The sequence below is a fragment of the Trichomycterus rosablanca genome, chromosome 4, assembly GCF_030014385.1.
Source record: "Trichomycterus rosablanca isolate fTriRos1 chromosome 4, fTriRos1.hap1, whole genome shotgun sequence".
Taxonomy (NCBI): Eukaryota; Metazoa; Chordata; class Actinopteri; order Siluriformes; family Trichomycteridae; genus Trichomycterus; species Trichomycterus rosablanca.
In genome coordinates this window covers 31,243,515-31,387,693 of record NC_085991.1, presented here as the reverse complement: position 1 = coordinate 31,387,693, position 144,179 = coordinate 31,243,515, and the positions used below count along the sequence as shown (strand labels likewise).

The following is a 144,179-nucleotide window of genomic DNA, read 5'->3' as shown; positions in this document are numbered from 1 at the left end:
ATTATTTGACCCAATGGCAGCATATAGAGAGAAAAAAGGAGGGGCCCTAGTATGGACCCTTGTGGAACACCACAAGAGACATCAGCAGAAGAAGAGAAATAGCTGCTAATATTCACTGAAAAGGTTCTATTCTTAAAATAAGATATGAACCAATTCAGGGCCTCTCCCTGTAACCCCACCCACTTTTCCAGGCGACCAACAAGTATGTCATGGTCAACAGTATCAAAAGCAGAACTAAGGTCCAATAAAATGAGGATGGCACAATTTCCCTCATCAACAGTAAGTAGCAAGTCATTTGTCACCTTCAGAAGAGCAGATTCAGTGCTGTGCATAGACTTAAAGCCAGATTGAAAAATCTCAAAAATACCATCTCTACTCAAAAATGGTAAAAGCTGAGAATATACAACCTTTTCCAGCAATTTAGCCAAGAATGGTAATTTAGAAATCGGCCTATAGTTACTAACCACTGTAGCATCAAGATTATGCTTTTTGAGCAGAGGTGTAACTACAGCATGTTTAAAGCATGCTGGAACAGTACCAGTGGCTAGGGAAGTATTAATGATATCCAGGACAAAAGGTCCTAATATATTAAATGTCTCCCTAACTATCTGTGGGGGCATCACATCAAGTGGGGAGGTTGTTGGCTTTGTTTTCAGCACCAAATCTGTTAATTCAGAGATTGAAACAGCCTCAAACTTTTCAAACATACCTGGGCACGGCGGTGGAAGTGGAGAATCTATACCCAAGTAAGTAATGCCAGACCTAATTGTTTCAGTTTTTTCCACAAAAAAGTTTAAAAACTCTTCACATACTCTAGAAGAAGGAACATTTCCAACTTCGGGTGATGATTTAAGTAAATAATGTATTGTACTGAACAGTACTTTAGGTCTGTTGTAATTTTTGGCAATTATGCTTGAAAAGTATGCCTCTCTAGCAGACTTAACAGCTAGCTGATAGTCTTCCAGGCAACCTTTAAAAATATCCAAACTTACTTGCAATCTGTCCTTTCTCCATTTCCGTTCCGCTCTTCTACAAGCCTGTCTAATTTCCTGTGTGGATGCATTTAACCAGGGCTGAACTTTTGGTTTTAAGCGTTTAAATTTCATAGGGGCAAGAGAATCCAGAACAGTTGAACAGTTATAATTAAAAGAAGTAACTAACTCATCCACATTAGCATGAGTCTGACCATAGTTGGGCAATTTTAACATGTCAGAAAAGGCTCTGGAAAAATCGTTAGATGTGGACGAAGTGATAATCCTTGACCAGTGCCCTAAAACAGGAGCAGGGAAATGCGCAGTTAAAGTTGAGCTAAAGACTACTGGCATATGATCAGAGAAACTAGCCTCCTCAATATCTAGTTTGTCAATATCAAAACCAGATGAAAACACCAAATCAAGTGTGTGACCTTGCATATGGGTGGGCTTATGAATATGTTGAATAAAACCAAAAGAGTCCAGTAGCTGATTAAAATCATTCACCTGATATTTATCAGGGCAGCAGACATGAATATTAAAATCACCAAGAAGCAGAATGCTGTCAGACACAGGTACAATCATAGCAAGGAATTCAGCAAACTCAGTGATAAAGTCGCTGTTTGGTTTTGGAGGTCTGTATACTACTGCACAGAGTAATGGAAGAACAGAGTGAGATTTAAAAACCAGTGCTTCAAAACTTTTAAAAGTCCCAATATTCAGCATTTGGCATCTCAGACGCTGTTTAAAAACCACCGCAACTCCTCCGCCTCTACCCGTATTCCGAGGTAAACTGAAGAAACCGCAGTCTACTGGGCAAAGTTCCAAGAAGGGGGCGGAGTCGCTAGCCGATTCACCACCTGTAGCCCATGTCTCAGTTAAAAACAACAGGTCCAAACCATGAGAAGTGAAAAAGTCATTTAAAATAAACGTCTTATTATGGACAGAGCGCGCATTTATCAGTGCCATATGGACTGACACAGAATGAGACTGCAGTAACGGTGTGTGTTCCAGTGCTCTGAGATTGACAGTATTAACTCCTCTGTTTCTGGCTCGGAGTCTCTGCCGTGGCTGGAGGTGTGTAGCGGGCTGATCAGGAACCACAGGTACCAGCCAGGTGTAACGCGGTTCGAGACTACACGGAGATACTCCATTGGGAGTATACGGCGCATGCCTAGAAAACCCCACTCTACCATCCGAGCAGTTCCTTACTCTCACTGGGACAAGCTTTCTCCGGGAGCCCCTGTGAATATAACGAGGCCGGCGAAGGAGTCCAAGCTGTTTGATGACTAGAATACACGATGGAGTAGTGCAGTTGTTGAACTTCATCAGCTGGTCAGCAGAATAGTTCAACATTGTGCCGATCGCAGGAAAACTCACCCACCGTTCACCACGTAACTGTAAATTGTAATCCAGACCGTTTCAGGATGTGAAGAAGACGTACCAGCGTCCGCGTCTTTTAAAATGATCCAACACACACACACCACAGTCTTTTAGTATCCAACAGGCGCTGAGATTATCCGATGAAAAAGAAATAAAGCAACAGGAGCGGTAGCAATAACATGAGTATGTACAAAGATAAAAATGAAAAGAAAATACGATAAAAATACAATAAAATATGATAAAATACGATAACGGTAGCGGCAGCCAGATGCGCCAGCGTCCACCATCACCATGGCAACGAGAGCATGTGTTGGTATGAGTTGCAGAAATGCCTTTCAGAGACATCGGTTCGAACCCCGCTTTGGCCGATTTTGCACTTCTTCCATTAAAAAAAAAAACCAATGCAAACATGCATCGTAAATGACAGTGAAGATCTCAAAAAGCAGGTACAGGATTTTGGTACTGGGTATCCTGGAAATCACTACACGTAAGGCCTCGTAGAACTGGTCCTTTTCATCTGGGTTTAAACCTGGGTTTAACGTGTTTATTTAGGTTTGCTATAAAAATGTAGTGTAGATCAGAGTTTAACATGTTTATTTAGGTTTGCTATAGTAATGTAGTGTAGATCAGGGTTTAACGTGTTTATTTAGGTTTGCTATAAAAATGTAGTGTAGATCAGAGTTTAACATGTTTATTTAGGTTTGCTACAGTAATGTAGTGTACTGTAGATCAGGGTTCAACATGTTTATTTAGGTTTGCTATAGTAATGTAGTGTAGATCAGGGTTCAACATGTTTATTTAGGTTTGCTATAGTAATGTAGTGTAGATCAGGGTTCAACATGTTTATTTAGGTTTGCTATAGTAATGTAGTGTAGATCAGGGTTTAACATGTTTATTTAGGTTTGCTATAGTAATGTAGTGTAGATCAGGGTTCAACATGTTTATTTAGGTTTGCTATAGTAATGTAGTGTAGATCAGGGTTCAACATGTTTATTTAGGTTTGCTATAGTAATGTAGTGTAGATCAGGGTTTAACATGTTTATCTGGGTTTGCTATAGTAATGTAGTGTAGATCAGAGTTTAACATGTTTATTTAGGTTTGCTATAATAATGTAGTGTAGATCAGGGTTTAACATGTTTATTTAGGTTTGTTATAGTAATGTAGTGTAGATCAGGGTTTAACATGTTTATTTAGGTTTGCTATAGTAATGTAGTGTAGATCAGGGTTTAACATGTTTATTTAGGTTTGCTATAGTAATGTAGTGTAGATCAGGGTTTAACATGTTTATTTAGGTTTGCTATAGTAATGTAGTGTAGATCAGGGTTTAACATGTTTATTTAGGTTTGTCATAGTAATGTAGTGTAGATCAGGGTTCAACAAGTTTATTTAGGTTTGCTACAGTAATGTAGTGTAGATCAGGGTTTAACATGTTTATTTAGGTTTGTCATAGTAATGTAGTGTAGATCAGGGTTTAACATGTTTATTTAGGTTTGCTATAGTAATGTAGTGTAGATCAGGGTTTAACATGTTTATTTAGGTTTGCTACAGTAATGTAGTGTAGATCAGGGTTTAACATGTTTATTTAGGTTTGTCATAGTAATGTAGTGTAGATCAGGGTTCAACATGTTTATTTAGGTTTGCTACAGTAATGTAGTGTAGATCAGGGTTTAACATGTTTATTTAGGTTTGTCATAGTAATGTAGTGTAGATCAGGGTTTAACATGTTTATTTAGGTTTGCTATAGTAATGTAGTGTAGATCAGGGTTTAACATGTTTATTTAGGTTTGCTATAGTAATGTAGTGTAGATCAGGGTTTAACATGTTTATTTAGGTTTGTCATAGTAATGTAGTGTAGATCAGGGTTTAACATGTTTATTTAGGTTTGCTATAGTAATGTAGTGTAGATCAGGGTTTAACATGTTTATTTAGGTTTGCTATAGTAATGTTGTGTAGATCAGGGTTCAACAAGTTTATTTAGGTTTGTCATAGTAATGTAGTGTAGATCAGGGTTTAACATGTTTATTTAGGTTTGCTATAGTAATGTAGTGTAGATCAGGGTTCAACATGTTTATTTAGGTTTGCTATAGTAATGTAGTGTAGATCAGGGTTCAACATGTTTATTTAGGTTTGCTATAATAATGTAGTGTAGATCAGGGTTTAACATGTTTATTTAGGTTTGTTATAGTAATGTAGTGTAGATCAGGGTTTAACATGTTTATTTAGGTTTGCTATAGTAATGTAGTGTAGATCAGGGTTTAACATGTTTATTTAGGTTTGCTACAGTAATGTAGTGTAGATCAGAGTCTAACATGTTTATTTAGGTTTGATATAATAATGTAGTGTAGATCAGGGTTCAACATGTTTATTTAGGTTTGCTATAGTAATGTAGTGTAGATCAGGGTTCAACATGTTTATTTAGGTTTGCTATAGTAATGTAGTATAGATCAGGTTTTAACATGTTTATTTAGGTTTGCTATAGTAATGTAGTGTAGATCAGGGTTCAACATGTTTATTTAGGTTTGCTATAGTAATGTAGTATAGATCAGGTTTTAACATGTTTATTTAGGTTTGCTACAGTAATGTAGTGTAGATCAGGGTTCAACATGTTTATTTAGGTTTGCTATAGTAATGTAGTGTAGATCAGGGTTTAACATGTTTATTTAGGTTTGTCATAGTAATGTAGTGTAGATCAGGGTTCAACATGTTTATTTAGGTTTGTTATAGTAATGTAGTGTAGATCAGGGTTTAACATGTTTATTTAGGTTTGCTATAGTAATGTAGTGTAGATCAGGGTTTAACATGTTTATTTAGGTTTGCTATAGTAATGTAGTGTAGATCAGGGTTTAACATGTTTATTTAGGTTTGCTATAGTAATGTAGTGTAGATCAGGGTTTAACATGTTTATTTAGGTTTGTCATAGTAATGTAGTGTAGATCAGGGTTCAACAAGTTTATTTAGGTTTGCTACAGTAATGTAGTGTAGATCAGGGTTTAACATGTTTATTTAGGTTTGTCATAGTAATGTAGTGTAGATCAGGGTTTAACATGTTTATTTAGGTTTGCTATAGTAATGTAGTGTAGATCAGGGTTTAACATGTTTATTTAGGTTTGCTACAGTAATGTAGTGTAGATCAGGGTTTAACATGTTTATTTAGGTTTGTCATAGTAATGTAGTGTAGATCAGGGTTCAACATGTTTATTTAGGTTTGCTACAGTAATGTAGTGTAGATCAGGGTTTAACATGTTTATTTAGGTTTGTCATAGTAATGTAGTGTAGATCAGGGTTTAACATGTTTATTTAGGTTTGCTATAGTAATGTAGTGTAGATCAGGGTTTAACATGTTTATTTAGGTTTGCTATAGTAATGTAGTGTAGATCAGGGTTTAACATGTTTATTTAGGTTTGTCATAGTAATGTAGTGTAGATCAGGGTTCAACAAGTTTATTTAGGTTTGTCATAGTAATGTAGTGTAGATCAGGGTTTAACATGTTTATTTAGGTTTGCTATAGTAATGTAGTGTAGATCAGGGTTCAACATGTTTATTTAGGTTTGCTATAGTAATGTAGTGTAGATCAGGGTTCAACATGTTTATTTAGGTTTGCTATAATAATGTAGTGTAGATCAGGGTTTAACATGTTTATTTAGGTTTGCTATAGTAATGTAGTGTAGATCAGGGTTCAACATGTTTATTTAGGTTTGCTATAGTAATGTAGTGTAGATCAGGGTTCAACATGTTTATTTAGGTTTGCTATAATAATGTAGTGTAGATCAGGGTTTAACATGTTTATTTAGGTTTGTTATAGTAATGTAGTGTAGATCAGGGTTTAACATGTTTATTTAGGTTTGCTATAGTAATGTAGTCTAGATCAGGGTTTAACATGTTTATTTAGGTTTGCTATAGTAATGTAGTGTAGATCAGGGTTCAACATGTTTATTTAGGTTTGCTATAGTAATGTAGTGTAGATCAGGGTTCAACATGTTTATTTAGGTTTGCTATAGTAATGTAGTGTAGATCAGGGTTCAACATGTTTATTTAGGTTTGCTATAATAATGTAGTGTAGATCAGGGTTTAACATGTTTATTTAGGTTTGCTATAGTAATGTAGTGTAGATCAGGGTTCAACATGTTTATTTAGGTTTGCTATAGTAATGTAGTGTAGATCAGGGTTCAACATGTTTATTTAGGTTTGCTATAATAATGTAGTGTAGATCAGGGTTTAACATGTTTATTTAGGTTTGTTATAGTAATGTAGTGTAGATCAGGGTTTAACATGTTTATTTAGGTTTGCTATAGTAATGTAGTGTAGATCAGGGTTTAACATGTTTATTTAGGTTTGTCATAGTAATGTAGTGTAGATCAGGGTTCAACAAGTTTATTTAGGTTTGCTACAGTAATGTAGTGTAGATCAGGGTTTAACATGTTTATTTAGGTTTGTCATAGTAATGTAGTGTAGATCAGGGTTTAACATGTTTATTTAGGTTTGCTATAGTAATGTAGTGTAGATCAGGGTTTAACATGTTTATTTAGGTTTGCTACAGTAATGTAGTGTAGATCAGGGTTTAACATGTTTATTTAGGTTTGTCATAGTAATGTAGTGTAGATCAGGGTTCAACATGTTTATTTAGGTTTGCTACAGTAATGTAGTGTAGATCAGGGTTTAACATGTTTATTTAGGTTTGTCATAGTAATGTAGTGTAGATCAGGGTTTAACATGTTTATTTAGGTTTGCTATAGTAATGTAGTGTAGATCAGGGTTTAACATGTTTATTTAGGTTTGCTATAGTAATGTAGTGTAGATCAGGGTTTAACATGTTTATTTAGGTTTGTCATAGTAATGTAGTGTAGATCAGGGTTCAACAAGTTTATTTAGGTTTGTCATAGTAATGTAGTGTAGATCAGGGTTTAACATGTTTATTTAGGTTTGCTATAGTAATGTAGTGTAGATCAGGGTTCAACATGTTTATTTAGGTTTGCTATAGTAATGTAGTGTAGATCAGGGTTCAACATGTTTATTTAGGTTTGCTATAATAATGTAGTGTAGATCAGGGTTTAACATGTTTATTTAGGTTTGTTATAGTAATGTAGTGTAGATCAGGGTTTAACATGTTTATTTAGGTTTGCTATAGTAATGTAGTGTAGATCAGGGTTTAACATGTTTATTTAGGTTTGCTACAGTAATGTAGTGTAGATCAGAGTCTAACATGTTTATTTAGGTTTGATATAATAATGTAGTGTAGATCAGGGTTCAACATGTTTATTTAGGTTTGCTATAGTAATGTAGTGTAGATCAGGTTTTAACATGTTTATTTAGGTTTGCTATAGTAATGTAGTGTAGATCAGGGTTCAACATGTTTATTTAGGTTTGCTATAGTAATGTAGTATAGATCAGGTTTTAACATGTTTATTTAGGTTTGCTACAGTAATGTAGTGTAGATCAGGGTTCAACATGTTTATTTAGGTTTGCTATAGTAATGTAGTGTAGATCAGGGTTTAACATGTTTATTTAGGTTTGTCATAGTAATGTAGTGTAGATCAGGGTTCAACATGTTTATTTAGGTTTGCTATAGTAATGTAGTGTAGATCAGGGTTCAACATGTTTATTTAGGTTTGCTATAGTAATGTAGTGTAGATCAGGGTTTAACATGTTTATTTAGGTTTGTCATAGTAATGTAGTGTAGATCAGAGTTTAACATGTTTATTTAGGTTTGCTATAGTAATATAGTGTAGATCAGGGTTTAACATGTTTATTTAGGTTTGCTATAGTAATGTAGTGTAGATCAGAGTTTAACATGTTTATTTAGGTTTGCTATAGTAATATAGTGTAGATCAGGGTTTAACATGTTTATTTAGGTTTGCTATAGTAATGTAGTAGAAGAAGGAAAACTTCAAACCTCCGCTTTCTTGCGGCTACATCCATGCTAGGCATGGAAAAGGCTTCAGGAGTAAACCTCGAGGTCAAATCAGAAATCAGGCGACGGAGTCCCTAAGGCGGTTTTAGGCCAAATGTGGTCTTGTCCCGGCAACTCCTGCGATGTTGTTGGTGCCAAGTGGTATCAGCTTTTGTTGTTCCCTTGGATCCACCAGCTGCTGATCCTCCATATCACCCCACCCAGGCTTTTGTAGCTCCACTGGAGAGGACACTCCAGCGACACCGCAAGGCGCCGACACAACACGGGAAGTGGCAGTTACCGTTTTTAAGCTCATCTGATTGGCGAAGGAAACGGGCGCCAGGGGCCCCTTCTGTTGGTGGGAGACATCATCGCATCTCACTAGACAGCTACCGCCCGCCTCAAGAGAATCATCTAAAAAAACTCCAGCTCTTCGCTTCGCAAGCTGGAATGTCAGGACTATGTGTCCTGGCCTTACTGCTGATCTGTAGCATATCGACGACGCAAGCCAGACTGCCGTGATTGATGAGGAACTCTCAAGGCTCAACGTCGACATGGCCTGCCTTCAGGAAACTCGACTGGCTGACAGCGGCACCATAAGAGAAGCTAATTACACGTTCTTTTGGCATGAAAGTCCTTGCACGAATCCTGTCAGAATGGCGTTGGCTTCGCTGTGAAGAACTCGCTCGTCCCCTTCATCGAGCCACCGTCATCAGGCACAGAAAGAATCCTCTCCTTCCGGTTGTCCACAGACTCGGGCCCAGCCAGCATCATCAGAGCGTATGCTCCGACACTATGCTCAGCTCCAGATGAAAAGGACCAGTTCTACGAGGCCTTACGTGTAGTGATTTCCAGTGATACCCAGTACCGAAATCCTGTAACTGCTTGGGGACTTTAACGATCAACGAAAATGGTCAGCGACTGCTAGAATTGTGCTGCTTCCATGGCCTCTGCATTACAAACGCCTTTTTCAAGTGTAAGGAGATTCACAAGGTGTCTTGGAGGCACCCACGCTCCTGCCTATGGCACCAGTTATATTTAGTCATCACCAGGCATGCGGACCTTGCAAGCGTTTTCCTCACCCGCAGTTATCACAGTGCTGATTGCAACACCGACCACTCCCTCGTGGTCAGCCAGGTGCATGTATCGCCAAAGAAACTACACCACTCCAAGAAGAAAGGTCGCTCTCGCATCAACACCTGCTGTACAAACAATCCAGAAAAATCTGACCGGTACGTCAGTACGCTGCAAGAAGCCCTCGAAAAGAAGCCACCTGACGGTACTATTGACACCAAATGGACTCACACCCGTGAAGCTGTGTACAACTCAGCGATCGACGCCTACGGTAAGAAGGAGCAGAAAAGTGCCGACTGGTACGAAGCCCACTGGGAGGATGTGGAACCTGTAACTGATGCGAAGAGGAAAGCTCTTCTGGCATACAAGGCTGCGCCAAACCCCAGCACATTGGAAGCCCTCAGGGTTGCTAGAAGAAACGCCCAGCAGACTGCCCGTCACTGCGCAAACACCTACTGGCTGAACCTCTGCAGCAGTATACAAGGAGCTGCCGGTACTGGGGATGCAAGAGCGATGTAAGAAGGCATCAAGAAGGCAACTAGACCCTCTATCACCAAGACTGCCCCACTCAAGTCAAAGACAGGAGAGGTCATTACTGACCAGGGGAAGCAACTGCAGCGCTGGGTGGAGCATTACCATGAGTTGTATGCAACCCAGAACGTTGTTACGAACACCGCTCTGGATTTCATCCCAGACCTGCCAGTCATGGAGGAGCTAGACACAACGCCAATCATGGAAGAGCTTAGAACAGCCATTGACCGCCTTGCCTGCGAGAAGGCTCCAGGGAGCGACAGCATCCAGTCAGAAATTTTGAAAGGCAGGAAACCTGCACTACTACAGCCCCTGCACAAACTCCTCTGCTTGTGTTGGGAACAGGGATATATCCCGCATTTCATGCGAGACACAAACATTGTCACTGCATTCCACGAGGACATGCACAGCACAGTCTGCTTCGTTGGTGCAACGTCTGATGCTTTTCCAGTTAGCAGCGGAGTGAAACAAGGTTGTGTCCTTGCACCCACACTTCTTGGTATTTTCGTCTCCATGCTCCTCCAATATGACTTCACGTAGTGAGGGAGTCTACATACACACCAGGTCTGATGGCAAGCTCTTCAACATTGCCCGCCTTCGCGCCAAGACCAAAGTCACTGAGTTACTCCTACGCAAGATGCTTTTTGCTGACGACGCAGCCTTGATCTCACATACGGAGGAAGGTTTGCAGCAGCTTGTCAGTCGCCTCTCCCATGCCTGCAAGGAGTCTGGGCTGACCATCAGCCTTAAGAAGACCAACATCATGGCTCAGGGTACAGACCATCCTCCCAGCATTGCCATAGATGGATGCAACCTGGAAGTTGTGGAGAGCTTCACCTACTTCGAGTCAACTATATCCTGTTCATTCTCCACCAATGCAGAGGTAAATCGCAGGATTGCCAAGGCTGCAGCAGTTATGGCAAGACTAAATCACAGAGTGTGGCAAAACTCCAACCTTACTGCAAAAACCAATCTGCATGTCTATCAGGCCTGCGTGTTAAGCACACTCCTCTATGGTAGTGAGACTTGGACAACCTACGCTATGCATGAGAGGAAGCTAAACAGCTTTCACCTGAGGTGCCTGCAACGCATCCTGCGTGTAGAGTGGCAGGACAGAGTACCTGATACAGAAGTTCTGGAACGCGCAAGCACGAGCAGCGTGTTTGCCATCCTCTGTGAGAAACGTCTCCATTGGCTTGGCCACTTTAGAAGAATGGATCCAGGTCGCATCCCCAAAGATCTTCTGTATGGTGAGCTGGCTAAGGGCTCACGGCTAACTGCGATTCAAAGATGTCTGCAAGAGGGACATGAAATTATGTAGCATCAACCCTAGTTCGTGGGAATCCAGCGCTAAAGATCATACAGCCTGGCGACTTGCTGTTTGGCGGGGTACTTAGAAAGCAGAGGAGGACAGGTTCAAGCATCTTGCTGACAAGAAAGCCAGGAGGAAGGCGCGGAAATCTCAACCACAGCGTGCGACTCAATTTGTCTGCGACAACTGTAGCCAGGACTGCCACTCAAGGATTGGCTTGTACAGCCAATCGAGAAGGTGCAAATAAATTCACTCAAAAGGGATGCTACACCATCGTCTCCCGAACTCCCTTTCAAGAATATAAAAATACAGTGTTTACAAATATATACACATATTAAAAAGTTAAGCAAAGTTATGCAAATATTAGGCACAAAGTACAGCAGTTATTGCACATATTTTAATACATTTGCACATAACAATTTTGTAATAATAATAAACTTTTCACATGTCTATGTAACTTTGATTTGACTTGAACATATGTATTATTTAACCTGCTGTAAAAGACAAAAGTGAATAAAGGTCATATGAACATCACACCTGACTGAATGGTCCATTCCAGCCTATTATGCGTGTCTTTTCATTTGCTAAACAGTCCATTCCAGCATATTCTGCTCATCTGATCACCTGTGAATTGCTGGCACATACCCATCTATATTATCATACATATGGATGGCTGCCTTAAGCTCTTCACTGTCTTGGGGGTAAAGTTTATTGTGGGGCATTTAATTTTCACAAAGCTTTATTACAGTATATTGTAGTCTGACTTTTGAAGTAAGTATCTCTTAGGCAATCCAGATATCACTGCCAAGTCTTGAACTTGGAGCTTTCACTCAGAGAGGGAACGTGTTGGTATGGGCTGTGAATGATGATGGCTGTTGTTGTACTGGGGTGTTAAGAGGCAAGACGGCTGGAGACAGAGCAGAGTCATTGTCAAACCTTAGAAAGAACTGGTTTAACTCATTCGCCCATTCATGACTGCCCTCAGTTTATGTTGATGTTCCCGAGCTGCATTGATTAAAAGCCTGTGATGTTTCTCAGGCCTCTCCACACCTCACGAGCATTGTTTTTCTCCAAATTGGCCTCCAGCTTAGCCCTATACTCGTCCTTGGCCTTCTTAATCCTTATTTTGAGCTCTGCTTGCACCCTCTTTAACTCATCCTTGTCCTCTGTCCTGAAGGCTCTCTTCTTCTGTTTCAGGGGGGTTTTAGGTTGCTTGTAACCCATGGCTTGTTGTTACAAAAACATCAGAAAGTTTTAGGGGGTACAACAGTGTCCACACAAAAATTGATGTAGTCAGTGACACACACTGTTATGTCATCAATGTCCTGATTGTGAGGATCACAGAGAACATCCCATTGCGTGGCCTCAAAACAGCCCTGCAGTGATTCCACGGCCTCAGGTGACCACTTCCTCACTGTTATGGTGGATGCTGGCTGTCTTTGGACCAGGGGCTTGTACTGTGTAGTGAGGAGTACAAGATTGTGGTCAGATCGTCCCATGCAGTGGAGGGAGAGCTGTGGATTTGTATGCTTCTTTGACATTATCATACAACAAGTCCAGTGTTCTTTTTTCTACGGTGGCCGAGAAGTGCAAATTAAATTAACATTTTAGAAAATGAAAATTACAAAAAAAACATAAACAAATTTACAAGAGCTGAAACACTTTTACCAGTGCCGAAACACATTTACAAACGGCCGATCTGACGGAAAGGGTAGGTACAATACACAGGAAGTGCTTGTTGCTTACCTGCTGTCAATCAAACTGTTGCCATGGTGATGGTGGACGCTGGCGCATTTGGCTGCCGCTACCGTTACCGTATTTTACCGTATTTTATTGTATTTTTATCGTTTTTCGTTTTCATCTTTTTACACACCTTGTGGATCTATTTCTTTTATGTTACTTTTGATACTTTTATTTGTGCTTTTGATACTGCACACCAGTAGCGGTGTAGTCTCCATGACAACGCTGTCCACGGAGTGGGATGGGAAACGCGGAGTGGACTTAGCAAATCTCCGTTCTCTTCCTCGTTCCTCACAGCCAACTACACAACAATACCACTTGAAAATGGCATTGCTTAATGTTCGTTCACTCAACACAAAAAGTACTGTACTCAGTGAATTTATATCTGACAGTGAACTAGACTTTTTCTGTCTCACTGAAACTTGGCATAAACCCTTGGATTATTTTACGTTAAATCAGACCACGCCAATGGGATACTCGTATATTGATGAACCTCGTATGGAAGGGCGAGGTGGTGGTGTTGCTGCAGTCTATAGGGATGATATTAAAATAACCACTTTGTCTTTTCCTGCTGCTCTTTCTTTTGAACACCTGGCTTTCAAGTTGTCAGGGCCTACTCCTCTGGTCACTGCTGTAGTTTATCGTCCGCCAAAGCCAAACGCTTCCTTTCTCTCTGATTTTTCAGATTTAGTGCCCTCTCATCCTCTGTACTGCTTATGGGTGATTTTAACATCCATATTGATGACAACAACTGTAAATTTGCCAGGGAATTTTTGGAATTGTTACAGTGTTTTAATTTCACACAACATATACATTTTCCAACTCATAAAAAAGGTCATACTCTTGACCTTGTCTGCTCTACTGGTGTCCTAGTTCATCAGCCGTCCAGCCATGACCTTACTGTCTCTGATCATTTGACAATCATCATGGACATTGAGGTCACTAGGCCCATCACTAGAGCTAAACGTAAAATATCCTTCAGGAATCTTCAATATATCTCTCCCTCTGCTTTCTCAGATTCTCTTGTTAAAAAGATGTCTGTCTGTCCTGTACTGTCTAGTAATTCATCTGACCTTGTCGATTACTATAATGACATACTCGCCTCATGTCTTGATGAGCTGGCTCCTTTGAGAACCAAATTTGTTTCATTTAGTCATTCTGCACCATGGTACACAATTGAGCTTCACCAAATGAAATCCCGTAAACGCCAGCTTGAAAGACTTTATAAGAAAACCGGTCTAACAGTACATTATCAGATTTATTCTGATTATCTTCAACATTACAAAGACGCTCTTACGGCAGCCCGATCCACTTACTATTCCGAACTCATACATGCTGGATCAACAAATCCTAAGACTCTCTTTTCCACAATAAATAAACTTCTCAAACCAGTTGACAATACTACCAATTCCTTTACAGTTGACAAGTGTAACTCTTACCTCTCATTTTTTCAAACAAAAGTTGAGAATATCCACAATTTTCTGACAGTTTCCCCTGTCATCTCTGTTTCTCCGCCTATCTCATCTCAATTTATTACCCAGCCTCTGTCTCAGTTCTCACCTGTGTCTCTTTTGGACCTATCTGAGATCTTAACAGGGATGCGAAGCTCCACTTGTGTTTTGGATCCTGCTCCATCAAAACTTGTTAAGGGTTGTTTTCCAGTTATCTCATCACTTATCACAGAGATAATCAATTCCTCTCTTAGTTCTGGCTCAGTCCCTCAATCACTCAAATTGGCTGCTGTTACTCCCATACTTAAAAAACCTGGACTTGACTCTAACATTATGAGTAACTTTCGGCCCATTTCCAATCTTCCATTTCTGTCGAAAATACTGGAACGTGTTGTTGCCTCACAGCTCAAAGATCACCTAAATTCCAATAATCTATTTGAATCATTTCAGTCTGGTTTCCGCCCCCAGCACAGCACTGAGTCAGCCCTCCTCAAAGTCACAAATGACCTTCTTCTTTCCTCAGACTCTGGACAAATTAATATTCTCGTCCTCCTTGATCTTACTGCAGCTTTTGACACCATTAATCACTCCATTCTTCTGTCCCGCCTTGAATCCTCTGTCAACATCACTGGTACTGCCCTTTTGTGGTTAAGGTCATATCTCATAAACAGACAACAGTTTGTTAATATCAACAATTGTAGTTCTGCCATTGCTCCACTGTCCCAAGGCGTTCCCCAAGGCTCAGTGTTAGGTCCCCTTTTGTTTATTCTTTATATGCTCCCCCTTGGTGACATCATACGTCGGCATGGTTTACATTTCCACTGCTATGCTGATGATATTCAGCTTTACATCTCCTCCAAATCCATTAATACTGAACTTCACTCCACTCTGACAAATTGCATCACTGAAATGAAATTGTGGATGAAAGCTAATTTCCTCAAATTAAACTGTGAAAAATCAGATATGATCATCGTAGGTCCTACAACCCTGGCAAAAACCACAAAAAATTTTCAAATTACCATTGATAATGACACTTTGTCTCCGTCTTCTAACATCCGAAATCTTGGTGTAATTTTTGATAGCAACCTCTCTTTTGACCGCCATGTAAATCACATCACCAAAACTGCTTTCTTTCATCTAAAAAACATAGCACGTCTACGTCCATCACTCTCTTTTTCTGCCGCCGAAACCTTGATTCATGCTTTTATTACATCCAGAATTGATTATTGCAATAGCATCCTTTATGGTACATCTAACAAAATCCTAAAAAAACTTCAGTATATCCAGAATTCAGCTGCTCGCCTCCTTACTCATACTCGCTCCCGTGATCATATTACACCTGTTCTACAAAAACTTCATTGGCTTCCCGTTGCTCAACGCATTCAATTCAAAATTCTTCTATTCACTCACAAAGCTCTCCATAATCAGGCCCCATCCTACCTCACCGACCTGCTCCATCAGCACATTCCCTCCCGTAGCCTTCGCTCTTCTGAGGCTAACCTACTGTCCATACCCTCTAGGACCAAGCACCGGACCTGGGGTGACAGGGCCTTTTCCATAGCTGCTCCATCTTTATGGAATGCTCTCCCCAAACACCTACGAGATTGTCCTGACCTGTCCAAATTCAAATCACTTCTCAAAACTCATCTATTCAGAGTGGCATTTAACTTGTAACAACACAAAATAAATGCTTTTATTTTTGCTATTCTTTTTAATAGTTTTTATACTTAGATCACGACAGAAATGTGAAGTCCTAGATCCTAAAACTTGTAAAGTTTTCAGTTTCCTGATTGCATGTAAATCTGTCCTGTTTCTGTCTAATTTTAAGAAATTGTTCTATATTTGTTGTTCTCTCTCATAATTTAGCTAATTTTTAATGAACTGTCTTATGCTGCTCTCTTTGTTTTTATCTTAATTATTCTTGATGTTGATGTACTATTTTGATTTTGTACTATGATTTGTATGGTGTATGTACGTATTTGTTTTGATTATTTGTCTTATGTAAAGCGTCTTTGAGTATCTTGAAAAGCGCTATATAAATAAAATGTATTATTATTATTATTATTATTATTAAACTGTTTGTCGGGGGGTAAAGTGAATAGTTTGTGATGGCAACGCTAAACAATAGTAATGTGCAGATGAAGCCCCATTAAAGCTTTTGAAGCTTTTTCCTGATTGTGCTGAAAATATCTGAGTGGGGGAGGAGGGGGGTGGTTAGGGTTGTACCCAGAGCCATTGAGAAAGAGAGTTGCGACACTCCTTGATCTCGCCGCCACGCACTCATGTGGTTCATGTAACCCTCCAATAGTTCCAAACAAACCTCGCGCTGTCATGTTCTCATATAGGACAGGCAGCAGTTAATGAAATATTAAACTTACTTGTCTTACTCCCTTATTTACTGCATCTGCTTTAATGTCAATTTGGTATATGAAGTGTAAGATTGATGTTTATAATGACTTGTTAATAGGTCGTTCTTGTTAACACACAGTACATTATATTAGCATACATTACATAATGCGATATCATTAAGTAGTAGAGACAATATACAGTACAGAGTATTAGAGTTTTTTTGCATAAACTAATCTCCCTTCACTTTCCTGAGGATTCATAATAATAATAATTTTGGCTAAACACTAAGCCATGTGGCTGCATTCATAAGGTTTACCTGCACTGAATGAACAGATTCATAAACACACTACCGTACCAAAAACATTATAGTGCAAGTACATGAAATAGCATGAATTCATGTTTTATTTCATGAGTGATTAATAATTCATTCCTACATGTAATAATGAATTCATTATGAATATGCTCAAGTTCATTTTGTCTAATGTAAGTGGTGGACAAGGTACACAAACCATGTAGTTGAGTTAAAGTAGAGATATCCAAGGTAAAATATCACTCCAGTAAAAGTAGTAAAGTAAAAGTACTAAAGTATTTACCTTCAAATGTACTTAAGTATGAAAGTAAAAGTAGAATGATTTATTATGGCTCTAATGTTTTATTATCATTTCTGTAACAAGACTCTTGATTAATCAACTCATTTTAGGTGAAAAGACTCTAGTGTCATTAATTTAGCTTAACTGACTAAGCTAAATTGGGTTATACCTATTAATTAAGATAAACATGTAACATTTAGTGCTGAGCAAATGCGAAACAATAACAGTATTAAGTATATTAATGACATCAAATTCATTTTTTTTTTTAAACAAAGCAACATACAGCTGAAAATGTTTGATAAGTAGTGGAAATGAATGGGGCTCTATGGGATGTTTGGAACTTTTCAGAGCTCCACAACCCAGAAGCTGTGCAAAAAAATGTCCTGCCCCCGTTACAACGGTTCCCTATGGGAGTGTCGCCACTCTGTTCTCTCTACCGCTCTGGTTGCACCTATAAAAAATATAACGGGTCTTACACCATCATGAGAACATTATCAAAATGTTTTAAAAATTGTCATTGCACATCTCTGTACATTTAATGCCAAGACACTTTTGTAATTTTTCTGTTATTATTTTATTTACTTAATACTTTTTCTGTTGTACCTTGAGCTGTTGTAATAATTGACTTTCCCTCTGGGATTAATAAAGTGATTGTATTGCTGATAAACCTGCGCACACATGGCATTACTAAGAATAAAAGCGACCAAACTCTTTCTAATTCACATGGTAGCATCAGTTTCCTTCTGTTTCATACACATCACCCTGTCTCCCATTAATAAAAATACGGAACAAAGCACATCCTCTATCAGTTCAATACGGAACGCGGCGTTTAGTCTCCAAATAAAGAACGATTCCATATTTTATGGGACTGTCTCTTATGTAGTCAGTAAGATAAAAAACAGCACCAAAGCTTTGAATCAGTCCCACACATTCCTGCTGGTTTAATACAAGCTCCGATACACTGAGTCAAGTGTTACAAAAGTGAAACAAGCTTCAAAGCCTCGGTATCAAATGTTCCGTCCCTAATAAACAATGTTTTGTCTATTTTGTGTTAATTATTTCAGCCAGTTGGCCGCTTTTGTTTTTCTTGTGGGAATTCCTTAGATGTTTAGAAGAGCGGACAGTAGATAGAGATGCACAGGCGACGTCTAAACGTCTGCACAAACAATCTAAGAACTTCCCACAAGAAAAACAAAAGCGGGTGAACTGGATAAAATGATTTCCACAAAACAGACAAAACATTGTTTAGCATTACCATCACAAACTCTATTCACTTTACCCCCGAGAAACAGTTTGATTGACAGCAGGTAAGCAACAAGCACTTCCTGTGTAGTGTACCTACCCTTTCCGTCTGATTGGCCGTTTGTAAATGTGTTTCGGCATTGGTAAAAGTGTTTCAGCTCTTGTAAATGTGTTTCAGCATTGGTTAAAGTGTTTCAGCTCTTGTAAATTTGTCGGCCATTTCTCGGCCACCGTAGTTTTCTCTAGTCTTGAATTTTACAAACTGGGTGAATGTAGGCAGGCATGATGAAAGTGAAGTGTGATTGAAGTCACCAGACACTGTGATGAATGCACTCGTTTTTGGTTCTGCACTCTAGCGATAGTTGAATAGATGACGTCACACATTGCGGCAAATAATACGGACGCATTCAGATCACACACAGTTCAATGTCAGGCTGACGGATCACTTCCTTCACTGTGATGTGACCAGGGTTACACCATTTGTTGTTCACAAACACAGCGAGTCCCCCTCCCTTCTTCTTACTGGTCTGATGGTAAACTCTGTCCGCCCTCACAGTAGTAAATCCATTCAGGTGAACATGAGAGTCCGGTACGTTCTGATTTAGCCAGGATTCCATAAAGCATAAAATACTGCACTCACGGTACTCTTGCTGTGTATTATTTATTATGGCTGCATTTTTTTTTTTTTTTTTTAGAACGATTTATTCTGCAATTTATTCTGTGCAATATCCTAAGCCAAACATGGCATGTGCAATACCCCACTACTATCTTAATGCTGTGTGTTTTATAGTTTAGTCTGTATTATTTATATTTAAGATTCTTACGCAAGTGTGTGTATGGTGTATTTATATATATAATTTTTTTTTTGCTTCTATTTTGTAAGCACCGTTGGATTGCTACTCAATTTCGTTGTACACTGTGCAATGACAATAAAGGCATCTTATTTTATCTTAAAGTGTCCATAAAATGTCAGGTTCGGGGGAAAGATGCAAAATAACCACTAAAACAGACAAAAAAGACATAGAAACATGGAGAGACGGGGACTGGCAGCCGCACGGAGCAGCGCACATCAAGATTTAATACACTGTGCGACCCTTGTCACAGTCACCCAGTGCCTGCCAAAGGGTGATGACATGGTCTGACTCTTCCTGTGACAATGCACAGCTGTGGTCTTTCAAGCTACTCTTGAACTGCCACATACCCACAATGTTATCAGGCCCAAGAGAGTCCTAAATGAATAAACACAAGTAGTTAGAAAAAAAACAGAACAATTGCTACAAAGTGCACCTTTATGAAGCTGATAAAAATGGACAATGAGTATAAAAGGAGGTGCACAAAGCCTTCATCCTCTGTCACAGTGACATTCTCAGTCCTGTTAAAAAATAATGATAATCATCTACATGTGTAAGTTCTTAACAGGTGTCAAACCTAAATGATATTTAGAACCTGTATATTTCCTTGGCACTGTATAATCTACCAGGTTCCTACCCAGCACCTCCTGAGCCAACTGGTTAGCTGCATGTCGAAGAAGACCACTGTAGGAGTGTGGCCCCCCACTTCCTGCTGCTGCCATGTTCCTGTCTTCATTCCACCGGGCAAGGCCATCCAACAGATATGCCTGGAAAAAGGTGTCACTTGCCAGGGTTCCTGAAACACAAACTCATTGTGATTCTGGTATTAATTGTTTAAGAAAACAAATTATGCGTGAATTTTTAAATTCATACTTACCAGGAATGAACCTGTTCATGTGCAGATGAAAGGACTCCAGTGAAGTAGATCCTCTCGCACCACTGTAGGTTGGCAGCCTGTGCCCACCCTTCACTATGGTTCCAGTCTGCATGTACAGCTGTACACCTGTAGGGTCCAGGATGCAGGCGATGTGCTTTCTCTGTGACTTCCAGATCTCAGCCATTCTTGCAGACTTGATGAGAGGCACACCAAGGGTGTTGTGTCCATTCTCATCGTCATAGGCCTGAATCAACTCCGTTATGAGTGCCTCGATCTTCCTGCAGCTCCAGGTGGCCCTCTTGCAGTGCAGTGCCATTTCAGCCCTGGTGATGTGGCGCATGAGGTCTGCCTCTGTGGGACGCTTTAGTCTGGCCTCCAGTTTACAACGTTAGGCTTCTTTAAGAGCTTGCAGATCACTCTCGTCCCACACAAAAATGCAGTGGCTCAGACGGCTCATTAAACCAGCATAGAGGATATGCGAATCTGTGGTGCAGCTGACAGCAATTCTCCTAAAAGTACCAGATGTCAAGACAGATCTCCATGTCCTGCCACACCCAAAACATGTTCCGGAGATGACTTGACCCGCAGCAGTCTCGGTCAACGTACAAAACCTCAGGGGGCGACACGCCAGCATCCTGGTAGAGCTTGACAATGCCTTCAATCATCCTGCCCAAGCCATAGCCCTTGGATGCTGTGAGCACAGACATAATGATCTGACTATGCTCATTCCCAACATTAGTGGCCCAGGATGCTGTGGAGTGACTCTGTCCTGCCATCTTCCTGACAATCTTTTTGGTAAAGTCCATTTTCAGAACTCTTTCATAGTGGGAGCTGATGGAGGCCTTTATTTCCTCCAATCTGCTTAGGATGTCTTGAGCCTAGACCTGCATCAGCCAGCGATGCTTCGGGATTGAAAGCAACCCTGGCAGCTCTCCCACAGCAACAGGCGTGATCAGTCCAGATGATGCAGCCCTCGGGAATCCTCTGCAGTCTTTAAGAAACTGGATCTGTTTCTGCAGCCAGGCCTCCGAGTGCTGCTCCTCCAGCTGCTTCTGGATCTGACTGCTGCTGTTCCCCAAACCCCCCTGCCGCATCTGGTGCACTACCTGGATGTCGCATCGCAGGCTTGAAGTAAGGAGGCCAGGAAACTGGACATGATGACCAATGTCTGAGAGACAATGTTGTGGCTCCAGCTGATGACCTTCCTCTTGCAGGCAAGATATTCTGCTGCCATAAAATACGAGCTGCAGACACTGACCACCTGCCTGATCCTCTGGTGCACTCTAGCAGAGGTGAGCTCCTCCTTGCCACAGTCTGGATGAGGACAAAACAGCTGCACACACAAAAGCTTCCTCGGCATCCAGAGGAACAAGGCATGGCCAAAGTACTTGTCCATCTATGGCATACCGCTTGGAGCAAGTGAAGGTTACGGGGGGTACCACCACATCCTGTCCAGCCAGCATAGACAAATTCTGCTTTCTAAAATACAAAGACAAAAGTTGGAGAAAGAGAGGAAAACAGAAGGTTAAATACTGTTGTAGTCATTCTTGCAAATCTGAATAAAGGCATTAAAAATGTACACACATGTAACCTAACTACACGACACAAAACTACTGTATAATTACAATACCATTAACATTAACATACCATCACCAGTTCACTGTCATTGACATGAGTGTTCTCAACCAAAGCAGGGGATGCAGCTGGAATAGCTAACAAAAAAGCACAAAAAAAAGCATTAGTTTATAAGCACAGTTTATATGTGTGACATTTCAATAATGGCAAACTGTATAATTTAATTAAGTTCTCGTCTTCATCACTTACAAGGTTTGAACTTGGCCGGGTAAAGAAGCCTCTTCACCGTTTTCTCAACGTTTGTCATGCTGATACTTTTCCCTACCAGCAGCGAACGCAAGGAGGAAACAGGAGAAGGCTTGGAAGTTGTGGAGGGCTGGGCAGCGTCTTGAGAGCTGGGTGGCTGGGTGGCAGCTTAATTGCGGGAGAAGCGCTAGGCAGCGGGTTGCGTGGCCATGTTTTCCAGCTTGACCTGAACAGCATATCGGTCCTCAGGGAAGTGCTCTATATAGGTCCGGAAAGCCCTCTTGTTTTTGGCATGGTTTCTGAAATCTTTTCCCCCAGAAGATTCCTTCGTCATGGCAGCAACAAGGTATCCAGCATACTGTACACTGTTAGACATTTCAAAGGGTTTTCACGGTAACTTACTGGCAACACTGTTGTATTCAAATGTACAGTACCATAACTGTATTTTACTTTAACAGTAACTTGATGTTACTGTAATTGCATTTTACAGTAACACCACAGTAAAAACTTAGGTTAACTGTACAGTACTGTAATTATTTGTTAAATTCTTATTATTTCATTTAAGATTTTAGAAACTCTGTAAATTGTACTTATTTAACTTATATCATACACAATACTACTATTTAATCCACACAGACAATTATTGCAATCCTCTTCATGGGTCAGCATCTCTGCTGCTCCAATGCGGCTCCATCCATCCATAGAATCATAGCCAAGCTGCCGAACTGTTTCTGTGTGCGCGCCTCTCCTGAACTCCTTCCCGCAAAACTTGAGATAATGTGGTGGTTCCTAAGCTGAACCGTTAGGCAAACAACGTCAGTTCAAAACTCTCACAGGTCAAAATTAGGTTGAGTCTTGTTAATAAAATCATTTGGCGGCAAACGTAATTTACCTCAATGTAAAAAAATACAATAAATCTCTGTATTCAGTATTTGGCATCAGGCAAAATTGTCATGATGCAGTGGAAAATACTGTTATGTACTGTAAAAACTATTTGCAGTATTTTGCGATGTGGTATGTGGTTAATAACTGTAGAAATTACAGAAATGTCTAACATTTTCCCACCCACTTGAAGGTCTGTCCACAGAAAACCCCAAACTGAAGCTCATGCTGACCCAAAACATGGATATCATTCCCTGTATCTCCACCTGACCGCAAGACTCTTTGGTCTCTTTGGCTGAGTCCCGGCCCCTTTCCGGTGAAATGGCCCTGGACCATGGCTTCTTTCTATTCTCTTCTTTGACTGTTAAGGCAGCCATGGAGACAGAGGTTCAGACTTCCACCAGGCCTCTTACTAAATGAATAAACTTAATTATTCAGGGAGTTTGTATCAAAAAAGTAGCCATTTGTATATCAGCACCCTTGAAGTAGCTCTCATTTTTGAAAAGGTTGGTGACCCCTGCTTTAGACGTTTATCTGGGTTTTTGTGACTGGAGTCGTCAGTGTGTTAATTGTGAAATTTTGGTAGGCTGGCTTCTCCTGGGAAAACTCACCAATGTTTGAAGTTTTTTGCTATTTTTGGATAATGGCTTTCACTGTGGTTCATTAAAGCCCCAGAACCTTGTGTATAATTAACATAGTGTGTGTTTGTATAAGAAAACCGATTGTCTCCGGTCATTGAATCCCAAAGGTGTGTGTATGTGTGTGTTAAATGTTAGAGCACAAATTGTCTCGGCATCTTGAGGACTTTTACGAGTTTTGAAAGCCCACACCAGGAATTCCATAGTGAAAAACACATCATTTACATACAAAAAGTGGGGTTTTACAATGTCTGATTGCTCCAAAAGCTGAAAGGAATGTCTCAGTTTTAAAACACTTAGTATGCTTTCCTGGTGCCCTCTTTCCTTGGCCCGGGTAACAATGTAGCAGAAGGTCATAGGTCAGTCCTGATGCTTTAGGATCCATTGATTGTGCAGATAAGGGCAACTCCATGGAAGTAATATTAGAGGTCTTCCGAGGGTGAAAGTCATAAACAGTCTTCACAGATAAACGGATGGCCAGAGGAAGAACAAAAACTGAAGAGAAAAGTTAATGTTTCATCCAGAAATAATCATTTTCATCAGTGTTCCACTACACAATCTAAGTTTGGCACTACCCTATATTAAAATTATAGGGTCTTTTACGATAGGCATATTGCAGTACAGGTTTTGAATGTAGATAATAGAGGAAAGGGGTGGAGGACAGAGCAGGAGAAATGAGCATGAGTCAAAAAAGACATTTCAGAATGTATAAATAGCTCTGTCATAACTGTAATTTACCTACAATTCTCCAGAGACTGATGAAAACCCAGTGTGAAGATACTGACCAAAGGTAAAGTATTCAACACACACTGCTTATTAATTACAGCTCACAGTGTTTTACTATGCTCTGATTTTTAAATGCAACATTGTTTACAATACATGCTGCATATACTGTTTGGGTAACAAATGTATTATATCAATACTGTATATATTGCAGTGGAGGGGTCAGTTTGACAGTAATGTGAATGTTACCTTATTGTCTCATCATGCAATAAGCTACAATGTAATTAACTTTACACATCTCCAAACTAATTTGAAGTAGAAAAATACACAATTTATAATTGAAAAACAATGTTTATTTTAAATTAATGAAACATCTGAAAAAAATATTTTATTAATATAAAAGTAAAAATTATTTTGAGATTAAAGTCAAAATAATTTCGAGAATAAAGTCAAAATATTATGCCCATAGCAACCTCCTCGTTTTAAAATGAGAAATGTTCATGATTTGTTAAAGTTATACTTTCGTAACGGTTTTGAAGTACTGGCAACAACGCTGACGCTGAGCACACCAGTGATGCACGTTCTTCTAAATAAACACAGTTTATTGCAAAGCCATTTCAGCGTCCTTATGCCAATAACAAACTGGTGCTGATGTGCCAGGAGATCGAGGATTTCTTTATTTGTAAAAACGATACGAAAGTATAACTTTACCAAATCATGAACATTCCTCATTTTAACACGAGGAGGTTGCTATGGCCATAATTCTCAAAATCATTTAGACTTTAATCTCAAAATTATTTTGACTTTAATCTCAAAATTGACATTTATAGTATTTTTTTTCCAGTGGCCATTAACCAAGGCCTAAACCACCATGCCTGTTTTTAACTTTCATGATATCTCACTGTGGACCTATTCATGACTTTATTTTGAATAAACAGCTTTATTATACTTCTTTATTATACTTTAACTCAAAGCCTAAAGACACATACCATATCTTACAGTATCTATTTTATTATTTAACCATAATTTAACCAGGGAAGTCACACTGAGTTTAAAAATCACTTTTACAAGTGAGCCCTGGTCAAGACAGCAGCATATAACACAAAAATGACACAATCAACAACATAAGGAGGATATATGCACATGTATACATTTAACAAAAACAAGCATATGTATAAAATGTGTGACTTTTACTTTAAATTCAGCCAAAGAAATAAACTGCTACCATTTAAAATATTTCTGTAAATCATTCCATACAAAAGGGGCACTGTAACTAAATGCTTAAATTCGACCGAACTATTGGAACTTCCAATTGTATATAGCTACTGGATCGTAAGTCATACAAAGACTTGTTTGATGATAAACATTTAGACAAGTATGTTGGGAGCTGACCAATAATTGTTTTATACACAAAAATGACAAAATGTACTTGCCGTCGTACTGAAAGTGGAAGCCAACCATTCCTTTTATAGTTTCATAGCAGGGATGAGTTGAATAACTTGCATGTGTTATAAACCTTAATGCAGAATGATAAACCGAATCTAGGGAGTGCAGTGTTGTCTTTGAGGAATGTCTATATAAATTATCCCCATAGTCTAAAATTGGTAAAAAGGTAGCTTCCACTATTTTTTTTTCTAGCCTGTAGAGTAAAACAACTGAAAAGAACTGTTCCTAAAATAAAAGCTCAATTTTAGCTTGAACTTTTTCATATGTTCAACATGCAACTTAAAAGACAGGCTGTCATCCAGCATAAGACCTAGATATTTATAATATGAAATTAATTCTATTGTTACCAGACAGTGTGTAAATCTGGGAGGACGATGCATTCTGAATCGTATTTCTTTTGGTAAACAACATATATTTTGTTTTTTTATTATTAAGCACTAGTCTTAGAAAATTAAGATCATGCTGAACAGTCACAGATGCTTTCCGTAAGTTTGAGAGAGCCTCTGCAGGTGATGGGGCCAAGCTATAAATGATAGTGTCATCTGCATAAAAATGAATATTAGCATTGCACACATTATCGCCAATGCTGTTAATATAAATGGTAAACAAGAGTGGTCCCAAAGTAGAGTTTTACACCTTTTTTACATCTGTTACTCAAGTAATTTCTAAACCAAAAAAATCACATTGTCAGACAAACCAATATTAGTCTTGACAATAAGATTTAATGAATGACTATCAAAAGCTTTTGTTCTGATATGTTCTTAATTGACACACAGTTAAGAATGGACCCAGATGAAATAAAATTAAAACAATTCACAATTTCCTTTCTACAACCCCAAATCAAAAAAAGTTGGGAAGACATGGAAAAAGCTAATTATAAAAAACACAGAGTTTCTTACATTTACTTTGATATTTATTTGATTGCAGACAGGATGATCCTGAGATATTTCATGTTTTATCTGCTCTACTTGATTTAATTCATTATTAAACATCCATTCCTGCATATCAGGCCTGCAACACATTACAAAAAAAGTTAGGACAGTAAAGCATTTACCACTTTGTAATGTTACCATTCCTTTTTACCACACTTAAAAAACGTTTTTGCACAGAGGATACCAAGTGATTTAGTGTTTCAGCTTTTATTTTGTCTCATTCTTCCTGCAAACATGTTTTAAGATGTGCAACATTACGGGGTCGTCGTTGTCACATTTTTCCTTTTAAAATTCTCTATTGGGGACAGGTCAGGATTACAGGCAGGCCAGTCCAGTACTTGTAACCTCTTCTTCTGCAGCCATGCCTTTGTAATGTGTGCAGCATGTGGTTTTGCATTGTTTATTTGTTGAAAAATGCATGGACGTCCCTAAAAATATGACGTCTTGAAAGCAGCATATGTTGCTCTAAGATCTCAATGTACTTGTCTGCATTAATGCTGCCATCACAGAAGCATTAATGACCTTTGCCAAGGGCACTGACACAGCCCCATACCATGACAGACCCTGGCTTTTGGACTTCCAAAAAAGACCTGGAATGCTGATTCATCTGACCACAATACACGTTTCCACTGTGTGATGGTGCCTCCGAGCCCTGAGAAGTCGATGTCGCTTCTGGACATGGTTAACGTAAGGCTTCTTTTTAGCACAGTAAAGTTTTAGGTGACATTTGTGCATGTAACTCTGTATTGTAGTGCTTAACAAAGGTTTGTCAAAGTAATCCCTCACCCATGCGGTTATATCAGCTATTGTTGAGTGGTGGTTCTTGATGTAGTGCTGTCTGAGGGTTCGAAGATCAGAAGCATTCAGCTTAAGCTTGTGCCCTTGGCCTTTATGCATTGAAATTCCTCCTGACTCCTTGAATTGTTTAATGATATTATGCACTGTAGAGGGAGAAATATGCAAATCCCTTCCAATCCCCTCCAAGATACATTGTTTTTAAAAATTTCAATCATTTTCTTACACATTTGTTGACAAACTGGAGATCCTCTGATCATCTTTGCTCATCAAAGACTCAGCCTTTCCTGGATGCTGCTTTTGTACCAAATCATGATTACAATCACATGTTGACATCACCTGTTTGGAATCACATCATTATTTAGTTTTTTTACTTCATTACTAGCCCTAAATTGCCCCCGTCCAAACTTTTTTTTGGAATGTGTTGAAGACCTGAAATGCAGGAATGGATGTTTATTAATAAATGAAATGAAGTTGACCAGACAAAACATGAAATAGCTCAGGTTCATCCTGTCTGCAATCAAGTAAAAGTCAAAGTAAATTTAAGAAACACTGCATTTTTATTTTATTTGCATTTTCCATACTGTCCAAACTTTTTCTGATTTGGGGTTGTATCAGTAACTTTTTTATTGTTTACAAGTAATTGCTTAAGAACAGAGCAGACAATGACTTCATAGTTTTCCAGAATACAATTGGCTTATTCAGATTTCTTGTTGATTTATCAAGATAAAACACATAATCAAAAAAGCCCTTCAAAAACCTTAAAACTTTTTTTCTTAATAATCTGGGGTTTAGATGGCATTTTACTATTCCTGACAGCAACTACTGCACAGTGATCACTAACATCATTTGGAAATATTCCAACATGAGAAAATTTATGAGGTTCAAATAAGATCAGAGTTTTAAAATTTGGCCTTGTGGGGGCATTTACTATTTGGGTTAAATTTACGGAAGTCATCCAGTCCCAATATACGTAAATCACCCATTAAGATTAGTTCCTTAGAAGACAAATCATCTAGAACATATGAAAGGGAAGAGAGAGCCTCTTTATCAGCTGAAGGTGGTCTATAACACCCAACAAGAGTCAGATGGCTGTCCTTTCAGGTTCGAGTCGATTGCAAATAGTTGAAATTGTTTTGGAATAGACAATGATTTTATAACAGTAGCACAGAGTTCTGAATTTATATACATTTCTATGCCATCTCCCTTGCTTTTTCGACCTACACGAAAAAACATTATACCCACAGATTGAAATGACATTATCTGTGATTGACTTTTTAAGCCTCAGACAAAACCAAGATGTCTACCCTGGTTGTCTTAGCCCAGATTTTCACATAATCCAATTTTGGTATCAAGCTGCGAACATTCATATGCATAAATCCAAGACCAGACCTATCAGAAGAGTCCAGAGGTGTCAGTTGGCAGTTCAACTCTGGGCCAGGGTTTTGGTTAACATTCCCAGCCATCAAAAGCAACAATAATATTAAACCTTGCTGCTTGAAACTTTTCAAAAGGACAGCTTGATGATGATGATAAATAGTTTATTTGTTGAAAAATGCATGGACGTCCCTAAAAAGATGACGTCTTGAAGGCAGCATATGTTGCTCTAAGATCTCAATGTACTTGTCTGCATTAATGCTGCCATCACAGAAGCATTAATGATCTTTGCCAAGGGCACTGACACAGCCCCATACCATGATAGACCCTGGCTTTTGGACTTCCAAAAAAGACCTGGAATGCTGATTCATCTGACCACAATACACGTTTCCACTGTGTGATGGTGCCTCCGAGCCCTGAGAAGTCGATGTCGCTTCTGGACATGGTTAACGTAAGGCTTCTTTTTAGCACAGTAAAGTTTTAGGTGACATTTGTGCATGTAACTCTGTATTGTAGTGCTTAACAAAGGTTTGTCAAAGTAATCCCTCACCCATGCGGTTATATCAGCTATTGTTGAGTGGTGGTTCTTGATGTAGTGCTGTCTGAGGGTTCGAAGATCATTCATATGCATAAATCCAAGACCAGACCTATCAGAAAAGTCCAGAGGTGTCAGTTGGCAGTTCAACTCTGGGCCAGGGTTTTGGTTAACATTCCCAGCCATCAAAAGCAACAATAATATTAAACCTTGCTGCTTGAAACTTTTCAAAAGGACAGCTTGATGATGACGATAATTTCCAGCTGATTTCAGAGCCAAGTTTGAACAATCAACAAAATGCTCTTGGATAGTCAGTAATTAAACATAAGTAGAGTTTATCATAAATTGTGCATTGATCATTTTCAAAGAAGTAAACAATTGCAGTGCATTTTAATGGAAGTTGTGGTGAAAAATTTGGAGAATTTGGAACTTCGTCTTGTGCAGTACAAGGCCTAAAGCTCAGTTCCAAAACACAAAGATATACAGATATCAGCAGTAGCAGTACTCACATTTTGCCCATTTATCCAGAGAACTGACTTCACCTGAATAACTTGATGATCCCAGATGAAAAGCAATTACTCCAATACTACTGGACACTGCTGAAATTACTTATCTTATTACTTTATCTAAAATCTGTTCTCATCCACTTGCTATAAATATATTTGTAGATCAAATGTCAAGTAGTGACCCAATAGTATCTCAATTATTTATGCCTGCATTTGTTTGCTTGCATAGCATTTTTACTGTGGTATGTCTTTTAGCTGTGTAGTGCTGATAACAGGCAGGTAGACAGGTATGATACTACTCTATGGTCATAGATGGTGTTCCATACAATCTGATAAGGAGGGGATTTTCAGGTGAAACAACATGTAAAACGGACTGTGAAACATACAGTTATGTTATAAATACGCTGTAAATTCTCATTTCTAAATGGTTGTTGGGAATTGTGTTTTTTTTGCAGATGGAGTACACAGTGACAGTAGCTACCTAAATTAAATACAACATGCTATGATACTTATTTACTCCTGTTTATTTGAATAGAATATGTCGTGGAACATTGGAAGGAGGACTTGTTCTTTGGGTATCAGTTCATGAATGGCTCAAACCCACGAATGATCCAGAGGTGCAGGAGTCTGCCTTCCAACTTTCCTGTTTCTGGAGATATGGTGCAGGCCTTCCTAAGCCCTAAAACTACTCTGAACAAAGAGCTCAAGGTTGGATGTAATGCATAGGCTCTAAAACTGGGTTCAGTGTGTTGGGTTTAGTTCCTAACATCTGTAATTGTTTGGTTGGGTCTCATGAATAACCTGTCTGATGGTTTGTTTGGGTTTGTTGGGTTAGGGGCATAAACTATTTCTTTGTGTCATAATTAACGCTGTTATTGTTATTATACATTAATGTTTCTGTGTGACACATGAGATTTTTTTCTTTTTTCCACCACTGTAAACCATTGCGACCACTGGATTAATGTCTAATCATGTTTCATTTGATTTATTTGGCTTAATTTAGTCCATGGTCTGTAAATTGTGCAATGGATTTATTTATTACTAATTTATGTGTAAAAGGGTTTCACTGTGTCTATAGGCTTATGTACATAGCCTGGGATTTTTTTTACTATATTTACTGGGTGGGGGTGAGAGCATAACATGTTATTGTTACATTTGATTTAATGAAGTTTTTACTGGGTTAGGTTTATGGGTGAATTGATTTGGGTTTAGTCCATAGTCTCAGCTTTAATCTATAGATTGTAATGACTTTGACCAGACAGTTTAGTTTATTTTTATTCATTATGGTAAATATATTTTACCAGAACACAAAAAATCTTTACTGGCTTTAAAGATTTTATTTGTCTTTTGTTGTAGGCTGGAAATGTTTATCTTGTTGACCATTCAGTATTGAAAGATATCACTGCAAATGTCATCAAAGGAAAAAAACAGTACATAGCAGCTCCTTTGTGCTTACTATATGAGCATCCAGAAAAAGGCCTTATTCCGATAGCCATACAGGTAGTATTCTAATCCTTTCTCCAATAGCTGTACCTACATATGTCCAATAAAATGCTTATTAAAATCCCTCTTCTGTCCAACGTTTTCAGCTTGAGCAGAATCCAAGCAGGGACACCCCAATTTACCTACCAAATGACCCACCCCTTGCCTGGTTATTGGCTAAAATATGGGTTCGTCATGCAGAGTTCCAGATTTTCCAAGTTGTGTCTCATCTGCTGCGCACTCACCTTGTGGCTGAGGTGTTCTGTGTGGCCACACTGCGCCAACTCCCTTTAGTCCACCCAATATACAAAGTAAGTATGAGTGCATGGACATTGTTTTGAGGTTCAATTATGTGATTTTATTTAGCATTTTAACCAGCTAATAAAATTAGAGAGTGCTCCGGTGGCATGTGGACACCCTTTCTAATTAATTCATTACAAAAAACAGTTATAAAAAAATCAATTATGTAACATAAATTATATGCCTCCGAGTTTGTGGCAAAAGGGAAAGGCACATTTCTGTTCCCACATGACTATGACAATGTGCAGAAGCAAAGCTTATATTAAAGGCATAATTTAATACGTTTAGTGTGAAGGAACTCCACTGCACAAATACACTTCAACCCTACTGAAAAACATTTGGAATTAATTTAAAAAACTGATTGTGAGCCAGACCTTTCCATCAAACATCAGTGCCTGACCTCGCAAATGCATTTTGACTAAAGAGGCAAAAAAAAAAAAAATCTAAAACCTTATGAAAAACCTTTTCAGAAGAGTAAAGGCTGGTCTAACTACAAGCAGGGGAGACTTTAAAATAATGTGCATGTTTTGGAATAGAGTGTTCCACATAGAAAGTCATTTAGTTCTATGTGTTAGGAACAAGAGTTTGGTGCTATCAATGTTTTTATGATTCTTTAATCTTTGCCGCAGCTGCTCACTCCTCATCTGAGGTACACACTAGAGATAAATACTCGTGCACGCACAAAGCTTATCTCTGATGATGGCATCTTTAAAAAGGTGAGCCTCAACAACAGAACATTTATAATATGTATGATTGTCTAGTAAGGCATAGTCTGTATTTCTCATATCATTTTTATTCTGTATGCATACACATAAGCAGTAGAAAGCATGGTTTTCTTGCAGGTGGTGTCTACAGGTGGTGATGGACTGCTGATGCTGGCTCAAAGAGAGTATAAGGTCCTGACCTATCGCTCCCTCCAACCCCAACTTGACTTTGCTGACCGCGATGTTACTAAACTCAAAAACTACTACTACAGAGATCATGCTCTGATGCTCTGGGATGCCATTCACAAGTGAGATTGCTAGCACATTCTACTTTTTCCTGGCAATAAAATTAATTATATTTACTGTTTAAGGTTGCTTTATGTTGGAGACACCGTAATCACTGGCAAAGTGATTAATCTATTAAAGCTGATATAGTTCACTGACAGACCGATATCAACTCTTTTCACAGCTTTGTATCCAGCATGGTCTCTTTGTACTACAATAGTGACCAAGAGGTGGAGCAGGACTCTGAACTACAGGCATGGATTAAGGATGTGGTTGAGGAAGGCTTTGTGGACGCGATCCAGTTTGGTCAGTTTGCCAAAACGAAAAAGCAGCACAATATATAACATTGAGATTAAAACATCTCCATTCCTAGTCACAAATACAATCAACTTTTGGGAGATTCCCAAATGTGTCCAAAGCTACTGTGAGATGTGAGACATAATCCCTCTAGTGGGTTCTGTGTCTGCTTAATGGTCTTTGGTTAGCGGAATGCCATTAGTACAAGCTGATCAGGTGGTAGCTTTTTGAGATGTCCAAACCGCTTACTCTTTTCTGGGGAAAAAAAAACCACGTCTTTTGTGGTTCTCAGTCAAGTTGCTTAAATAATGTTCAAAAGGACATCAGACGTCACTGAACTACACCAAAGCAAGGCGTACTATGGTGGTCATATCTCTTTGTGGTTTGTCCTCCTTTTTCAAGGATGATTACAAAAGTATTAAAAGAGGTGAAAACCACTTTCAGTCAGGTCAAGTTGAGTTATTCGTGCAGTTATTTAAGAGGCTTCCAGTCTAGTGACGTCAATTCAGTGCACAGTAGCATTAGCTTACATGTAGCAATATTCATATTTTGACTTTTTAACGACTTCATAATTCAGAGGTTCCAGTGATAATAGACAGAAGAATCTCCATAAAACAAAACATAACAGCTTTGGAACATTTTTTATGACTACAGGATGCGAGAGAGGCAATTTTCAAAATCTCCATTTATTTTTCCCATAAAAAATTTCTTTTAGACCCGGGTCACCAAATATGGGCATAACAACATGGCGTGGACTACAAAATGACGACACGACTTCAGTGGTGTAAGAAGTATATCAAAAACACAACACAGTGTGATTATATTTACTGCTTCAGCACAACATGCAGCGATAAACAATGGACAGGTAACAAAAATCCCAATGTTTTATGTTGAGTGTGGTAAAAAAAAACACCTGAACCATCTACCCGCAATTATTTTTCAAAATTTTTGCCTTTTATGCTGTTTATACTCTAGTTTGATTATTGTTCCTGGGTACCCAACACAACTTGCACCATGCGTCAGCCTCCACCCAAGGACAAGGATGCTGTCACTATGGAACTAATCATGGACTCACTCCCAGATATCGGCCAGTCATGTATGGAGTTGGCAATCACATGGGTTTTGGGAAGGCTTCAGCCAGACGCAGTGAGTCAATATTTTAATAAACATTTCAAGTGGTCTGTTAAATATCCTCAGTGTAATGTGCAGAGCTAGTAGAGTGGGTGACATATAACGGCATGGGTCATGGGACCAGGGTTTTATCCCCTAGCTGCCAGCCACTATCTCTTTTTTCATATTTATTCGGGTTTCCTTCAGGTTTTCTGGTTTTATTCAACATTTATACAAAAACATGTAGAAGGAGAAATTTTTCAAGTGTAAATGAGTGAGTGAGCTTTGCCCTGCGATTGATTGACACTCTGTCCAGGGTATATTCATGTCTTAAGCCCAGTGTGTCTGGGTTGCACAGAGTCTACTGTGACCCTGACTTGGATGAAAAAATAAATGAAAATAATTGGTATATTTTTTAAACAAGAAACATCATCATTTAGAAGTGGCTGAATATAAAATGCAAAAACAAAATATAAGCTCCTGTATTTAGGCTTAGCATAGTTTGGCTTACAGTATAGTATTACATCTTTGAAAATAAACAAAACAAAAGTATTTACAAAATGTTAACATTTACAAGCATAACATTTGGTGTTTAACGTCTATTTCTGATGAATAATGTTATTTCTGAACTTTTATTTAAGTAGTTCCTAAGAAATGACTAAAGTTTTTCCCATTTATTTATTATTTGTTGCTCTGTTTTTATTTTCTCCTTTCTGTCCTCTTTTTAGAAATTTCTGGCAGATTATAAAGATGAGTACTTTACAGAGCCAAAAGCCCAAAAGGTGATTGACAGGTTCAGGGAGGAGCTAAAGGACATTGATGAGCAGATCCAGGATCAGAACAAGGGCCTTGAACCTCCATATCTTTATCTCTGTCCTAGCCGAGTAGAGAACAGCATTACTATATAGTCACATTTTATGACAGTTGTATAACGTCATGCCTTTCTGCATTAGAATGTGCATTTATAGCCACTAAGTGCTTTTGGGTATAAATTTCTTAATATAGGTACATGACTGTATATATAGTGTTGTAAAAAAAGAATTGCCTTCTTCCCAGTTTCTTTTATTTTTGCATGTATGATACATTTAAAAAAATTGCATTAAACAATACATAGAAACCACAAGTACATTAATGATGTAGGTTTTGAATGAATTATTTTCTTTCATAAATAAAATGATCATTTAAAAGTTGCATTGTTTTCACTAGCATTATCTTTATCTTAAATTAAAATTATTTCTAAGATCTGAAGCATTTAAATTTGACAAATTAGCAAAGATAGAAGAAGTCAGGTGGGAGCAAATACTTTTTTCACAACACAATACTTTTTTCCATTTTCCCTATTTTTCTCTCAGTCTAATTGTTTTCCAGTTATGTTATGTTTAGAAGTATAAGAGTACAATGAAATAACCAGGTTTAGCAAATATGCAAAAAAAATACAAATAGAATATCTATGACTAAATATTGTTTAGAGAAGAATCCAGTTAAATGTTAATGTAGTTAATGACTAAATGAGCAAGTGAAAGAAAAGAGAAATAAGAATGTTGTTTCCAATTCCCCGACTGTAACAGGAAGTCATTTGTCATCCTTTACATGTGCTGCAAAACCAAAGCTGCATGCTGTTCTGTATAACAGTACATCAATTATCTCTTATTTTATGCATTACTTTATGTATCAGATTTTATAGTTCTTCTCTACTCTCTTGAAACCACAATGGGTTGGTTTTGATGTTTAATGGGGATGTTTCTGTTAGTTTTATAATACATTGCTTTAAGCTGTGTTCTGCCAGCAAGTAGAAATACGTGTTAATGAAAAAGCTTGATTGATAAATAATGGGTCTGGGGAAGTAAAAGTTACACTGTGGTTTTTTTTTTTTTTTTTTTTAGATATTAGATATTTAGGTGTTTATTCTTGTACCAGGTATACTGTATTTCTGCATTTGATTAACTTCAAACTGATTTTTATTAAATTACTTCAAGATTTTGTTACCTATTGATCTGGTGTGTCCTTTATTTCTAAAAATATTTATTTCCCCTGCAATATACTGTAAGTACTCCATTGCTTTGAATTTGGTGAAGAATCTTGGGCAAGAACCCTGAGGATCTTTGCAGAAGTGTGTGATCTTTTGAAATTCCCAATCCAACTGTCGTATTGGCTGAGGTTATATCTCAACAGGCTGACTGAATGTGTGAAGTTAGTGAGATAAGCAGAATAGTGGGTTTGTTTGTAATTTTCTGGGAGTTAAAGTGGATAAAATAGGTTTGAAAGCCTAGAAAGGCTTATTTTTGAAACTCTTGAGTAGTTTGTAAAGTTGGCTGAAGTTGGTTTAGGTTTAGTCGTGCAAGGTGTGAAAGATTTCAGGCTATTCACTGGATTTGTAGTTGGCATGCTTGGGCATTTTCTGGTGCTAGTAAGGTGCCCATAGCAAAAGGATTCACCAGGTAGACCTAGTGGGAGTAAGTACCAGAGAAGAGACTAAAACTGCACGCTTTCAGCCAGTTGTATTGACAGACTGCATATAATGAAATATCAGAATACATGTAATCAAAATATACACAGTTATTGTATATTGAATATACATGTTATTCACGATAACACACAACCTCAAGTGTTCTATTGCTTTTATACAACAGTTTTTACAAAATAAAGAAAGAAAATAAACCAAAGAAACCCTGAATTTTATAATAAATATGCTTTAATATTGACAATACCTTCCGCCAAAAAGTAGTTACACAACAAATATAAAGTTTAACACTACAAAGCAAACATCCCAAGTTGCAAAACCTCATTTCAGGGAGGTAAGAACAACAAAAAGAAAAAGGCAAAAACCTCCGAAGGGAAAAAAAAAGAAATTAAAAAACTATTGCACACACCAAAGGATATGGGTGATAACAGAACTTTTAGGAGCTGCTAACTGGGCTATTAAGCTACAGTGGGGCCAAAAAGTATTTAGTCAGCCACTGATTGTGCAGGTTCTCCTACTTAGAAAGATGAGAGAGGTCTGTAATTTTCATCATCAGGTACACTTCAACTATGAGAGACAAAATGAGAAAAAAAAATCCAGGAAATCACATTGTAGGATTTTTAAAGAATTTATTTGTAAATTATGGTGGAAAATAAGTATTTGGTCAATAACAAAAGTTCAACTCAATACTTTGTAACATAACCTTTGTTGGCAATGACAGAGGTCAAACATTTCCTGTAAGTCTTCACCAGGTTTGCACACACTGTAGCTGGTATTTTGACCCATTCCTCCATGCAGATCTCCTCTAGAGCAGTGATGTTTTGGGGCTGTCGCTGGGCAACACGGACTCCACAAATTTTCTATGGGATTGAGGTCTGGAGACTGGCTAGGCCACTCCAGGACCTTGAAATGCTTTTTACGGAGCCACTCCTTCGTTGCCCGAGCAGTGTGTTTGGGATCATTGTCATGCTGGAAGACCCAGCCACGTTCCATCTTCAATGCTCTCATTGATGGAAGGAGGTTTTGGCTTAAAATCTCACGATACATGGCTCCGTTCATTCTTCCCTTAACACGGATCAGTCGTCCTGTCCCCTTTGCAGAAAAACAGCCCCAAAGCATGATGTTTCCACCCCCATGCTTCACAGTAGGTATGGTGTTCTTGGGTTTTTCTTCATCCTCCAAACACGACGAGTTGAGTTTTTACCAAAAAGTTCCATTTTGGTTTCATCTGACCACATGATATTCTCCCAATCCTCTTCTGGATCATCCATATGCTCTCTGGCAAGCATCAGACGGGCCTGGACATGTACTGGCTTAAGCAGGGGGACACGCCTGACACTGCAGGATTTGAGTCCCTCTCGGCATAGTGTGTTACTGATGGTAGCCTTTGTACTTTGGTCCCAGCTCTCTGCAGGTCATTCATCAGGTCCCTCAGTGTAGTTCTGGGATTTTTGCTCACCGTTCTCATGATCATTTTGACCCCACGGGATGAGATCTTGACCCCAAGGGAGATTATCAATGGTCTTGTATGTCTTCCATTTTCTTACAATTGTTCCCACAGTTGATTTATTCACACCAACCTGCTTGCCTATTGTAGATTCACTCTTCCCAGCCTGGTGCAGGTCTACAATTTTCTTCCTGGTGTCCTTCGACAGCTCTTTGGTCTTGGCCATGGTTGAGTTTGGAGTCTGACTGTTTGAGGCTGTGGACAGGTGTCTTTTATACAGATAACGAGGTCAAACAGGTGCCATTAATACAGGTAACGAGTGGAGGACATAAGAGCTTCTTAAAGAATAAGTTACAGGTCTGTGAGAGCCAGAAATCTTGCTTGTTTGTTATTGACCAAATACTTATTTTTCACCATAATTTACAAATAAATTCTTTAAAAATTCTACAATGTGATTTCCTGGATTTTTTTTCTCATTTTGTCTCTCATAGTTGAAGTGTACCTATGATGAAAATCACAGACCTCTCTCATCTTTAGTAGGAGAACCTGCACAATCAGTGGCTGACTAAATACTTTTTGACCCCACTGTAACTGTTCCCGTTACAAACACATTAATGTTCCCTACATAGTGCACTAGACTGTGTATCAGATCACGGATTTATGTTCCCAAGGTGCACTAAATAGTGAATTAAACAATTGGTTATGTTCCCTACACAGTGCGCTAGATTGTATATCAGATAACGCATTCTTGTTCACTACATGGTGCACTAGACAATATATTAGACAATTGATTTATTTTCCCTACACAGTGCGCTATATTGTATATCAGATAATGGATTTAAAACGTGATCGGGAAAAAAGTATGTCACCTGCATGCGGATTTGTGTGCATTAAGCTTGTCGTCAGCGGAGTAATACAGTTGTGGTGTGAAAAGATCACAAAGATCAGCACGGTTAGAACGCTTCTCAACCAATCAGATTGTAAGGTCGGGACTAACTGTTGTATAATAGAAGGTACGCCGCATGGACTTCTTATATAGTGTTATATACAACCCCTGGCAAAAATTATGGAATCACCACTCTTGGAAGATGTTCTTTCAATTGTTTAATTTTGTAGAAAAAAAAGAAATCACAGACATGCCACAAAACTATCATTTCTCAAACTGTCAACCCTCTGGCATTAAGAAACAATAAAAAAAGAAACAAATATAATAGTTGTGGTCAGTCACAATTGCTTTTTTTTAGATCAAGTAGAGGAAAAAATATGGAATCACTCAAATCTGAGGAAAAAATTATGGAATCATTAGAAAACACTGCACCATTATTACTTTGTTGCACCACCTCTGGCTTTTATAATGGTTTAAACTCTATGAGGCATGGAGTTAACTAATGACAAACAGTATTCTTCATCAATCTGCCTTCAACTGTCTCTTGCTGTTGCCAGATCAGCTTTGCAGGTTGGAACCTTGTCATTGACCATTTTCTTCAATTTCCAGCAGAGATTTTCAAATGGATTGAGATCCGGACTATTTGCAGGCCATGCCATTGACATTATATGTTTTCTTGAAGGAAAGTTTTCACGTCCTTTGCCCTATGGCAAGATGCATTATCATCTTGAAAAATGAAGTCATCATCACCAAACATCCTTTCAACTGATGGAATAAGAAAAGCGTCCAAAATTTCAATGTGGACTTTGGCATTTATTGAAGACCATCTCCCCTGTGCCTTTACCCGACATGCAGGCCCATATCATCAACAACTGTGGAAATTAGCATGTTTTCTTTAGGCAGTTATCTTCATAAATTTCATTGGACAGACACCAAACAAAAGTTCCAGCATCATCACCTTGCCCAATGCAGATTCGCGATTCATCACTGAAGATCACTTTTATCCAGTCACCCACAGTCCACGATTGCTTTTCTTTAGCCTACTTTAACCTTGTTCTTTTCTTTTTAGGTGTTAATGATGGCTTTTGTTTGGCTTTTCTGTATGTAAATCCCATTTCTTTTAGGTGATTTCTTACAGTTCAGTCACAGACATTGACTCCACTTTCCGGCCACTTGTTTCTCATTTGTTTTGTTGTGCATTTTCTGTTTTCAAGACATATTGCTTTGTTTTCTATCTTGATGCTTTGATGTATTACTTGGTCTACTAGTATGCTTCCCTTTTACAACCTTCCCATTTTGTTTGTACTTGGTCCAGATTTTAAACACAGCTTACTGGGAACAACCAACATCTTTTGCGACATTCCACAATGATTTATCTTCTTGAAGGAGTTTTATAATCCTCTCATTTGTTTCAACTGACATATCTTGTGTTGGAACCATGATTCATGACAATCTGCTTTGTGCAACAGCTCTCCGAGGTGTGAGCACTCTTTTTAAACTGAAGAATAATTAGCAAATCTAATCTGCTGCAGATGTTTTGTTTTTAAACTGCAAATTACAGAGTGATTCCATAATTTTTTCCTCAGATTTGAGTGATTCCATATTTTTTTCCTCTACTTGATCTAAAAAAAGCAATTGTGACTGACCACAACTATTATATTTGTTTCTTTTTTTTATTGTTTCTTAATGCCAGAAGGTTGACATTTTGAAAAATGATAGTTTTGTGGCATGTCTGTGATTTATTTTTTTTTCTACAAAATTAAACAATTGACAGAACATCTTCCAAGAGTGGTGATTCCATAATTTTTGCCAGGGGTTGTATATATATATTCTTATATAGTCTTATATATATTTCAACAGATTTTTTAATCAATAAATTAAAGCAATACATGGTTTGAAATAAATCCCGGGAAAGTCAACCAAATTTTAAATATGTTGATAACTCTGCTTGAAAATGATAAAACCCATTGTGCTTTTGGATCTAATATTCTCAGTGTTTTTAAAATTTTGTGTTTGACCATATTCTTAATTCCGCTGAGCATTTTGAGTTATGCTATTTTATACAACAGTTAGTTCCGACCTTACAATCTGATTGGTTGAGAAGCGTTCTAACCGTGCTGATATTCGTGATAACAGCATGGCCTTTTCACACCACAACTGTATTACTCCGCTGACACGACAAGCTTCATGCACACAAACGCGCACGCAGGCGACACACACTTTATTCCCGATCGCGTTTTAAATCCGTTATCTGATATACAATCTAGCGCACTGTGTTGGGAACATAAATCAATTGTCTAATATATTGTCTAGTGCACTATGTAGTGAACATGAATGCGTTATCTGATATACAATCTGTGTGGGGAACATAACCAATTGTCTAATTCACTATCTAGTGTACTATGTAGGGAACATAAATCCGCGATCTGATACACAATCTAGTGCACTATGTAGGGAACTTCAATGTGTTTGTAACACGAACAGTTAGCTTAATAGCCCAGTTAGCAGCTCCTAAGAGTTCTGTTATCACCCATATACTTTGGTGTGTGTGTGAGAGCTTTTTTATTTCTTTTTTTTCCCTTCAGAGGTTTTTGCCTTTTTCTTCTTGTTGTTCTTACCTCCCTGAAATGAGTTTTTGCAACTTGGGATGGCTGCTTTGTAGTGTTAAACTTTATATTCGTTGTGGAACTACTTTTTGGTGGAAGGTATTGTCAATATTAAAGCATATTTAATATGAAATTCAGGGCTTCTTTGATTTATTTTCTTTCTTTATTTCTTTATTTCTTTCTTTACTCGCCTTCGGTTCGTGCCTGCGACCAAATCACAGCCGTGATGTTATTCGCGATAACACACTCCCTCTCGTGTTCTATTGCTTAAATAAAACAGTTTGAGTGATGAGGGACAGCCAGAATGCTCTTTGTTCATTGGTTCCAAGTTTTCATCTGAATTAAAGTTTACATGCACTCCGATGTTTAAGGTTCCAGACAGAGCAAAAATGACGTTGCTGAACTGGTGCATCTTATTTCTCTGTGGTGAGCACAAGGTAACTTACAAGTCGACCACAGGGGGGCAGCAGCGCATCATAACAGAACAGCTGCAAAACAATACAGTTCGGTTACGGCTTGGAAATCGTCACTTGAGTAAAAATGTACCACTTCCAACCGTACTTAAAACCCTTCAAAATACCAGAGCCTCATTCACTAGACCCCTTTTTATGGACATAGGTGGTGTATTAGAGCAGGGCTGCACTGAAAAATACAGACTCGCTTTTTAGTGCACCATGATGGATGTGTTATTCTTCCTTCAGGACCTGCTAGATAATGGTAAATCTTTTTAACTATTAAAGAAAACTTGACTTAATTGGACATGACAGCAACAAGTCAGGTTTTTCTAGCAATACCATAGTAAGAAACATTTGTAAACCTTGTATTCTGATAGCATGCATTAGGCCTCTTACTAGACCACCTACCTGCTCTTGTGAAGCTAGGTAAAGGTGTGGCTGTTTTGACTGACAAGTGCATTAAATAACAAAAATGTCACACAAACATCACAGCTATCAGGCAGCGAGTGTTAAATACATTAACTAAAACATTAAAACCAGATTCTTGTCTGTTACTTGTCCATTTGCTAGCAAACCTAACCAACAGGACAAATTATAAGTGGTCTTAAACTGGCTATATATTAGCTACATACTGTATGTGTTGGAACGTTTAAGTTTTTACTCTATTTGGTGTGGTGTAAATAGGATAAAAAAAAAAGGCTAATTTCTTATCTGTTTTGTTGATCACTTGACAGCTGAAAATACAGAATTTTTATTAAAACTCTTGCTAGATGTCACATTTGTTCTTTAAATAATTTTACTCTTTTTATCATTACAATTGTATTAGATTTTGAATCTGACAGCATATTTAGCTCCTCGACCACGACTTTAAACTTTAGAGTACAGGGCTCTAGAGTGCGACCAATTTGGTCGCACATGCGACCTAATTTCTCAATGGTGCGACTAAAAAAAATCTCAGGTCGCACCGGCGCGACCAGGCGTCCGAGGGAAAAAAAAAACAACAGACACACATTAGGCCAATAACATGGTCTAAACCAATCAGAGATAGTGAAGGGCGGGACAATATTGTAGCGGTGATATGTGAGCGACATTCAGCTCAGCCAATCAGAATGCAGCACCAGGTTTATACACGTGCATTCAGATGTTCTGCAGTAAGTTTAGTTTTGTATATGAGACTCGCCGGATGTCCCAGAATGAAAGTTCGGGTTCTGGAGCTCGGCGGTGTAAAGTGCTGTAACACTCACTTAAGTCCTGACTAAACAGTTAAAGTGACTCTACCCTGTCGTGTGCCTTTATTCCCACACCTCCACCACCGCACAGCAAAAGACCCGCAGCATCCCCACCGGACAGCGGCTAGGTGAGCCGACCCTCTACAGTAGCAAGGGGCTAATGCTAGCGGTAAAGTGCCGCGATAGTGAAAGTAAAAACACGACAATATTTTCGTTAAGTAAAATATAAAAATAACTAAAAGACCAAAATATATTACAATACATGTAGTCAAAATACGCAGTGAGTGCACCGCAAGCGATTTTGGGAATCTGTGTAAAAGATTCAGTAAAGCCGATAATATAATGCACTGCATTTAAGATTACACTCTAACACACACACAAACATATACATATAATTTTAAATACACACACACACATATAAATAGATATACACACATACATACACATTTACTCTATTATTTTTATAATTTTTATAAGTGTGCTATAATTAGTCTATAATACTATAATTAACTGTAAAGAAGACAGTGGCCGGCAATAGTATATTTGAGACTGGTTCTAATACATTTCGAATTGAAAGGCTGAAAAAGCCCAATGCATCTATAAAACACATTACATGCCGCGATAAATGCACTGCCCAAGTGTCCCCTCTCCCCACTGCCCTTCATTGTCAGGCAGCAGCAAACAGATCATCAGACGAGGCCATGTTGACCAGATTGTTAGTTATTTCCAAGTCAATATTGCCTGTATGGACAGTGATAAAAAAAAAAAAAAAAAAAAAAGTGAACCTGTAAAACTGCGGTGTTAAATGCGATGCGGTCGAAAATTTGGGTGCACCTAACTTTTGTGCTTGTGCACCTAAGAAAAAAAGTTAGGTGCACCAGTGCAACCAGTGCAAAACGTTAGTCTAGAGCCCTGGAGTAGCTGTGTAATGACATGCAAATTGATGATGATCATTTTAATGATCATTTTAACAACACATTACAGCTGAAACTGTGATTATAAGGTCAGAAATATTTTGTAAAGGTTTTTTTTTGTTATAACATGGCAGTATTAACCAAATATCTCTAAAATATTACTACTGCTACTCTAAAATATTACATCATTCATTTCCTCTGTTCTTATGTTGAATCATTCATTCTTTTTTTTTTTTTTTTTTTTTTGGAGAGGATTGAATATTTCCGATTGCAACTATATATACCGATCAACCATAACATTAAAACCACCTTCTTGTTTTTACACACACACATTGGCCATTTTATCAGCTCAACTTACCATTTAGAAGCACTTTGTAGTTCTACAATTACTGACTGTAGTCCATATATTTTTATTTTTAGCCTGCTTTCACCCTGTTCTTCAACGTGTCAGGACCCCACAGGACCACTACAGAGCAGGTATTATTTAGGTGGTGGATGATTCTCAGCACTGCAGTGACATGACATGGTGGTGGTGTGTTGGTGTGTGTTGTTCTGGTGTGAGTGGATCAGACACAGCAATGCTGCTGGAGATTTTAAGTACCATGTCCACTCACTTGTCCACTCTATTAGACAATCCTACCTAGTTGGTCCACCTTGTAGCTCCACAGTAGCACTTTTACTTAACTCCTGTTTAATTTGTGCTAGAGTAAATAAAACCACTGTAGGCAGTAAACATGATTTCCTGCCACCACCTGAGCAACCTTTTACCTACAGATTGACTTTACACGTATGCCACGTGGTGACCGTATAAAATATCTGCTGGTTGTAGAAGATAGATTTTACAAATGTGTTTGGATTTTCATATTCCTTATCATCCACAATCATCAGATGTGGTAGAAAGAATAAATTGGAGCCTCAAGGAGAAATTAACTAAGCCGACAATGGAAACTGGAAAAAAGTGGGCAGAAATTGTTGGCAGAAATCAGGATGACCCCCACTGCAACTACAAAACTCCCTCCTTTTGAGGTGATTTTTGGGAAACCATTTTCTGTCTGTGGGTGAAAGGTACTAACCAATTTCATTCCTCAGGTGACCTGGATATGGTGATATTTAGAGTATGTGGCAACATTAATTGAGAAATTGAATAAAGTTTGTGCTAAAGTCTCTGTTTCTCTCCCTCTGCCCTTAGATAATCCCACACCAATTTTAGCCTGGTGATCTTATTTTGGTGAAGTCTTTTAATTCTAGGAAGGCTGGTGATGCTTCCTATGGAAAACCCACTCAGCCTGCGGAACAAGCTGCACTTGCTGTTGAGAAACAAGACAAGAATACTGATGCACATGATCTTGATTTAAACATTGCTTCATTGTTTTAATGATTAATTGATCCTCTTACATTTTAATGCATACGTAAACACACACTGAAACATTTTAAAACCACTTCTCTTAGTTTTTTGTACTCGTAGTATGGTTATTGATTTGTTGCAATGGCAACAGCTAAAATAAGTGCCTGCTAATGGCCAGGAGCATTTTCAGTTTGAGCAACACTCAAATGCAGCATTTCTGAAATGTAATTTGTTTAGGTGAATGCAGTGTTTTTAAAATGCATTTCGTTGCAGTTCATTCAGTTAAATGTATTTCAGGCCACTCAAGGAGGATGAGGTCCCTTTTGAGTCTGGTTCCTCTGAAGGTTTCTTTCTGTAATTTTAAGGGAATTTTTCCTTGCCACTGTCACCCTCGGCTTGCTTAACAGGGGTTTTTTGGTCTGTTGGTCCTGGATTCTGTGATCAATCTTGTCCCCAGATCACGTAATAATTTTTTAATTTAGGTAAGGCCTCATTTCTTTTTTTTTGGCCTGAAAGAGGGGAACTGTTAGATCTTAGTTACACTTATGTCCATATACTTATGGTATTGGGCCTAGTATTTCTGCACTTTTCACCGCTTACGAGCTGACCATGCAGTTCTGAACATTGTTTTGTCTAGTTTTGTTCTTGTTGATCAAAACTCTCCTTCTCTCTAAAACTTTCTCATGTAGTTAAGCCATCACACACACACACACACTTTATAAAAACTCTGTTTTCTTTCAATAAACTGAGGCACTCATACTTTGACTCTGTGTCTGGTTGCTTTCCTCGTGCACGAGATTCAACTAATGATTCCTCTCCTGGTTAAGTTCTTTCTATTAGCTCAAGGGACAGGACTTTGGGTGACTGAGTAAAGCTTGTCAACATTAGTTAATATAATAAGTTTAGCAGAGTCCTACTTTTATACTGATGCATTGGGTAAAATCTCTGAATCAAATTTGTTGTGTTTAATTTAATATGCTTGTGTTTAATTTAATTTGTTATGTTCAATTTCATTTTGTTTTGTTTAATTTAATTTGTTGTGTTTAATTGGGGGACCACAATTCCCATTCTTCTTCTATTTAAGAGGACTTGTTAAACAGACCAAGAGCCGCTGTTGTGGAGGAGGATGTAGTCCATTTGTCCTTTGATACCTAAGCTCAAAATCTGAGAATCTCGACTTTTCAGTGGTGTACTAATATTAAACTGGTGCCCCACCTGAGAGCCCTTTTTAAGTCTTTTTGCAGATGACTTAATAGTTTATTTATTACCTTTCAGGAATGTTTACTATTCTACTGTTTATTACAAAAAAGATTGCAGACTGTTAAGGCTTAAGATAGTTGATTCTCAAAAGTCTGGTGACCCCTGGGTAGAATTAGAATGAATGTAATAATAAGCCAATAAAACAAGATTTATAATCCTGTGTAGTACTAACTGTACATTTGGCATTTTTAAGTAGCCAGATATATAGCAGTAAGTCTAAAACTACCCAATGAAAAACTCAATCAGTCTGAAATATACTGATATATACACATTTATTTACATTATTAATACAGATGAAATATGGGTATTAAAACATTGTAGCCCGACAGAAAAAGCAGTGGGGTTACACTTCTCTGTCAAACTTTCATTATTGAGAGAGCAATGATTATTTCTGTGGAGAATGGAAGGTTATCTGTCAGATCTGAGCTTCTGGTGTAGTAAGTCAGGCAGCTGGACAATCATCCAAAACACTTTCATATTTGGAGAGTACTCTGATGCTTGACTGGTTTGGTTGTTTATCCTGAATCTCCACCTTGGTGGGTGAAAGAGAATTTCCTCAGAATTGTAACCTTTTATCTTTTTCTTTGAGCAAGTAATTACACAACCTCATTAATCTTCCTGTCTTATCAGATATACCTCCACCTGCCAGATACACTTGGTTTTGTTTTTTGATTTTTTTTGGATGAAAAACACTGAAATACAATTGAAAAACAGTAATTAACAAAATAATACAATAAAACCAAAGTAATCCCTCACCCATGTGGTTATAACAGCTATTGTTGAGTGGCAGTTCTTAATGCAGTGCCTCTGAGGGATCGAAGACCACAGGCATTCAGCTTAAGCTTGCGCCCTTGGCCTTTACGCACTGAAATTCCTTTAATCGTTTAATGATATTATGCACTGTATAGACTCAGACTCAGCTTTATTGTCATTCAAACCATGTACATGATTAGAACGAAATGAGTTACTTAGGTCTCGGTGTGTGTAACATAATAAAGTATGTATAACAAATGAATAATGTATAAAATAAAAAACTTAAAATAAAAGACTTAAAAAACTGGAAGAAATAACTAAGATAATGTATTTTAAATATTTACATTTACATTGACAAGTATTGCACAAGAACTACAGAGCAGCGCACCCTCCCCCCTCTCGTCTTTTGTTGTTGCACTGTCACGTGGCTCAGCGGCGCCAGCCAAACAGCCATGCAGGTAGGCTCAGCCTGGCCCGCCCACTCAGCGCTCTCCTCAGAAAAAACAGAATAAGTTTGAAACTGTTTACAGTATTTGTTGTGGTGTGTTAATTTTGTTGTATTGTGGTTTGTCAGCCCTCAGGAGATTTTGTTTTAAGTTGTGTTGAGTGATATTTTTTTAAACAGAATTGCACTGAAAGGAAGAAAATTCCTTATTTTTTATTGTTTTTCCTAAGAACAATTCTATTTGAAAAAAGAAACAAAGAAAGAAAGAACTAGAAAAGATGTCTAGTGAGGGGAGAATTTTTATTTTACTTTTGTATTGTGGTTTCTCCTTTTCTACCTCAAAAAAGATTTATTTTCCTAATGTTAAGGCAAACTTTTTTTTGTTACTGTTCCATTGTTTCTAAACAAAAATGTTGATTGTGATAATAAAGTATTTTGTTGTCACGTACAATGTTTGGCGAAATTCTATCCTAGGTCTTTTGGATCTATGAAGCTTAAATATTAAAAAGTATCGGTATCGATATCGGTGATACTGGCCCTGCATTTACTTGGTATCGGATCGATACCAAAATTCCCGGTATCGCCCACCTCTAATAGTTAGTATATGAGGGTGGAGCAAATTAGCAGTCTGACTGCATCTGGAACAGGCCCGGAGTGGCTAATCGGGAGATTCGGGAGGATTCCCGATGGGCCGGCTCATGTCAATCTCGAGTTTGGGCCGGTTGGATGGGAAAAATAATTTTGACACTTATCTGTCACTTATTTAATCTTCTTCTTGCATTCATTCTCCATTCATCTGACAGCGCAGCCCCTACATCGCAGTAGATTAGATGGGTTCTACCATCTGAGGGAATCCCCCCCTCCCAAATGTTTAAGTTGGTTTGGCCCATGAGGCGTCTTTTCTGGAGCGCCGGTAAAAGTAAATATAGCAACAGAAAAGCGCTAAGTACCATCAGTCGGTGGTGATTTTTGCAAAACATCAGTCGGTGGTGATTTTGTAGAACCCAATACACAGCATTAATTACAAATATCCAGTTTCAAGCTGAAAATAATAAACATGTGAAGTGTAATATATTAAATAGCCTAACTCATTAATGGAATGTTTTTGTTCCGACGCTACTGTACTGATGTACTGAGGAGGTCATGACTACTGAAGGGACAGGTAGAGGATAGTCTAATAGAGTTATTTAAACTAAGATAGTTATTTCTAATGTAAAATATAACGTAGAGAATATACATGGTATATGTTCAATTGTTCAGACATTCAGAAAGATGTCAGCACGATAGTCTAATTTATTTTAACAAATAGAGACAAATAGCCTAAATCACTATCAATTTTACACCATCATAGTATAGGCTAAATTGTTTTAAAAAAACCTGCTGGTGAACCGAGTAGGCACGGAGAGGCCAGCACTACAGAGACAGGTAGAGAGGATAAAAATTAACTAAAAAAACTATTTTATGTAACAAGTTGCACACAGGACAGATGTGAAATGATACCCAGTACCCAGATATTCAGAATGCTGAAAATGCATTAAAATCAGCCCAAATGAAATAGGTAAACAGGAACAAATGCTCCTGTACAAATGTATCATTTGAATTAAACATGTTTAAGTGAAGTGTTTTCTGTTAACTTACCAACATATACCTGAACTTATACCCAATAAAAAGGCATTGTAAGAGCTAGCTGTTGTTTCATTGATTCAAATTCCTCCTCCATGGAAAAAGTGGGCCGAGTTTGGGCATGAAACTCCCGGGCTGAAAAAGTGGCCCACTCCGGCCCTGATCTGGAAAGAAGCTGTTTTTCAGTCTTGTTGTTTTTGCTTGGATGCAGCGCAGCCTCCTACCACCTAGGGAAGGGGGGTGAAAAGTCCATGTGCGGGGTAGGTGGGGTTACGGAAGATGCAGGTGGCACTTTCCTTACACCTGGCTTTGTATATGTCTCTGATGGGTGGTAAGCTGCATCTGATGGTCCTCTGTACAGACTTTACCACTCTCTGCAGCGCCTCCTTCTCTGCCACAGTGCAGCCAGCATACCACACAGTGAGGCAGGTGGTCAGGGTGCTCTCCACCACACAGCTGTAGAATGACCAGAGGATGTCTGTGTGAAGACCTGCCCTCCTCAGCTTCCTCAGGCGTTGGTTGGCTTTTTTTATGTCGTAGTGTTGGTACACCAGGTGACCGTGTCAGTCAGGTGTACCCCGAGGTACTTGACAGAGGGGACCATCTCCACAGCTACTTCATCAATGAGTAGAGGAGGAGGGGTTGTACCAGTCCTGCGGAAATCCACAACCATCTCCTTGGTCTTCTGAACATTGAGGATGAGGTTGTTGTCTCTGCACCACCTGGATCGCCAAAACCATGAGTACAATCACCTGTTGACATCACCTGTTTGGAATCACATAATTATTTGGTTTTTATTACCTCATTACTACCCCTAAATTGCCCCCATCCCAACTGTTTTTGGAATGTGTTGCAGGCCTGAAATGCAGGAATGGAGGTTTATTAACAAATGAGATGAAGTTAAGCCAACAAAACATGAAATATCTTGGGTCTGCAATCAAATAAAAGTCAAAGTAAATGTAAGGAACACTGCATTTTTATTTTATTTGCATTTTCCATACTATTTTCTGTACCAACTTTTTCTGATTTGGGGTTTTATATATATATATATATATATATATATATATATATATACAGGGGTTGGACAAAATAACTGAAACACCTGTCATTTTAGTGTGGGAGGTTTCATGGCTAAATTGGACCAGTCTGGTGGCCAATCTTCATTAATTGCACATTGCACCAGTAAGAGCAGAGTGTGAAGGTTCAATTAGCAGGGTAAGAGCACAGTTTTGCTCAAAATATTGCAATGCACACAACATTATGGGTGACATACCAGAGTTCAAAAGAGGACAAATTGTTGGTGCACGTCTTGCTGGCGCATCTGTGACCAAGACAGCAAGTCTTTGTGATGTATCAAGAGCCACGGTATCCAGGGTAATGTCAGCATACCACCAAGAAGGACAAACCACATCCAACAGGATTAACTGTGGACGCAAGAGGAAGCTGTCTGAAAGGGATGTTCGGGTGCTAACCCGGATTGTATCCAACAAACATAAAACCACGGCTGCCCAAATCACGGCAGAATTAAATGTGCACCTCAACTCTCCTGTTTCCACCAGAACTGTCCGTCGGGAGCTCCACAGGGTCAATATACACGGCCGGGCTGCTATAGCCAAACCTTTGGTCACTCGTGCCAATGCCAAACGTCGGTTTCAATGGTGCAAGGAGCGCAAATCTTGGGCTGTGGACAATGTGAAACATGTATTGTTCTCTGATGAGTCCACCTTTACTGTTTTCCCCACATTCGGGAGAGTTACGGTGTGGAGAAGCCCCAAAGAAGCGTACCACCCAGACTGTTGCATGCCCAGAGTGAAGCATGGGGGTGGATCAGTGATGGTTTGGGCTGCCATATCATGGCATTCCCTTGGCCCAATACTTGTGCTAGATGGGCGCGTCACTGCCAAGGACTACCGAACCATTCTGGAGGACCATGTGCATCCAATGGCGGTGCCGTGTATCAGGATGACAATGCACCAATACACACAGCAAGACTGGTGAAAGATTGGTTTGATGAACATGAAAGTGAAGTTGAACATCTCCCATGGCCTGCACAGTCACCAGATCTAAATATTATTGAGCCACTTTGGGGTGTTTTGGAGAAGCGAGTCAGGAAACGTTTTCCTCCACCAGCATCACGTAGTGACCTGGCCACTATCCTGCAAGAAGAATGGCTTAAAATCCCTCTGACCACTGTGCAGGACTTGTATATGTCATTTCCAAGACGAATTGACGCTGTATTGGCCGCAAAAGGAGGCCCTACACCATACTAATAAATTATTGTGGTCTAAAACCAGGTGTTTCAGTTATTTTGTCCAACCCCTGTATACAGTGTATCACAAAAGTGAGTACACCCCTCACATTTCTGCAAATATTTAAGTATATCTTTTCATGGGACAACACTGACAAAATGACACTTTGACACAATGAAAAGTAGTCTGTGTGCAGCTTATATAACAGTGTAAATTTATTCTTCCCTCAAAATAACTCAATATACAGCCATTAATGTCTAAACCACCGGCAACAAAAGTGAGTACACCCCTAAGAGACTACACCCCTAAATGTCCAAATTGAGCACTGCTTGTCATTTTCCCTCCAAAATGTCATGTGATTTGTTAGTGTTACTAGGTCTCAGGTGTGCATAGGGAGCAGGTGTGTTCAATTTAGTAGTACAGCTCTCACACTCTCTCATACTGGTCACTGAAAGTTCCAACATGGCACCTCATGGCAAAGAACTCTCTGAGGATCTTAAAAGACGAATTGTTGCGCTACATGAAGATGGCCAAGGCTACAAGAAGATTGCCAACACCCTGAAACTGAGCTGCAGCACAGTGGCCAAGATCATCCAGCGTTTTAAAAGAGCAGGGTCCACTCAGAACAGACCTCGCGTTGGTCGTCCAAAGAAGCTGAGTGCACGTGCTCAGCGTCACATCCAACTGCTGTCTTTGAAAGATAGGCGCAGGAGTGCTGTCAGCATTGCTGCAGAGATTGAAAAGGTGGGGGGTCAGCCTGCCAGTGCTCAGACCATACACCGCACACTACATCAAATTGGTCTGCATGGCTGTCACCCCAGAAGGAAGCCTCTTCTGAAGTCTCTACACAAGAAAGCCCGCAAACAGTTTGCTGAAGACATGTCAACAAAGGACATGGATTACTGGAACCATGTCCTATGGTCTGATGAGACCAAGATTAATTTGTTTAGTTCAGATGGTCTCAAGCATGTGTGGCGGCAATCAGGTGAGGAGTACAAAGATAAGTGTGTCATGCCTACAGTCAAGCATGGTGGTGGGAATGCCATGGTCTGGGGCTGCATGAGTGCAGCAGGTGTTGGGGAGTTACATTTCATTGAGGGACACATGAACTCCAATATGTACTGTGAAATACTGAAGCAGAGCATGATCCCCTCCCTCTGGAAACTGGGTCGCAGGGCAGTGTTCCAGCATGATAATGACCCCAAACACACCTCTAAGACGACCACTGCTTTATTGAAGAGGCTGAGGGTAAAGGTGATGGACTGGACAAGCATGTCTCCAGACCTAAACCCAATAGAACATCTTTGGGGCATCCTCAAGCGGAAGGTGGAGGAGCGCAAAGTCTCGAATATCCGCCAGCTCCGTGATGTCGTCATGGAGGAGTGGAAAAGCATTCCAGTGGCAACCTGTGAAGCTCTGGTAAACTCCATGCCCAGGAGAGTTAAGGCAGTTCTGGGAAATAATGGTGGCCACACAAAATATTGACACTTCAGGAACTTTCACTAAGGGGTGTACTCACTTTTGTTGCCGGTGGTTTAGACATTAATGGCTGTATATTGAGTTATTTTGAGGGAAGAATAAATTTACACTGTTATATAAGCTGCACACAGACTACTTTTCATTGTGTCAAAGTGTCATTTTGTCAGTGTTGTCCCATGAAAAGATATACTTAAATATCTGCAGAAATGTGAGGGGTGTACTCACTTTTGTGATACACTGTATATTGGTGTATATACACCGATTAGTCATAACATTATGACCGCCTTCCTAACTGACTGGTCTGTGGCTATGCAGCCCCAAATGCAACAAACTGTGAACCAGCATTAAGTACTTCAGCCATTTGAGCTACAGTAGCTTGTCTGTTGAATCGGACCACACGGGCCAGCCTTCGCTCCCCACGTGCATCAATGAGCCCTGGCCACCCATGATCCTGTCGCTAGTTTACCACTGTTCCTTCCTTGGACCACTTTTGATAGATACCGACCACTGCAGACCAGGAACACCTCACAAGAGCTGCAGTTTTTGAGATGCTCTGACCAAGTCATCTAGCCAGCACAATTTGGCCCTCGTCAAACTTACTTAAATCCTTACACTTCCCATTTTTCCTGTTTCTAACACATCAACTTTGAGAATAAAATGTTCACTTGCTGCCTAATGCTACCCACTAACATGTGCCGTGATGAAGAGATAATCCCTGTTTTTCACTTCACCTGCCAGTGGTAAAAATGTCGGTGGTATATCTATATATAGCATTGTTTTTTTATATTGTTTGTTTGTTTATTAGGATTTTAACGTCATGTTTTACAATTTGGTTACATTCATGACAGGAATGGGAGTTACTCATTACACAAGGTCAATCAGTTCACACAAGGTTATATCGAACACAGTCATGGACAATTTAGTATCTCCGATTCACCTCACTTGCATGTCTTTGGACTGTGGGAGGAAACCGGAGCAGACAGGATCAGAACAGAAAGGACCCGGACCGCCCCACCTGGGGATCGAACCCAGGACCTTCTTGCTGTGAGGCGACAGTGCTACCCACTTAGCCACCGTGCCGCCGTTTTTTAAAATAATGTAAGGTTATCTGTCCATGAACTTCTGGTGTAATAAGTTAGCCAGCTTATCTCCCTGCCACCAGCTTTTTTTTGTCTACACCACTGTGGTCTGCTGGCATCTTTGCAACAACGCAGGCCTGGTTTAGTTGTCTATCCTGAATCTCCACCTTGTTGAGTAACATAGAATTTCCTCAGGCAATTAGGAAATCTCTTCTCTTATCTGTCTTATCAGACATGCTTACACCTGCCCCAAACCATCACCCTCCTAATGGCTGTGTTTAAAAAAGACATTAAAGTGCAGTTGTTCTTAAATTATTCATTTAAATGAAAAGCGTTTGTCTGTAATTGTGTTGTATATAAGTGTCAAGTGACATGTTATGACAGCTTAGGCTTTTGGTTGATTGCAGTTTTGACTTTTATCTAGTCTTTTAATTTGGTCTTTTTCTTAGTGTTCAGTTCTTTTTTGGTCTATGTTATGTAGTTTAATGATGAAGTGTTGTCCTTGGCTGTTAAGAAAGGTGCTTTATATTTATATTATTATTGTTGTGATTTTTTTTTTTTAGTTTAGGATAGTGCAGTGGGTAGTGTGGGTTCGTCAAACCACCAGGGTCTGGTCATTGTCTGTAATATAATACTATAATCATTAATCAGACTGGAGACACATGGAAAGAATCTCAGACCATTCCTCCATATGAAATCTCTCTAGATCTTTCAGATTCCTAAATCTTTTCAGGTCTTAAGGGCTTTTAATGCTGTTGAGGTTTGAGGACTCGAATGGTTATTGCAACACAGATTCTGTTTATGTCATTTTATTCATCATTTATGTTTTGATTTTGAAGTGCTTTTTGAATCATTGTCTGGCCAGTTTAGGCTTATTGACTAAGGTGGTCAAGTTTTCATTTCATTTACGTGTACTTGATGGAGTCCATGATGTAAATTATCTAAACAAGTGGTTCAGAGCCTTTGGTAGATGAAACACCACATCAGAAATCTACCACCATACTTCCCTCTAGAAATTATAGTTATGACAGTTATGTGTTCCTAATTGTTTAGGTGAATGTTAAATCATAATTATAAATAGGAATATTCTATTTTTAGATTTTAATAAGAATTTCTGTCAGTCTCAATAATTATGGCACACATTTAAAAATGCATGAGCCATTTCTTTTAATCATTGTACTAATAGATTCTTTTTCTTGGTAGTATTTGAATTGCATGTTCAACATGATGAGCAATAATAATTTTAACAGCACATTTTTTTTTTTTTTTTTCAGAACTGCTAATGTTTGTAAGATGTAGCTTAGCCATCAAACCTTCCCAAGCATATGTCTTGGCTCCCAAACACGTCCCAGGAATTAGTTGTAATACTGTCTTATAAAAGGGAATATCAGATTCAGGCTACTGAATCTCAGAAATATCAGTACTCTAAAACAGCTTAATTGTGGATGTATGTTATGCTGAACATACAGTCCATCCTACTAATTTATAAAGCATCACAAATAGAAAAACAGAAACATATTACAACCTATTTACTGTAAAAAAAACAAAAAACATTGGAATCACCTTAAATAAATTTTTTTATTTCCCTTTTCTTTGTCCCAATATTATATTTATTCCAATTGCCCACACACCATCCAGTGGTAGATTCTTACAGAGTCTTAGCACATATGGAAGACAATGCTTCGCTACTATCTTGGTATTCTTTTGCTAGACAACAGTACTTGCTGTTGCAGCTGCACAGAGGTTATATACCAGTTGGCCTTCCCTTCTTCAGTGTGGCTTTATAGAATCTGTTGCCTTGACTGGCCTGCCTGCAGTCCAGATCAGTCTCCTATTGAAAATGTTTGATGCATTATAAAGAGGAGAATCAAACAGTGGCAGCCACAGACTGCTGAGCAGCTGAAGTTTCATAGTGAACAAGAATTCCCCTGATTGTGATACCCTTAGTGCTTGCATCACCCCTGACCAAGGAGAGCCACTGACTATCTCCCTCCATCCTCTTCCTCGGACACAGGTGCAGTCTGCATTAAATGAAATAATTGTGAAATAATTATTTTTTTTATTGTGTTTACTTGGGTTTACTATCTAATATTAAAAACAGTTCGACTATCGGAAACATCTAACTTCATTTGTAAAGGGGCGAATATGTTTAACAGCACTGTACAAAAAAATAATGTGTAACTGAACAAAAGTAAAAGACACAGAAATCAGTCTAGGTTTGGCAGTACCCTGGTTTTAATGTTATGGCTGATCAGTGTATATAAATCCATATCTATGCTTTTGCATTTTTTGCATGTCCTTGATAGATATACACCACCCACCCACAACCCCTATTTTTTGTTCATGTTTAACTTTGACTGTGCTTATTTCTTTTGCTGCCTGCAGCAACTTCACCCCAGTTTGAACTGGGGATGCAAATTTTGAAAATTGTTTAAACACTGATAAGCGATAGTCATTAGCTGATAGTTAACAGACATACTAATAGCAACTCATTGAAATATTAAACACGTTAAGTTTCATGTCAGTACGGCACAACAGCTGTAACAAATGTAAATAATAAGACCAGAAGCTTGGGTGGCACATCAGTCTGTTACTGGCATTTTATTAGTGCTATTGGCTGGCTGGGCAACTTCAGAGACCAGGGTTAAGCGGTTGATAAAAATAAAATGAGCTAGTTCAGCATTTAAAATTATTGCTTTAAAGAAAGTTGCAAGCTAGTAGTTCGATACAGATAAATATGGTAACCAAAAATGCAAGCTTGCCAACATTAGTTAATATAATAAGTAGCAGAGTTCTACCTTTATATTGGTGCATTCGGTAAAATCTATAAATCTAATTTGTTGTGTTCAATTTATTACTATTGCAGAGTGCTCTCCTGACATTAATCTGGCAATAATACAAACTATTGATTTAAAACTTGTTAGCAATGAATAGCTGTTAAGACAGTTTTTAGGATATTCTGTACTTACTTTTTGTTTTCATATCAATCACTGCTCTGAGGCTAAGACATCTTACTAAACCAGACATGTACCAATGCACCATTTAAAAGTGTGTTTGAGTGTTATTTTAGTTGGCACTAGTCTTCTGAGAAATCCTGCTGTCTTTCTGAGAATTTCAAAACTCGCCTCTCTCTCCTCCTGAGGCCACATTTTACCATTGCACACACTTCCAGGGCTCAGAATTGATTGGGTAGCAAATTACAAACAAGTAACAATGTTGTCTTTTAATCAAAGTAATGAAACAGAATTCTGGACAAAACCTGACCATGTAAAAAGTTCACTTTTGATTAAATGATGCCTTCACAACAGATTACACAGCAATGGTTCTGGCTAAATACAAGACCAATGATAGTGTTTATGTGGAGATGTAGTGTTTATGCTTTGTGAACGATCTGTAAATACACGCCGCACACTTATGTAATTTTGCCTCTGTTAGCATAATCTTTAGGATTTGTTTAGTAAATCTCTCTCTCTCTCTCACTCTTTCTTCAGCCTGATGATGAAGTGATGGCATCCATGCTGGCCGCCTTTAACGATTGTCCTCCAGATGATAAGGAACACAGAGCTTCACAATCACAGTCACAGAGCTAACCACCTACAAGACCAAGACCAATTATTAAAAACCTTCAGGAATGGTTTGAGTCTGGGATGCAGTAATGAGTTTCCTTGCAATGTCATTTGTTATGTATTCATATAAATCACTAAGAACAATTATGACAGTATAATGTTATAATTTACACAGCTGGGGTGCATTTCCCGTTAACAATTGATCTTAATGATTTATGAACAACTTTAAGAACGACATAACTTTAAGAACGACATAACTTTAAGAACGACATATCTTTAAGAACACGAGTGTTTCCCAAAAAGCCCTCATACACCGCGTTCCAAATTATTATGCAAATTGGATTTAAGTGTCATAAAGATAAAATTTTTTGTTTTTCAATTAAACTCATGGATGGCATTGTGTTTCAGGGCTCTTTGGATCACTGAAATAAATTTCAGACACCTGTAATAATTAGTTTGCCAATTAAAGGAAAACTACTTAAGAAGGACGTTCCACATTATTAAGCAGGCCACATGTTTCAAGCAATATGGGAAAGAAAAAAGCGTGATCATCGTACTGTGAAGAGATTTGTGGCTGATTCAGAGCACAGAAGGGTTCGTGCAGATAAAGGCAGAATGAGGAAGGTTTCTGCCAGACAAATTTATCGGATTACGAGAGCAGCTGCTAAAATGCCATTACAAACCAGCAAACAGGTATTTGAAGCTGCTGGTGCCTCTGGAGTCCTGCAAACCTCAAGGTGTAGGATCCTTCAAAGGCTTGCAGTTGTGCATAAACCTACTATTCGGCCACCCCTAACCAGTGCTCACAAGCAGAAACAGTTGGAATGGGACCAGACATACATGAAGACTAATTTTCAAACAGTCTTGTTTACTGATGAGTGTCGTGCAACCCTAGATGGTCCAGATGGATGGAGTAGTGGATGGTTGGTGGATGGCCACCATGTCCCAACAAGGCTGACATCAGCAAGGAGGTGGGGAGTCATGTTTTGGGCCGGAATCATGGGGAGAGAGCTGGTAGGCCCCTTTAGGGTCCCTGAAGGTGTGAAAATGACCTCGGCATAGAGTACATAGAGTTTCTGACTGACCACTTTCTTCCATGGTACAAAAAGAAGAACCGTGCCTTCCGGAGCAAAATCATCTTCATGCATGACAACGCACCATCTCATGCTGCAAAGAATACCTCTGTGTCATTGGCTGCTATGGGCATAAAAGGAGAGAAACTCATGGTGTGGCCACCATCTTCCCCTGACCTCAACCCTATTGAGAACCTTTGGAGTATCCTCAAGCAAAAGATCTATGAGGGTGGGAGGCAGTTCACATCAAAACAGCAGCTCTGGGAGGCTATTCTGACATCCTACAAAGAAATTCAAGCAGAAACTCTCCAAAAACTCACAAGTTCAATGGATGCAAGAATTGTGAAGGTGATATGAAAGAAGGGACCTTCACTTTGCAGCAGTCCTGGGTCATCTCCTGGGCCGTCCTCTGCACAGTCCAGTCAAATGGCTTTACCTGATCAACAGGACTTGACCAAGCAGCTTTCAATGGCAGTTATAGCTAAACAATGCCATCTATTTCTTTACTTCCCTCTGAACAAGCATTTCATTTATTTTATATAGATGTGTACATTAACAAATGATCTTATGTACTTAAATTTTTAAAGTGAATAAAATTGAAACACAACTGCATATTTGTATATATTATATATACATTAAACATTAATGATGCTCACTGTCACTGCTGAACTGAGAATAGTCCACCAACCAAAAATATCCAGCCAACAGCGCCCCATAGTCAGCGTCCTGTGACCACTGATGAATGTCTAGAAGATGACCAACTCAAACAGCAGCAATAGATGAGCAATCGTCTCTGACTTTACATCTAAAAGGTGGACCAACCTATGAGTGTCTAATAGAGTGGACAGTGAGTGGACACTGTATATAAAAACCTCAGCAGCGCTGCTGTGTCTGATCCACTCATACCAGCACAACACACACTAACACACCACCACCATGTCATGTCATTGTCACAGCAGTGCTGAGAATCATCCACCACCCAATAACACCTGATCTGTGGGGGTCCTGACCATGTATATGTACAGTATATATATGTATACAGTGCCTTGCAAAAGTATTCGGCCCCCTTGAACTTTTCAACCTTTTGCCACATTTCAGGCTCCAAGCATAACGATATGAAATTGTAATTTTTTTGTGAAGAATCAACAACAAGTGGGACACAATCGTGAAGTGGAACGAAATTTATTGGATATTTTAAACTTTTTTTAGAAATAAAAAACTAAAAAGTGGGGCGTGCAATATTATTCAGCCCCTTTACTTTCAGTGCAGCAAACTCACTCCAGAAGTTCAGTGAGGATCTCTGAATGATCCAATGTTGACCTAAATGACTGATGGTGATAAATAGAATCCACCTGTGTGTAATCAAGTCTCCGTATAAATGCACCTGCTCTGTGATAGTCTCAGAGTTCTGTTTAAAGCGCAGAGAGCATCATGAAGACCAAGGAACACACCAGGCAGGTCCGAGATACTGTTGTGGAGAAGTTTAAAGCTGGATTTGGATACAAAAAGATTTCCCAAGCTTTAAACATCTCAAGGAGCACTGTGCAAGTGATCATATTGAAATGGAAGGAGTATCAGACCACTGCAAATCTACCAAGACCCGGCCGTCCCTCTAAACTTTCAGCTCAAACAAGGAGAAGACTGATCAGAGATGCAGCCAAGAGGCCCATGATCACTCTGAATGAACTGCAGAGATCTACAGCTGAGGTGGGAGACTCTGTCCATAGGACACAATCAGTCGTACACTGCACAAATCTGGCCTTTATGGAAGAGTGGCAAGAAGAAAGCCATTTCTCAAAGATATCCATAAAAAGTCACCTGGGAGACACACCAAACATGTGGAAGAAGGTGCTCTGGTCAGATGAAACCAAAATCGAACTTTTTGGCCACAATGCAAAACGTTATGTTTGGCGTAAAAGCAACACAGCTCATCACCCTGAACACACCATCCCCACTGTCAAACATGGTGGTGGCAGCATCATGGTTTGGGCCTGCTTTTCTTCAGCAGGGACAGGGAAGATGGTTCAAATTGATGGGAAGATGGATGGAGCCAAATACAGGACCATTCTGGAAGAAAACCTGTTGCAGCCTGTCTGTCTGTCTGTCCATCAAAAATCCAAGATGGCCGCCAAGCCACACTTGTGTGTTACACTTGTGTGAATCTCAGTGAATCTCAGTGAATGCGATTTTAAAAATTTAGGGTTTTATGTGATTTTTTATGTTATTTTTTACTTTTCAAGAATAAGACAAGACATCTCCTTCATATCGGGATTATTTTGATGATTTTTTTTATCTGAATTTTGAATCTGAACTCTATCCTGGATTATTTGACTAACTGAAATCTGTCTGCTGGAGCATTATATATAAGTGAACAAGTCAGCTGGACATTGCATAGATATTGTGTTTGAAGACTAACAACTTGAACAAGAAGTAGGAGACCTTGTGGTTGATTTCTTGCTGGGCTCAAATCGGCCACCTTTTCCATCTGCATATATGAAGTGGTTAGCTTGGCCTGTTAGCCTCTGCTAGCCTCTGCTATTGTTTGCTGGCTTGATGTGAAGAGCCTAGCCTGCTTTCTATCACGTGGTTGTACTGCCTGCTAGCTATTACCATCTGAAGCCAGTTTGGATTGCTATCACTCAGGGTACTGGTAGTCTTGCTTGCTAGGCACCTTCTGGATGCCTTGCTTGCTAGCTTGTTGCTAGTAGTTCTGCTAGCATATTGCTAGGAGCCCTGGTTGCTAGTTTTGACTGTTGACTGTTGGATTCCTGCTATGAGCTAGTTTCAAACCTTTGTTCAGTTTTATTAAATTATCAAATAGGTAACTAGGTATCATGTATTTTTTAATACTCTTAGTACTTATACAGTCTAGTCCTGTGTCAGATGAACTCAATGGGTCCAAAATAAGAGGCTGTATATTAATACAGTTGAATTATGGTCAAATTTCAACTTCATCTACAAGTTATTTTGAGTTATACCATCAGCTAATCAACCTGTGTCAAAACCCTTTCTGTTCACAAGCAAATAAGATCCTGTATCTTCAGAATCTACTGTTGTTAAATGACTATTTTATTGTTTCAGATTTTTCATCTACTCAGTTCGAAAAGGACAATAGAAATGATAAATATTATTCAGTTAAACATAAGTTGCGTTGTATGATTATGCTTTTATTGATGTTGTCTGGTAATGTTCAGCCAAATCCTGGTCCTGCTGAGTCTACTAACACCTTGCAATCCTTAATTACTCCTTCTGACTTCAAAAACAGATGTGGTCTTGGTTTTTTACATTTAAATGTTAGAAGTCTTGTCCCTAAAATGGATTTGATCAAGATCTGGGCAAGTACAACTAACACTGATATTATTATTATCTCTGAGACCTGGCTTAAAAAATCTGTACCTGATGAATTAATTTTCATAGAAGGATATAATGTTTTTAGATCGGACCGGGTTGGCAAAGGAGGTGGGGTTGCCGTTTATGTGAAAACGAAGTTTTTAAGTTCTGTAACTCTGTCAGTTACTAAAGCTAAACAGTTTGAAATTCTGGCAATTAAAGTGACTATATCAAAGGATTCTGATATTAGAGTAGTTGGATGCTATAGACCTCCATCTGCTTCAAATGATGCTTTTCAATCTATATCTGATATACTACATAAACTCAATGACTCTGAATTTATTCTCATGGGTGATCTGAATTGGGATTGGCTCTCAGGGAACTCAGATTGTGTTAAAAATTTGTGTAACAATTTAAACATGGTGCAACTCATTAATGAGCCAACAAGAATAAATCCAAAAGCACAAATAAAATCAACCCTGCTTGATCTAATCATAACAAACACAGCTCATAAATACACCTCGGCTGCTGTGTTTTGTAATGATGTTAGTGACCATTGTGTAATTGCATGTGTTAGAAATACAAAAATCCCTAAGGCAAAACCCTGTGTCATTTTAAAAAGACATTTTAAAAGTTTTGACCAACAAGCCTTTCTGCATGATTTGTATCACAGTGAGCTTAGCAGGGTATCTTTGATTTCAGATTCTGAATTGGCATGGGATTTTTTTCATTCAATTTTTCTTTCAATTATAAATAAACATGTACCAATTAAGAAGTTTAGGATCAGTGGTAAAGACAATCCTTGGTTCTCAGACAGTCTGTCAGAACTAATTTATCTGAGAAATAAATTGTGGACACAAGCTAGATTATCCAACTCTTCTGCTGACTGGACTTTGTTTAGAACAATAAGAAACAAGTGTACTTTAATGATTCGAAAATCAAAATCTGAGTTTTATCTGAAGTCTGTCACAGAAAATTTAAAAAACCCTTTAAAGTTTTGGAAGTCAGTTAAATCTTTGTCTGGTGAGCATGTGACTTCTAACCTGCCAAATCAGATTCCAGTTGGTTCTGATGAAATAAAAGATAAAAAAGCTATGGTCAATCATTTTAATAATCATTTTATTTATGCTGGTTCTATATTTGATCAAACAGTTCATACACATCCTGCCATTTCTGAAACTAAACATGAAAATGGAAATTTGGAACCTTTTCATTTCAGACCTATTTTAGTGTCAGAAGTTCATAAAGCTCTGAAAGACATTGATCATAAAAAGTCTATTGGTCCTGATAATCTCGATCCATTTCTTTTAAAGTTGTCGGCTGATTTTATTGCTGATCCTATTGCGCATATTTTCAATCTAAGTCTTTTTTCCAATTCTATTCCTAAAAGTTGGAAAACAGCCCATGTTTTCCCCTTATATAAAGGTGGAGACCCATCGGATCTGAATAATTATCGCCCAATATCTAAACTTTCAGTTTTGCCTAAGATTTTTGAATCATTTGTAAATTTACAGTTAAAACAATTTTTATCTGATAAAAACATTTTAAATCATTTTCAGTCAGGGTTTAGAAGTGGTCATAGCACTATCACTGCTGCTACATTAGTGACAAGCCATATTATAGAAGCTTTGGACAAAAAACAACATTGTGCTGCATTATTTGTCGATTTCTCCAAGGCATTTGATTCAGTTAGTCATGAGTTGTTACTAACCAAATTAAGATCAATTGGTTTAAGTACGAAGGCTGTTACATGGTTTCAGAACTATCTTGAAGATCGTACTCAATGTGTTTATGCTGAAGGTTATAAATCTGAATTTCTTGAGGTAACCAAAGGTGTCCCTCAAGGATCAATCTTGGGGCCCATTCTGTTTTCAATTTTTATAAATGATTTAGGTAAAGACATTCAAGCAAAATTACATTTATATGCTGATGATACAGTAGTGTACTACAGGCTGCATTTCAGACCTTACAAAACACATTTCTGAATCTAAAACTAATTTTAAATACAAAGAAAACAAAGTTCATGGTCTTTTCAAAAGCTAGAACACAGCAGTTGGATAATTGCGGAATCTTGTCTTTAGAAGGGAAATTCATTGAGAGAGTGTCTTCTTACAAGTACTTAGGAATATGGATAGATGATAAGCTATCTTTTAATGTACATATTGCAAATTTAGTTAAAAAGCTTAAAGCAAAACTTGGTTTTTATTTTAGAAACAAATCATGTTTTACATTCAGTGCTAAAAAGAAACTTGTAGAAGCTACTTTTCTGTCTGTGATTGATTATGGTGACATATTGTACATGCATGCTGCATCCCACATATTGCGACATGTGGATTCAGTGTATCATGCTTCATTACGCTTCATTACGCTTCATTACAAATTCCAAGCCCCTTACTCATCACTGTATCCTTTATAATTTAGTTGGTTGGACATCCCTTACAATTCGTAGACAACAGCATTGGTATATTTTTATCTATAAAGCAATACTTGGCAAACTTCCAATGTATCTTTGTAATCTCCTGTTTGTTAGCTCTGGTCCATATCAGCTTCGCTCTAATAAGTGGTTGCTTTTTAATGTACCACGAGTGTCAACTGAATTAGGAAAAACTGCATTCTCCTATTCGGCAGCTTGGGGATGGAATAAAATACAAAAAGTGCTCAAAATAGAAACACTTATGTCCTTAAATAGATTTAAAGCTATCTTAAAGGATGTAGTGATGGAGACTTGTACTTGTTTTTCTTAAAACTCTTTGTATTTTTATATTGTGTTCTATTTATTATATTGCACATGTTTAATTATTTAAAATGTAAATTGTTTTAAGATGTTGTTAATTCTTGTTTTGTGGTTTGGCTGCAACCTTGGCCAGGTCTCTCTTGTAAAAGAGATTTTGAATCTCAATGGGACCTCCTGGTTAAATAAAGGTTAAATAAAATAAAAAAATAAAAAAGACCTGAGACTGGGACGGAGATTTATCTTCCAACAAGACAATGAACCAAAACATAAAGCAAAATCTACAATGGAATGGTTCACAAATAAACGTATCCAGGTGTTAGAATGGCCAAGTCAAAGTCCAGACCTGAATCCCATCGAGAATCTGTGGAAAGAGCTGAAAACTGCTGTTCACAAACGCTCTCCATCCAACCTCACTGAGCTCGAGCTGTTTTGCAAGGAAGAATGGGCAAAAATTTCAGTCTCTCGATGTGCAAAACTGATAGAGACATACCCCAAGCGACTTGCAGCTGTAATCACAGCAAAAGGTGGCGCTACAAAGTATTAACGCAAGGGGGCCAAATAATATTGCACTCCCCACTTTTCAGTTTTTTATTTCTAAAAAAAGTTTAAAATATCCAATAAATTTCGTTCCACTTCACGATTGTGTCCCACTTGTTGTTGATTCTTCACAAAAAATTACAATTTCATATCGTTATGTTTGAAGCCTGAAATGTGGCAAAAGGTTGAAAAGTTCAAGGGGGCCGAATACTTTTGCAAGGCACTGTATATATGTATGTATGTGTATATATATATATATATATATATATATATATATATATATATATACAGTGTATCACAAAAGTGAGTACACCCCTCACATTTCTGCAGATATTTAAGTATATCTTTTCATGGGACAACACTGACAAAATGACACTTTGACACAATGAAAAGTAGTCTGTGTGCAGCTTATATAACAGTGTAAATTTATTCTTCCCTCAAAATAACTCAATATACAGCCATTAATGTCTAAACCACCAGCAACAAAAGTGAGTACACCCCTTAGTAAAAGTTCCTGAAGTGTCAATATTTTGTGTGGCCACCATTATTTCCCAGAACTGCCTTAACTCTCCTGGGCATGGAGTTTACCAGAGCTTCACAGGTTGCCACTGGAATGCTTTTCCACTCCTCCATGACGACATCACGGAGCTGGCGGATATTCGAGACTTTGCGCTCCTCCACCTTCCGCTTGAGGATGCCCCAAAGATGTTCTATTGGGTTTAGGTCTGGAGACATGCTTGGCCAGTCCATCACCTTTACCCTCAGCCTCTTCAATAAAGCAGTGGTCGTCTTAGAGGTGTGTTTGGGGTCATTATCATGCTGGAACACTGCCCTGCGACCCAGTTTCCGGAGGGAGGGGATCATGCTCTGCTTCAGTATTTCACAGTACATATTGGAGTTCATGTGTCCCTCAATGAAATGTAACTCCCCAACACCTGCTGCACTCATGCAGCCCCAGACCATGGCATTCCCACCACCATGCTTGACTGTAGGCATGACACACTTATCTTTGTACTCCTCACCTGATTGCCGCCACTCATGCTTGAGACCATCTGAACCAAACAAATTAATCTTGGTCTCATCAGACCATAGGACATGGTTCCAGTAATCCATGTCCTTTGTTGACATGTCTTCAGCAAACTGTTTGCGGGCTTTCTTGTGTAGAGACTTCAGAAAAGGCTTCCTTCTGGGGTGACAGCCATGCAGACCAATTTGATGTAGTGTGCGGCGTATGGTCTGAGCACTGACAGGCTGACCCCCCACCTTTTCAATCTCTGCAGCAATGCTGACAGCACTCCTGCGCCTATCTTTCAAAGACAGCAGTTGGATGTGACGCTGAGCACGTGCACTCAGCTTCTTTGGACGACCAACGCGAGGTCTGTTCTGAGTGGACCCTGCTCTCTTAAAACGCTGGATGATCTTGGCCACTGTGCTGCAGCTCAGTTTCAGGGTGTTGGCAATGTTCTTGTAGCCTTGGCCATCTTCATGTAGTGCAACAATTCGTCTTTTAAGATCCTCAGAGAGTTCTTTGCCATGAGGTGCCATGTTGGAACTTTCAGTGACCAGTATGAGTGTGAGAGCTGTACTATTAAATTGAACACACCTGCTCCCTATGCACACCTGAGACCTAGTAACATTAACAAATCACATGACATTTTGGAGGAAAAATGACAAGCAGTGCTCAATTTGGACATTTAGGGGTGTAGTCTCTTAGGGGTGTACTCACTTTTGTTGCCGGTGGTTTAGACATTAATGGCTGTATATTGAGTTATTTTGAGGGAAGAATAAATTTACACTGTTATATAAGCTGCACACAGACTACTTTTCATTGTGTCAAAGTGTCATTTTGTCAGTGTTGTCCCATGAAAAGATATACTTAAATATCTGCAGAAATGTGAGGGGTGTACTCACTTTTGTGATACACTGTATATACAGGGGTTGGACTATCCTGCAAGTATATACGTATATATATATATATATATATATGTTGCGGTGTATAGAACCAGTGCGTCTGTGAACTTTTTAAAGGCAAATTGGCTGAATTTATCATTTTTGTGCACGCAAAGTTCCAGTTAAGTACTTAAGTGAGTTACGAATGGGTTAGACTACCTGTCATTTACGAACGATTTTAAGTTCTACGTTAGTTACGAAGGGTTTCGGGAAACACTCATAAATTTAAGAATGTTTAAGAATTATTCTTGTGCATTTCTTCTCATAAAGCAACCAGTGAATATACATGCCCACATTTCAGGGCACTTTGTTATGTAAGAGGGGAGATGAATGGACTTTGCCTGTTCCAGGTCGCTTGCCTTCAGCTTGTAGATGGAAATTTGCCTTACACTAAAAGAGTAAGTGAGCCTTACACTAAAAAACTTGTGGATCTCTATACAGGAGATGTTAATGTTAGTGTAGCTTTTCTGGTATTTTTTATATTCTTTTTCATTTGTTACATATGTGCGTTTTTGGTTATTTGGCTGCAAAAGACAATTAAAAGCAAAACTGCACTGCACTGCTTTGCGGTTGCAAGAAAAACATTTAAAAAACTTGGAAATCATCTGGAATTTAGCAATAATTGCTCATGAATTGTGGTCAGATTTTGTTTCAGCAGTAATTACAAAGACATTTTACTTAATACCCAAATTACTGTACTTGTCTTTACTAAACACATTGATTAACCCTTGTATGTAAGAACTAATATTATCAGTAATAACATTTCCTGTAGCTGCTGCTCAGACTTGCACTGCTATATGTGTATATGTATATATATGTATATAAATGTGCCTGTAGGGGTGTCCTGCTGAATGATAGCACAGCTGAGATTCAATCTTGAGAGCTTAAAGATTTTTCCCCCTTTATCTCTCCCTTTAGCACATTCAATTGTTCAATTTGCATCGTGCTTCCTCTCTGTCTATGCCGAACCCTGCCCTGACCGAGGAAATCGAAGCTAACCCATATCCCTTCCGAAACATGGGTTTCATGTGGAGAGACACACCCTAAGGGCACTCTTCCTCATCTTTGTGCAGGCGCCTCTAAGTAGCCAGCAGAGGTTGTAATCGCATTCTGACAGAGAGAGACCCACATCCGGTTCTTTGTCCCGCCCCCCAACTAAGCAACTGGCCAATCGTTGCTTATACAGCCACTCAGCCTCGAACCGGTAAGGCAGAACTGGATTCGATATGATGTACTCTGAATCCAGCTCCGGTTGCAGCGTGTCTTTTTACCGCTGCGCCACCTGAGCGGCTGAGAGCTTAAGATTTTAACAGTGTTGAGCTACAGGGCTGCATCATCACTCAAGCACCAGCATTTATTAAGCCTTTTTTGTTATTCCCATTTTTGCTTTGTTTAACATGCACTCTGCCATTATTCACCAGCTGCACAATACCCTCATTTGCCTAGGATGATCACAGGCTAGCTCACACCTCCACCAACACCCGTAAAGTCGTGGCAGCCATATCTTTACACTGGTGGATTCATACAGAGAGCCTCATACAGAAAGATTCATACAGGAAGCCTCAGAACCACAATTATTTCTTGTCTGTCGTTTCTGGTGGCACCTCAACCAGACAGATAATTTACTTATTTAATTTTGGCAATGTGCCGCCACCCCACTGTTTTCCTGTAAAAAAAAATTATAAAAACACTACAAACTGTTAAGGTCATTGGGTAGTTGTTCTCAAAGTGAAATCTGGGATCCACTGGGAGTCTGTGACATGGTTTGGAGTTCCATTTTTTAATTGGAATGAATGTCTTAAGAAGGCTATAAAACAATAGGTAGTAGTTAACTGTTTCTAAGTAGCCATATTAGCAAATACAGAGATGTATCTAAAACTGCTCAATAAAAGAAAGAATGGGGGGTCCATGTTTTTTGCACATAAATCTTGGCTCCAAACCATGACACTGCTAAAACTGTGTTTACTGTACACATTACATGTACAGTTAAAAATATCAAAGAATTAGGACTTAAATGAAGAAATCCAAGTCTTGCACTGTAGTTTTGCACTGTATTTTAGCTGTATATTTACTAAAAAGCATTATTGCTCAAACAAATTCCCAAATAAACAAGTAGTAAAATATTGAAACTGTTTTAACTACAGCAGTTTTGCATTTTACTTTACATATTACTGAGGCCTCTAGCCCTACAGTGTTTTCCTGTACTGTAAATCTTCCTGTAGACTGTAAATCTTTCCACAACATGCAAACGACCTAGTCTTCACCTGCTTGCTACAGTTTCATAAAAAGCATAAACAAGCCTTATCCTACTTTTCATTGTGAAAAAAAGGATGAAAAAGTAATTGCTTATTTTCTGTGTCCTTTTCTGTGTTATTGCAAGTCATGAAAATGATTTTATATCATGAAACAAAATATTTTATTGTATTTTTTTGTTTCATTTTATTTTATTTAAGTAACAGTAGGCTAAAATAAAATAGAATCGCTTTTTGCCTGGCATCGTACTGTAGGACCCAAGTGCCTTTTTTGCAAATGTCAAAGTTTTTGTCTGACATTTTCAAAAAAAGGCATAGCAGTCTTACAATGTTGGGCAAAAAACGATTCCAGCATTTTATAGTAAAAACACAGAACCAGTTAGACAGAACAAGAACTGATATTTATTTATTTAAGGTTATCTGTCTATGAGATTCAGGTGTAATAGGTTATGCAACTGGACCATAATCTAAAACACTTTTGGTTTTGGAGAGCACATGGATTGTCTGGCACTTTCTGCTTTTTAAATGGTTTATAGATCAGGAATTTTGCAGCTGGTTTAATGTGTGGCCTCAATGTGATCCATTCAGTTGTTGCCTGTAATCACGTCAGTTATTCCAGAAATGTACACCGATCAGCCATAACATTAAAACCACCTCCTTGTTTCTACACTCATTGTTCATTTTATAAGCTCTGCTTACCATATAGAAGCACTTTGTAGTTCTATAATTACTGACTGCAGTCCATCTGTTTCTCTACAAACTTTTTTAGCCTGCTTTCACCCTGTTCTTTAATGGTCATGACCCCAACAGGACCACCACAGAGCAGGTATTATTTGGGTGGTGGATCATTCTCAGCACTGCAGGTGCTGGTATGAGTGGATCAGACACAGCAGCGCTGCTGGAGTTTTTAAATACCGTGTCCACTGACTGTCCACTCTATTAGACACTCCTACCTGGTTGGTCCACCTTGTAGATGTAAAGTCAGAGACGATCACTCATCTATTGCTGCTGTTTGAGTTGGTCATCTCCTAGACCTTCATCAGTGGTCTAAGGACGCTGACTACGGGGCGCTGTTGGCTGGATATTTTTGGTTGATGGACTATTCTCAGTCCAGCAGTGACAGTGAGGTGTTTAAAAACTCCAGCAGTGCTGCTGTGTCTTATCCATTCATACCAGCACAACACACACTAACACACCACCACCATACCACCCAAATAATACCTACTCTGTAGTGGTCCTGGGAGAGTCCTGACCATTGGAGAACAGTATGAAAGGGGGCTAACAAAGCATGCAGAGAAACAGATGGACTACAGTCAGTAATTGTAGAACTACAAAGTGCTTCTATATGATAAGTGGAGCTGATAAAATGGACAGTGTGTGTAGAAACAAGGAGGTGGTTTTAATGTTATGGCTGATCGGTGTACATTCTTACTTTAAATTCCAGCAATAAATGTTCTTACATTAAAACCTGCCTGGGACATACAACTGCTGCCTACACTATACTGTGCTTTGTTGCACTTGACCTTGGTTTAGTCGTCCATTTAAAATCTCCATCTCATTGGGTAAAATCCTTTACTCAGAAGTTCAACATGATTTGGTCAGTTTTACTTTTCTTCCTTTTCTTTGCATGCGCAAATAACTAGACAATCTCATTTATCCTCCTGTCTGATTGGTTATACTTTCATCTCAGTGGCCATTAAAATGATCTGCCCAAGCCATCACACATCTAATGGTGGTGTTTCATTAATGAATGAATGTATCTAGATAAATTGTGTTTGTGTGTTGTGTGAGTGAGTATCTTTACTTTTCTATTTATCATGTTTTCATTCTAACTTTTTAAAGCTTTGTTGATTGTGAATATTGCAGCTATTTTTGAGCTGCTTGGGTTTTAATTTTTACTTCTAATGTATTCAGTTGACACCTGCTTTCCCAACAATCATTTTAACACAAAAAAAAACCCTAATTCACACTGCACTCTTATAGAATTATTTTTGCAACAGCAAGGCTACATTTACTGTGACTACTTATTATTATTATTATTGGCATGTTTCTTTTAGGTTTGTGTGGGTTTTGTGCTCTTAATTACCTTGTGGTGTCAGTAAGATGCCCGCGTTGGATTGCTGCCCTGTTTAGAGTGGATTCCAGCCACCAACTTATTTTTTATTGTTGGCCCTTGGACCCTTGTGTTTATATCATTCTAGGTTTGTCAGCATCATCCAGGTTCTCACACTACTAATGGGTCCTTTTATTTAAGTCACAGTCCCTCAGTGTTGTCCAGCAGAGGCTGACAACCCACATAATTGTTATTGCTCATCTTTCAGCACCTGGCTCATGCCCTCAAACCTTCCCAAGCACCTAACCCGCTAACCCCTCCTAGGGTATACTGGAATTTATTTGTTGTTAAAATCCTCGATATTTGCACAACCAGTGTTATACAACAGTCACATGCAAAGTCTTTTAAAATATTGAAATAATAATGCCTGAGAGAAAATTGCTCCAAGAAACATTTAGCAATGCATCTGGTAAATGAGTAATGTGAAAATGTAAAAAATTGAACTTTAAACAGTTCATAAAAATAAATACATTTAGAATTTAATTTTAAAGGACACCAGTTTAACTTTTCCTTATCCCTTTCTGAATGCAATATGTCTACACCTGGCCTTCATAACATCTTTCAACCTTTTTTCAAGTGCTTTTTGCAGCTTTTGCATCAGCCAAGAAAGGAGAAGATATGCACAGTGAATGTCATATTTAGAAAATGTATCAAGCAACTCCTTAAAACTGATGTTTCTGTAAAAGTAGTGACAACTTATTATTGTAAATACAAAATAACATGCATTTTAGCAACTTATAAAAATGACTATGTATGGAATACTTAACAAATAAAAGAATAAGCCAAAATGTTTTATAAGCTTGACTTTGACACTTGAAACTTTTCCCCTAATCTTCTCCCCATATCTAGTCGTATCCAATTACCCTGATTGCGTTACGCTTTACCTCCACCGATACAACCCTCCACTGCTGACTGAGCTTTGCAACTGACACCTGCCCTCTCCGACACGTGATCAGTACCGATGGCCTCTTTTCACCTGCATGAGGTGAGTTCATATGCCGATCAGCCTCGCGCACGGAGAACCACAATCTGATTAGCATTATTCCCCACTTCTACGCAGGCACCATCAATCAGCCAGCAAAGGTCATAATTGCACCAGGTATGAGGAACCCCGGTCCGTCTTACCCACTCTGTGTACAACAGCCAATCGTTGTTCATGTGGCCGCCTATCCCAGCCGGATGGCAGGGCTGAGGTTTCATACAATGTATTTAAGATCCCAGTTTTGGTGTTCTAGTGTGTTTTACTGCTACGCCACATGAGAAACTCCTCATATTCTGATTCCGTACCATTACTTTAATAGCTAGCAATTCTTATTAATGTTTAGTTTACATTTATGTTTAGTTTAGCATTTTGGTTTTGATTCTTTTGGGTTGAGCTTGTAACAGTTAACTGTTTAACTTTTTCTTGTTTTTTCTAGTTTTCTTGTTTATCTGCTTTGTTGTAGTGTATTTGGTCTTATGTTTTTTATTTAGGATAGAGCATAGGGTGGGTCACACCAGGGCCTAGTTACTGTAAGACATGTTTTTTCTTGGCCTGTGTGGATTTTTATGTAAAATCTCTTGCAGCTTATTCAAAATGCAGCTGTTCGCCTGGTTTTTAACCAACCTAAACACTGCCACATCATCCCACAGCTCTTCACTGGCTTCCTGTAGCTGCACGCATTCAGTTTAAAACACTGATGCTCACCTACAAAGCCAAAAATGGACCAGACTCAAGCTACCTTTGTGGTCTAATCAAACCCCGCTCTGTACCACGCAATCGCCGAGCCACTAGTCTCACTCGACTTGATCCTCCACCCAGGACTAGAGGAAGACAAGCATCATGTTACGTGGGTGGAAGGAGGACTCAAGCGCGGAGTTAAAGTAAATAAAAGTTTATTTATTAATAGAAAAACAAAGAACATCACACACAAAACAGAACTCAAAAACAAACATAAGGAACCCCGATGGACTTCAGCTGGGGAATGCAGGCAGCAACAAAAAGAAAAGAAGAAAACTAAAAGACGCTGGGCACGAACCCCGGCCGCTCGGGTGAGAGCCGGGCGCGTAACCAGCGCGCTGCTGCAGCGGGGGACAGCAGATAACTACTTGCGCTTAAGGTGCTACAATTATTTTAAGCTACAAAGCCTCGAAATCGCCTCAGGCGCAGTTCGAGGTAACAGACGGCTCCGTTATCAGCCGCAGCTAGAGCCAATCTGTTAAAGCACACGAAAAGAGTGCAGATTCGAACCGGGTGAGCTGGCAGTACGGCCACGCGCTTGGCGGTGTCGCCACCCAGCGGTTGCAGAATCCCAGACTAAATGTTTTAAGCTACAAAGCCCCGAAATCGCCTCTGGCGCAGTTCGGGGTAACAGACGGCTCCTTCATCAGCCGCAGCTAGAGCCAATCTGTTAAAGCACACAAAAAGGGTGCGGATTCGAACCGGGGAAGCTGGCAGTACAGCCGCGCACTTAGCGGTGTCGCCACCCAGCGGTTGCAGAATCCCAGAATAATTGTTTTAAGCTACAAAAGCCCCGAAATCGCCTCTGGCGAAGTTCGGGGGAAACAGAGGGCTCCGTCATCAGCCGCAGCTAGAGCCACTCTGTTATGAAAACTGAGTAAAGAGAACCGGTTAACAAAACAGTTAAACAAGCTCCTAGTGCGGATTCGAACCGGGGGGTGCTGGCAGACCAACCGAGTGTCTTACGGAGTCGCCACCCACCGGTTGCCGAATACCACAACTAGATTAGCTAGGGAGACATTAGCGGTGAGAGGACCAGCGCCGTGTCACGGGGCTGGCTTCACCCGCTAATGCTAAATGCTAACGGGTAAAATAAAAACAGTACGAGGACTGCACGACATCGCACCACGCTACTTCTAAGAAGGTAAAAGAAAAGCTAATTACCTCAACCTTGCGGTCTACACACCCTGATGGCCTTATGCCACCAGGGGTACCTCCTAAGGCTACAAAAAGAAGCGTGGAGGAGCTGTAATCAGTCCCCACGGACACCGCCGTGCCCAAAACAAAAAGAGAAAACAAGACAGAAGGTGCGACGCCTGCAGCCAGGCGGCGTGCCCTTAAATAAGGGAGCCGCAGCTGCAGGTCGTTCGCCCTAACGAGCTGGCCTATTATTAAAGGCCTAGCTCCATACTGCTCTGTAAGGCCTGTGACGTCGGGGAAGAGTGGTAAGTCCCACAAACGCCACAGAACCTTACAGTACCCCCTCCTTAAAGGGACCTCTCCTGAGGTCCCTAGCCAGCGGTCCAGTTCCCACAGGTTGCTACAGGCAACCGGGGGATTCCCCCAGGTTGCTATAAGCAACCAGGGAGTGCCCACCCAAAAAAATTATTGGGAGAGAATGGGGGTCCTCCACTGAGTCCAGAAATGTTCGCACCTTTCTGTTACGTGGGTGGAAGGAGGACTCAAGCGCGGAGTTAAAGTAAATAAAAGTTTATTTATTAATAGAAAAACAAAGAACATCACACACAAAACAGAACTCAAAAACAAACATAAGGAACCCCGATGGACTTCAGCTGGGGAATGCAGGCAGCAACAAAAAGAAAAGAAGAAAACTAAAAGACGCTGGGCGCGAACCCCGGCCGCTCGGGTGAGAGCCGGGCGCGTAACCAGCGCGCTGCTGCAGCGGGGGACAGCAGATAACTACTTGCGCTTAAGGTGCTACAATTATTTTAAGCTACAAAGCCTCGAAATCGCCTCAGGCGCAGTTCGAGGTAACAGACGGCTCCGTTATCAGCCGCAGCTAGAGCCAATCTGTTAAAGCACACGAAAAGAGTGCAGATTCGAACCGGGTGAGCTGGCAGTACGGCCACGCGCTTGGCGGTGTCGCCACCCAGCGGTTACAGAATCCCAGACTAAATGTTTTAAGCTACAAAGCCTCGAAATCGCCTCAGGCGCAGTTCGAGGTAACAGACGGCTCCGTTATCAGCCGCAGCTAGAGCCAATCTGTTAAAGCACACGAAAAGAGTGCAGATTCGAACCGGGTGAGCTGGCAGTACGGCCACGCGCTTGGCGGTGTCGCCACCCAGCGGTTGCAGAATCCCAGACTAAATGTTTTAAGCTACAAAGCCCCGAAATCGCCTCTGGCGCAGTTCGGGGTAACAGACGGCTCCTTCATCAGCCGCAGCTAGAGCCAATCTGTTAAGGCACACAAAAAGGGTGCGGATTCGAACCGGGGAAGCTGGCAGTACAGCCGCGCACTTAGCGGTGTCGCCACCCAGCAGTTGCAGAATCCCAGAATAATTGTTTTAAGCTACAAAAGCCCCGAAATCGCCTCTGGCGAAGTTCGGGGGAAACAGAGGGCTCCGTCATCAGCCGCAGCTAGAGCCACTCTGTTATGAAAACTGAGTAAAGAGAACCGGTTAACAAAACAGTTAAACAAGCTCCTAGTGCGGATTCGAACCGGGGGGTGCTGGCAGACCAACCGAGTGTCTTACGGAGTCGCCACCCACCGGTTGCCGAATACCACAACTAGATTAGCTAGGGAGACATTAGCGGTGAGAGGACCAGCGCCGTGTCACGGGGCTGGCTTCACCCACTAATGCTAAATGCTAACGGGTAAAATAAAAACAGTACGAGGACTGCACGACATCGCACCACGCTACTTCTAAGAAGGTAAAAGAAAAGCTAATTACCTCAACCTTGCGGTCTACACACCCTGATGGCCTTATGCCACCAGGGGTACCTCCTAAGGCTACAAAAAGAAGCGTGGAGGAGCTGTAATCAGTCCCCACGGACACCGCCGTGCCCAAAACAAAAAGAGAAAACAAGACAGAAGGTGCGACGCCTGCAGCCAGGCGGCGTGCCCTTAAATAAGGGAGCCGCAGCTGCAGGTCGTTCGCCCTAACGAGCTGGCCTATTATTAAAGGCCTAGCTCCATACTGCTCTGTAAGGCCTGTGACGTCGGGGAAGAGTGGTAAGTCCCACAAACGCCACAGAACCTTACACATCAAGGCTCTTCTCTGTACTAGCACCCAAGTGGTGGTACAAACTTCCTCTGTCTGTCCGAACATCTGAATCTCTTGCTGTCTTTAAAAAACAGGTCTTCTTATGGTTGGCCATTGGACCATCATGTTCATACTTGCTCCAAACACTCCTATTCTTAATATTATACATTATAGTTTGTTAAATAACACATCCATTAAATAAGAAAAACATATACTCTATAAAGCAGCAGGCTTTCAAGTCCCTGTCTTACTGAAGGGAAAATCAGATTCAGGGCACTGATAGACAAAAGAATGTTGTTTAAAGTTCCATTTATATATAGATATGGAACTATGTATGTATGTGTCTGTTAAAATAATACAGATGTATGTGTTTCAATGATTCAAATTAGGACTGACTACAAATGAGGTCATAGCAACTCTTCTTTCTTTTGGTTCTTTAATTATAATGTTATGGTGTCCTGTTGCAGAATACACCCAGATTTTATTTTTAACTTCTTTGGAATTATTTATTTGGTTTGTAACGTTCTACGAAAGCACTGATGATGATGCTGTAGGTGGAGTGTAATGGATGACACGCTTAACGTACAACCATTGTGGGCCTTCATGATTAAGTGTTTAGCCTGTTGTGTACAGTATGTACCTATTATAGTAATGGATTTTTGTTCAGTGAAATGACTTTGATCTTTATTGTATTGCAACAAAAGCTTTGCTTCATGCTCACAGGTAAAGGACACTGAGAATCTCATCATATAATCACAATGACTCCATTGTGGGTCAACAAAGACCTTGTTTGCGCAACAAAATAGCTTAATTGTGAAAAATAAAAAAAATGTAATGCAAGTGTCATCACTCTGATGCACATGTTCCGCTGATCCTACAGACAATCCTACCTCTAAAAAGCATTAAAAGAGAAAAAGGGTTAAATTATTTTACAATATATTTACTGCTTAAAATGTAAATTATTTAAATTACATTTAATACCCCCCTTCTATTTTCTTTGTTTAAATTTGGATTTACACCAATCAGATATAACATTAAAACCACCTCCTTGTTTCTACACTCACTGTTTATCACCTCCACTTACCATATAGACGCACTTTGTAGTTGTACAATTACTGACTGTAGTCCATCTGTTTCTCTGCATACTCTTTTAACCTGCTTTTACCCTGTTCTTCAATGGTCAGGACCCCCACAGGACCACCACAGAGTAGGTATTATTTAGGCGGCGGCTCATTTTCAGCACTGCAGTGACACAGACATGGTGGTGGTCCTGACCATTGAAGAACAGCATGAAAGGGGGCTAACAAAGCATGCAGAGAAACAGATGGACTACAGTCAGTAATTGTAGAACTACAAAGTGCTTCTATATGGTAAGTGAAGCTGATAAAATGGACAGTGGGTGTAGAAACAAGAAGGTGGTTTTAATGTTATGGCTGATCAGTGTATTTAATTTCCCCATACACCAGCCAGGGGTGGATTCTTAGAGAGTCTTAGCACATATAGAGGATCACCTGACTGTACTCTCTGTATTCTTCCAGCGCAGGTGTCTGCATTTTGACCAGACAGCAGGAGTTGCTGTTGCAACTTCAACGGTTACACCCCATTTGGCCTTCCCTTCCTCAAACACGACCATTTTTGGCTGTTGCATTTCTGTCCAGGCCGGTGACACTTCTGAGTCTTCAGCCTCTCGTTCAATTGGCGTGTACATTTACCTTAATTTCTGCATTTCAATATATCAATGTGGTCAGATTTTCATTAAATCTAAAATAATATGTGATTGTATGTGATTTGTGTTGCTGATTGCTTCTTTTCAAAGAGAGCCGTATCACAAACAGAGAGACACGCTATGTTACTTCATGATTTTCCCTACCCCTTATGCTGGCACTTTGATAGGCCAACAGAGGTCGCACTTGCAGCAGCAAAGAGAAACCCAGTTCACCTCCCTCCCTCAGACACAGCCAACTGTGTGTAATTTAATCAGAAATTACACTCAAAGACATGTTTACTGTCCTTACATGCAAACCTTAAAACTCTTATCTCCAGGTATTAAGGTATTCATAATTAAACTGAAAGAGAGTTATTAGTCATGATGTCAAGGAAGTTTTATTTTTTAAACAAATGTATCATGAATCATTCATTTCATACAAATGTAATTGGTATGACAAAAAGTGACAAAACAGGGTTAACAAAAATGTAACTTATGGTGATAAATATGCACTGAACTGCCACCATTTACATCTACTCCAAAACTAGTTCAAAACTTGTTCAATATGAACATAATAAATGGTTACAGTATATTTTACCTATTCATAAATCAAAATAAGGTACAACTGTAAATACTTTAATGTATCTTCAAAAAGCCTCACTAATATTTTAGCTGTAAAATGATCATGCCTGAGGAAACATACCTATAGACCAGCTGAAGTAATTCAGCAGGGTCGTTTGCAGACGTTCTTGCAAGACAACAGACAGAAATGTGTGGTGAGGCCAAAGAACCTACACAGGAAATGCCATGTCACAAATAGAAAATTAATTTTGTAGATGTACATTAGAGTTTAAATAGTAGCATTGGAGTATCTGTGCAATGTATTGCATAACTCTAATAAAAATGCTGAAATGCTGTATGTATATGTGAGTGTATGTAGACAAGAGAGATGAAAGGTCTCTTTGTTTAGTTAGGCATATTGCTTTGCATAGATCTGAGATATGTTATGATACTGTACTGTTCAAACGCTTTCTAAAGTTAGTGCAAAAAGCCTTTAGATGCTACTTCCTTAAACTAGAGTGCAAAGCTTTGTCAGAGTCTCATTTACATAGATGAGAATATGTAATAGTGTGAAAAAGAAAGAGCCAGAGATCGGTCTGGGTTTAGCAATGCTGTAAGTGGTGTCCTGTTTAGTCAAAGGTTTTGTATGTAGACAGAAGGAAAAGGGGGTGGGGTGTAGGACAAAGCAAGAGCAATGAGCCTTGGAGTTAAAAGGACTTTTCAGAATGCATAAAACACTGTGAGAGCTGTGAGTTGCCTACAATCATCCACACAGACTACACAAAACCTACAGAGACAACCTGAAAGAAATAGATACTGGCCAAAGGAAAAATCTTTAATACACAATACTAGGTAAGTATATATTCCTGTGTTTTACTATGCTCTGACTTTTAAAACTAACATTTCTCACAATATATGCTACAACTAAGTATTTGTTTATTTTGATTTAGTAGTTTAGTTAAAAATGTATTACACTAATGCTGTATATACTGTAGTGGTAGTTTGACAAAACCAGATGGGCAGTGGTAGCACAGTGTTCGAGGTATTGGACTAGTGATCATAAGGTTGCTGATTCAGCCTTTGAGCAAGGCCCTTAACCCTCAACTGCTTGCATTGTATTCAGTAACAAGTATAAGTTGCTTTGGATAAAAGTGTCTGCTAAATGCCATAACTGTAAGTGTAAGACACATACCATATCCAACAGTATTTATGTCAACTCCTTATTTATTTGCTATAAATATATTGGTTAATTCATTTTACAACTGTGATATTTATGACTACTGAATAGTATCTATGTATTTATGCTTGCATATGTTAAACAACATATAAATGTGACCATGTGGTAATTATTTTAAAATTCAAACACACAGCTATGTGATACACTGCAAATAGTAGCAATTCTCGTCCAAAATGGTTGTTGGGAATTGTGTTTTTTGCAGATGGAGTACACAGTGACAGTAGCTACAGGTACATTAGAGTACTCTGGTACAAATAACTATGTATATGTGACTCTGGTGGGGGAGAAGGGACAAAGTGAGAGGACGCTGCTGGACAACCGAGGCCTGGATCTCCGTAGAGGCGCGGTAAGTCAGAATAAAGGAAGGGTGGCAACTGACATGCTATGCAAACTAAGGGGGGCTGTCAACAGAAAGCTTCCAAACAAGCTGGGATATGCAGAAAAAATGTCATTGTACTGTACACGTGTAGATGTATGTATGATTTATGGAAGCACTTTTGTAAGTCGCTCTGGTAAAAGCGTCTGCTAAATGCCGAAAATGTGGACGGGGGAACTAAAATACGCCCCCTATAGCACAAACAAGCAATAACTGCTTGGCTGTGATGTCACCAACAAAGCAGTGTTATCTGTAATCTCATGTTCTGCTTGCATTTTGACATTCTGCTGTGATGAAGCTTCCAAAAAGTATGGTATATCCAATATGTGTATAATGTTTCTGGTGCAGTTGCATTACAGTGAGGTGTGACATCTTTTGGATAATAGGGCTTTTAAATAAAAGTATGAACCTTTTGTAAACAGTGCAGCAAAGTCTGGATTGTGGATGCATGATTTTATCATGATTGGGCAGTCTACTGTTTAAATAATACACTTCATCAAAAATCATACATTTAAAAAAAATCCTGTCAACAATAAAGGAGAAGTGCAGATTAAGATACTGGGTTAGTAATCAGAAAGTTACCACTTTAAGCACTACAACAACTAAGGGGGTAGTGGTTGAACACTTAACCCTCACTTGCTCAAATTGTATTCAGTCACAATTGTAAGTCATTTTTTTTGGTAAAGCATCTGTTAAATGCCATAAATCTTAAGTCAAAATGTTCATTAGTTAAACCTATTTTTCCCATAAGAAATAATGTAAATATTGTAGAATTAATCCGTGCCAGACCTCCCAAACCCCCCTTACCTAACCTTTCTAATGTCTTAAATGGTCTTTTTTGTTATAAATACAAGTATATTTGCACTTAAATGTTAAATTATAGAATAGACATTCCTGTAATAAACAACAATACACAGTAGTACTGTACTGTACATAAACACACATCACATTTCAGTACAGTATGTGTGCTATACCATACACCATAATACATTGTATTTACCATAAACAACAATAACTCTCATATTTCTCTATTATTTCCTTTCTTATTTCAATAGCGTTGTATTTTGTAGGTGGAAAAACACATTTCACCATGTATATAATGAAGGTTTTGAGTACTATAAGCTTTGCTTAGCTCCACAAAATGACACAATACAGGTCCTTCTCAAAAAATTAGCATATTGTGATAAAGTTCATTATTTTCCATAATGTAATGATAAAAATTTAACTTTCATATATTTTAGATTCATTGCACACCAACTGAAATATTTCAGGTCTTTTATTGTTTTAATACTGATGATTTTGGCATACAGCTCATGAAAACCCAAAATTCCTATCTCAAAAAATTAGCATATCATGAAAAGGTTCTCTAAACGAGCTATTAACCTAATCATCTGAATCAACGAATTAACTCTAAACACCTGCAAAAGATTCCTGAGGCTTTTAAAAACTCCCAGCCTGGTTCATTACTCAAAACTGCAATCATGGGTAAGACTGCCGACCTGACTGCTGTCCAGAAGGCCATCATTGACACCCTCAAGCAAGAGGGTAAGACACAGAAAGAAATTTCTGAACGAATAGGCTGTTCCCAGAGTGCTGTATCAAGGCACCTCAGTGGGAAGTCTGTGGGAAGGAAAAAGTGTGGCAGAAAACGCTGCACAACGAGAAGAGGTGACCGGACCCTGAGGAAGATTGTGGAGAAGGGCCGATTCCAGACCTTGGGGGACCTGTGGAAGCAGTGGACTGAGTCTGGAGTAGAAACATCCAGAGCCACCGTGCACAGGCGTGTGCAGGAAATGGGCTACAGGTGCCGCATTCCCCAGGTCAAGCCACTTTTGAACCAGAAACAGCAGCACTGGACTGTTGCTCAGTGGTCCAAAGTACTGTTTTCGGATGAAAGCAAATTTTGCATGTCATTCGGAAATCAAGGTGCCAGAGTCTAGAGGAAGACTGGGGAGAAGGAAATGCCAAAATGCCTGAAGTCCAGTGTCAAGTACCCACAGTCAGTGATGGTCTGGGGTGCCATGTCAGCTGCTGGTGTTGGTCCACTGTGTTTTATCAAGGGCAGGGTCAATGCAGCTAGCTATCGGGAGATTTTGGAGCATTTCATGCTTCCATCTGCTGAAAAGCTTTATGGAGATGAAGATTTCATTTTTCAGCACGACCTGGCACCTGCTCACAGTGCCAAAACCACTGGTGAATGGTTTACTGACCATGGTATTACTGTGCTCAATTGGCCTGCCAACTCTCCTGACCTGAACCCCATAGAGAATCTGTGGGATATTGTGAAGAGAAAGTTGAGAGACACAAGACCCAACACTCTGGATGAGCTTAAGGCCGCTATCGAAGCATCCTGGGCCTCCATAACACCTCAGCAGTGCCACAGGCTGATTGCCTCCATGCCACGCCGCATTGAAGCAGTCATTTCTGCAAAAGGATTCCCGACCAAGTATTGAGTGCATAACTGAACATAATTATTTGAAGGTTGACTTTTTTTGTATTAAAAACACTTTTCTTTTATTGGTCGGATGAAATATGCTAATTTTTTGAGATAGGAATTTTGGGTTTTCATGAGCTGTATGCCAAAATCATCAGTATTAAAACAATAAAAGACCTGAAATATTTCAGTTGGTGTGCAATGAATCTAAAATATATGAAAGTTTAATTTTTATCATTACATTATGGAAAATAATGAACTTTATCACAATATGCTAATTTTTTGAGAAGGACCTGTATATGATAGAATCAGTACGCGTGAAACAGGTGCAATAAATACAATTTCTATTGTTTATTTAAAATTTAACTATTGTACAATTACCCTCAGCTCTCAACTTTATATATCTCTGCTTCCAGTTTGCTTATAACGTTGGTTTAGCAACTGACTTGAAGTGTTTTCAGCCCCGTAAGACATACATGGAACCCAGTGTTTTAATGATTGCTCTGAAAGCTTCTTTCTTGACTGTCTATAGAGGAATCGTGTCCTTGCATATGTGGATTGTTACTGCATTCGTAATGTTGTTGTTTGCAACAGCCGTGGCTCGACAAACTGTGCAGTATATAGTGTTTTAGTGTGTTCTAAATGAGGCGTCATTTCTTTAGCAGGTTCTTCCGGTGCATATTTGGACTTCCCCTCTTCATCTTCCATCTGTTTTTGTCTATTTTTTTCACCATATTGAAGAAACCTCTCTCATCTGTTAACACTGTCATGCTAACGCTACCTGGCTGACTACTTAATCTGCACAGCGCTCCACAGCTGTTAAAATAAACTATGTTACGATATGATGGTATATGAAAAATCCATACCGTATGAGGAATCAAAGACGGTATACCAAATGTACTGTCATACCGCCCAGTTCTACTTCTTACCAAACAAAGCAACAAAGCACTAATGTTAAGACTTTTTTCTTCCTTTTATTTTTAACATGTATTTGTTTATGCCCATGGATATGTATGTTTGGTTAATATTTAAAATTAAAAAAGACTTTGTGTGTATAATTTAAGTGAAAATATGTACAGAAAGTATATTAAATAGCAAAAAATGTTGAATAAATATTTCCCTCAATGTTGCTTGAAGGTGCATGTAGATTTTCACTTTTGTCTGTATACAGATATAATTTATGTAAATACACACATTTTATGACACTGGTTGTAGAAAAGTAGCTAAAATTTTGACATCGCAATTCAAAATAATTAGGTTAAAAGATACTTCTTATTTAATGTTTAGTGTTTATACATTTTGCTTAGTATGCAAGATGTAATTAATTTTAATTGTATTTAATTTTACAAAGAAATGTTATATACGGTAATGTTTTTATTGAAATTATGCTATAATTTAAGACCAAATCTGAGATACTGACTTCAAAGTTTAATTACTAACCTGTGTGTAAAATACAATTTAGGTAAGTAAGTGTGGAAAAAAAAACTTTTTCAATGGTCCGGCAGGGACTTTCTGATCATTGTGGTATGCTGATTCTTTTATTTTGCTTTCAGTAAATTGCACAAAAAGTATACAATACCCTGTCTCCTTTTTTTTCCTAAAGGTTGATGATTACACAGTAAAGAGCTCAGTTCCTCTGGGTCGCCTGCTCCTTGTGCGCTTAGAGAAACAGAGGTACTGGGTGGAGGATAATTGGTACTGCCGCTATGTTAAGGTCACACCTGCAGCAGGAGGAAAAAACTCTCAAACATTCCCCTGTTATTGCTGGCTAGTGGGGGATGTGACAGTAGAGGTACGCGATGGTACAGGTCAGTCACTGCCCCAGAAAGCTACTTTATCATAAGGTAATCCGAGCTCAAGATTAAAATACATTTCTAAAATGTGGCTTCTTTCTGTTTTACTTTTTTACAGCTAAGAAGCTGAGTGAGGAGATTCATCCTGAGGAGCTGGCTCATAGACAAGCAGAGCTACAGCAAAAACAGAAAATATATCGGTTTGTATGTTTCAGCATTATAAACTTATGACACCCCTCCTACTTAAAAATGTATAGATTATTGGCAACAGTTTAGGGAAGGAACACTCTTTTACAGCATGATGGCACCCCTGTGCAAGGTCCAGAAAAACATAGTTTAAAGTGGCCTGCACAAAGGTCTGACTTCAATTGTCATTTATCTTCTTTGGGATAAATTGAAATGTTGTGACACAGACGTTAGCCTCCAACATCATTTTCACTCTCAAATGTTTTTTTAAAGAATATTAATATTAGCCATGAAGTCTCTATAGACACAGTTTGGCAGTAAATGTGTCATGTGACACTGTTTCAAAATCTAGTAAAAACCTTATTCACATAAGTAAAGGCTGTTACATTAAAAAAAAATCATATAACTGATGTTATGTCTTTATGTTTATGACTTTATGTTATGTGTCCAGATTATTTTGTGCTGTTTGTATAGCTTACTATTGTATGTGATCTGTTTGTTATGTTAGATGGCAAGAATGGGCTCCAGGTATTCCCAAATGCATAGATGCAAAAACAGAGGCAGACCTACCCCAGGATGTTCGCTTTGCCAATGAGAAGCGCTGCGACTTTGAACGATCACTTCACTTAGCGTAAGCAATTCGTTATTTAGTGTGTAATGTAGCCAACAACAATTAAAAAGGTGTACATACGTACCTAATATGCTATCTATTATTTCATCCAAAATTAAGTGACTTTAAAGGACTTTCTTTGCATTAAATTATGGTTAAACCAACCACATTGTGACCACATTATAAGAATCCCAATGCATAAAACTTTTTTACTGAGAGACAGAACAGCAGCTTCTGCACAGATACAGAATAGTGGTCTCAAAACCACTTTTCAGGAAGGTAAATAAGGCAAAATACTTTGCATAGAACATACAGACAGTGGGACAGTGGTCGAATTATAGTACAAAGGTTATTGAATATTACCATTTTTAAAAAATTCACAATAAGCAGGTGAATTGGTAACTCAGATTATTGAGTCATGATTGGGTATAAAAGGAGGATCCACCAAAGCCTCAGTCTTTACAAGCAAAGATGTGTTGTGGCTCACCACTTTGTGCCAGACTTCATGAGAGAATTGTCAGTCAGATAAAATAAATCTCAAATGTTTACCTTACACTAACAATATTTAAAGTTTCAAGTTTATTTGTCATTTGTACAAATGTTAGCAGCAATTTTACATTGAAATGTGTGTTGGGAGGCTCGGGATCTCTAAAAGTATGCTATAATAAAAAAGTGAGTACACCCCTCACATTTCTGCAAATATTTTATTATATCTTTTCATGGGACAACACTATAGAAATAAAACTTGGATATAACTTAGAGTAGTCAGTGTACAACTTGTATAGCAGTGTAGATTTACTGTCTTCTGAAAATAACTCAACACACAGCCATTAATGTCTAAATGGCTGGCAACATAAGTGAGTACACCCCACAGTGAACATGTCCAAATTGTGCCCAAAGTGTCAATATTTTGTGTGACCACCATTATTATCCAGCACTGCCTTAACCCTCCTGGGCATGGAATTCACCAGAGCTGCACAGGTTGCTACTGGAATCCTCTTCCACTCCTCCATGATGACATCACGGAGCTGGTGGATGTTAGACACTTTGAACTCCTCCACCTTCCACTTGAGGATGCGCCACAGGTGCTCAATTGGGTTTAGTCCATCACCTTTACCTTCAGCTTCCTCAGCAAGGCAGTTGTCATCTTGGAGGTTGTGTTTGGGGTCGTTATCCTGTTGGAAAACTGCCATGAGGCCCAGTTTTCGAAGGGAGGGGATCATGCTCTGTTTCAGAATGTCACAGTACATGTTGGAATTCATGTTTCCCTCAATGAACTACAGCTCCCCAGTGCCAGCAACACTCATGCAGCCCAAGACCATGATGCTACCACCACCATGCTTGACTGTAGGCAAGATACAGTTGTCTTGGTACTTCTCACCAGGGCGCCGCCACACATGCTGGACACCATCTGAGCCAAACAAGTTTATCTTGGTCTTGTCAGACCACAGGGCATTCCAGTAATCCATGTTCTTGGACTGCTTGTCTTCAGCAAACTGTTTGCGGGCTTTCTTGTGCGTCAGCTTCCTTCTGGGATGACGACCATGCAGACCGAGTTGATGCAGTGTGCGGCGTATGGTCTGAGCACTGACGGGCTGACCTCCCACGTCTTCAACCTCTGCAGCAATGCTGGCAGCACTCATGTGTCTATTTTTTAAAGCCAACCTCTGGATATGACGCCGAACACGTGGACTCAACTTCTTTGGTCGACCCTGGCGAAGCCTGTTCCGAGTGGAATCTGTCCTGGAAAACCGCTGTATGACCTTGGCCACCATGCTGTAGCTCAGTTTCAATCTTATTATAGCCCAGGCCATCTTTGTGGAGAGCAACAATTCTATTTCTCACATCCTCAGAGAGTTCTTTGCCATGAGGTGCCATGTTGAATATCCAGTGGCCAGTATGAGAGAATTGTACCCAAAACACCAAATTTAACAGCCCTGCTCCCCATTTACACCTGGGACCTTGGCACATGACACCAGGGAGGGACAACGACACATTTGGGCACAATTTGTACATGTTCACTGTGGGGTGTACTCACTTATGTTGCCAGCTATTTAGACATTAATGGCTGTGTGTTGAGTTATTTTCAGAAGACAGTAAATCTACACTGCTATACAAGTTGTACACTGACTACTCTAAGTTATATCCAAGTTTCATGTCTATAGTGTTGTCCCATGAAAAGATATAATGAAATATTTGCAGAAATGTGAGGGGTGTACTCACTTTTGTGATACACTGTAAACATGTAACTATATCCAAAATCTGTGATGTGGAAGTCTATATGTGGCAAATACAGATTGATGCATAAGAACTCTTCCTTCATTAGGCTTTTGGAACTTTCTTTGAAGAAGCTGGTCATTTGGTTTGGACAGTCTTGGAATGATCTGGAAGATTTTAAGCAAATATTTTGGAAACTGAAGAGTCCCTTTGGTGGTAATGTATCCATTCTTTTAGCTTGTTACATGTATTCTGAATGTAAAGCTTACCAAAAGCATTTAAGTTGAGTATTAACAGTAGTTTTGTCTATTATTAGCCATTGCACTTCTGTATAATCAATTTCTGTTGGAATTATAGAATGTAGTTTAATTATTATTGCTTAATGATGTTATAAAAATGTTTTGATATGCCACTTTAACTAAATACAACATGCTATGATACTTATTTACTCCTGTTTATGTGATTAGAATATGTCATGGAACACTGGAAGGAGGACTGGTTCTTCGGGTATCAGTTCATGAATGGCTCAAATCCACGAATGATCCAAAGGTGCATGAGTCTGCCTTCCAACTTTCCTGTTTCAGGAGATATGGTGCAGGCCTTCCTCAGCCCTAATACTACTCTGGACAAAGAGCTCAAGGTTGGATGTAGTGCATAGGTTCAGTGTGTTGGGTTTAGTGCCTAGCATCTTGTTTTTTTGGATCTAATGCATAACCTGTCCCCTGGTTTGTTTGGGTTTGTTGGGTTGAGGGCACAAACTATTGTTTTATTGTGTTGTTTTATTTCAAGTTAAATACATAGCATGTGTAAACTTTTAATTAACTATGTTATTGTTATTAACATTTATGCTTCTGTGTGACCCAGCTGAGTAACAGGTTAAGAACCACTGGATTAATGTCTAAACGTTTCATTTGGTACATTTGACTTCATTCGGCCTGTAAATTGTTTCATGGATTTATTTATTATCATTTTGTCCACAGCCTGTGTTGTGGTTCTCTTGTGTATAACAGTTTTACAGGGTTCATAGTGTTGGCTTGTGTACATAGCCTGGAAAATAGTTTTAATGTGTTCACTTGGTTGAAGTGAGAGCATAACATGTAATTGGGGTTAGATTTATTGATGAATTGGTTTGGGTTTAGTCCATAGTTTTTTAAACAGTTTATTAATTGAATCATGTTTAATTCATTGATTGTAATGTAATGACTTTGACCAGTGAGTTTAGTTTCTTTAACTGATTAAGGTAAATATATTTTACCAGAACTCAAAAATCTTTACTGATAAGATAAAGATAAAAAAATCTTTACATCATAAGATTCTATTTCTTTCATCGCAGGCTGGAAATGTATATCTTGTTGACTATGCAATAATGGATGGTGTCCCTGCAAATGTGATCAGAGGAAAAACACAGTATATCGCAGCTCCTTTGTGTTTACTATATGATCATCCAGACAAAGGCCTTATTCCTATTGCCATACAGGTAGTGTTCTAATCCTAAGTAGTTGTAATGACATATGTCTAATAAAAATGCTTATTAAAAACATTCTCTTACCCCTCTTCTGTCTCGTGCTTTCAGCTTGAGCAGAATCCAAGCAGGGACACCCCAATCTTTCTTCCAAATGACCCACCCCTTGCCTGGTTATTGGCTAAAATATGGGTTCGTCATGCAGAGTTCCAGATTTTTCAGGTTCTGTCACATCTGTTGCGCACTCACCTTGTAATTGAGGTGTTCTGTGTGGCCACACTGCGCCAACTCCCTTCAGTCCACCCAATATACAAGGTAAGTAAGAGGGCATGGACATTGTTTTGAGGTTCTGTTTTGTTAAGTGAATTTCTGCATTTTAATCTGCTGTTAAAATGTACTCAGTGGTTTTTGTGAGCAGTAATATTGGTTTGGTTTAAAAGCACTCACAGGGGCTTTGTAATCAAGCCCAGGTATGTTTTTCCTCCAGGCCTACAATACATTTACATTAAACATATTTTCTACAGTTTTATTTTATGTACGTTGACCTTATTTGTTACAAACAATTAATTATATATACTATTCCCCTTTTAAAGTTTTAGTTTATTTTTTTTAATTGAACTGAACATACACTGATAAGCCATAACATTAAAACCACCTCCTTGTTTCTACACTCACTGTACATTTTATCAGCTCCACTTACCATATAGAAGCACTTTTTTATTTCTCTACATACATTTTTAGCCTGATTTTACCCTGTTCCTCTTTGGTCAGGACCCCCACAGAACCACTACAGAGCAGGTATTATTTAGGTGGTGAATCATTCTCAGCACTGCAGTGACACTGACATGGTGGTGGTGTGTTAGTGTGTGTTGTGCTCAGAGGCGATTTAACCTGCCTGTGGGCCCAGGGGCTACGGCTGGTTGTGGGCCCCCACGTATATATACAGTGTATCACAAAAGTGAGTACACCCCTCACATTTCTGCAGATATTTAAGTATATCTTTTCATGGGACAACACTGACAAAATGACACTTTGACACAATGAAAAGTAGTCTGTGTGCAGCTTATATAACAGTGTAAATTTATTCCTCCCTCAAAATAACTCAATATACAGCCATTAATGTCTAAACCACCGGCAACAAAAGTGAGTACACCCCTTAGTGAAAGTTCCTGAAGTGTCAATATTTTGTGTGGCCACCATTATTTCCCAGAACTGCCTTAACTCTCCTGGGCATGGAGTGTACCAGAGCTTCACAGGTTGCCACTGGAATGCTTTTCCACTCCTCCATGACGACATCACGGAGCTGGCGGATATTCGAGACTTTGCGCTCCTCCACCTTCCGCTTGATGATGCCCCAAAGATGTTCTATTGGGTTTAGGTCTGGAGACATGCTTGGCCAGTCCATCACCTTTACCCTCAGCCTCTTCAATAAAGCAGTGGTCGTCTTAGAGGTGTGTTTGGGGTCATTATCATGCTGGAACACTGCCCTGCGCCCCAGTTTCCGGAGGGAGGGGATCATGCTCTGCTTCAGTATTTCACAGTACATATTGGAGTTCATGTGTTCCTCAATGAAATGTAACTCCCCAACACCTGCTGCACTCATGCAGCCCCAGACCATGGCATTCCCACCACCATGCTTGACTGTAGGCATGACACACTTATCTTTGTACTCCTCACCTGATTGCTGCCACACATGCTTGAGACCATCTGAACCAAACAAATTAATCTTGGTCTCATCAGACCATAGGACATGGTTCCAGTAATCCATGTCCTTTGTTGACATGTCTTCAGCAAACTGTTTGCGGGCTTTCTTGTGTAGAGACTTCAGAAGAGGCTTCCTTCTGGGGTTACAGCCATGCAGACCAATTTGATGTAGTGTGCGGCGTATGGTCTGAGCACTGACAGGCTGACCCCCCACCTTTTCAATCTCTGCAGCAATGCTGACAGCACTCCTGCGCCTATCTTTCACAGACAGCAGTTGGCTGTGACGCTGAGCACGTGCACTCAGCTTCTTTGGACGACCAACGCGAGGTCTGTTCTGAGTGGACCCTGCTCTTTTAAAACGCTGGATGATCTTGGCCACTGTGCTGCAGCTCAGTTTCAGGGTGTTGGCAATCTTCTTGTAGCCTTGGCCATCTTCATGTAGCGCAACAATTCGTCTTTTAAGATCCTCAGAGAGTTCTTTGCCATGAGGTGCCATGTTGGAACTTTCAGTGACCAGTATGAGAGAGTGTGAGAGCTGTACTACTAATTTGAACACACCTGCTCCCTATGCACACCTGAGACCTAGTAACACTAACAAATCACATGACATTTTGGAGGGAAAATGATAAGCAGTGCTCAATTTGGACATTTAGGGGTGTAGTCTCTTAGGGGTGTACTCACTTTTGTTGCCGGTGGTTTAGACATTAATGGCTGTATATTGAGTTATTTTGAGGGAAGAATAAATTTACACTGTTATATAAGCTGCACACAGACTACTTTTCATTGTGTTAAAGTGTCATTTTGTCAGTGTTGTCCCATGAAAAGATATACTTAAATATCTGCAGAAATGTGAGGGGTGTACTCACTTTTGTGATACACTGTATATAGGTGTTGTAAGGTTGTGCACTCACTGTGTATTGTGATTACATATACAGTGCCTTGCAAAAGTATTCGGCCCCCTTGAACTTTTCAACCTTTTGCCACATTTCAGGCTTCAAACATAACGATATGAAATTTTAATTTTTTGTGAAGAATCAACAAGTGGGACACAATCGTGAAGTGGAACGAAATTTATTGGATATTTTAAACTTTTTTTAGAAATAAAAAACTGAAAAGTGGGGCGTGCAATATTATTCGGCCCCCTTGCGTTAATACTTTGTAGCGCCACCTTTTGCTGCGATTACAGCTGCAAGTCGCTTGGGGTATGTCTCTATCAGTTTTGCACATCGAGAGACAGAAATTTTTGCCCATTCTTCCTTGCAAAACAGCTCGAGCTCAGTGAGGTTGGATGGAGAGCGTTTGTGAACAGCAGTTTTCAGCTCTTTCCACAGATTCTCGATGGGATTCAGGTCTGGACTTTGACTTGGCCATTCTAACACCTGGATACGTTTATTTGTGAACCATTCCATTGTAGATTTTGCTTTATGTTTTGGTTCATTGTCTTGTTGGAAGATAAATCTCCGTCCCAGTCTCAGGTCTTTTGCAGACTGCAACAGGTTTTCTTCTAGAATGGTCCTGTATTTGGCTCCATCCATCTTCCCATCAATTTTAACCATCTTCCCTGTCCCTGCTGAAGAAAAGCAGGCCCAAACCATGATGCTGCCACCACCATGTTTGACAGTGGGGATGGTGTGTTCAGGGTGATGAGCTGTGTTGCTTTTACGCCAAACATAACGTTTTGCATTGTGGCCAAAAAGTTCGATTTTGGTTTCATCTGACCAGAGCACCTTCTTCCACATGTTTGGTGTGTCTCCCAGGTGACTTTTTATAGATATCTTTGAGAAATGGCTTTCTTCTTGCCACTCTTCCATAAAGGCCAGATTTGTGCAGTGTACGACTGATTGTGTCCTATGGACAGAGTCTCCCACCTCAGCTGTAGATCTCTGCAGTTCATTCAGAGTGATCATGGGCCTCTTGGCTGCATCTCTGATCAGTCTTCTCCTTGTTTGAGCTGAAAGTTTAGAGGGACGGCCGGGTCTTGGTAGATTTGCAGTGGTCTGATACTCCTTCCATTTCAATATGATCGCTTGCACAGTGCTCCTTGAGATGTTTAAAGCTTGGGAAATCTTTTTGTATCCAAATCCGGCTTTAAACTTCTCCACAACAGTATCTCGGACCTGCCTGGTGTGTTCCTTGGTCTTCATGATGCTCTCTGCGCTTTAAACAGAACTCTGAGACTATCACAGAGCAGGTGCATTTATACGGAGACTTGATTACACACAGGTGGATTCTATTTATCACCATCAGTCATTTAGGTCAACATTGGATCATTCAGAGATCCTCACTGAACTTCTGGAGTGAGTTTGCTGCACTGAAAGTAAGGGGGCCGAATAATATTGCACGCCCCACTTTTTAGTTTTTTATTTCTAAAAAAAGTTTAAAATATCCAATGCATTTCGTTCCACTTCACGATTGTGTCCCACTTGTTGTTGATTCTTCACAAAAAATTACAATTTCATATCGTTATGTTTGAAGCCTGAAATGTGGCAAAAGGTTGAAAAGTTCAAGGGGGCCGAATACTTTTGCAAGGCACTGTATTCTGATACTTAATTGTCTTTTAGTTATTTTTATATTTTACTTAACGAAAATATTGTCGTGTTTTTACTTTCGCTATCACAGCACTTTACTGCTAGCATTAGCCACTTGCTACTGTAGAGGGTCGGCTCACCTAGCCGCTGTCCGGTGGGGATGCTGTGGGTCTTTTGCTGTGCGGTGGTGGAGGTGTGGGAATAAAGACACACGACAGGGTCGAGTCACTTTAACTGTTTAATCAGGACTTCAATGAGCGTTACAGCACTTTACACCGCCTAGTTCCAGAACCCGAACTTCCATGCTGGGACCATAAGGCGAGTCTCATAAACAAAACTGACTGCAGAACGTCCGAACACACGTGTATAAACCTGGTGCTGCATTCTGATTGGCTGAGCTGACTGTCACTCACATACTAGCTCTAACGTGCACGTTGCTTAACTGAAACCACCAATCAGAATTACAGCAGCTCGAAATTATCTGGCCAATCACCAGTCAGAAATATGAATAACGTGTAAATGATTTACAAAATCATTGGTTTGTAAGCTTCCCCATTCATAACAAAATAAATAAAACATAAAACAGCCAATCCGGGGCCCTCAATTATTTGGGGCCCCTGGGCTGAAGCCCAGGTAAGCCCGTGCATTAAATCGCCCCTGGTTGTGCTGTATGAGTGGATCAGACACAGCAGCGCTGCTGGAGTTTTTAAATACCGTGTCCACTCACTGTCCACTCTATTAGACACTCCTACCTAGACACACCACCACCATATCATTGTCACTGCCATGCTGAGAATGATCCACCCATTAAATAATACCTACTCTGTAGTGGTCCTGTGGGGTCCTGACCATTGAAGAACAACATGAAAGGGGGTAACAAAGCATGCAGAGAAACAGATGGACTACAGTCAGTAATTGTAGAACTACAACGTGCTTCTATATGGTAAGTAAAGCTGATAAAAAAGACAGTGAGTGTAGAAACAAGGAGGTGGTTTTAATGTTATGGCTGATCAATGTATTTTGTTCAAATTTTTTACATCACAAAAACTGGCATTTTAACAGGGATGTGTGGACTTTTTATATCCCTGGTAATTGAAAACTGATTGTGAGCCAAGCTGTTTTATTCAAAATCAATGTCTGACCTAATGACCAATTTCACTGAATGTGAGAATGTTTTTTTTAGATACATTCCACTTTGTGGAAAAACCTTCCTAGAAGAGTAAAGGCTATTACAATCTATATAAAGAGGGGAAGCTTTATGTAACTGTTTATTGCTTTGTAACCATATGTTCCAAAGCTCAGGTTCAGGTATCCATGTACTTTTGTCCATAAAGTGTACCTGCTGTTCTGTAATTTTATCAATTGGATGGCACAGTGGAGCAGTGTGTAGCAATGTCGCCTCAGAGTGAGGCCACTTGGGGCTATTAAAAAATGCCCTGTGTGTGTGTTTAAAGACTTTCTCCTAATGAATTGGACCCTGACCGGGATAAAGCAGTGGTAAAACATACAATTAATGAATGGACTGAATTATCAGTTTGAAGACAATCTTGGATATAGATGTGAGACTTTGGTGCCACGTTTCAATACATCATGAGTCCATTTTGCTTGTAAGCTCTGCAACAGTGACTGCTGAACAGGAAATGAATAATTAATTATCTATTCTTGATCTTTGCTGCAGCTGCTCACTCCTCATTTGAGGTACACACTAGAGATAAACTGCCGTGGGCGTTCACAGCTCATCTCTAATGATGGCATCTTTAAAAGGGTAAGCCTCACCAACAGAACATATATAATAAGTATTAAATGTAATAGGGCATAATCTTTAATACTCACAACATGTTTTATTCTGTATGCATACACATAAGCAGTAGAAAGCATGGTTTTCTTGCAGGTGGCGTCTACAGGTGGTGATGGACTGCTAATCCTGTCTCAAAGAGAGTATAAGGTCCTGACCTATCGCTCCCTCCAACCACGATTTGACTTCCTTGACCGTGGTGTTACTAAACTCAAAAACTACTACTACAGAGATCATGCTCTGATGCTTTGGGATGCCATTCACAAGTGAGATTGCTAAATTAAGATTGAGTAAAAGATCATGCCCTGTAGCTGTTAATCATATTTACTGTTATAATGTTGCTTTATTCTGGAGAGACTGTAATCACTAGCTATCCATGTTGACAGACCAATATCTACTCTTTTCACAGCTTTGTATCAAGCATGGTCTCTCTGTATTACAAAAGTGACCAAGAGGTGGCACAGGACTCTGAACTGCAGGCATGGATTAAGGATGTGGTTGAGAAAGGCTTTGCGGACGTGCCCCAGTTTGGTCAGTTTATCAAAACAAAAAAAGCAGCACAATATATAACATTGTTGGGTTTCATTACAACAGGTTGAGATAAATACTTCTCCATCTCTAACTACAAATTCAATTAACTTCTGGGAGATATAAGCCTAAAGCAGCTGAGACATAATCCCTGTGTCTGTTTCATGGTCATCGGCTAGACGAACATGCCAAAAACAACACTAGTACGAGCTGATCCTTGATGGCATCCTTGTAAGCTACCTAAACCACCACAACTGGCACCTCTTGATTTGAAGTATCTAAGGCTCTTTTTCCAGTTTAGCTCAAATACCTAAGATGCTAAAGTTTTGAAGTGAATTTATTTAAATGCATTCCAATTGCATAGCTGAGCACCTGTCTGCCTCTACATCCCCAAGTCAGAAAAAGTTGGGACAGTATGGACAATGCAAATATAAAACGCTGTATTTTACTTTTTTATTTTTTATTTTTTTTATTTAATTGCAGACCCAATATATTTAATGTTTTGTCTGGTCAGATTAATTTGATTTGTTAATGTACACCCATTCATGCATCTCAGACCAGCACTTCATCACTTGGTATCCTTGGTGCCAAAATGCCTTTTAATTGTTATGAGAAGGAGTGGCGACAATACAAAGTGATAAATGCTTTTTTGGATGTGATGTATGTGTTGTAGACCTAAAATGCAGGAATGAATGTACTAACAAATGAATTGAAGTTGACCACAAACTTTACATTTATATTTTTCATGTTGTCCCAACTTTTTCTGATTTGGGGTTGTACTTTTGCTCTTATTCTTTCAGTTAACAGCTCACGGTTGTAGGTGAGAATAGGGATGTACACTCACCAGAACACTTTTGCACAAGGTCTCAGGGTACTAAATTTTTCCCCACATAGAGAAGGTTCTCCTTCATCAATTGAATATGCCACACTTTTAGGGGAAAGAACCATGGCCTCAAAGGTGGTTCTCAGTCAAGTTGCCTAATATGTTCAAGTGGGCTAAAATGTTTGAGTGCCAAAGCCTAAATTACATCATCCTCCAATAGGAGTTTGTTATTTTTATACTTTCATGTTGGACACCTCTCCAGCATTGACACCCTGTTCATGAGTATTACAAATGTCAGAAGGTCTTGCACATGTTTTGATATGACACTATCAACAACTCAACCTGTCCAATGTCCTTATCTTAATCAATCTCATCCACAGCTGCATCCTTACATTGCTGGAGGATTTTAATCAACGTAGTAATTTCCACCTGTGACCTCTCTAAAGATTTCCTTGTTCCTAGTCAGTTACAAGAAGTGAAGTGTATTCATGTAGTCCTCTCTATAGATCACAAATAGGTCAATTCAGCTACGGTAACTAAAACAATAATACAAAAACAAAACTACATAATAAAGCACAATAAAATACAATTCATAAAAGTACTAGATTTGGGAAAAAAGGGTTCATATTAAATGTATTTTCAAAAATAATAACACTGCCTGACACATCTGTGTTTCCTATGTGGGGTAATAAGCATGTTCTTGGTATATATATATATATGTGACAGGTCTCTCTAAAGAACTAAAGAAAAAAGTGGAACTGGTCACTCTTTTAAGTGTGGTCATATTTACTGCCACAGCACAACATGCAGCAACCAACAATGGACAGGTAAGGGACATCCCAATGTTTTATGTTAAGTGTGACAAACCCTTTTCATAGTCTTCAAATTAATCTTGTTCATTTTTGCCTTTTATGCACTGTTTATACTCTAGTTTGATTATTGTTCCTGGGTACCCAACACACCTTGCACCATGCGTCAGCCTTCACCCAAAGACAAGGATGCTGTCACTATGGGACTAATCATGGACTCACTACCAGATATCAGCCAGTCATGTATGGAGTTGGCAATCACATGGCATTTGGGAAGGCTCCAGCCAGATGCAGTAAGTCAACACTTTTTTATAACAAACCGATCTGTTAAACCTCCTCACTGCATTTTGGAAGAGCTAGTATAATGACCATAGTGCCAAGTGCCATATGGTGTCATGGGGACCAGGATTTTATCTCCCACCTCCCAACCACATTTATCACAGTTAATGCACTAAGTTTCTGTAACTTTACAGCTAATGCTTACTCTGTTTATTGCCATTTACAATAATATGCTAGCCAGAAAGCACATGCATGATGTAATTAATGCATTTATCATGTAAACCGTTTTGGATAAAAGCATTTGCTGAATGCTACAAATGTAAATCTATTTTTCTAATCTGTTTTTATTGTTTCCCTTTCTGCCCTCTTTTTTGTAGATACCTCTGGCAAAGTATGAGGAAGAGTACTTTACAGAGCCGGCAGCCCAAAAGGCACTTGACAGGTTCAGGCAGGAGCTGAAGGACATTGAGAAGCAGATTCTGGATCAGAACAAGGGCCTTGAACCTCCATATCTTTACCTCTGTCCTAGCCGAATAGAGAACAGCATTACTATATAGTCACATGTGTGAGGATTCTGCAGTTTGATGCCTTCTGCTTAAGAATGTGTTTAATTTATGTGATTTATACACGTTAGGTTCTTTTGGGTATATTATTATATGCACTCTTGATATTGCCTTATACAAATATCCACCTCTTTTCTTTTATTTTAGCGTATTTTCTCCTAGTCTAGTTGTTTCCAATTCCCTGTTTCAAACTCTGTGTCCATTCTATGTGAAGTTTCTCCCTGTGCATGTGCTCCAGTTTTCTCCCACAAGTCCAAAGACATGCAGCCTGGCCATTTGGAGCTACTAACAATTGCCCTGTGTGTGTTGGCTTAATGATTCAAACTTAGAGCAACCCTGACCAGGATAAAGCAGTGGTAAAACATACATTGACTGAATGAATGTTTCTAAATCCTGTGCCGAATGTACCACCCCCACCCCGACCACGGAGAGCAACACAATATTAAATGCGCCCTCTGATGTGCATGTCACCAGCCGCTTCTTTACACCTGCCAAAGGAAGAGTTTCACAGAGAGCTGTATTGCATAGGGAGAGCCATGCAATTTCCTCCTTGAGCTTATTCACCCATTGTGCAGGTACCAGGACGAGATTCAAACTCAAGAGCTCAAAAGCTTAGTGGTGGTGGGATAGTACATTGGATTGCTAAATCACCTGAGCACCATGTATACATTTCTAAATATGCTATTGGGATGCATTGTACTAAATGAATACAAACATATGTACAAATAAAATAAATAACCTGAAGATGCTGTAAAGCTCCTAATCATCAATACAAGTCAGACTGAGATACTGGGAAATAATATATTTATTTCTGTAATTAGTTAATTGTTAAAATTATATGATCAGTTGTTAACAATTTATATAAGATTTAATTTCCTTGTTTAAACAAAACCTAAATGCATACAAACAAAGTCTCACATTTACACCTAATCTGATTCAAAACTGTGATACTGTCAGCAGCCAGACATCACAGAGGCACGTGTTTCATTAAAAAGGCAACAGTATACAAGGTGTAAAGATGTAAACAGTGCAGTAAGGCACAACAAATAATTGCTGTTACACACAAGTTACACAAAAAAATCATTCTTCCATTAGACCAATCCTTTGCATAAGGCACACAGAATTTGTTTATGATATAAACTGTAAAATATTTTACAATCAGAAAAGGCACACTTTACTTTGGTCCTGATTCCACCTGATTTTATCTTTAACACCTATAAGATATCAAAACATGGGTACCTCTAATCAAAATTAACTTGAGCGATGTGGAAATACAAAGATATCACATTCACTGTGCATAAGGTTGTTCTCAGCCACTAGATGGTGCTAATGCACAAGATAATCGTTCCGTTTATTCAGGCGAACCTGAATGAAAGACACTAAGGCAACCACCACATAGATTCCTGCAGCGATGAAGCAGTTGTAACCAACTTTGTCGTAAACAGCATAAATCCTCTCAGGGCTTTGTCTGTATGCAACAGAAAGAATGTTAGAAACGAAACGAAATTCAGTTTCGTTGTTTAGTTCAAAATCTTTTAAGTTACACACAAATAACACCTAAATAATGTTCATACATTAAAACTAAATCTAAATATCTCTTGTCATGTGTTCAACATGTCTGGATGTAAAAGACCAGCTACAAAAATGTTGACATCAAGATAGCATTTGGTGTGTTGGGTTTTATTTACCAAAGACTAAAAGATGTTAAAACAGTAAAACAGTGATGTAAAATATGGGAAAATAACCATATAATGTTAATTGTACATAACCGCAATTAGAAAAAATGCAAATACAAACAGAAGGCAGTGTTGTTGGGATTAAATACTGTTTACCTCCCAGCATTAACATTTAGGTATTTGAAAATTCCTACAACACTTCTCTACATTACATACTAATACTAAAACAAACCACACTACAATGTCCAATTACAATTACAATGGTAGGGTCACTGTAGGGTTGTGAATGATCCACCACTCAAACATCATCTGGTCAGTGGGGGACCTATGAGGGTCCGTTTTGATTGATAAATGGAGTACAGAAGGTGACAGAGTGTACAGAGCGACACAGGTTTCATGTTTAATCAGTGATTTTTTTACTAAATGTAGGCAGCGTTTTCGAATCTCGGCCCTGCCATCCGGCTGGGCTGGGCACCTACATGAACGACAGGCTGTTGTTCACACAGGGTGGGAAGCCGGACCTCCTCATAACTGATGCACAGAGTCGAGGAATAATGCGTTGATCAGGGTGTGGCTCTCTGTACACAAAGCTGATCCGCATATGAACTCGTCTCATGGAGTTGAAAAGATGCAGTTGCGGCGCTCCTCAGTCAGCAGTGGAAGGTAGTATCGTTAGAGGGGAAGCGTAATCAAGTTTCCAAGATAGCCCCCGCTCACGTTTGAGTTTTTTCCTACTTTTTTCCTTTCTTGTAAGTACTTAAGTTTTACTTTTTGTTAGCTAGTGTTTTTCTTATTGATAATTGTCTATATTAGATATGCATGAGTACCGATACTGGTATCGGGTATTTGCCCGATACCGCGCTACAAGGCTCCGATACTAAACATCCGATACCGTGTACCTAGTGCACGTTGCTGCGTTATGCCTAGTTCACACTACACGATTTTTGTCCTGATTTTCGCTCGGCGACTGGTCGCCGCTAGATTTGCCGGCTCGGGAGCAACTCGGCGTTCGCTCGGCGATCAAAACTCGGCTCTCGATCGCTAAGTGTGAACTACCCAACAACTCGATCCGACCGGCTCGCCGACCGCTCGAGTTTTCTAGCACGTCAGATATCTGATCTGAGATGTGCGACTGGGAATGAGTGACATGTCGAACAGCCAATGAGAACGCAGGATACGGTGTGAGGGGAAACGCAGGACAGGAGTGTAAACAGGTGGGACAGGGGGATAATATAGTTTATATCAGAATACACCGGCACACACACGTTTTACAGTATTTCTGACCTGATCGTTCTCTACAAAACATAACAACAAAACACCAACATTACAAAAATATTTATTAACCTCCAACTCACTACAGAACAATCCATGTTATTCGTTTTGCCAAATCCACTCAGATTCATTTATTTTTCCTCCTTGATTTCATCACGTCAGTGCACAAACACTTTGATCACTTGCTACTTGTTGACGTGCATTTTTGGACGTGGTATCATTAAACTTCTCGTCACTTCTCACGTGTGTTTTTATTTAAAAAAAACGGTATTCTAAATAGATATTGGTATCGGCAAGTACAAAAGTACATGTACATGTACTCGGTTGGGAAAAAATGGTATCGATGCATCCCTAGTCTATATTATATATTGTATACTTTAAACTGTTAATTTGTCTATTTTTTGTACTGAGTGCCCTGCTATCCCTTTGCTGCTGCAACACTGGGAATTTCCCCACTGTGGGACTAATAAAGGTTTATCTTATCTTAATTGGATATGACTAGACTAGGAAAAACATTGGGGGAAAAATTGCAAAAAATAAAGTGGCCTTCATTTATTTATTTATCATTGGACTATGACTAAATCAAAAGCTGTGTAAAATGACGACTCAATAAGCTACTTCTCCATCATGTTTCTGGTGTGGCAAGAATGAGCCAGTTAATACTACACACTCTTTCCATACTGACAGTGATAGAGCACATGATGGGAAACTCACTGGCCATGAATGTCTTCCTCTGTGAACGGCACATCCTCAATCAGCACAGCTGCATGAATACTGAAGAAAATCCCCAGCATTGCCTAAAAGAAGAACAGAGAGCAGAAATGTGTGTCAGACCTGACGGCTTAATTTATCCTGCATACAGACAGATTATGACATTTTATCTTTGAACAACATGAAGCATATTAGTACGTTGTTTGGCCACCACTACAGTTTACAATATAAATATTCGAATTTTAATCAATATGTTAAGTCTTACTTACTATGACGTTTTCTATTAAAGGTACAAGTGAACCCAAATCATGCAGTCAACGGAATTGTAAGCTATTCACTACAAACTGTTTAATTTTGTGGAGAATTGTCATCTGCTATCCTTCTTTCAGGGCAGTTGTAGTCTAGCGGTTAAGGTACTGGACTAGTAAGCAGAAGGTTGCTGGTTCAAACCCCACCACCGCCAGGTTGCTGCTGTCAGGCCCTTAAGCAAGGCCCTTAACCCTCAATTGCTTAGACTGTATAAGCATAATGTTCACCCTGTGTTACACTTTATGTTCCCAAAGTTAAATAATAACGAATAATTACTCTTTTAAATACTGATATTGGCTGTGTAACCTCAAGCACCCGACAATAACTGTCTTCAATAGTGTGTAACAAGTAATAACTCCAAGATAATAGATTAACTGTAGTTCAAATGTAATTGTAGTTAAAAGATAAAACACAATCTTACCAGCATTATAACTCCCCAGATGCTCAACACGAGCATACATGCAGCCAACTTCGGTCCACAAAATATAAAAGGCATTTTGTATAAATTTGAATTGTTTGGCAAAGCTTTTTACAGTGACGTGCAACTTCATAAACTTTAAATCGCATTTATATAATTTAAACTCTAGTTCTATTCGACTTTTTCATGTGTGCTGGAATGTCAACACTCTAGCTAGAGGATCAGCTGACTTGATGTAGAAACTCTCCAAAAGCGGAAGTTAGACAACACATTTCAAAACAAAAGTTTCTTCGTCGCCGCTATTATTATTATAATTAGTATTATATATTTATTTATTTATGGCCCCATCTGTATACAACCCAAATCAGAAAAAAATCGGAACAGTATAAGAAATGCAAATAAAAAACAGAGGGTATGTACATTTACTTTGACTTTTATTTTATTGCAGACAGTATGCAGTAAAATACCTTCAACTTCAATTCATCTGCATTTCAGGCCTGCAACACATTCCAAAAAATGGGACTTTAAAGCATGAACCACTTTCTCATGTTGCCAGTTTCAGGTGTTTTTCATTGTGTATTTGTATATAACTTTTTTTGCTTCTGTTCTTATTTATTGTATGTGTAAGCACCGTTGGATTGCTACTCAATTTCGTTGTACACTGTGCAATGACAATAAAGGCATCTTATCTTATCTTATCATCTTATCTTATCTTATCTTCTTATCTTATCTTATCATCTTATCTTATCATCTTATCTATTCTTATCTTATCTTATCATCGTCCCATGTTTCCTGCAAACATGTCTTGAGGTGTGCAGCAGTATGGAGATGTCACTGTCACATTAGTCGTTTAAACATCCCCCACACTTTCTCTACTAGGGACAGGTAAAGTCTGCAGGCAGGCCAGTCCAGTACCCGTACCCCCTTTTTCCACAGCCATGCCTCTGCAATGTGTGCAGTCTTGTTGAAACAATGCATTGATGTTCCTGGAAAATATGTCTTTAAAGCAACATGTTGCTCTAAAATCCTAATGAACGTTTCTGCATTAATGCTGCCATCACATAAGTGTAAATTACCAATGCTAAAAGGAGATCATGGCTTTTGGACTTGTTCTGGATGGTCCTTTTCGTCTATGGTCAGAGCACAAGATGTCTGTTCTTTCCAAAAAAAGATAAAATACTAATTCATCTGACCACAGTACACATTTCCACTGAGTAATGGGCCATTTCTGATGCTCTTAAGCTCAGAGAGGGTGGCACGTGGCTCAGTGGGTAGCACTGTCGCATCACAGCAAGAAGGTCCTGGGTTCGATCCCCAGGTGGGGCGGTACAGGTCCTATCTGTGTGGAGTTTGCATGTTCTCCCTGTGTCTGCGTGGGTTTCCTCTGGGTGCTCCGGTTTCCTCCCACAGTCCAATAACATGCAAGTGAGGTGAATTGGAGACACTAAATTGTCCAGGACTGTGTTTGATAAACCTTGTGAACTGATGAACCTTGTGTAATGAGTGACCATTCCTGTCATGAATGTAACCAACGTGTAAAACATGACGTTAAAATTCTAATAAACAAATATAAACAAACAAGGCAACTTAATGTACTTTTCTGCATTATTGCTGCCATCACACAAGTGTAAATTACCTTTGCTAAGGGCACTGGCACAGCCCCATACCATAATAGATCCTTGCTTTTGGACTTGCTCTGGATTGTCCTTTTTGTCTTCGGTCCAAAGCACACAACATCTGTTTCTTTCAAAAAAGATAAAATACTGATTCATCTGATCACAATACACATTTCCACTGAGTGATGAGCCATTCCAGATGTTCTTAAGCTCAGAGAACTTGAAACTGCTTAACATAAGGGTTCTTTTTTGTACAGTAAAGTTTTAAATGACATTTGTGAACGTAACTCCGTATTGTAGTGCTTGACAGAGGTTTGCCAAAATAATCCCTTGCCCATGTGGTTATATAAACTATTAATGAATGACCGTTCTTGATGCAGTGCCATCTGAAGGATCGGAGATTTCTTGAATCGCTTAATGATATTATGCACTGTAGAGGGAGAGATATACAAATACCTTCCCATCTTTCTATGAGCAACAGTGTTTCTAAACATAATTTAATAATTTTCTCTTGACAAACCCGAGATGCTCTGCCCATCTTTGCTCCTTAAAGACGCAACTTTATGTGGACCCTGCTTATGTACCAAATCATGATTACAATCACCTGTTGATATTACCTGTTTGAAATCAAATTATTATTATTATTTTTTTATTTTTTTTTTATCTCATTACTAGCCCTACATTGTCCCAACTTTTTTTGAAATGTGTTGCAGGCATGAAATGCAGGAATTGATGTATATTAACAAATTAAGTTGACCAGACAAAACATTAAATATATTGGGTTCAAACTGTCAGTAATGAAGTAAAAGTCAAAGTAAAGGCAAACACTGCGTTTTATTCGTATTTTCCATACTGTCGCAACTTCTCCACTTTTTGGGGTTGCAAATTCGAAGCTTTAAGCTTTACTATGGTATTCAGTTTAGGTTAAATTACCCACTTGTTGCTACAAAAGAAACAAATCTGCAGTGGAAGAGTGAAATCGGATACCCCCTGCTTTTGCTCACAGGTTTGCCTCCTCCCCTCAACTGGGACAAAACGTTGCGAAATTCCTCACGATTTCAGCCAGTACTGAGAAGTGTCTTTGTTTGGATATTTAGGCTCACACATTCGGCTTCTTAAACTTTTTCTAAACAGATGTTTAGTTCTGTTAAATATGCTGTTTACGAAGGAAGTCGGGGGAAAAGTCTAAAGAAAGAAGTGTGCAAACAGCGGACTGGCTGTCGCGTAACGGTACAACAGGAGATTTCCTAACTTGTGGAAAACTATGGGAACTTAAGACTTTTTTGACAAAACAAATATCATATGCTCCTGCGGTAAGGCTCAAAATAATCATATAGGTATGTAAGCTGTTTTCTTTACGATATTAAAGATGATTACATGGCATTAAAACACGACTTGACAGTTCTTAAGTGGCCTACGTGGCTGAGCATGGACTACTAGGTTGGGCTAGTGCAGTGGAGAAGCTGCTCCTTTTAGTTCAGTTGTTCAATAAACATGTTTGGGTTCATCCTGGTCCACTGAACAAGCGCTGGCTTGCCCCCTCAAATAGCACAACTATTGTGACTTCTTTTTATACCTGAGTAATCCACTGTACAAGTACTGACTAATTCTTTCCCTTTTTCCCAGGTGTGTTTTTAGTAGGTACCAAAAAGTGTTCCACTATTCCATAAAACATTGTAATCTTGTTAAATGTGTCTCAGAAGTGTTGTAGGGCTGATGGATGGGACAAAGGAAAGAGAGAGGGAAAGAGGAGAGGAAAAGGAAAGTGATGAGACTGAGGAGGATGCTGAGGGAGCGGCCTTGTTGTGGCAAGAAGGCTCCTCTGAAGATGACCTGGGATTACCCATCATGCACTGGGAGGCCCTGAGCTTGCGCATCGCCCAGCTCGAAAAACAAGAAGAGGAACGGAGAGAGAAGAACAAGGTTAGATGTCATATTTATGTAAAACATACCATTTTAATGGACATTACATACTATGTGGGTGTTTGTTTATTAGGATTTTAACGTCATGTTTTACACTTTGGTTACATCCATGACAGGAAACGACAGTCACTCACCACACAAGGTTCATCAGTTCACAAGGTTATATCGAGCACAGTCATGGACCATTTAGTGTCTCCAATTCACCTCACTTGCATGTTTTTGGACTGTGGGAGGAAACCGGAGCACCCGGAGTAAACCCATGCAGACACGGGGAGAACATGCAAACTCCAGGGGATCAAACCCTGGACGTTCTTGCTGTGAGGCGACAGTGCTACCCACTTAGCCACTTGCCGCCCCTATGTGGGTGTCTTATACAGGGTTTGCCACATGTTTGGGAACCACATATGTAATTCACAGCTTTTTGGGTTGGTCACATGACAGTGACCAATTTGGGAGGGCAAGGCTAGAACATGCTCTCTTTACGCCATGTGCATCCAGCCTGCCACATGTTGCTGTGGCTCCTGTGATGTCTTTAAACAGTTCAACCTACTTGAAGAAAAGCCGCCTTATAATCATATAAGCTGTCAGGCGGGGCAGCATGACTGGTAGGGAAAGTATGAATGTTGTTCCTCCCAGTCAGCAAGTATTACCAATTAGCAGTCTTTTCTCAACCAGGAAAATCATTTGATTAAGGGGCACTCGGGTGGCACAGTGGTCTAAAGCGCTAGCCCAACACAGCTGGGATCTTAAGCTCTTGAGTTTGAATCCCAGCTTTACTATTGACTGGCTGGGCACCTACACAGACACATTTGGCTGTGTGCCTGTAGGTGGGGAGGGACAATGGTCGAAGCAGGGTTCCTTGTCACTTTAGACTGGCCTGCCTGCAATCCTGACCTGTTTCCCATTAAAACATGTGGTGCATAATGAGGCAAATAATATGACAACAGAGACTCTGTTAGGCAGTGTTATATCAAGCAAAAATGGGAATAAATTCCACTTTACAACTACAGCAATTGGTGTCTTCAGTTCTAAAACAAAAACATTCTTGAAAGGTCATGAAAAAGTGTTAAACATGCCCTGTAACAACTTCCTTTTTTCAGCCATCAAATTTGGAATGAGCGTATATATACAAAAAAGTTCAAAGTGGTCAAAATATATCTGCTAATTGTTTTTAGTTAAATTATTGGCATTTTTTTATAGAATTTTTAGGTTTGTAAAACAATATATACAGATTGTCACTTGTATGTAGTGTAATATGTAAATAACCTAAATATCTATATCTACATGTTTTTATTTGTTTCTAAGGATCTACCTCAGTGGAAACAGAGCTGGCCTGAATTATATGATCTTAACAGACATAGAGACAGCTATGAGGATGTGGACGACAGCCGTCTGACTGCACTGACATCACGGTACACACTAGATCAATTCTTCTCAGCTTAATTTCTTTATTTACAAAAGTGTGTGAATATTAACAGTTCTTTATTTTAGACTTCAGAGTCGAATGAATCTGCAGCTCTGCTTCATCAACAACAGTGAAAGTGAGGATGATGAGGAACAGGACGGGAAAAAAGAGGTTTCTAATGTTTCTTTCTTCTTAACCTTTAAAGTTCAAATGTGACACATTTTCAGTTTGATTTACTAAATAAAATATTCTATGTTTATACATTGTATTAAAACTACCTTATAATAATTGTGTGTGTGGGGGGGGCAGCATATATCAAGTCTAGCACTAAGGCATATCCTTTAAAACCATTAAAGCACATACTCAGAAGACTTTGAGTATGTGGATTTGAGTCAACTCTGAATGACTGTGTGTGCGCTTGTGTTTGTGTGTGTATCCTTAAATGTGTAAATAGTGTCCAAAAATGTGTCCAAAAAAGAGTAAATAAAACACACAATGGCAAAAGTTAACCAGCTACCAGCATGTAATGTAAAGTAGGGCTGGGTGATTTTCACGATTAATTCGGTTAATTCGCATGAACGTTTTCACCCGATGTTAGAAATGTGACAATCGCGATTGTTTACATACTTTATATTTTAATTAAAATACTAACATGTCACGAGGCAGAAACTGACCAGATGCTTGCGGAATATAAATCAGGGAAAGTTTAATATAAAAAGGGCAAAAACAGTGTACAAAATCAGGTAGAGTCCAAAACCAGCGAAAACTAAAACAGTAAATGGAAGACAAGTGTCATACACGGCAACGGTTAGATTTAAGCAATAGAACATGAGAGGGAGTGTGTTATCGCGAATAACATCACGGCTGTGATTCGGTCGCAGCCTTGATGTTATTCGCAATAACACACAACCTCAAGTGTTCTATTGCTTTTATACAACAGTTTTTACAAAATAAAGAAAGAAAATAAATCAAAGAAGCCCTGAATTTCATATTAAATATGCTTTAATATTGACAATACCTTCTGCCAAAACGTAGTTCCACAACGAATATAAAGTTTAACACTACAAAGCAAACATCCCAAGTTGCAAAAACTCATTTTAGGGAAGTAAGAACAACAAGAGGAAAAAGGCAAGAACCTCCAAAGGGAAAAAAGGAAATAAAAAACCTCTCACACACACCAAAGGATTATGGATGATAACAGAACTTTTATGAGCTGCTAACTGGGCTATTAAGCTAACTGTTCGCGTCACAAACACATTAAAGTTCCCTACATAGTGCACTAGATTGTGTATCAGATCACGGATTTATGTTCCCTACATAGTGCACTAGATTGTGTATCAGATCGCGGATTTATGTTCCCTACATAGTGCACTAGATTGTGTATCAGATCGCGGATTTATGTTCCCTACATAGTGCACTAGATTGTATCAGATCGCGGATTTATGTTCCCTACATAGTGCGCTAGATTGTGTATCAGATCGCGGATTTATGTTCCCTACACAGTGCGCTAGATTGTATATCAGATAATGGATTTAAAACGAGATCGGGAAAAAGTCTGTGTCGCCTGCGTGCGCGTTTGTGTGCATGAAGCTTGTCGTTACTGGCAACGCGTCAGCGGAGTAATACAGTTGTGGTGTGAAAAGGCCGTGCTGTTATCACGAATATCAGCACAGTTAGAACGCTTCTCAACCAATCAGATTGTAAGGTCGGAACTACCTGTTGTATAATCAGTAATAAGAACCGCAAACACAATCGGCTAAACGAGACACACAAACAGAGTTCAAATAAGATTCACTGAATCAAACACCGCTGAACTGAATCAGAACTCCGGAGCCGATGAGCGCGATCAGGATTGACTGACCGGGGACATGTGATAGTCACGTGACAGTCCGTGGGAGCATGGGAATTGTAGTCTATATTGTTAGAAGCGGAACTTGCCCCCTCCATCCACCCCCCAGTCACAAGAAGACAAAATCAAAGCTGAGCAGAGTGATTACTTGATTACTAGATACTGATACAGACTCACTTCACTTCACAGGCTTGTGTTCCTTTTAAGAAACCTGTAAAGAACTTTTTGTGGTTTTGCACTTTTCTTAATGTAAGGAGGTTCTGCTGCACAATATTGAAAGTAAGGGTTGTTTGTGAGCTATTCTTATAAAGGATATAGCTAATTAAGATGTCTATTTTGTTTTAATTATTGTTATATCGTTATAAAGTTTGAGTCTCTTGAAATGATAATTATAGGTGGTGCTGTTACTATTTTTCACTTCTGCAGTCTTTTAAATTAAAATGCAAAATGAAAAAAGAAATTTGAGTCGTTTTTCGATTGCATTATACAAGAACAAAACAATCGTAATCGACAATCGGTAATAATATTAAAATAATCGATTTTTTGCAAAATCGCCCAGCCCTAATGTAAAGGGCTAAGAAAGTTCTGGTATTGTATCTGCATTATAATTATTTGTGTTACAGCTTGCCAAACAGTCCGGTCAGCAGCAGATGCAGCAATTGCAGCAGTGTTCTAGTACTTCGTCCAGCATCAAAGCCAAATCCAGTGGATTTAAAAAGGAGGTCAAAGCTGCACTTAGCAGACTGAGACACAAGCTGAAGCTGGAACAAAAACAGGTAAATGGCCCAAATACAAGTTGACAATATCAAGATCTATTTCACTTGTGATTCCTCACTTTTAAAATCATACTTCACATACTTAAAATTCATATAAACCTCCAGGTATGTTTGTGACCAGAATTATTAGTTCCTGATTGTTTTGTTATAGACCATACCCCACAGTGAGGCAGTCAAACAAAGAACACAGTATACACGCACAGACTTGCAGAATTTCAGCGTAAAGGAGTTAAAGGCATTGAAGACCACACTAAGCAAAGACATTCATAGTAAGTGTTTATTAATAAAGTAATACACTGTTGTATTTTTCTTTAAAATTAGAGGAAGACTATCATGTATCCTTCTACATCATGTAATGAATTGCTTAATGCACATGCTTAAACACATTTAGAATTTGAGCCTGCAACACCCTCTTAAAAAGTTGTGACAGAGGCAAAATAAGAGTAAAAAGTTTATAGAATATTCATGTTACAGTGTTCCACAATAAGCAAGTGAATTGGTAACAGGTTAGGGAATCATTGGAAATTAAAGGATGATCCACCAAAGGGTCAGTCTTCACAAGCAATGATGGGTCATGGCTCACCACTTTTTTGCCAAACAGAGGAGAATCAGATGATAGTGACCACAGACTGTTAAGCAGCTGAAGTCTTGTATCAAGTAAAAATGGACAAAAATTCCACTTAAAACTACAACAATTAGTGTCCTCAATTCCCAGCCATTAAAATCTAAATGTGTTTATATTTACAAAATACAATAAAGTTAATCAGGGAAAACACTGGAAATCTTTTGTCTACTTTTATCGGGTTTAATAAAGAAGCATGAGTATTAACACAGATCTAACATCGATTATCACATTTTTTTCTTTTTATTGCATTTTACAAAACATCCGTACTTTTTCTGGAAATGGAGATTGTAGAAAATAAACACATACAATGTAGGTGTAAATCATATTGCTAAAATACCAACAGAGTGTAATCACGCTAAATGTTCATATTGAAAATTTGGCCCTGGCAAATGTGTGGACATCACTGGTCAGTTAATATATATTTCAAATATGTTAAATAATAAACATAAACACATGTTAATGTACAGTTACTTCATAACCTTACATTTGTAAAGTATAAGATCTTAATTACTCATTAGGCCTTATTGACTAATTATGAATCATGCAGGAGGGCAATAATATTGATTAGGAACTGTCAACAAATAAACATTTTTGGCAAAACCGCTATATATTTAATGATTTTCACATAATGCCTCATCCTGCTCAGCATTGTGATGGGTCTGGTGTCACCAGGAAGCCCTGGTTGCATGTCACTAATCCATTACAGGATTACCTCTTTGAAACTGACACTTTTTGTCTTACATCCTGAAACCAAAACTTCCACATTTTGCCTCACAACAGTCAAGTATTGAGGAGGGAAACTCTTCTGAAAATTATTTAAAAAAAATGAAAAACTAGAATAATAAGGGTTGGAAATTTGATCAGTCATGTTTTACCCTGATTTGCACACCCCCTGATTTAGTAATTTGTAGAGCCACAATATTTGCCCATTCTTGCAGAATTATTTAAGTTCAATTAAATTGTACACTGATCAGCCATAACATTAAAACCACCTTTTTTTCTACACTCACTGTCCATTTTATCAGCTGTCTTTTTTAGCCTGCTTTCACCATGTTCTTCAATGGTCAGGACCCCCACACAGCAGGTATTATTTAGGTGGTGGATCATTCTCAGCACTGCAGTGACAATGACATGGTGGTGGTGTGTTAGTGTGTGTTGTGCTGGTATGAGTGGATCAGACACAGCAGCCACCCAAATAATACCTGCTCTGTAGTGGTTGTTGTCATGGTGGAGAGTAAACCTCCTGCCCATATTTAGCTGGCTAGCAAAGGACCACATGTTTTACTCAAGAATTTTAATGTACGTAGCATTTATTTTCCTGCAATCAAAAGAAACATCCTAATAATGTTGCCACCACCATGCTTTAAAGTAGATATGGTGAATTTGCGGTGGTTTGTTGTGTTTGTTTTTTCTCAAACTGCTTAGAATTCAGTCCAAAAAGTTTATGCTTGGTCTCATCTGAGCATAAAACATTTTGCTCGTACCTTTGGTTGTACCTGAGTTTATAATAAGTACACTAAGGGCCTGACTATTTATCGTTACAAGGTATATTACTAATTTAATTTAAATAATGTATCAGATTTTAAATGTACAGTAACATTCATGCAGCAGAAAGCTATACCTGCACTTAGGTAATGTTAGTCATGTTTGTGTGTGTATGTGTGTGTTTATTATAGTCCTCAGCTCAGAACTGGTGGGTCGACTTCTCACAAGAGACCAGCTAAGAACTGAGCAGGATGCCATGTTACTGGAAATACAGGATATGACATCACTCTGACAGAAGCGGTCACTTCCGTTAAAACTAATGCTACAGTGACCACAGAAGCTACAAACCTGTGACATCTGCCTGAAGCAATAAGTTGTACTGTGAAAGGTTCAAAACAAAAAAGGACTGTTTAAACTGCACAGATTTGTTTTAAAGTGTGCCTTCGTTTTATCTGCATTATTATTTTTATTAACATTTAAATATAACGGTGTAAGGATCTAAAGCATTGGTAAGCTGCTAATACAGTCTTAGGACCAATCTTTTTTCAGCATCAAATACTTTAGTCATGTCATATTTAAACCTCACTGAAATAACTTTGCTAATGTGCTTTTTCTTTAACTTGGTAGTTAGAAAACAATTATTACCAGGAGTGTTTGTATTTGTAACAGTATTTTTCACATCTGTGTATGTGGGTTGTTTAAACCTATCTTGAACAATTCTACATATTACATATTTTTTATGTTTAAAATGAGGGATGTGTGTTACCCTAAAAATTCAGTAAGGTCCTATTTGATTCAGTCTGCCGGACAGCTCAGGCACTAATTTAGAGTTTCTGCAGGCATCTGAAAAATTGTAATTGGTCTGCTATTTTTGTTTACTAAAATTTAATATGTTTTCAAGCCACATAGTCTTAAACGTAAGTATACAACAATTTCTCAGGGGCTAAGCCTGAATACACAAGGACATTTTTGGCATCTTTATGTAAATGCATTTATGTGCATTGCTGTCAGGTTGTAGGCATGTTTGTAGGTGAAGATAATTTTCTGATTATATATTCTTAAACTGCAGACTACATAATTAATAGTATTAAAAGAGGAACCGTCACAAACATTTCTGTAATTAAACATATTTGGAATTAAAAAATGATTACATTTTGTTAAATTTAGATATACTGCTGTCTTATGAGAAGGGGCTAGTTCATTCCTTATTTATGCTGACACATTAATTCTTGGAAGATCTGTCACTGCTAGAAACAGGCGTATGTAATGCACTCACTCACTTACTTTCTTAATTGCTTATCAAATTAAGGCCGGGGGGAGGGGGGGGGGACTATCCCAGCTTTTCAATGGGCGCAAGGCACACAGTAACTACCCTGAACTGATCGCAGGACAGACACACATACACACACACACATACACACACCCATTCACCTATAGGGCCCATATGTAAAGCAGTTTTTGGAAATTGCTTTGGAGAGCAAATGTTTGCATTTTTAAGGCTTTGGCATTATACACTGTTTTTCTTTATTAAAAACATTGTACCACTAATGGTGATATTTCAATGTGTAATATAATTAATATGGTTTGATGCATAATACAGTTCTTGACACAACTACATGCTTGAAATGACATCATAAAAGAATGAGTAGATTAGTTTATAGGAGTCATTAAAAATGTGACTGCAGACAACCTGCATGACACTTTTTTTTTACTTGCCACTTGCAACCGTCAGGATAATATACAGTACACCACTAATGTTACTCAAAAGTATTTACATAACCTGCTCTAAATTGTCTTGGAAAATACACTTCAGGTTTCTTTTAACTGCAGTGACTATTTGAGTTGAATTTAAAACATCCAAATAGAATACAGTATATTAACAGTATGTTATATAGTGTTAGTTAATTAACTTACACTGATAGATCATTATTCCTCTTCTACATTTGGAAATTAAAAAGCCAGAAGAGAGTGAGTGTGTGTGTGTGTGTGTGTGTGTGTGTGTGTTTGCTTTTTAGTAAGAGTTTGTATCTTAAAAAGGACAGCTCAGCAGAAGTAGAGGAAAGACTGTAGACAAGGGGAGGGACTGATGAAAAAGCAATGGGAGACCATGAAGAGCAAGGGATGCGTAGAATGGTCCACAACAGGTATGACGTACAGCAGAGGTAAAGGTGAAGCAACAGATTACAATTCTGCAATGAGTTAGAGAACTAAATATTCTTACTATTTTTGTCTTTTCATCTGCACCTCCTTGTCATCTTTAGTGATTATGGTTTAACGATGAAATTAGTTTGGTTTGCTCTTAATTTTCACTTTGGGATTTGGAATTCTCTCAAAAAACGATCTCTTCTGTTACACGGGTAAGTTTTTTCAGTTTGTAATGTAACAATAGGGGATGGTGGCCTGGGTGATTATGTGCCCTGTAATGTACTATGAGTATTTAGTAATACCATGTTCATGACTTGGTTGTTTTTCATACTTAAGAAATAGATTTTGTTTCTAAATAAATGTTGTTTTTTTATTTGGGCAACACGGGGACTTTATAATATGTATTGTTAATGGTCTTTATTCCTACTTGGGCACAAATCCTTTAAAGCATGCTTGAATTAACTTTTTGCTCTGTTGACTAAGTGTGTTGTGTTTTTTTAAGTGCTGAACAATATAGACTTTTGCCTTATAGCTACTTACCCTAATGCTCTGTCAACATATACAGCAGGATAAGCATTGTATAGATAGTGTTTAAATGATATTTACTTTTTGAATTGAACCATGAAAGTGTATTGAACAAAGAAGTACTGCAAAAAGTCACTTAAGAGAGGTTAAAGGAGAGGTCCTGTAGTTTTTAAATTACAGTAAGATAAAGTAAGATAGGATAAAGTAACATGATGGTTGGGAAGACAGGGAGATGGATGGACGATGGAACACAGGGGAAGTGTGGTTACTCATTGATTAGTTACTGAAGTGAAAAGAGTCTGAATCAGCAGCATATACTCATGCAAAAGGGCAAACAGCACCACAGATTGTGAAAGAAAGGGGAGGGGTGAGAGAAGGAAAGAGGGAATCTGGTAAACCAGTAGACAGATATTCTGTTTTAAAATATGATGACATTGGCATGAAGGTAACAATGAAATAGACCCCCTAATTTGTGAATATTTATTTAAAAATAGAGATGTAATGTTAAGGGTAAGGCAGTAACAATGTGTGTAAGACACAAGACCTTTTTTTTTTTAGTAAAATCCAACATTTCCATTTATTTTTTGTTTTAAAGTTTACTTAAGCAATTGTTTTTTATTAGGATTTTAACGTCATGTTTTACACTTTGGTTACACTCATGACAGAAACGGTAGTTACTCATTACACAAGATTCATCAGTACACAAGTTTATATCGAACACAGTCATGGGCAGGTTTTAGTATCTCCAATTTACTTCACTTGCATGTCATTGAACTGTGGGAGGAAACCGGAGCACCCGGGGGAAACCCACACAGACACGGGAAGAACATGCAAACTCCACACAGAAAGGACCCAGACCGCCCACTTGAGCAATTAGTAACACTAAACTGTTTCTCTGTCGTGTAAATATGAGGTGACACACAGGCCTTATGCTCTTATACTCACTATGATAAGGTGCAGAGAATACAACAGTAATGTGGATCAGCTTTACACAGTTAAAAAAGTGCAAATTTTGAAAAGTTTAAGACAACTGGAGATGTTACAAACCTGCATGTACAGTAAAAAAACAATGGGGGAAATCTTCAAGGATTACAGCTGAGAAATTTGCAAGTATTTGTTAGGTCTTGGTGTGAGAACATGTCCCAAACTACAATCAGACATTATGTACATAAGCAGACGTTGTTTGAAAGGCTTGCCCGAAGAAGCACTCTGCTGCCAAGGACTGACAAACTAGAGGGCCTATAGTTTGCCAGATATTATTGTATTTTTCAGTGGGACCATGTTTAATGGTCTAATTAGACCAAAATGGAGCTTACTGACAACAAACACCAGATGTTGGGTAACTGCAGACACAAACATAGCCATGCAGAGTACCTTATCCCCACAGCAAAGGTTGCTGGTGGATTTGTAATGCTGTGGAGCTGTTTTCTTCAAAAGTCCTTGACAGATGATTAATCAACCACCTCGATTTGACCACCTTAGCCAGGAAGCCTAAACTGGGCTTGGTTTGATCTTTTACACCTGAAAATCAACACAAAATGGTTAATTGATCACAGAGGTTCTCTGACCTAAACCCTATAGCAACCCTGTGGGACATGCTGAAGAGGAGACTCCTTAAGCCTGGAACTGGTAATCTAAAGGTGTGGAAGGATTTTACGTATATAGAGGAATACTCTCAGATCCCTTACCATGTGTCCCCTAGACAGAGTGTAGTATTTTCATAGAATCTGTTCAATATTTTAAATATGGTTGGTAAATTTAGTATTTACCTAAAAATATGTATTATTTATTATTATTATTTTGCCAAACCTGAAGGGAGCCCTAGTGAACACTTGCATGTATGCCAATAATCTATATTTTGAATACTAAAGGTGATGCATGGTGGACATCTTCGGGCTAATATAGCTGTATTCAATTTGCCAAACCAAATTGTAATGTAGAAATTTGTATTAACATAACATATTGTTGGGCGGCACAGTGGCTTGGTGGGTAGAGCTGTTGCCTCACAGCAAGAAGGTCCTGCTTTTGATTCCTAGGTGGAGCGGGCCGGGTCTTTTCTGTGTGGAGTTTGCATGTTCTCCCCGTGTCTGTGTGAGTTCCCTCTGGTTTCCCCGGAATGAATAACATATTGTTTTATTTGAGTTTCACAATAAAGCAACATAATTCTGTTCATCAGCATTCTGCATAATTGTGTCTTTGTTTTATTATCTTTACAGAAAGTGAAGTCATGCGGCCAAGCTGGAAATCAAGTTAACCAAAAATCTAGGCCACACCAGGGAGGATGAGACAACGTTGCTCCTTAAATAAGCAATGCAGAATCAACCAGAAATGGTGACGGATGTTACCACAATTCTGTCTGAAACAGGGCAGGGAGATGACACTTACCTCCTTTCCTCTAACTTCTCTATTACTGCCTCCTGCAACATTGATGAGTCCTACAAATACATCTTCCTACCTATCTGTTACTCCTTCACATTTGTCTTCAGCATCAGCCTTAACTCTGTGGTGCTTTATCGGTCCTTTCGCCAAACCAAGCAATGGAATGCATCCCTAATCTACATGGTGAACTTGGCCACCACAGACTTTATGTACGGTCTTTCATTGCCGTTTCTTGTGGCTAGTTATATAATGCATGACAACTGGGTCTTCGGAGACTTTATGTGTCGCCTGGTGCGCTTTCTATTCTACTTTAATTTGTACTGCAGCATTTTTTTCCTCACCTGCATCTCTGTGCATCGCTACCTAGGGATCTGCCATCCTATGAAGACCATTACTCTGGAGACCAAGCGGGCTGTGAAGGCAACTTGTGTTATTGTGTGGCTTGCCGTCTTTGCACTCACATGCCCAATTTTTCGATTCGCGCAGACAGAATATCTCCCTCGTAGAAAGGATGCTGGAGCTTTAGAGTTACATGAAGTAAATGGTGACAGTTCAAAAGGTGAGCTGTTCCAGAACTGCTGGGATGATGCTATTGATAAGGAGTTTCAGGACTATGTTCCATATGGAATAACCCTTCATCTCTTGGGTTTCTTTGTGCCATTTAGCATAATTGCCTGGTGTTACTCACGTGTGGTTATGACAATATTTCAAACTCTGCACTCCCAACCTCCTGATAATGGACTCAGGACAAGGCAAGGAAGCAAGGCAGGGACAGAGGGAATGTCAATAATTCTGGGAGCTCATTCACCTTATGTGAACAGGCGTCGCAAGTCCATCAAGACCATCATAACTATTACACTTCTTTTTGCCCTGTGCTTTTTTCCCTTTCATGTTACACGTACAATTTTTTTGGTGTTGAAAGTAACCAGTAAAGTGCAGTGCCATACGATGCGAATGGTCTCCATTTGTTACAAAATTACTCGCCCACTTGCCTCGTTTAATGCCTGGCTTAATGCTTTGCTCTATTTCCTCACCAAAGAAAAAAGTGGGCCCTGCTGCCACAAACCACAACCTTCCCATCATGGGCTCCTTTGGCCTTTGAGGATGTTGGGGAAAGGAGGAAATGACGAAGATGAAGTTGAAGAGGCAGTTAACCATAAAAACATAAAACTTACAGTGGAAAACAACATTTTTACAGATGTTCCATAAGACAAAACTGAGGTTTTCAAAAGCTACTAAAGCTAGTAATGTATATGGAATATTAGTTCTATGAATTACTCTGATGTATAGTATGGTTTGGTTTGAATGATATGCTGACAATCTTATGAAAGCAATATACACCGATCAGCCATAACATTAAAACCACCTCCTTGTTTCTACACACATTGTCCATTTTATCAGCTCCACTTACCATATAGGAGCACTTTGTAGTTCTACAATTACTGACTGTAGTCCATCTGTTTCTATGCATGCTTTGTTAGCCCCCTTTCATGCTGTTCTTCAATGGTCAGGACCCCCACAGGACCACTACAGAGCAGGTAATATTTAGGTGGTGGGTCATTCTCAGCACTGCAGTGACACTGACATGGTGTTTGTGTGTTAGTGTGTGTTGTGCTGGTATGAGTGGATAAGACACAGCAATGCTGATGGAGTTTTTAAACACCTCACTGTCACTGCTGGACTGAGAATAGTCCACCAACCAAAAATATGTCCAGTCAACAGCGCCCCGTGGGCAGCGTACTGTGACCACTGATGAAGGTCTTAGAGGATGACCAACTCAAACAGCAGCAATATATGAGCGATCGTCTCTGACTTTACATCTACAAGGTGGACCAACTAGGTAGAAGTGTCAAATAGACTGGACAGTGAGTGGACATTGTATTTAAAAACTCCAGCAGTGCTGCTGGGTCTGATCCACTCATACCAGCACAACACACACTAACACACCACCACCATGTCATTGTCACTGCAGTGCTGAAAATCATCCACCACCTAAATAATACCTACTCTGTGGTGGCCCTGACCATTGAAGAACAGGGTGAAAGCAGGTTAAAAAGGTATGTAGAGAAACAGATGGACTACAGTCAGTAATTGTAGAACTACAAAGTGCTCCTATATGGTAGATGGAGCTGATAAAATGGACAGTGAGTGTAGAAATAAGGAGGTGGTTTTAATGCTTTGTCTGATCGGTGTATATCTAATACCTTAAACTTAATTATCAAATATCTCAAAATCACCATTGCTAATCTGATATTGTAAAAGATTATGATTATATATTTAATCAGGATGTTTTGAATATGGGCTTTTTTGACATTTTTTCACTCATTTTACCAAAATATAATGCAACTAGCTACAGGGACATGAATGTATATTCCTACTAAAGAACACTGTTTTTGTTTCAGGTTTATCTCACTGTGGACCTGGGTATTTTGTCCAATATTAATGAGTTTAGTGACATGTAAATAATTAAATTATATTTGCATGTAGACTTGAGTTTGCTGAAATAAATCTAATTCCCCTTGCTTTAATCTGATGTTTCTTTGTCTGTAATTGCAGGAGACACAGGGTTTTTGTAAGTAACTGTGCTTTAAATGTGTTGTAACTGTGATTAGAAGGTCAAAACAGTTTGGGGTATGGGCAGTGAAATGTCTCTCAAAGTCCTTTTGGAATCCCTCATGTAAGAACAAAAATAGTTATATATTAGGCAATATTAATTATTTACAGAATTTTAAAGGTCAATTGACCATCAGGGAAACATGTACCAAGTTTTTAGTATCTGGTATCATGATAAGTCACCAGCAGGTCCAGCAGGCACATACAGTGCATACTGGTGCCAACTCACCAATGCCCATGTGCCCAGCCATCCACATGATCTTGGGGAAAACAGGATTCATCTGACCAGTTAATCTTCTATTGCTTCACTGTCCAGTTTTGATATTCCTGTGCCTAATGTAGATGCTTTTAACTTGGAAAAGAAGTTAGCATGGAAACTTTGACTGCAACTATACATTTCTGTACACAGAAAAGTGTGTTGCGACACAGTCACCTTATCTCCAGTATTGTTAAGTGGTGACGTGTCGACCTTATGATACGTCACATCCGGGTCCAAGTTGGCCGAGTCCCTCGTATTTTCAATATGCCACAGTGCTGTGTCCCGTACCGCTTCAACAGGTCCGAGTCGAAAATAAACTACCCAACTGTCTTTATACCGCTTTCCTTGCGATTAGATATCATGAAGTAATATTTTTGTTCATAATTCAATGTAAAAAGGTAAACTGTCATTGTATATTCATTACACGTGTTTCAAGCTTTTTTAATTTTATTTCATATAATAATGTGAGATTCTGGATTTTTACTATATAAGCTATAAGCTATACTGATTAAAAGTAAAACCAAAGAGTTAGAAATGTCAGTTTTCATGTAATGAATTAAAAATATGACCGCTTACCTCTTGATGAGGTGACATGAAATGAAATAATGACATGAACTTTTCATGATATTCAGATTACCTGAAGTGCACTAGTGTACTGCACATCTTGTCTTATTTGTATCTTAATGTATGTTTCTAGTATATATAATATATGTATATAATAAGACCTTTTCTCGTCCAGACAGCTATTGAGAAGGACTAGACATTTATGACTCGGGTAATGTTTGTAAATCCAATTTCCAACGACAGCAACACGAATTCCTTAAGTTTTCCACAAACAGAATTTATTTTAACTTTCTTCTTACATTGACTTGTCCATTAATCCAAATTTCTTATAAAAACTCACTATGTTCGCAATTGGCGTATAACAAACAAAACTACGATCATAAATCTGTTGCTCCACGTCCTCTTTCTTTCTGTATATTTGATAAATATTGTCAGTATATAGAGTCAGTACAATTCTGTCCCCCGCAGGCTCCACCGAAGAGGACTAATGAATAACAGCATACACTGATTACCAGGAAAAATCATCAATAGCTGAAATACCAAGTCACCTCAAATAAGTAAATATTCTTTAACCAAACAGAAAATATTTATGACAATAAACATAGATCATTACAATTAGTGCAATATGGATCTTACAATATATATATAAAAAGGTTCACAGGTTTAGCCATAGTTGTTTGCGTTTGCGATTAGGTTCGTTTGGCCCCGGAAATGACGCGTGACGTCACACTTAACAAGCGAATTACAATGATCTGTAAATTGGGCCACAGTAGCCCATCTGTTGGTTTGTATTAGACGCAATAGCCATGTCTTTTAGCATGAATGGTCTTGGCTGCCGTACAACTTGCCTGCACTTAGTGGCTTGTCCCTCATCAGACCACTGTCAGTGGCTAGTTACCATGACTACCTACGAGCACTGATTGCTGTTTGCAAAATACTTTAACCAGCCATAATGATTTATTCCTTATCAAAAGCTTAGTTTACCCAGTATCAGTCAGTTATTCATGTTGCCCATGTCTGCTGTATTTTGAGTAAGTACCACCAGCCTAAGACTTTATCTATTCCTGACCATGACATGCTCATTTGGGGGGGCATTTTGGCTCAAATGTATATGCTATTATTCTTGCTCACATATGCAAACTCCATTTCCAAAAATATTGGGATATTGGGATGTTTTGTAAATCACAATAAAAATGAAATTAAAACTTGTCACTTCTCTTCAATCTCTGTTTAACTGAGAAAAGTAAAATTTCCAATGTTTTCACTGATCAACTTCATTGTATTTTGTAAAAATAAACACATTTAGAATTTCATGCTTGCAACAAACTCCAAAAACACAGGGACAAAGGTATGTTTACCCATGTGTTCCATCACTTTTCCTATTAACAAGTTTTTTTAATGGTTTGAAAACTGAGGACACTAACTGTTGCAGTTTGCAAGTACATTTTTTTTCATTTCTGCTTGGTACTAAAATTCAGCAACTCAACAGTCCATAGTCAAAGTCATTTAATTCTCTTCTTCATGCTGTCACACATGTTCAGTAGAAGACAGATCTGGACTGGAGGCAGGCAGTTTCCATAGAACTGCATTTGCGACTTTATCTTTGTGCATTTCTTGATACAGTGGTGAACTGTTATAAATGACAATGGTTTCCTGAAGTACTTCCAAGTACTTATCACAGTAGCATGACAGTTTCTCATGCATTGTTGTCTGAGGGCTTAAAGGTCAGGCACCTTTAATTATGGTTTTTGCCCTACGCAAACAGATCTTTCCAGATTCCCTGAATCATTTTAACGTTGATAAGACTTTTTGGGTTTTTTATTATCCAGTGTTAATGACAATACATTAGGGATATTGATGATATTGTGTGTAAGGGAGTAAAACAGTACATTTGACATTTCGGTTGTATATATTACTGAGTATAAACAGTTTGATAGTGTGTAAAATTGTCAGAAATTATAATAATGAATGTAATAGTGCAAGAGTATAAATAAGAGTGTAAGAACAACATGTTGTCATGTACTTATATGGTGTTTACATCAAGGTAGTCTTTTCTGTTATTAAGTGAACATAATGCATTTGCTCTCCCTCCACAGCCCCACCAATAAAAGAAAACAACCAAATTTGAGTTTTCCTATAAATTTAAAAAACACAATGTCAAAAATACACATACAATAAATAAGATCATTCATTTGTTGGTACAGAAAATAGTATATTGCCATTTAACTATAATTTGGACATTTGGACATTACTAAGCTGGAATTTATAATAGGACTGCTTAATCAAAAACCTTTTGCATTAAAGGCCAATGCAAGAAAATGCACTGGTGGAAAAAAAAATCATAAAACCAAGACACTGAGCAATGGAAAAATAATGTCTAATGAGTCAGATTTAATTTAATTTCTTATATGTGTTACCTATTTATGTTCAGAGGAAAACATAAAGCAACTTCCAAAACCTAATTCTTGAGAACTACTTATATAATGTAATACATTATTACAGGCCATCATCTAACTGTTAGACACTGAACATTTTTGTTTACACATAGTGGAAGTATGGCCATTATCAAATGTCCAATATATTTTTGTCCATTGGGAGCTAACTCACTATGTGAGTGTGTGGTACATGAAGTTAGCAGTGGAGTAAAGATTTGTAGTTGTGATGCCTGATGTTAGATTTAAGAGCTGAAACCAGACCACAGATTCCACTTGGTTCCGTTTAAGCAGATTGTATCTATTGAAACCTCAGTGCAGGACTCGGGTTGTCCGACAGAGGGCGACGCGAGGAGCATCCGTTATTTCCAGTTTGGAAATTCAAAACAAAACCGGCAGGGTCAGTTCCCGACCTGCACTGCGGCAAAATAAGCTCTGACCGTTAAAATAATTTAACAAAAAATATTTTAAAATTCCCAGAGCGAATATTTCCACTCCAGATACATGAATTCGTTTATGATTTTAAAAATACAAATGACCGTGGCGTTAAAACATAAAAATACGACGAATGGAAATTTATATTTATTTTTTTTCCCTTGTCTCGTGTCATCAGAGTGTAGAGGTGCGGCACTGAAGCAGTGGCGCCATTTTCAAACTTCAGAGCCACAGTGACTATACTCTGTTATCCACTTTATTCTTTTTTTCTGCTTTACTCGGTTTATTTACCTTTTACTTTACTATTTATTTTTTACTTATTGCGGTGATTTTATTGACCTCAGGGAGAATTTCTACTAAGGTAAATGAATATTTTGCATTTTTAAAACTTGGCAATTTATTACCATATGGCAATATAGTTTTCTTGTTTTGCACTTTTATAATCTTAGCTGTTTTTTTTTGTTTTTTTTAAAAATATATTCGTATAAATATTCTAGCATATGTTGTTTATATCAGTGGGGGTTGTTATTTGTAACGCTAGCACCGTTGACAAAGAAGTAGCCCTAGCACTTTTAGTCTAAATGAATCTGGTTTGTAATTTGTGTTTATTGTTTTTGACCGCTATTTGTGCGTTTGGATTTTGTAAAATAGCGTTTAACAGATTATAGTTGCTAAGAGTTTAGTAACTAACTGTTTAAACAAAACTAGACATCAGCTTTGTTTTCTAGCAGCTTAATGACTAAGCTGTTTTGAAGCAAATGAAAAAGTGTGTGTGTGGTAGCTCTTGTAGTTTCACTGGTAGGAGTTGGCTTAACCTTCACTGTCCAATTTTAATCATCATTATTGTCTTCAAATATTATCAGATAATTATGGTCATTTTAAAATCTTCAAGGTTAGTAGACGCTACTGTTTTACTGTTTTAACTAAGACTATATGAAAAATCATTTGGACAGTTTTGCTCTTACTTTTTTTATGAAGTAATTTTAGCCTCCTATCCGTACTCAGATACCTATTTTTACCCTGTATAGCTGTTACTCGAACCAAATGACAGAATCAACCGTGCTTTACAGCTTTCTACATGTCATTCCATTATACCAGTATTAGTTACAGGTTACTCACCAGTTTTGGATAAATTTCTCTCATATGATGCGTGCTCAGAAATAGAAAGAATTGAGCAGGGATTACCCTCCTTACATTAGTTTTATTTGTTAACCGATAAATCAAACTACAGTTGCATAGCAAGAAATAAATTAAGTTCTGCGAATTTCACTCGACTGTGAACAAAACATATCAAGTAATAAATTATAAATCATTTTTATTTCTAAACTTATGCAAAATTTTCTTAAAGTGGATTTCCTTTATTGTAATACTTGATTTATTTGTATCGGGGTTTATAGATGGCTAAAGTAAAACAGCTTGACCAGTTGAATCTTTTGATTTAGAGATTTTTCAGTTCAACTGAATATTAGTGCCAAACCAATTTTAGGTCTGATCCACGTACATAAATTAGACTGTAATTGTTCGTAATATTGACCAGCAGAACTGAAATTAACCTGGCATTATTACACCTTGAAGGTTTAACATGGTCGACTCGGTTCCCCTTAAGTTCGCAGTATAGATACTGTATCCCTATTATTTTAAGTGTGCCTGGCTATATATTGATATTGGATTAAAAACGGAAAGAAAACCCAGAATAAGACTGTATAATAATAGACATGCATTATAGATGAAAAGTGAGATTAATATTCATTCCAGTAATGTATTGTGAATTAATATGGTCACAGGTCTAAAATAAACTGAAAGGAATAATAATCAGGGGTGTGACAGATTTTCCCATTTTAGCTTTGTAGTGTGAACACCTCTAAAGTCGAAGTTCTTAATTAGTGTGTGGTTTCAAAGACCACAGCTAGCAAAGACTATTTATTTACAAACAGTATATTTTACAAAAAAAACAGTGTATTATACATTAAACCATTTTAAAGGCATATATGCAAGTCCAATAGTAACAATTATGTGCAATAAAATAAATATCTCACATTTTAGACATGCACTTTTTGGTCAAATATGTTTAACTGCTTATGTCGTTTTATTTATTACAGCTTACCATATAGAATGAGTCTTATATTTAAATATTATTATTATTATGAAGTTAACAAAACAGCAACTACAAACCAATAGGGTACACGTAAGCGTTAGTCAGTGACCATATGACCTTAATAGATTGTAAATATGCTATATTAAAAATTATTATTTTTTATTTTTTTTAAGTATTGCCATTTCCATATTTAATAAGCTTGTGTGTAATGAACATAATCCAGTAATTCACATTACTGTATTTGCAAATCTTTGCAAAACTACAGTGAAATAAGCTTTTTCCCACAGTTGCATAAACTTTGTCGCATTACCTATTCCGGAACATTTGTTTGTTATACACACCAACAAAGTACTCATACAAATTGTTGGTTGCGTACACCAATATAGTATACATTAGCATTATACAGTGTCAAATCTGTAAAATGAAGGTAATTAATTGTATGTACTAGGTGTAACACATTTTGTGTGTGTGCACAGGGCTTAAAAGCAAGGGTTAAAATGCAGATCTACAGTAATGACATTGAGTTAGTTGCCAGGAGAAGACAAAATGATAATAAATAGTTGCTGGTTTGTCACAGAAGTGGCATACAGGTGCTTGTTCAGAAGCCGATAATTACATTAAAGAATGTTATATTTGTACTCACTGCACTGTAAGCTGCTTCTTTTGCAAATTGCTGTAGTGCTACAGTTTTTTTTTTTTTTTGTACCATATGCTTTGGTAATTATACAGTTTCCTAACAGTATTAGATCACATTTTAGATCGTCATTTTAACTTTTTTATGTCAAATTTTAATTTACACATTTGTATTTATTTATTTAAAAACGTGTTTGATGAAATAGGTGTACGTGATGATGGGCTTAATACGTTTTCTCCTGCTGAATTACAAAATATCACAGTGATTTACATGGTACATTTCACATTCTGAAAGTGTTGCAAGTACATTTTTTTAATTTTGGACTGTTCACTGTTCATCTGTGACAGTTAATCTGAAATGAAACAGTGCATTTTGGTTTGCAAATGACTTGTATTGGTTTTCACATTAGCATCATCTTTTGGAGAAAATGTAGAGAAATGTTTGGCCCTGAGCGTTGATGCTGTTTCTTCTATGGACTGATTTTAGACTTCCTGTTTTTGTGTGTGGTTATCGAGGCTTAGTGAAGACATGTTTTGAGCAGAATGACATACGTGAAGGGTGAGAAGGAAGAAAATGAACTAAAATAACTTACCTGTATTCAAAAATTCTTATAAACTCTCCTGCATATGTTTGGAAATTAATTCTAAAATACACAAATAATTTAATACATACTTAAAGTAGCATACAACCTATTCTAAAGCTGACCTAGGGTGTGGGTCAGATAAAGAACTTAAAACAGTGGGCTATGTGGTGGTAATTCTTTTAAATAAACAAATTTGATGTTTTTTTAACTTAAATAGTAAAGTAATGCTATTGACTTGTTTAGGAGTTTTGTTTTGTTTTTTTAAATAAAGCTGGATTATTAATTTTGCTTTTTTTTAACCATGTATCTTTATTAGAAGCCTTTGTCTTGTCTGGTTATATGTGCGTGTGTGCACTCGTGTAACTGTTTAAGCCCAGTTGTCCTCCTCAGTAAAGCTATCTGTGGAACCAGATCAACATTTTCTCTACTTTTTGTTCATAGTCTTAATCTATGCACAGCCCACAGTGTACATAAGACAAAGCTCCATCCACTTGAACCACAAAAACAACACTAATGTAGATATAAAAATGTTTTTGTTTTTTTTATCTTTCGATTGTGGTTTTTTTTTTTTTGTATTTAGTTTATTTTGTTCCGGTGGCTGTACATTATTACACTTTCAGTGTGAACTAAGCTGTGGTCAATAGGAAAATCTTTTAACAAACTTTGTAAGACTTTAGCATTTGTGGTAAAAGTTAAACTGTAGCACAAACAAACACCACAAATAAAACACTTTTTCTTGCTTCGTTTGCCTTTTTCCCTGTCTTTCTGCAGTAAAGCCTTCTCCCTCTTTTGTTCCCCCCTCTCCCTCCCTTTCTCTCCGTTGGCTGTGTGAATGCTTTGGCAAGGGTACAAGAAATCAAGCAAGCGCAAGCTGCTAGCACTGGCGCGCTCCACACATGAAGTTCCACAAAATAATTTTTTTCTTGGAAAAGGTTAAAGCAACAGTCCCCAAATTTCACACCCTTCAATGGGGACCCCAGCATGACATACTAATTTTTTTAAAGATTTTTCTGACCCCCAAAAAATGTTCATTTTAATTGTAGAAAGTGATGCCCCGGGAAAAAGGCTACAACCCCTGCTTTTTATGCCTACCAAGTTCTTCAGGCAGCCTCACTAGCTACAGCTAAGCAGAGGCTGCACACTGCATGGACTGCTGGTCTGAAATGGAATAGGAAGAGAAAAGGTTTTAGGGGCTGAAAATAGTGGTGGGCAACAAAAGCTTTAGGTACTTATTTTACTCCTGGAACCCCCTTCCTAGACTGGGAGTTCTAGTCCTAGACGAGTGGGTGTATTTTTGACCTCAGATTAAGACTTGGAATTGCAATTGATAAGTATATGTGAGGACTTCTTTGTTTTGTAATTCAATTTTTTGTACAAATTAGTTTTAATTGACTTAGCTGTTTTAGTAGTTGTATTAATGTGTTTGTTTTTTTTAAATAATATTTGAATTTAAAAAGACCTTAGGTGGTGTCTTAAAGCTGCTGTAAAAATGTAATGAAAATGACTTGAAATATTTTTAGGCTTTTAAAAACTAAATAAAATAAAATAAAATTTGGGTCTTATAAAGTGTGTTTTTTTCCTCTTTCCAGGTACAGAATTGACTAGACTGGAAAGCTGGTGTATTGGTGAGGTTCTTTTGGGAGTACCAGAAACGTTCGCCTCTCCCTTGTTGCTGAACAGGCTAAATAAAAAGTGCCGAGGGGTAAGTTAATTTCTTTTATGTGTCCTACCTCAAAGCCTAACGAAATGGCCCCTGGTTAAAACGGGTAAGAAAAGTTAGGCCAGGGTGGGTGAGAGCGAGCGCTTGCACTTACTCCCTCACTCACACATACACTTTCACTCCCCACCCTTTTTCAGTTTATCCTCTTCTTTTATTCACTCTCTTTCCCTCCCCCTTTTTTATGGTTCCTAATAGCCCCATGGTCTTCTCTTTTTCCTTTTCTTGTGCAGTCTTTCTCAGTGAAGAGCTAATTTATAGAGACAGAAATTCATCTCTTTCATCTGTGCTGTCAATCATTATATTACAACATCAAAACAAACATTCATTTAATTAATGTAATTATTGTTGTTGTTATTTTTATTATTATCAAAATCCTAAATTGTTAGAAATTAAAATTTTGAATGCTGGTCATGCCATGTTTGTGTTCTAAGGCTTTGTGGTTAGGTCACATTTCATGCCTACAATGTCATACTTATTTAGTTGTACTATTTTTCTATATTTGAAAATTTTATGTATATGATATTGTTTTTCAAACTTGAACACATTCAATTCTGAATGATTATTGATTTGTGTTTATTGGTCATCCATGTCAAGGTCACAGGTTTCTGCATCCTTTTTTACTTTGCAGTCCCTCTATTACATTTTTAAATTTGGAAAATATTATGACCATGTTGGTTTACTTTAATTTCACACATTACACTTTTAAATTATTGTACTATTAAATCAATGTCTTAAACCCCCCCTCCCACCACCACACAGATTTGTATCTTGAACCTTTTCTCTGTATACCGTGTTTTTTGTTTTTTCCTTTCTGTTTTTTTCCAGTATTTTAATATTTTTCCTCGTCTTACCTTTTGCATTTTGTTTTACTTTTTATCATTTACTCTGATTTTGCACATTGTTACATTAAAAAATATAGGTTATTGTTGTGGCCTTAAGATTTGAACGCAGGTCTTGTCAATATGATCTAGTATAGCATGACTATGATCTTTTTCCTTGAAGTGTTTATTAATCCTGGAATTATTTTCTTCTAGCATCTCTTTCTTCAACATCTCACTTTGCCCTTGTGTGTAAGCCAGAGTACCCATTAGCAGCACATCATGGTTTGTAGGTTCGTATGTTAAGTTCCAAATCATTGTGTGCTGTTACTGGGAACCTTGGTGATTATTTTTGCATAAAAGATGTACATGTTCTACCCCATCCTGGTGGGCTGCATAAGCATGGCCTAATTGAGTACTATACTTAATACAGAGCAAATAATTCAGTCTATAGTTATTAAAGTGCTACCAATTGTTGTAACTTGTGTATCTTGCCATGTGCATCAACAGTGATTTAACAAGTGTTTATTTCTAGAACTATACATCTTGTGTATCATTATTTGATCATGTTTTCGGCCAGACAGCACAGATGTTATTGCAACTTTGTCTCAGTGTGTCTGACTTTAGCAGCACATCAATATTGGCAGCTGCCCTCTCCCTGGGTTGCCAGTATGGTTTGTGCTGCTCCCGTCAGACAGACACAGTCGTCAAATTCAAATCGTCTTGACATGCATGGCCTTGTTGGCTATTGGGAGTTAGGGGTGAAAGAGTGTAATTAACCAGTGTACAGTCCAGTTTGGATTATTTATGTACTAGTAATATCAGTAAATTTTAATTGCTGTGCAACCCATTGTTTACAAAAATACGAGTTGAAAAAGTTTGTATTGATTTGTATTATGCAATAGTAGTAAATAAAATTATTAAATATGTTATTGCAGTTTTAATTATTTTTCTAACCACCATCAGTGGTTTTATTAATACAGAACTTAAAATAATGCATATGGTCTATTTAAAATGTACACTAGAAAAATACAACACAGGCAAATTTGTCAAATATTTTTTTTAACAAAATAAAATGACATCTTGATAAATACCAGTGCCATGACACACAAATACATGTGCAATGAAGGAACATTAGTTATATCACCAGTCCCTAGTTTTTGTTATAAAAACTGTGACATGGTTATTTCTGTAAAACCAAGATTTCAGTAACCTCTTAGTCTGACCCCCATATCTAACATTTAAAGTGTATTTATTTTACCATAGGTCTTGAACCTGGCTGTCTGATTTTATGTGGATGCTGGTTGATTGTGTTAGGGTGCTAGACACACTTGTATCTCAAGTAATTGGAGTTCAGAGCTTGAACTATTTGCATGCAACAATAAAAAGCTGTTAGGTTATTATTACACAGTATTTAACAAATGTATTTGTAAATTGTTAGACAATGTGAAAGAAATCCGAATACATTTTTGTTCCGTAACATGATGACAAACAGCTCAGCATTTTTATTAGGCAATAGCTGAAGGAGTGTGTGATGTGACAATTTTACTCACAAACAGTTATGTTGGTAAAGAAAACATTTGGGCAAATATTCTCAATTTTTATCAAGACAACAGTTCTGTTATAGTTATTTATACTGGTGGTGTGTGCAGGATATGTGAACAGGGATAGGGAACTTACAAGATCAGTTTTAGAACTTTGAAGATCACTGTTCTGCTTAGTGAATTTAATCGTCAGGTTCTGTTCACTTTTGCAGTAAGTTTGCTACTTTTAAAATAGCTAATTGACTAAATTCCAAACATGTAAGGACAGTATGTAAAATGCAAATAAAATACAGAAAACAAGCTATTCAATGTTTTAGAAATATACTGTCATTCTAAATTTGTTGCTTGTAACATTCTAAAAACATTGGACTGGGGAAATAGAAATGAGTAAATGAGCAGTATAAATGAGCAGTATAAATGAGCATCCAGGAAAGGCCTATTTCTTTATTAACAAGCATTGGTGGGGACTTGATACTTTGCCAAAAATGCATAAATAAATAATTCGCCGTGTTTCTCAATGGGCAATTACAAGTATTTTATGCATTTTACCCTATGGTGCAACAAAAAAAAATTAAACCTCTGATTATAAATGGCAAAATGCCCTTGACATTTGATCCCTGGGGACACTGCATTAAAACTGGCATGGTGCAGGTCGTTGTTCCCTCCACAAACAAGTTAAAAATGTATTTGCACCGGAAAGACAAAGGGATGTATTTAAAAAATGAAATGCAGCTAATCATGTAGTTACTAGCAGAGAGTTACTAGTAAAATGTCTTTGACTGTAGAGGCTAAACTAGCCCTCAAATAGCTATTAGAATAAAAGTGCTGCTAATGAAACACGCACACACTTTTTTTTTTTTAGTTACTTTATGGATAATTTAGTAGTAATTCACAAAATTGTTGACTTTTGTTTCACATATAAGCAGAGATAAGTACAATAAAAAAAAAAAGTCAAACTCAACAGTCACTGTGATTTATTCCACATTGTAGGTACTCCTAAACATGCACTGATGACATGATTCAAATAGCTGAAAAATAAAGTGAAATATGTACATTTTGCCAGTCAAGCTCATAAACTTAGTAACTTATGCAAATGTTTGGTGCAAAGGTTACGTGCACAATTAAGTGCCATAACTGTTGAACATGCCAATTTAACTCTTCACAATTTAAAATACAGCAAATAAACAGTAATTGTGCATTACAATGTGCAGACTCTACCATGAAGAGGATATAAACTTAATTTTACTTAGAACATTAATTAAAAATAGAATTTAACCAGTAGTGTCCAAATATTTGCATAGGACTTTCATGAATTAATTTTTTTCAGATAAAAACAATGGGCATAGCATAACCATGTTCATGAACAATGTTTTGGAAACCATTTCCCAATATTACATAAAATAGTATAAATTGCACCTCATTTACACAGACACGATTAACAAAAATATATTTGTAATGAATTTAGAGTCAATATTTGAACCAAGCACTGGTAGCAAATGTATCTGACAGATTACTGGTGACTGTAACATTATATAAGAGTATAATACATTTTTATTCTTATGTAAAAAAAAAATCTTAAAACAGAAATAATCTTGGCTTAACAGGTCTCAAGAGATTAAATTTACACATGTGACCTTTCATTAAAAACAATAATTGTTTTAGCATCATGTCTTGAGAGAAGACAAAAGGCAGTTTCCTGGGCTGGAGTTTCTGAAGATTTAGCCTGATGTGATGTGAGCTCTATTTTGCAGCTGATGGTTTTGAGCAGAGATACAGTTCAGCGGGACAGTAGAGGCAAGTCACTGGAGTTCATGATGAGACTTGAGTCTAGATTTAAACTTTCTGTAGGAGAAAGATATGGAACCACAATTCACTTAACATTATTTATCTTCAAAGTATTTTTTGCACAAACCCTATTTACAGAAGTAAATGCAATTTAAAAAATTTATGATCAGTTAATTGTCTTGAAAATGACCAAAGGTTTACAATATTTTCATTGATTAACATTGTATTTTGTAAATGACAGAGGCATTTTTATTTTGCCTCTGTCCCACCTTTTTATGAGTGTGTTGCATGCATCAATTCTGAAACAATCCACAATAAGCAAGTGAACTGGTTACGGATGAGGGAATCATGATTGGGTATTAAAAGAGGATCCACCAGGCTCAGTCTGTGCAAGCAGTGATTGATCCGAGTTCATCACTTAGATCCAAACTTCATAAAAGAACTGTCAATCAATTTTACACCACACAATTGCAAATAATTCAGGTATTTTACCATCTACTGTATATATTGTAAACTATTCAGGGAACCCAAAGAAATCTTAGTCTGTGTAGGACAAGGCTGGGTGACCTTTGAGCCCTTAGACAGCATTGCATAAATCGTCATACTACTGTGAATTATATTAAAACATACTTTAGAAAACTTTTGTAACTGAGCAAAAATGCACCCTGAAACTCTATTACACAAAGAGAGCTGTACATCAATTCTACACAGTTCTCTGGACCCACCCACGCCCATTTGAGATGGAACAAATGACAGTGGAAATGTGCTATGGCTAGATGTGTCCATGTTTCAGCTTGTTTTCTGGAAATGTGGATGTTGAGTTTTCTGAGCCAAAGATGAAAAGGATCATCCACACAGTTATCAGCGAAAGGTGCAAAAGCAAATGTATAGAAAATGTGTTTTGTTTACCTTGATCAAAATTAAGCTTCTTTGATGCTGAGTTGTCACCAAGTCCTTCAATGTCTACCAGATCGCTATTCACATCTGAGTCATTCAGAGCACTTAGAGTAACATCTGGTAGATACAAACAATTATTTAAATTATATCCATGCGATAACATTACTTAATCAAAAGCCATAATGCTACGTTAATAGAACAGTTCAGCAAAGCAGCGAAAAAACAAGACATCCTGTTGTCATTTGCTCTGGGAGTTGAGTCAATGAAGACTTTATAGTGTGTTTTTCTATTTCAATACTGGGTAAAATCCTCCTTACCTGATGATGTACAGGGTGAGTCAAAAGTCTCAGGACACTCTTATTTCAGAAACGAAAGGGAAAATGACATATCTGAATACCCCAGCAAGTAATGGGTGAGGGGGCCTATCTTTTAGGCTATCCATCTTGAAAGCCGCCATATTGGATCAAGGGCAAGTTTTTCCCAATGGGAAGGTGGTCATGTAGCATATCAAAGAAGACCGGAATTTTCTCAGAAATCGATTGCCGCAATCAGATTTGCAATATCTCTTGTGGTTCAAAAGTTATCAACACAAAGTTCAAAACTTTTGTTGTTTGTTACAGGTAACTGAAGATGGAATTGACGAAAGAAGGATTGAGGTGATTCTGATGTCCGGGGAACACAGCTGCCGTATCATAGCCGCAGACTTCAACAACCGACACCCAGAAAGACCACCAATTTCACACAGCACTGTTGCATCCCTCATAGCCAAATTCCGAAAAACCGGGACTGTGCACAACAAGCCACATAGTGGTCGTCTGAAGACCGCTACCGATAAAGAAACCTCAACAATGGTTTTGGCAGCCTTTGCGAAAAGTCCACGACGCAGCACGTGACGTCTCGCAGCAGAATGTGGTGTCAGCCAGTCATCCCTTGTACGGATTCTTCATACCAATAAGTGACACCCCTTCAAGATCTAGCTGCAGCAGAAACTATCAGAGGATGACCCTGATAGACGTGTTGAGTTCTGCACCTGGGCGTTAGACCAACATCAACGGAATCCCGCACTGAGGAGGCCAATTTTTATTCAGTGGTGAGGTTAACCGCCAGAACGTGAGGTACTGGAGTGATAAAAACCCTCACTGGATGGCAGACACATCGTAGGTGATGTGAAGGTTATGGTGTGATGTGGAGTGGAATATGGGGCACCCGTGTAATCGGACCCATTTTCATCAACCAGACCCTAAATGCTCATTGCTAACTGACAATGCTACAGGAAACAGTGTTCCCATCCATTCTGACCAAAGATGGCAGTTTCCCCTGTTATTTCCAACAGGATGGGGCTCCACCACACTACGGAGCAGGTGTTCGTCAGTGGCAGGATATTCAATTCCCTGGTCGTTGGATTGGCCGTCGTGGTCCTGTGGAATGGCCGCCCAGATCACCCGACCTCACACCACTCGACTTTTATCTCTGGGGTCATCTCAAACAAATTGTGTATGCTGAGAAAATCCGCAACAAACACCACCTTCAGCACCGCATCGTGGAGGCTTGTGACAGCATTTCTCCAGAGATTCTCATGCAGGTTCATAACGATTGGATCCAGCGCCTTCAGCTCTGTGTTCAGCACAAGGGACAACACACTGAACATGTCAAATAGCTGTGCATCACAGGGAAAGTTCCCGGTTGTTGTTGCAAATTTCTGTGTTGATAACTTTTGAACCACAAGAGATATTGCAAATCTTATTGCGGCAATCGATTTCTGAGAAAATTCTGGTCTTCTTTGATATGGCGGCTTTCAAGATGGCGGCCATGTTCCGGACATAGCCTAAAAGATAGGCAACCTCACCCATTACTTGCTGGGGTATTCAGATATGTCATTTTCCCTTTCATTTCTGAAATAAGAGTGTCCTGAGACTTTTGACTCACTCTGTACTTTGAAGCATAAAACCACTTCAGGTGTGCCCTATTTTTTTTTTTAAAGTCAATTAAGAAAATTGTATTCATTGTAGGAATGTTTTTAAGCATGGGTTTAGCAATGGTCAATAAACAAAATACTAGAAACCTGGAATTACAGTGGATTTAATTTTGAATAGCTATAACTGCAATTTTCCCCCATCCATCTATACATAATCACCCAGAATTGTGAAAACATGTATTCAGAGTTTTCAAAAATAAAAAACTGAAATCTGATATATCTTAAAGTATTCAGGCCTGTTGCAGTGGCATTCTGAAGACTATCAAAGAATTTTGGAGCCCAGTGTAGGGCCCAGTGTCAAAAAGCTGGGTCTCAGTCATAGGTAATGGGTCTTTCATCAGTTCAATGACCCAAAGCATACTTCATTTAGCACCAGAAATGTATTCAGACAAAACACTGGAGAGTTCTGAAGTGGCCAGCTTTAAGTCCAGATTTACAGTGGTGTTCAAAAAAATAGCAGTCCAACACCATTAACCTGATAAATCACTGTTTTTAGTAGAAGTGATATTTCTACATAGCAAAAAATGTACAGGGTGGGCCATTTATATGGATACACCTAAATAAAATGGGAATGGTTGGTGATATTAACTTCCTGTTTGTGGCACATTAGTATATGGGAGGGGGTGGGTAGCACTGTCACCTCACAACAAGAAGGTCCTGGGTTCAATCCCCAGGTGGGGCGGTCCGGGTCCTTTCTGTGCGGAGTTTGCATGTTCTCCCCGTGTCCGCGTGGGTTTCCTCCGGGTACTCCGGTTTCCTCCCACAGTCCAAAAACATGCCACCTGGTTAATTGGAAACACTGAATTGTCCTATAGATACCTAGCCGCTAAATGCACTAGTGCATTGTAGCGCCGGTCCCAAGCCCGGATAAATTAGGGAGGGTTGTGTCAGGAAGGGCATCCGGTGTAAAAATTGTGCCAAATCAATGAGCGATCATGAGGATGACTCGCTGTGGCGACCCCTGAAAAAGGGAAAAAGCCGAAAGAAGAAGAAGAAGAGTATATGGGAGGGGGAAACTTTTCAAGATGGGTGGTGACCATGGCGGCCATTTTGAAGTCGGCCATTTTGGATCCAACTTTAGTTTTTTCAATGGGAAGAGGGTCATGTGACACATCAAACTTATTGAGAATTTCACACTTATTGAGAAGTAATTTTTTGTTTTTCTTGTGAAATTCTCAATAAGTTTGATGTGTCACATGACCCTCTTCCCATTGAAAAAAACTAAAGTTGGATCCAAAATGGCCGACTTCAAAATGGCCGCCATGGTCACCACCCATCTTGAAAAGTTTCCTTCCTCCCATATACTAATGTGCCACAAACAGGAAGTTAATATCACCAACCATTCCCATTTTATTTAGGTGTATCCATATAAATGGCCCACCCTGTACTTGAAAGTGTGGTAGAGTAATGACAACAAAACAAACCCAACAATTAGGACATGCATGCCGCTCATTCTGAGTAATCGAAGCATTGATTGAAAGTGGGTTGTTCAAAATAAAAGCAGTGAGGTGTTTAATTGGTGAAGTCATTCATTCTGCAGAAGAACGGGTGTCAATTTTGGTCCTTATTTAAGGTAGGAGGGGGGAAAATGTTGCACAGGTTGGTCATAGCGCATTTCCTTCTGAAATACAGGGTAAAATGGGTTCCAGACATTGTTTTGATGAACAGCGTACTTTTATTAAAAAGTTGATTGTAGAGGAAAAAACATACAGAGAAGTGCAGCAAATTATTGGCTGCTCAGCTAAAATGATCTCAAATGCCTTGAAGTGACAACCAAAACCTGAAAGACGCAGAAGGAAGCGTGGAACTACTGTTCGAATGGATCGAAGAATAGCCAAAATGGCAAATACTCAGCCAATGATCACCTCCAGAAAGATCAAGGAACATCTGAAGTTAGCAGTGAGTACAGAAGATGATTAAGTGAAGCCAAGTTACCAGCAAGAACTCCTTGCAAAGTCCCGTTGTTAAGATAAAGACGTGTCCTGAATGGGTTCAAATCTGCCAAGGAACACATTGACTGGTCCAAAGAGAAATGGCTCAACATTTTGTGGACTGGTAAAAGCAAAATTGTTCTTTTTGGGTCTAGTGGTCGTAGACAGTATGTCAGACGACCCCCGATCACTGAATTCAAGCCACAGTACACTGTGATGACAGTAAAGCATGGTGGAACAAAATGATGATATGGGGATGTTTTTCATACCATGGTGTTACGCCTATTTATGGCATACGAGGGATCATGGATCAGATTAAATATATCAGAATACTTGAGGAGATCATGTTGCCCTATGTCAAAGAAGAAATGTCCTTAAAATGGGTGTTTCAACATGACAATGACCCAAAACATCTTGGTTACAGACAAACAAGATTGAGGTAATAGAGTTGCCAGCCCAATCCCCTGACTTCAATCCCATAGAGAACTTGTGTTCTGATATCTGAAACACGTTTTTTTGAGGCAAAACCCAAAAATGCAGAAGAACTGTGGAATGTCGTCTAATCATCCTGGACTGGAATACCTGGTCAGACATGCCAGAAGTTGGTCGACTCCATGCAACACAGATCTCAGAAACAATTGTTATGCCACTAAATATTAGTTATTATTAGTTAAATATTATAGTAAAGTGAAACCTCAAACATTTTTTTCAGTTTATAGATAAATTTTTTTGAGTTTTTAAAGAAAAATGCTGGCACTGCTATTTTTTTGAACAGCCTAATATTCATTTTTCTTAACTTTCTGTAAAGGATAAACACAAACTGGCTACATTTTGTTAATGTTTTGAATTAGAATTGAAAGTGGAGTATTTTCAGTGCATTTGCATTTATAGAAATAAAAGTTATCATAATGATTTTGTGCTTTATTCACTTTTTTAAAACCACTGCTATTTTTTTGAACACTACTGTATACCCCATGTCCAGATTTAAATCCTTGTGGAGAGATCCAAAACAGCATTTGGGAGAAGCAATATTTCAAATCTGAGAGCTGTGTTTACAATTTACACTGCATTGTCAGAACAAACCAAGCCATAAAGTTCAAGAAACTTTGGATCTTCACTATCAAACTGTGGCATAGAAAAAAGCAAGCACTGCACATCACTTAGCTAATACCATCCCTACTGTAAAATACAGTGGTGGCAGTGTCATGCTGTTGTGGTGCTTCTCCGGGACAGGAAGACTAGTATGAATTAAGGGATGGATAAATGAAGGCAAAAAAATAATACCATGCTCATACTGGGGTGAATGTTGACCATTCAACAGCCAAGACAACAGTGAAGTAATAATTGGGCAAGTCTCTGAACATCCTTGAGTGGCCCAAACTTAAATCCAATCAAACATCTGTGGAAAGACTTGAAGATGACCGTTTATAGATGCTTGCCATCCAATCTTAAGGGGTTTTTTTGCCTTTTAGAGTAGTTTTAATCTGTTCTGGACTGCTACCATGCTAAATTGTTGGTAGACCATTTTTCAAAAGCAGCTTTCAGTTTTTTGAGGCATGAAGGACCAGGCTAGCTACTTCAGTCTGCACTCCACAACTTACCCTAAAGACTTATTTATTATTAAATATGGTAATGTGGCTAAATAATGTAATTAAATAATTTTATAATAATTTAATGAAAAGAGATCATAATCTTGCTATTTGTGACCCCTGAAATGTTGTGTGCATTAAAACTCACCTGCTGCCTTTGGCTTCTTAATGCTTGATTGACCTGTAGAAGAACCTTGTAAGCCTGTTGTTACTACGACCTGAGATGTTGGCATAGCCATAACTGTAGGTGCTGAAGGGGGAGCCATGGAAACTGGAACCTTTTTGGTACTTTTCTTCGGTGATTCAGAGGACAAGGGAACTCCACTATCTTCATAAAGCTTCCTCTTGACTGTGGTTTTGATTTGTGCTCTATACACAATTTGAGTTGATTTGCAGTTAGTGATGTGATTTTAACCTTTGATTATGTTAAAGCATTGTAGATATGAAAGTATAAACATAAATGCCAAAGACATGGCTGTATACTTATTTAGTCAAATATATGTAAGCCTTGTTGTTTCTCTTGAATTTCAAAAAGCATTTACAATACAATGAATGAATGTTTAACATATGTCTGTGTCCATTAAAACTACCACATGAGCCTAAAACCTACACGCGAGTCAAAAACAACCAGGCACAGCATAGGAAGTAACCCAAAGTAGGGAAACCTGATTGCTTACACTGTGCGCTTCTTGATGACTGAGCTGAGCATGTTCAGGTCGTCACCAAAGCGCCTAACTGCTGAGCGGAGCATCTCAATCTCAGTGTCCGTCCATTTAGCTCTGTAAAAACACACAGCAACCAGGGGAAAAGCCTCATTTACATTTTAGGCATTTAGCAGACGCTTTTATCCAAGCGACTTACAGTTCTGTGACAGTATGTTGTCTAAGCAATTGAGGGTTAAGGGCCTTGCTCAAGGGCCCAACAGTGGCAACCTGGCAGTGGTGGGGCTTGAACCAGCAACCTTTCAATTACTAGTCTAGTACCTTAACCAGTAGGCTACAACTGCCATGGCTACATGATGTGACTACATTCTAATGGCAATAATTTTTATTTGGTTTTATACTTAAGTTTAAATTTCAAGTTTTACAGAATTATATGCACAGTTACGATTACAGTACGATTACTAAAATGACAGTGTAGTCTTAATTGTATGACACTGGTTTGCATAAATCTTTGAGAAATTCAAGAGAAATTAGGTTGAGTGAGAGTAATCATAAAACATTTTACTGGTAATACTGGCACACTTTAGTGGATTGTGTTTTTGGCCGATGTTCAGTATTTAAACATAGGCAAGTACATTTTTGTAAGAAGAAAAAAAAGAAAGAAGAATCCAAATGAGCAGAGAACTCAACTCCAGAAAAACCGACTTAATAGGTTCATTAGAATTTTTATTTCATTATTACAGTTACAATTTTTTGATTTGGCAAGGTGGCTGGCTACTAAATTTGGATGACATAAAAATTTACATTTTCGGCATTTAGCAGATGCTTTTATCCAAAGCGACTTACAGTACTGTGACAGTATACAGTCTAAGCAATTGAGGGTTAAGGGCCTTGCTCAAGGGCCCAAGTGCAGCAACCTGACAGTGGTGGGGCTTGAACCAGTGACCTTCTGATTACTAGTCCAGTACCTTAACCACTAGGCTACAACGTCCCAAAAATCACCTCGCCATTTGTGTGTTGATTAGAATCATTGTTATGAGTTAATAATTTGTTAAACAATTATTATGGTCAGTTAAAATACAAATATGGTGTTAAGTAAATTTTATAAGAACACCTGTTTCCAAAAACGTGTGGATCAAACCAATAACACCAAAGTAATAATGATTCATCACATTTTACAGGGGTATCTTGGCCTTTCCTCCGATCCAAGGCATTTACTTGAAGAGTGCCAATAATACTGGAGTTCACTGTATTTTAGACTCACTACTTCCAGTTCAAGGCATCTCGTCAGCAATACAAACATGCATTTGGGAGAACTTGTCTCCCTAAACACTACTTACCCTGCTGGACTTGAGTCAGCCACTGGGTGCAGCTGCATGGTCAACTCTCCTAACTTAGTAAAAGCAGCTCCAGCTGCAGAGAAAATCTCACCAACCTGAGCACAGCAATATTGTTTATAGGGTTATTGCATATGTGGGTGATTTACAGAAAAAAAACATTTTGTAACTGCATAGGATTAACCAATCTCTGGAAAACATCACACTGCAAACACACTAGTCTGTTATGATCAACTTATCATATGTGAGGATGTAAACATTACATAATGCAGAAGCTGCATCGAACTACCTTTGTTGATGCCGATGTCATTGTTCCACCAGATCTAGCTCGCTGATGCACAGAAAAATGTAAAGAAGCTATTCTGCCAGTTTATTTACAAATACGCTCGACTGTTGCGAAATGATAACGCGATTACCTAGATGTGGGTTCAATTTAAACAATGTTTTGAAGTGAACGAGTGCATTAGTGCGCCATTTAGGTTCCGCTCCTGTTCGCTGCTGTTGATTTGTCAGAATTGTGGCGCAGTTGGTGATTGGCTAGAGCTTCTCACTCTGTCAATACAGTCAGTATTGCGTTAAACCTGCGCAGCACCTCTGCGCAGAACAGCGATTTGTATTATCGCAACAGTTTGGTAATCGTACTTCAACTGATAAAATGTATTGAACCCAAACAGAAGACAGGATGTTCTGGAGAAACAATTTCCATACGGTCGCCAGGAGTTGGCACATACATGTGCATGGCATAACGCACATTTAATCGTTTTTAATCTACCTCACATATGAGCAGTTTAGGGTAGCAAATCCACCTGCTAGCATTTATATTTTAAACGGTTTGTTTTGGGTATATATATATATTAGGGCTGTCGTTAATGTTTTTATTGGTCAACATGCTCTTGCAATAAAAATGTGCATAACTTCAAATTGTGCTTAGTTATTATATATATATATATTGGGGGGATGGGCAGGTGCACTAGGGCCCATGGCGGGGGCCCTTTTCGACATTATTTTAACCCCCCATCGCATATATATATATATATATATATATATATATATATGTGTGTGTGTGTACAATAATATATATTTATATATATAAGGGCTGTCGTTAATCGTGTTAATGTTTTTATTGGTAAACATGGTCTTGCAATAAAAATGTGCATAACTGTTCAAATTGTGCTTAGTTATTATATATACTGTATAATAACTTATATATATAATATAATAACTATATAAAAAATTTGTTTTTGCACCGGGGCCCATGAGCTCCTAGTTACGCCACTAGTCCTGTACATCACCCACTCTTCTGCACCTTTTATTTTAGGTTTTTTCCATTGTACACTATAAGGATGCATTCCTGTTTATAATTAATATAGTTAATCTGGAATATCTTTTACACTGACATGTACACATTAGACCACTTTTTGTGTGTTAAACTGTGGTACTATGGACTAAAGTTTAACACTTAAAACAAAAGTATAAGGTACTGTTGTACTTAAAAAAAAGTATTGCTGGCATGATTGGGTAAAAAAGGAGCATTAACAAAATGCTATGTTGCTTACAAGCAGACTCTAACAAGAATTCACAACTACAACAAATTGGTGTCCCATTTACACAAGGTGCTTAAAAGAAAAGGTAAACATGCTGCTATTCCAACTTATTTTTAATTTTTTTGAATTGGTGTTGTACTTCAAAATGTCAAATAAACAAAAGCACAACCTTTTCTTATTTCACACAATTAGCATGCATTCTTAATATAAAAAGGTTATTAATAAATTATTAAGATTAACAGATTATGTTTATACAAAATCATCAGTTTTTTGTTGAAATCGTTTGTGGCAAATTTCAGGATAGAATTGTCAATGAGTTTTTTAATAATAATTTAGTCTTTTACCATCTATGGTGCATAATAATGTGAAATTATTTAGGGAATTTGGAGACACCTTAGTAGGAAAAAAGCTGAAAAATACTGTTAAATGTAGGCAACCTCTGAGCTCTCACATGGCATTGCATGAGAAACCGTCATGCTACTGTGATAAATATAGCCCCATGGGTTCATAAGTACTTTAAAAAAACCATTGTAATTAGTCCTTTACTGCACCAGTGCTTATGACATGGGTGACTTGCATATGTGTGAAGAAACCATTGACATTTAGGCATGTTTTGTGATTTTATAGTGACACATACTGCCATCAAGGTAGTGTTTTTTTTTTTTTTACAGGAAATCCCTAATTATATAAGCAAGACAATGCCAGGCCTCTTTCCGAATGCACTACAATAGTGTGGATTCGTAGACACAGAATGTGAAAATAAATCTGAAAATAAATGGTGCAGCATGGAGAGAATAAGACAATGAAGACCACAAACTGTTGAACAGTAGCCTAGTGGTACTGGTAAGCAATCAGAAGGTCACTGGTTCAAACCCCACCACTGCCAGTTTGCTGCTGTTGGGCCCTTGAGCAAGGCCCTTAACCCTCAATTGCTCAGACTGTATACTGTCACACTACTGTAAGTCGCTTTAGATAAAAGGGTCTGGTAAATGCTGAAAATGTAAATGTAAACGTTGAGCAGCTGAAGTCTCTATCCAGCAAGAATGGACAAAAATTCCACTTGCAAAACTGCAACACCTGGTGTTCTCAGTTCCCAAATGATTAATAAGTGTCATTAATAGGAAAGGTAATGTAATACAGCGGTAAACATAACTCTGTCCTAACTTGTTTGAGTATGTTGCAGGCATCAGTTAAAAATATGTTATTCAGTAAAAACA

At 38.5% G+C, this 144,179-nt stretch overlaps 6 protein-coding genes across 9 annotated transcripts; 4 read left to right on the top strand and 2 right to left on the bottom strand.

Annotated features, from left to right (window-relative positions):
- The first annotated feature begins 30,215 nt into the window (after positions 1–30,215).
- On the top strand, positions 30,216–34,999 carry LOC134311917 (polyunsaturated fatty acid lipoxygenase ALOX12-like). Its single transcript, XM_062993566.1, has 10 exons — positions 30,216–30,264; positions 30,449–30,621; positions 31,270–31,416; positions 31,503–31,706; positions 32,325–32,411; positions 32,538–32,707; positions 32,869–32,985; positions 33,762–33,846; positions 33,957–34,127; positions 34,820–34,999. The coding sequence occupies exons 1-10, from the start codon at positions 30,216–30,218 to the stop codon at positions 34,997–34,999; spliced, it is 1,383 nt and encodes a 460-aa protein (XP_062849636.1).
- A 45,527-nt stretch (positions 35,000–80,526) lies between these two features.
- LOC134311562 (polyunsaturated fatty acid 5-lipoxygenase-like) lies at positions 80,527–98,425 on the top strand. Its single transcript, XM_062993198.1, has 14 exons — positions 80,527–80,670; positions 84,738–84,942; positions 85,046–85,127; positions 85,622–85,744; positions 88,050–88,156; positions 88,408–88,580; positions 89,274–89,417; positions 89,514–89,717; positions 95,313–95,399; positions 95,526–95,695; positions 95,839–95,960; positions 97,507–97,607; positions 97,712–97,882; positions 98,246–98,425. The coding sequence occupies exons 1-14, from the start codon at positions 80,527–80,529 to the stop codon at positions 98,423–98,425; spliced, it is 2,013 nt and encodes a 670-aa protein (XP_062849268.1).
- A 793-nt stretch (positions 98,426–99,218) lies between these two features.
- On the bottom strand, positions 99,219–103,037 carry rnaseka (ribonuclease, RNase K a). Its single transcript, XM_062993197.1, has 3 exons — positions 102,821–103,037; positions 102,094–102,176; positions 99,219–99,899 (listed from the first exon to the last, which is right to left on the bottom strand). Exons 1-3 carry the CDS (start codon positions 102,893–102,895, stop codon positions 99,758–99,760), a joined length of 300 nt encoding a protein of 99 aa, XP_062849267.1. The 5' UTR covers positions 102,896–103,037; the 3' UTR covers positions 99,219–99,757.
- A 2,433-nt stretch (positions 103,038–105,470) lies between these two features.
- si:dkey-6n21.12 (schwannomin-interacting protein 1) lies at positions 105,471–114,044 on the top strand. 3 transcript variants are annotated; one of them, XM_062993196.1, is made up of 7 exons: positions 105,471–105,770; positions 106,137–106,356; positions 107,662–107,768; positions 107,848–107,932; positions 110,234–110,386; positions 110,538–110,655; positions 112,688–114,044. In XM_062993196.1, exons 2-7 carry the CDS (start codon positions 106,150–106,152, stop codon positions 112,786–112,788), a joined length of 771 nt encoding a protein of 256 aa, XP_062849266.1. In that variant the 5' UTR covers positions 105,471–105,770; positions 106,137–106,149; the 3' UTR covers positions 112,789–114,044. The 3 variants fall into 3 exon arrangements, with proteins under 3 accessions (XP_062849266.1, XP_062849265.1, XP_062849264.1); XM_062993195.1 differs by having other exon boundaries at positions 106,134–106,356; XM_062993194.1 differs by lacking the exon at positions 105,471–105,770 and having other exon boundaries at positions 105,785–106,356.
- Positions 114,045–117,411: 3,367 nt separating this feature from the next.
- si:dkey-6n21.13 (P2Y purinoceptor 3) lies at positions 117,412–118,794 on the top strand. The gene has a single exon (XM_062993192.1). It carries the CDS (start codon positions 117,477–117,479, stop codon positions 118,752–118,754), a length of 1,278 nt encoding a protein of 425 aa, XP_062849262.1. The 5' UTR covers positions 117,412–117,476; the 3' UTR covers positions 118,755–118,794.
- Positions 118,795–132,109: 13,315 nt separating this feature from the next.
- zgc:92664 (uncharacterized protein LOC436695 homolog) lies at positions 132,110–141,894 on the bottom strand. Of its 2 annotated transcripts, XM_062993191.1 has the most exons (6): positions 141,708–141,894; positions 141,422–141,516; positions 140,097–140,198; positions 139,568–139,788; positions 133,937–134,041; positions 132,110–133,084 (listed from the first exon to the last, which is right to left on the bottom strand). In XM_062993191.1, the coding sequence occupies exons 1-6, from the start codon at positions 141,726–141,728 to the stop codon at positions 133,020–133,022; spliced, it is 609 nt and encodes a 202-aa protein (XP_062849261.1). In that variant the 5' UTR covers positions 141,729–141,894; the 3' UTR covers positions 132,110–133,019. The 2 variants fall into 2 exon arrangements, with proteins under 2 accessions (XP_062849261.1, XP_062849260.1); XM_062993190.1 differs by lacking the exon at positions 140,097–140,198.
- Positions 141,895–144,179: the final 2,285 nt, after the last annotated feature.

Excerpts from the sequence above, each read along its gene's own strand:
- si:dkey-6n21.12 (XM_062993194.1), top strand. The coding sequence starts at position 106,123 with ATGTGTCTCAGAAGTGTTGTAGGGCTGATGGATGGGACAAAGGAAAGA. Across the intron at positions 106,357-107,661 it reads AACGGAGAGAGAAGAACAAG|GATCTACCTCAGTGGAAACA; the intron begins GTTAGATGTCAT and ends TTTGTTTCTAAG. Across the intron at positions 110,387-110,537 it reads TGAAGCTGGAACAAAAACAG|ACCATACCCCACAGTGAGGC; the intron begins GTAAATGGCCCA and ends GTTTTGTTATAG.
- LOC134311562 (XM_062993198.1), top strand. The coding sequence starts at position 80,527 with ATGGAGTACACAGTGACAGTAGCTACAGGTACATTAGAGTACTCTGGT. Across the intron at positions 80,671-84,737 it reads TGGATCTCCGTAGAGGCGCG|GTTGATGATTACACAGTAAA; the intron begins GTAAGTCAGAAT and ends TTTTTCCTAAAG. Across the intron at positions 97,883-98,245 it reads GAAGGCTCCAGCCAGATGCA|ATACCTCTGGCAAAGTATGA; the intron begins GTAAGTCAACAC and ends TCTTTTTTGTAG.
- rnaseka (XM_062993197.1), bottom strand. The coding sequence starts at position 102,895 with ATGCCTTTTATATTTTGTGGACCGAAGTTGGCTGCATGTATGCTCGTG. Across the intron at positions 102,177-102,820 it reads TCTGGGGAGTTATAATGCTG|GCAATGCTGGGGATTTTCTT; the intron begins GTAAGATTGTGT and ends TTCTTCTTTTAG. Across the intron at positions 99,900-102,093 it reads GAGGAAGACATTCATGGCCA|ACAAAGCCCTGAGAGGATTT; the intron begins GTGAGTTTCCCA and ends TGTTGCATACAG.
- si:dkey-6n21.13 (XM_062993192.1), top strand. The coding sequence starts at position 117,477 with ATGCAGAATCAACCAGAAATGGTGACGGATGTTACCACAATTCTGTCT.
- zgc:92664 (XM_062993191.1), bottom strand. The coding sequence starts at position 141,728 with ATGACATCGGCATCAACAAAG. Across the intron at positions 141,517-141,707 it reads TGACATCGGCATCAACAAAG|GTTGGTGAGATTTTCTCTGC; the intron begins GTAGTTCGATGC and ends TGCTGTGCTCAG. Across the intron at positions 134,042-139,567 it reads TAAGAAGCCAAAGGCAGCAG|ATGTTACTCTAAGTGCTCTG; the intron begins GTGAGTTTTAAT and ends TGTATCTACCAG.
- LOC134311917 (XM_062993566.1), top strand. The coding sequence starts at position 30,216 with ATGGTCATAGATGGTGTTCCATACAATCTGATAAGGAGGGGATTTTCA. Across the intron at positions 30,622-31,269 it reads CTCTGAACAAAGAGCTCAAG|GCTGGAAATGTTTATCTTGT; the intron begins GTTGGATGTAAT and ends CTTTTGTTGTAG. Across the intron at positions 31,417-31,502 it reads TTCCGATAGCCATACAGGTA|CTTGAGCAGAATCCAAGCAG; the intron begins GTATTCTAATCC and ends CAACGTTTTCAG.